Source organism: Lissotriton vulgaris, unplaced genomic scaffold (genome assembly GCF_964263255.1).
Source record: "Lissotriton vulgaris unplaced genomic scaffold, aLisVul1.2 SCAFFOLD_1267, whole genome shotgun sequence".
Lineage (NCBI taxonomy): Eukaryota > Metazoa > Chordata > Amphibia > Caudata > Salamandridae > Lissotriton > Lissotriton vulgaris.
Window position 1 is genome coordinate 99,453 of NW_028252208.1, and position 144,179 is coordinate 243,631.

A 144,179-nucleotide genomic window follows, 5' to 3' on the forward strand; every position below is an offset into this window, starting at 1 on the left:
ACAGGCTTACTTGTTCCCCTGAGAGGTTGGGAAAGGATTCTAGGCTCGAATGACAGTGGTTTTCAGGCACAGGGACCTTTTCAAGAGCTACCTCTTCAGGCCCAAAGGCGCGATAGTTCACGTTCATTTTTTAGGAAAGTAGCTCCCTAGATCCTCACATAATTCTTGGGTGGATGACAGGAGTGGGTTGTTAGACCTCTGGTTTGTGAATTCCTTTGGGATAGAAAAGAGTTCCCGAGAGGAATTCCTAGCTTCCATAATGCGGGAGCCTAGGTAGAATCGCCCAGCTATGTTACAGCTGTTTAGATAGGCTCTATGAGCCACTCGGTAGCACGATTCCTCATGCTCCGAGTTGGATTTCCTCCATTTTCTTTCTAACACCCTGCATGAAGCCTTTACTCTCTTAAAACTATCTCAGTGCCAGGAGCTGCCCTTGCCTGAATATTTACCCTTTTTAAAGGTGCAATAGAGTCGAGGCCATCCGTTATAAAGGCCTCGAACCTTTCTAAGGCAGTCTCACAATTGTCACAGCTTTCAAGTATGGGAGGGATATAGACCCGACTAAACGCAGCGGAAGTTACCTTTTTCCAGAATCTACGCAACTCCTTGTGAGTGTGTGGGGGGCCGGGCAGGTTTTTCAACGCCCAAAAAAAATGTAGTGCCAGGTGATCAGTCCAGCCTAACTTTAGGGGGGGTTCGGCAACTAACTCAGGGATGCTGGTAAAAATCATGTCCAACACATGTCCAGCCACATGTGTAGGGCTCGTGACTCCAGGGGACAGTTCAAGAGTTTCCATCACTTCCACCAGACAGACAGATTCTGTATTGGAGAGAACCTCCAGAGGTTGATTGAAGTCCCCTACCAATAGAAACCTGTTGGTCTGTAACGTATAAGGGGCCAGCCGTTCTAGCAGTGCTCAACAAAACTCCTTCTTGATACCTCCCGGGGGGTGATATGCTAGAGCTCCCCCCTACTCAATCTCTTGGCGGGGATGCACTCTGAAGATCAATAGCTCGATATCTTAATACGATAAGGAGGACGCGTGGCAATGGCCAAACCTCCACCCTGTTTTCCTGATCTATCCAGCCGGACCACAGCATAATCTTATGGAAAAGCCATTGCCAAAGCTGGCGTTGCTTCATTATTTAGCCAGGTTTCCATGAAAAGGCAGATGTCTGGCCTGGTCTCGTCTAATAGGTCCCAAATTTCCACCACGTGTTTTGGGAGGCTGTATGACGATTTGTCGATGTTAATGTCCTCGCGGCACTTCACATCGCGGGCATTACATCGCATCGACCATCTCACCGGGCATTATGGCATCGCAAGTAATTGCGCTGCAAATGCGGCAATATCATTGGAGCGCGTGTCACATCGCCAATTTAACATCGCGCGACATGACAACGCGACGTTTGAGGCCCCACAGTAAAACAAGACTGACTGCATGCCAGTTACCATACAAGATGAAATACGTACAGTACAGAGACTTTCTGTATTGCTTCTACTGTTTATATTTGCTGATTGACGATTGTCTGATTACCCAGAGAATTTTAGAACGTAAAGAATTTAAGAATTTAAGAGCAGTCAAAACAATGCGCGAAACGTAATCAGTTAAGAGGCAGTTTAGATAAAAGGCAGTTCTAGGTTAAAACAAATGTCACATCTGAAACATATAATGCTAAAAACAAATTAACAGAAGATTCCTACTCAGACTGCTTCCTTCTCTCATTGAGCTGGATCTTGGCTCACCACTGGGTGTGTAAATGACTCACGGTTAGATGAATTGTATATAACAGAGGTGTTTATCATCGAGCTGGATCTTGGTCACGGCTGGCTGTGTAAATGAGTCACGGTTAGATGAATTGTATATAACAGAGATGTTTATCATCGAGCTGGATCTTGGTCACCGCTAGGTATGTATATAAGTCACTGTTAGTTGAAATGTATATAACAAAGGTGTTTATCATCGAGCTGGTTCTTGACTCACCGCTGGCTCTGTAAAAGAGTCTCAGTCAGATGAATTGTATATAACAGAGGTGTTTATCATCGAGCTGGTTCTTGACTCACCGCTGGCTGTGTAAATGAGTCACGGTAAGATGAATTGTATATAACAAAGGTGTTTATCATCAAGCTGGTTCTTGACTCACCGCTGGCTCTGTAAAAGAGTCACGGTCAGATGAATTGTATATAACAGAGGTGTTTATCATCAAGCTGGATCTTGACTCACCGCTGGCTGTGTAAATGAGTCATGGTTAGATGAATTGTATATAACAGAGGTGTTTATCATCAAGCTGGTTCTTGACTCACCGCTGGCTGTGTAAATGAGTCATGGCTAGATGAATTGTATATAACGGAGGTGTTTATCATAGAGCTGGATCTTAGCTCACCGCTGGGTATGTATATAAGTCACGGTTAGTTGAAATGTATATAACAGGGGTGTTTATCATCAAGCTGGATCTTAGTCACCGCTGGCTCTGTAAATGAGTCACGGTTAGATGAATTGTATATAACAGAGGTGTTTATCATCGAGCTGGTTCTTGACTCACCAATAGTTGTGTAAACACGTCACGCTTCGATGAATTGTATATAACAGAGGTGTTTATCATCAAGCTGGATCTTAACTCACCCAGCGCTGATTATGTAACTGATTCACGGTTAGATGGATTGTATACAACAGAGGTGTTTAGAATTGAGCTGGATCTTGGTCACAGCTGGCTGTGTAAATGAGTCCCGGTTAGATTAATTGTATAAATATATGTGATGAGTTTCTTATTTACAGAGACTCATTCAACCACATTCTAACTGGTTTAGGACAGAATCAATGCTTGACGGCAAAATTATTTATAGGAACTATTGTGGAATGGAGGAGCTCAGTACAAAGAGCTTCTCATAAACCTAAGAGCATCAAGTAAGGGTGAAGGGTCAGCAGTTATACAGTAATGGTTATTTGATTTTTGTTGAAACGCTCCTGCAAAGGTCATAATCCAGAATGTTGCTCCTCTTAGGTCTCGGACTAACTCATCGTTTTATACTTTTTCTCATAGTATGAGAGGCTCTTTTCTGAACACCTTACTGTGATAAAGTCCTAGTAAAGGCTGTCTACGGAGCTTCTTCACTGTGATTACTGAGTAAGATCTTCTTACACCTTTGCCAAGTTACCTGTAAAAGAGAATTTTATGAGATTGTCTAGGGGCTAGTAATTCCATAGTTCTATAGGTGCTTAACTATAAATATTATATATATATATATATATATATATATATATATATATATATATATATATATATATATATATATATATATATATATATTTATATATTTATCCACTGAAAAAAAACAAAATGTACAGGGACGTTCTAGTTAGGAAATAGAATTTAAAAAAACCTGAGAAATTAGCTAAAAAAAAAAAAAGGTTACAGGGACGGTATAGTTCGGATCACAATTTATACACAAAACCATAGAAATTCAGCAGTAATGGTTAGAGTTATCTCAAGAAACTATAACACGTGCCCTCGGGTAACTATAACTTGCGTGCCCACCATGCAGTTTTCATATCAATAATTTTACTGCAAATTATATCATCAATGATGGCATAGAAGTTATCATGAGTGATGTAATATGTGGGGTAATTAGCAGTGCATGGCCAGGGTGCGAGTTATAGTTACCTTAGGGCACTGCCTCTGATGCTCCACGCCTCCGGCATGTACCAGCATTGCTCCCGCTCGCAGGGAGAAGCTAAAAACGCTGCTCCCTGCATGCAAGAGCAATTTTTTTTATGTTTCTCTGCCCACTTCACAGCGGGCAGGGAAGCAATTGTAAAGTTTGCTCACAGCAGCTAGGTGCATTTTCTAATGCTCCTGCCTGCTGGGAGCAGACGTAGTGTTTGTTCTCGCTTTGCAGGAGCTTTAAAATTGCTCCCACAAAGCGAAAGCAAACACAGGTTTCCGTGTCCGGACCAGTGCGGGCTGGGAAACTGCTATGCTCTGGCTGGGGCGAACAAAGCGATACCAGGTATCTCTTTGTTCGCTTGGAGTTGGCAGGGTATGCCCAGACGTGGGTCACTTGCTCCCTCTACTGCTGGATTCAAGATAGCCTGGCTGATGAGGATTATGAATCCGAAACCGGTCCCAGGATGTTTGTTTCCAGTCCAGGGAAGACATGGCTTCGCAGTTCGGGCTGGACTGTTCCCTTGAGGCACAGGGTCAGACTGCTTTGCATATGGCCATGTCTGAACTGGGGTGGTGGAGTGGGCTAAAAAATGGTGATGGATTAAACCCAGATCAATTGGCTGGGGGTGAGTGTTTGATTGGCTCAAAGGCTCCGGCCATCATCCCCTTTGGTATCACATGGTATATCCTCTAGGCACTACCTTGAATACTTCCCAAACTGTAACTGCTGAGAAGAAGTTTGACAAGAGTATCATCTAATAACCACCAGGCATTCAAACACAACATACCCTTCAACTCCCACTGTCGATGTCAGAGGGCTAGTTGGACTGGTGAATGATCGAAAAGCCCGCAGGAGAGACTGATATATTTACCTATGTCATCTACATGAATTGTCTGTACTGAAAATGGGAAGGACCTACAGAGGCGAATGAAGAATGGCAAACCCTGTGAACCACTGAGTAAATCCTGCATGATTGACACGGGTGTATGTGTACTACCCAGGAACACACACGTTGTACCTAGTAAATGAGTCTCTTGAAGTAACAGGATATCAGGGGTGTGATGTTCAACAAACAACATAACGTCCCCCTCTTAATTTTAGTATTCAAACTATTATCAGTCCATGACTTTATACTATATCCCATCTCACAGTCTGACAACAATTTGTTACTCATTAGAATCAAAGTGATCCTGTTCAACTCGCAGGAGCATGTGCCTGGTAACATTAACAAAATGAAACCCTGAAGAATCTAAACGAAAATCCATCCCCTTTACACCGCCACCCTATATTTCCATCCTAGAAATATCAGACATCCCAAATAATATGTAATAATGAACTGTGAAACTCAAGTGAAAAAAGAAACAAGCAAGCAAAAGGAGTGATGCACTTTGAATGAAGAGCCCCTTTTCTTATAGAGTCCCTTTTCTTTTCTTTTTCAGGGGCTTTGTATTGTGCAGAAAAGCTGAACATGAAGTCAGTCCTTTCATAATGGTCTCTGTTTCCACATAGGAGTGAGTGGGTAAAAAATGCAGAGAAATGCAAAACTTAATTTGGGGCAAATCGTTGGAAAGTTGTTTGAATATACACAGTCCTATCAAATATAAAGAATTACCCACAGAAACAGGAAAAATAGAAAAACAGAAAAACGTTGAGTAGTTTAATTACGGCAGTTTTCTTACATTTTCATGTATTTAATGAAATTCAGGATGTCATTTCCAATTCACTTTAAAGACTAGAGGCGGTGGTTCCGTCAGCGGCCACCAGAGGGCGCTCCTCGCCTGCTGATGCTGAACTGCACATTGGCTGAAAAGGAGAGGGGTTTCCTTTTCCGGGTCAGCGGTGGCAGAGACAGCACAAGCAGCGATGCCGACATCACCTCCGGCCTCTCCTGGTGTGTTCAGCCTGCAGCAGAGAAGGAAGGAGCCCTGTAGTTACCTCCATCTACAGACCCCCCTCAGACCCCCAGGAGGAGGAGAGAGCCTGGACAGGTTTCTGCTCAGGTAGGAGAGCTGCCAACTCACTTGGCTGCAATTTATTAATCCATGGATCAGATTCTCCCCCCCCCCCGCCCCCCCTGGCATTCATGGTGATGAGCCTGAGTGGGGAGCGGAGGAGGTGAGGCCTGTCCAAGGGTGCAGAGGAGGAGAGGCCTGTCCAGGGGTGCAGAGGAGGTGAGCCCTGTCCAGGGGTGCAGAGGAGGAGAGGCCTGTCCAGGGGTGCAGAGGAGATGAGGCCTGTCCAGGGGTGCAGAGGAGGTGAGGCCTGTCCGGGGATGCAGAGGAGGAGAGGCCTGTCCAGGAAGGCAGAGGAGATGAGGCCTGCCCAGGGGTGCAGAGGAGGAGAGGCCTGTCCAGGGGTGCAGAGGAGGTGAGGCCTGTCCAAGGGAGAGGCAGAAGAGGTGAGGCCTGTCCAGGGGTGCAGAGGCCTGTCCAGGGGGGCAGAGGAGGTGATGCCTGTCCAGAGGAGGGGCAGAGGAGGAGAGGCCTGTCCAGGGGCAGAGGAGGTGAGGCCTGTCCAGGGGTGCAGAGGAGGTGAGGCCTGTCCAGGGGGGCAGAGGAGGAGAGGCCTGTCAGGGGGGGGAGAAGAGGTGAGGCCTGGGGGTGCGGAGGAGGTGAGCCCTGTCCAAGGGTGCAGAGGAGGTGAGGCCTGTCTAGGGGTGCAGAGGAGGAGAGGCCTGTCCAGGGGTGCACAGGAGGTGAGGCCTGTCCAGAGGAGGGGCAGAGGAGGAGAGGCCTGTCCAGAGGAGGGGCAGAGGAGGAGAGGCCTGTCCAGGAGTGCAGAGGAGGAGAGGCATGTCCAGAGGAGGGGCATAGGAGTAGAGGCCTGTCCAGGTGTGCAGAGGAGGAGAGGCCTGTCCAGGGGTGCAGAGGAGGTGAGGCCTGTCCAGGGGTGCAGAGGAGGAGAGGCCTGTCCAGGGGCAGAGGAGGAGAGGCCTGCCCAGGGGTGCAGAGGAGGAGAGGCCTGTCCAGGGGTGCAGAGGAGGTGAGGCCTGTCCAGAAGAGGGGCAGAGGAGGAGAGGCCTGTCCAGGAGTGCAGAGGAGGAGAGGCTTGTCCAGAGGAGGGGCATAGGAGGAGAGGCCTGTCTAGAGGAGGGGCAGAGGAGGAGAGGCCTGTCCAGGAGTGCAGAGGAGGAGAGGCCTGTCCAGGGTTGCAGAGGAGGAGAGGCCTGTCTAGGGGTGCAGAGGAGAGGAGGCCTGTCCTGGGGTGCAGAGGAGGAGAGGCCTGTCCAGGGGCAAAGGAGAAGAGGCCTGCCCACGGGTGCAGAGGAGGTGAGGCCTGTCCAGAGGAGGGGCAGAGGAGGAGAGGCCTGTCCAGAGGAGGGGCAGAGGAGGAGAGGCCTGTCCAGAGGAGGGGAATAGGAGGAGAGGCCTGTCCAGGAGTGCAGAGGAGGAGAGGCCTGTCCAGAGGAGGGGCAGAGGAGGAGAGGCCTGTCCAGAGGAGGGGCAGAGGAGGAAAGGCCTGCCCAGGAGTGCAGGGGAGGAGAGGCCTGTCCAGTGGTGCAGAGGAGGAGAGGCCTGTCCAGGGGTGCAGAGGAGGTGAGGCCTGTCCAGGGGTGCAGAGAAGGTGAGGCTTTCCAGGGGTGCAGAAGAAGTGAGGCCTGTCCAGAGGAGGGGCAGAGGAGGAGAGGCCTGTCCAGGGGTGCAGAGGAGGTGAGGCCTGCCCAGGGATACAGAGGAAGAGAGGCTTGTCCAGGGGGCAGAGGAGGTGAGGCCTATCCAGAGGAGCAGAGGAGGAGAGGCCTGTCCAGGGGGGCAGAGAATGAGAGGCCTGTCCAGAGGAGGGGCAGAGGAGGAGAGGCTTGTCCAGAGGAGCAGAGGAGGAAAGGCCTGTCCAGGGGTGCAGAGGAGGTGAGGCCTGTCCAGTGGTGCAGAGGAGGAGATGCCTGTTCAGGGGTTCAGAGGAGGTGAGGCCTGTCCAGGGGTCCAGATGAGGTGAGGCCTGTCCAGGGATGCAGAGGAGGTGAATGACAGGGTACCAGGGCACATCAAGTCAAATTGAATCAGTGGTCTGTCAAAAATTGGGGGGTTACTATAACAGAAACCCACTTTCCTACAGGTAGTCTTTGAACAAAATGTGGAGATGCATACCATGCGTTCTAACTTGTCATTTGCTGGTCTATTTTCCAGAAGGGTCTCTCTTGGAGTCCACCAAGCACGTTTCATCGTATTTTCAGCAACTTGTTTGGGTATCCGCGTTCCTTTAATTTGTGCACAAGAATTTCTGCATTCATAAAATAATCACTTTTACCTGAGCAATTCCGTCTTATTCGGAGAAATTGGCCCGAAGGCAAATTGTCATGTAAACTGTGTGGATGATGGCTTGTATAATGCAGGGCATTGTTCCTAACCCTTGATTTGGTAAACAATTTATTTCTTTAGTTATAAAGTTTTATATAGCGCGAACTTGATCCCGAAGGATATCAGAGCGCTTTACAGTTAGAGGGAGAGGAAGGAAACAGATCACAACAAGACTAAAATGGTGAAACTAATAAGCATAAAATCACATAGAGCAAACATAACAGATCCTATCTAATTCAGGGTTAACGTAGAGTGGGCTCATCAAAGATAAAATGACATCAAGGGAGTGATGATACATAATGATGTAAGCGGGGCAAATACAATTGTAACAAACAGAATTATCAACCAATGCTGTAGTATTTACAGAGCGATTAGGGTCCGTCGTGATAAGGTAAGAACTTATTCATGAGGAATCTTTTTGCTTCCAACTTGAAAGCATCCTTGGAGGAGATTCTATGAATTTCCGGTGGGAGAGAGTTCCAAATATTTTGTGCAGCGCCAGAGAAGGCTCGTTGATGGTAGTTCATAATCTGCCATTGTGGCCAAAGACTGCTACATCCAAAAATGTGATAGATGACTGGCTACTGGACACACAGAATTGTATATCTACTGATCTGGCATTCAACCATTCAATAAACACATTTAAGATATCATCTTGTTCATCCCAAAAGCAATGTGTACCACCCAGAGGCAATGTCTATGTGGTAATCAAACTCTCGTGTCATCGGTAGGCTAAGAGTAAGATTTATTCACCACTCACCCAACTGCACCAGGAATGTAACTGCCGGTAACAACCTGGCAACGCATCAACAACAACATTCCAGGAGCCGCTGGAAGGAATCTTTAGTTAAAGACGCATCACCACAGTCTGGGGCCATTTTAAAAAACACAGTTTTACTTACAACTTTAGAATGGTTGTATATACCCCTGATCTTGGACATAAATGGGGGAAAGGCATACATTTAGTTAGTGATTCCTGAAGCTCACTATTTCACACATTGTAGGTCAGGAATAAACACAGAGTCTCCTGGTTGTCCAGTTTCGTAGTGCAGTAAACCACACTTGGGGTGTTGGAGATTGTGATGGAGAGGCAGAGGGATTACAATCCCTGGATAATGACCTGTATAGTGGCACTGTCGAGAAGGAACATTTGGTGTCTATTTCCAGCATATTTAGGTAAAGTGGTGAAGCTGGGATTAGATGTTATGTCTAGTGGTGTTGTGCGCACACGCCTGTGAATTGCCCACCTCTTTAAGGGTTGTGTCAAGGGTTATTTTTACATCATTTTTCTAGATGTATTGAGCATATTTATAAGTGCCTTCCCACCATCAATGCCCGCTCCTTAGGCAAACATAAGGATGAGATAGCAGAGCTACTCACTGATCATAAACTCGATGTCCTTTTTATAACAGAGACTTGGACAGACCCTGCATCTGGACCAGACCTCGTAGTGGCTACGCCCGAGAGCTATTCTGCCTTAAAACCAAGATAGACTGGACAATAAAGGAGGCAGGCTGGCAATAATTTTTCGCAGCCAGCTAACTACTAAAATAGATCCTATCCCCTCTTCCATTTGCGACGCACTATACTTCACGATCCTGCTCACTCCATCCCAAACATTTAAGGGGATACTACTATACCGCCCCCCAGGATCGAGAACAGAGTTTCTGTCCGGCCTAGGTAACCTCCTAGAATCCACAGTAGCCGAAGATACCTTCTGTATTCTAGGCGACTTCAACTTTCATTTAGAAAACCACCTAGATAAGGACACCTCGTCACTACTTGCGGACCTAGAAGCAGCAGGGCTGTCACAGCGAGTTCATAAAGTCACCCACACAGCGGGTCACACGCTGGATGGCCTTTTCACAAATAACCAAAATATCCTTGTAAAAAATATACTCCCTCTAGTGTGGACCGACCATCACGCATTCATATTTGACATTTCTACCCACAGTAAGCCTTTCCTAAACGCCAGCATAAATAGGCCAGATGTAGTTAAAGCTTGAATAAAGGTAGACAATCATCTCCTCAATACCCAGTTGTCCTCCCCTCGACCAGATGCCTCGCCAGACTCTAATACTGCCGTGGCCAATTACACCAACTGGCTGCAGAAAGCCTTCAATCTGCTGGCACCGAGCAAAACCCTCTCCAAAAATCGAACCTCCCCGTCAGCCCCATGGTTCACTGAAACCCCAAGGGAACAAAAGAAAGTATGCAGAAATCGGGAAAGGCAATGGCGCAAATCCTACACCAGGGAAGAAAAATTCCTCTACAAAGATGAGCTTGCCAAATATAAACGCATTATTGCACAGGAAAAAAGTGAATACTATGTATCCCAAATAGAATCGGCAAAACACTCCAATAAAAAGCTCTATCAAGTAGTCTCTAAGCTATCAGGTCACACACCTACCGCTGCTACAACACCCTCCCAGTCACTATGTAACTCCTTAGCGGATTACTTCTATAATAAAGTTAACAACATCTATTTGGAATTTGCATCTCACACCAAGTTGGCCGATCAACCTCTGATCAACAGTACCCCAGAACATTGTTTGAAGCAATTTGAAAACATAACAGCAGAAGAAATAAATTCTTAATACAATGTCCTCTATAAAGTCAGGGTCAGCAAATGACCCTTGACCACAGGACGCACTCACACCAGTTGCTGAGCAGGTGGCTGCTGTTTTATCCAACATTTTTTATGTAATGTTCTCCTCTGGAACCTATCCACCACCTGGAAGAAGACAATCTTAAAACCTCTATTAAAAAACCCAACCTGGACCCAGTTGTTACCAAAAACTATAGGCCTATAACTAGCCTACCTTTCACAGCTAAAAGTGTAGAGCAACTCATGAATATTCAACTTTCCAAGTATATAGAAGACCATCATCTCTTAGATGACACTCAATTTGGGTTCCGCAAAGGCCATGGAACAGAGACCGCTTTAATTAAGGCGTCGGAAGACATTAGAATTATCCTGGACCAGGGAGGAACAGCAATACTCATCCTGCTGGACCTCTCAGCGGCCTTTGACATGGTCGATCATACTATCTTGATCGATCGCGTCACTTGTATGGGCATCCAACACAAGGCCAGAGAACTGCTGCAATCCTTTCTCACCAATCGCACTCAGTCGGTAAACTTAGGCAATTTCCACTCTGCCCAATTGGCCCTACCATGTGGGGTCCCTCAAGGCTTATCCCTGAGTCCGACTCTTTTTAATATCTATGTGTCGGACCTAGCCAAAGTCATCAAAGCTCATGGGATGGGCCTTACTTCCTACGCCGACGATACTCAATTGGTGCTGGCTATGAACAACAACGGAGAAAGGGTTGCAGCTAACTTTCAGGAAGGCATTCTCGCCATCTGTAGCTGGATGGCCAGCAACTGCCTCAAATTAAACTCTGAAAAAACAGAGGTCATGCTCTTCGGTAAACTACTCCCCTGCTGGTCTCAAACCTGGTGGCCCCCCTCCATGGGCACCCACCAACTCCAGTAACCAAGGTTAGGAATCTGGGTGTTACATTTGATGATAGACTGACTTTTCTTCCACATGCTAATTCGGTAGCCTCAGCATCGTTTCACAAATTACGCATGATTAAAAAACTTCTGCCATTTCTTCCTCTGAACGCTCTAGTCAGCACCTTAGTTATGTCTCCCATAGATTACTGCAATGGACTGTTTGCGAATGTGCAAAAGAAGGTCATTCAAAAACTTCAAACAGTTCAGAATGTAGCTGCTAGAATTTTATCAGGAACCCCTAAATTCAAGTCCATTTCCCACATTGTCAAGAATTATAACTGGTGTCAGTAAAGAATCGGATAAAGTTCAAGACAATTTGCATTGCCTTTAAAGCATCTCACAAAACAGATCCGAATTTCTAATATATCCCCCAAAGATTCACATACACTTCAGCTAAATGTGCCACACACTAAAACAGCTTCTTGGGGCGACAGAAGATTTGTGGTCTCCACGGGTAAACTCTGGAATACTATCCCGCTGGAGGTCAGATCCTGTCAGTCTTCGCTTACTTTTAGAAGGCTGATAAAAACCTGACTCTTCAATCAATAAGATCTCCATCAGGGTTACCTACTGCGGTCCGTAGCACCGAGACACCCCAGGGTATTTGTGCGCTTTACAAATCTCCCAAAAAAAATCAATAATAATAAATAAGGAAGCTTGGTCTGTGTGTAAAGGCGCTTTCATGTACTGGATTCATGTGAGGTGGAGAGCCCATTTCAGGTGTCTCCCCTGTATCTACGTAGCCTCTAAAGTTGTGTGCTGTTCCATAACGTTAGTGACAATCTGCATTATCTCCTCTCACTCCATGCCTGCCGCTGCTTTTTAGATTCTCTCCTCGTATTGAAATTCATTGTAAAGCAGATGACCCTTGTAGAGAAGGTTATAATCTCTCTGACACCACTTGGTACGTAATATCCCACACCTGGCCCCAAAAAAGTGGTGCACAGTCAATATATCGATGTTGTAATATCAACCTACCTTAATATCAAGTTTTTTATATCGTAGGTACAGAATATCGACAGCAAGAATATCGGTGACCAGAATATCGACCTTAAGGTAAGTAATTTTGTTTTATTTAATATTGATGTAAGTAATATTGTTAGCAAAAATATAGTTGTAAATAATATCAAAATTTATATTAGTGTTATGTATTTAAGTATGCATTTTATATGTATGTGTTTAATATTTTTTATAATGTATTTTATTTATTTTTAAATATATGTATGAAATGTTTAGAAAATATTAAAATATTTTTAGGCAGATTTTGCATTTTAGTATTAGAGCGGGTTGTGGGTTTACAGGGGAATAGGGTGAGAAGTAATTTAATTATATTAAATTAAAAAATCATTTTCATTAAATATAAATTAATTTTAATAACATTTTGTGTTTTAGTATTAGAGCGGGTTGTGGGTTTATAGGGGAAGAGGGTGAGAAGAAATGTAATTATATTAAATTAAATAATAATTTTTATTAAATATAAATTAATTTTAATAATCATTTGTATTTTAGTATTAGAGCGGGTTGTGGGTTTATAGGGGAATAGGTTTGGGAAGTAATTAAATTATATTAAATAGACATTTTTATTAAATATAAATAAATTTTAATGAGAAATTGTGTTTTAGGTCTGTTGCGGTTTATGGCTTTGTAGGGTAATAGGGTGGGAAGTACTTTAATTATTTAATTAATATTTTTATTTAATTTGTATTTATTATTACTGTATTGGTAATTAATAATTGGCCATTAGCTTTTATGACTTTATTAATTAATACGTATATTAATAATACATAGTGTGTTATTAGTTTTATTTATGGTTATTGATAATTGCATTCTTGTGAATTAATTAATAATTGGTAATTCATTTTTATTAATTGATTAATCGTTAATTATATTATTTTGTTAATTTTGTATGTGTAGCGTGTTGTGTGTTTATAGGGGAATAGGGTGGGAACTAATGTATTATAATTAATTATTTATTTTAATTAATTATTATTTATTAATTAATTATTGTTAAATAATTATTAGTTGGTAATATTTTTTTATCAATTGATACAAAATAATTGTGTTATTGTTTATGTGTAGTGTGTTGTTGGTTTATAGGGGAATATATTTGGAAGTAATATAAATAAGTCATTATTATTTTTAAATAATTAATGTGAAATTATTATTAATTAATTACTAATTTTTCATTATTTTTAATTAATATATAATTAAAATAATGTTCTTTTTTATGTGTAGTGTGTAGTGTATTTATAGGGGAATAGGGTGAGATTTAATTTAATGTTAATTACATAAACATTTCTTTATTTGTATTGATATTTATTAATAATTTTTTTAATTAACTTTTTCAAATGTTATTTCTATTAAAATATTTAAATTATAAGTGCCTAAAATGAACACCTATGCTATCCACCGCTTTCCCTACTGTTACACTGGAGTGGGTGTAGTAATTTTTACCCCTATGCTATCCCACACTTTCTCTACTGTTGCATTTATGGGAGTGGGAATAGTAATATTGTATTTCTACGCTATCCAACATTTTCCCTACTGTTGCACTCTCTGGAGTGGGAATAGTATTTTAACCCCTACGCTATCCAACACTTTCCCTACTGTTGCACTCACTGGAGTGGGAATAGTAATTTTAACCCCTATGCTATCCGAACACTTTCCCTACTGTTGCACTCTAAGGAGTGAGAATAGTAATTTTAACCCCTACGTTATGCAACACTTTCCCTACTGCTGCACTCACTGGAGTAGGAATAGTAATTTTAACCCCTATGCTATCCAACACTTTCCCTACTGTTGCACTTGCTGGAGTGGGAATAGTAATTTTAAAACATACGCTATCCAATACTTTCCCTACTATTTCACTTACTGTAGTGGGAATAGTCATCTTAACCCCTACGCTATCCAACACTTTCCTTACTGTTGCATTTGCTGGAGTGAGAATAGTAATTTTAACACATATGCCATCCAAATCTTTCCCTACTGTTGCACTCACTGGAGTGGGAATAGTAATTTTAACACATATGCCATCCAACACTTTTCCTACTTTTTCACTTACTGGAGTGGGAATAGTAATTTTAACCCCTACGCTATCCAACACTTTCCCTACTGTTGCACTCACTGGAGTGGGAATTGTCATTTTTACAATTATGCTATCCAATATTTACCCTACTGTTGCACTCACTGGAGTGGGAATAGTAATTTTAACGCCTACGCTATCCAACAATTTCCCTACTGTTGCACTCACTGGAGTGGGAATTGTCATTTTTACAATTACGCTATCCAATATTTACCCTAATGTTGCACTCACTGGAGTGGGAATAGTAACTTTAACGCCTACGCTATCCAACAATTTCCCTACTGTTGCACTCACTGGAGAGGGAATAGTCATTTTAACCTCTGCGCTATCCTACACTTTCCCTACTGTTGCACTCATTGGAGTGGGAATAGTAATTTTTATAGTTACACTATCCAATATTTACCCTACTGTTGCAGTCACTGGAGTGGGAATAGTAGTTTTAACCCCTACGCCCTCCAACACTTACCCTACTGTTGCACTCATTGGAGGGGGAATAGTAATTTTTACAGTTACACTATCCAATATTTTTCCTACTGTTTCACTCACTGGAAGAAGCGTGCCTCAATGGTTAGAGCGGCAGACCCTGATGCAGAGGTCTGGCCCGGGACCAGGGTTCCATTCCCGCCTCAGCGGCTCTTAAACACAATTTCCTCGGACCTGATAATTCTCACCTCGGGCCTAGTCTAATCATGGGTCACACTCTGTGACTCTGGGCAATAGCTTGCTTAATCTCCACAACGGCCCCAGCAGCGCTGTGGATACCTGGCTTCACCTTGGGGGTGCTCAGGAGTGGACATTTCACAGGAAAGCCAGGATGGGTTCCACAGCGGTATGAATACAGCGCTACGAGGCCTCCGGGTAGAAGTACACTATATAAATACTCTACATTTACATTTACATTTCACTGCAGTGGGAACAGTAGTTTTAACCCCTACGCTATCCAATATTTTCTCTACTGTTGCAATACCTGCCACTCCTGCAAGTTCGACTGCATCAGGACCCACACTAAATCCACAAACCCCAAACAGAACTCCGACACTAACTACCTAAATTGCATCCTGCTCAACACCCGCTCGGTCCATAGTCACGCCACTGAACTTTGGAACCTACTTGATACCACATCGCCAGATGTCGCATTCCTTACAGAAACCTGGATGAACGCCTCATCAGCACCCGACATCGCCGTAGCCATCCCGGACGGCTACAAGATCATCCGAAAAGACCGCACCAACCAAAAAGGAGGAGGCATCGCCATCGTCCATAAGAACACCATCCGCATCACGACCAGCTCTGACGATAACCTCTCTTCCGCAGAACACCTACACTTCCAGATCCACACCGACCCCAAGACCACACTCAGAGGCACCCTCATCTACAGGCCACCAGGACCCCGCACACAATTCAGCGAAGACATCACTGACTTCATCAGCCCTCACGCCCTCCCCTCCGAGGACTACATTCTACTGGGAGACCTCAACTTCCACCTGGAAAAGAACAACGACAGCAACACCACCACCCTTCTGGACAACCTCGCCAATCTCGGACTCAAACAACTTCTTTACACCCCCACCCACTATGCTGGGCACACGCTCGACCCAATCATCACCTCCAGCAAACACATCTTCAATCACACCACAGCCCTTCATTGGACGGACCACAGCTGCATTCACTTCAACTACAAAAAGACCACGACCCACAACCACCCACAACCAATTCCCCGAAGATACTGGAACAAAATTACCATCGAACAGCTCTTCACATCACTTCACCAAATCCCTCCTGCCAAATCATTGGACCCAAACCAAGCAGCCAGCAACCTCACACAATGGATCACCCACAGCGCTGACGAATTAGCTCCCTTGGAAAACCATCAAATCAAGCAAGGCAACAATAAAGCACCCTGGTTCAACAATGACCTTAAGAAATCCAAGAAACACTGTCGTAACCTCGAAAAAGCCTGGAGAAAAAACCCAACATCTGACAACCTGACCATCCTCAAGAACGCCACCCGCAAACACCACCAACTGATCCGATCTACCAAGAAATCAGCATTCAAGGATCGACTTGACAACAATGCCCACAACAGCAAGGAACTATTCAACATCGTCAAAGAATTTACCAACCCCACCGCAGGCACCAACAACATCACTCCCTCTCAAGACCTTTGCGACTCCCTAGCTTCTTTTTTTCACAACAAAATCGCCGATATACATAACAGCTTCGAAAACCAATCCGGAGTCCAGTCCACCCCACCCACCTCAGAACCAAAACACCCCTCTAACAACATTTGCGCCTGGAACCCAATCACCACTGAAGACACCATCCGCCTGATAAACTCTATCCATTCAGGATCGCCAACAGACCCATGTCCCCACCACATCTTCAACAAAGCAGACTCCATTATCGCACCCCATCTCCGAGACGTCATCAACTGCTCCCTCAACTCCGCTACCTTCCCGGAAAGCTGGAAACATGCCGAACTCAGCGCCCTTCTGAAGAAACCCACAGCTGACCCCACTGAACTTAAAAACTACCGCCCCATCTCGTTCCTCCCTTTCCCTGCCAAAGTCATTGAGAAAGCCGTCAACAATCAACTCGCCGCCTTCCTCGAATCCAACAAATCCCTCGACCCCTCACAATCCGGCTTCCGAGCCAAACACAGCACCGAGACCGCCCTCATCGCAGCAACCGACGACATTCGAACACTACTGGACCACGGGGAAACAGTTGCCCTCATCCTACTAGACCTCTCCGCAGCCTTCAACACAGTCTGTCATAGCACCCTTATACAACGCCTAAGCGACGTCGGAATACAAGGAAAAGCATTAGATTGGATCATCTCGTTCCTCGCCGGAAGAACCCAGAGAGTCCGCCTCCCCCCTTTTAGATCAGAAGCCACCCCAGTCATCTGCGGGGTACCACAAGGATCATCACTCAGTCCCACCCTCTTCAACGTTTACATGAGTCCCCTCGCATCCATAGCGCGCCAACACAACCTCAACATCATCTCCTACGCTGACGACACTCAGCTGATCCTCTCCCTCACCAAAGACCCAAACACCGCCAAAACCAACCTACACGAAGGGATGAAAGAAGTAGCCGAGTGGATGAAGAACAGCCGTTTAAAACTGAACTCAGACAAAACAGAAGTCCTCATCTTAGGCTCATCCCCCTTTGCCTGGGACGACTCATGGTGGCCATCGGCTTTGGGAACCGCACCCATCCCCACCGACCATGCACGCAACCTGGGCTTCATCCTAGACTCCTCCCTCTCGATGACCAGACAAGTCAACACCGTCTCATCATCATGCTTCAACACTCTACGCATGCTCAAAAAAATCTTCCGTTGGATTCCCACCGAAACAAGAAAGACAGTCACCCCTGCTCTAGTCACAAGCCGACTGGACTACGGAAACACCCTCTACGCCGGAACCACAGCCAAACTACAGAAAAAACTCCCAATGCATCCAAAACGCCTCAGCCAGACTCATACTAGACATCCCCCGCCAAGCTCACATATCCGGGCACCTGAAAGATCTCCACTGGCTCCCCATCAACAAGAGAATAATGTTCCGTCGCCTCATCCACGCACACAAAGTCCTCTACAACCTAGGACCCGAATGCCTCAACATGCGCCTGTCCTTTTACACCCCCTCCCGCCAACTACAATCGTCCAATCAAGCCCTCGCCGCAGTTCCATGCATCCACAGATCTACCATGGGAGGAAGATCCTTCTCCTACTTAGCGGCCAAAACCTGGAATTCTCTCCCCACCCACCTCTCCTTCAGAAAACAACTAAAAACTTGGATCTTTGATAAGTAACTTAACCCCCCCCCACCCCCCAAGCGCCTTGAGACCCTCTGGGTGAGTAGTGCGCTATACAAATGCTGAACTTGAACTTGAACTTGTATGTGTATATATGTATTTAAAATGTATACAAATTGTGTTAACAATTTAGAAGTTATGAAAATAATTATTAATTAATATTAAGTACGTATATATATAATATATATTATATGTATATATTTAATTTATGTTAACATTATATATACTAGTTATTTTAAAATATTAAAAAATATTTAACTATGTTTCTTATATATATATATATAGTTATTTTACATTCTTTTTTAACTTTAAAAAACGAATATTTTTAACAACGATACTTTTTTGTTTCGATATTTTTGTGCTTAATGTAGATAGGATATCGATATTCTTGACTTCGAAATTTTGTTCCCCATATTTTTGTAGGTCGATTTTCTGTCCGTCCATATTATTAAAAAAAATAAACTGACTGCATGATTTACTATATGGTAATACTTCCTTGAAATATTACTCATTTTGCTCATACTTCAGGCCATATGAAACTAGTCTTTGCCCTCCCACCCTCTTGTCCACACAGTACCCTGAATCCCGCCACCTATTACATGCTACCTCTCAAGAGAACTTACAGACAGAATAGAACTTTTCCTGCTGTTAGACACTGAACGCTTTCTGTTAGTAACTCCACTGGGTGCAAATCCATTGGTGCCTGGTCTGTGTTATTGCATTGTTTGCATCATATTCACCTAGTGCCTGGCCTGTGATATTGCATTGTTTGCATCAGATTCTCCTTGTGCCTGGCCTGTGTTATTGCATTGTTTGCATCAGATTCTCCTTGTGCCTGGCCTGTGTTATTGCATTGTTTGCATCAGATTCTACTCGTGCCTGGCCTGTGTTATTGCATTGTTTGCATCAGATTCTACTCGTGCCTGGCCTGTGTTATTGCATTGTTTGCATCAGATTCTCCTTGTGCCTGGCCTGTGTTATTGCATTGTTTGCATCACATTCTCCTTGTGCCTGGCATGTGTTATTGCATTGATTGCATTAGATTTTCCTAGTGCCTGGCATGTGTTATTGCATTGTTTGCATCAGATTCTCCTTGTGCCTGGCATGTGTTATTGCATTGTTTGCATCACATTCTGCTTGTGCCTGGCATGTGTTATTGCATTTATTGCATTAGATTTTCCTAGTGCCTGGTCTGTAGTATTGTATTGTTTCATCAGATTGTCCTAGTGCCTGGCGTATGTTTTTGCATTGTTTGCATCAGATTCTCCTAGTGCCTGGCCCATGTTATCGTATTGTTTGCATCAGATTCTCCTAGTGCCTTGCCCGTGTTATTGCATTGTTTGCATGAGAATCTCCTAGTGCCTGGTCTGTACTATTGCATTGTTTGCGTCAGATTCTCCGAGTGCCTAGCCTGTGTTAATACATTGTTTGCATCAGTTTCTTCTAGTGCCTGGTCTATGTTATTGCATTGTTTGCATCAGATTCTCCTCGGGCCTGGCCTGTGTTAATACATTGTTTGCATCAGTTTCTTCTAGTGCCTGGCCTATGTTATTGCATTGTTTGCATCAGATTCTCCTAGTACCTGGCCTGTGTTATTGCTTTGTTTGCATCAGATTCTCCTGGTGCCTGGCCTGTGTAATTGCATTATTTGCGTCAGATTCTCCCGATGTCTGGTCTGTGGTATTGCATTGTTTGTGTCACGTGTTCCTAGGCCTGACCTGTGTTATTGCATTGTTTGACTCACGTTTTTCTAGTACCTGGTCCGTGTTATTGCATTGTATGCGCTGCTTTTGGTGTGTTATTATTCTAATAGTTGCAGCTTTTTTAACAAACATGGTACCTTTTATATTTCAATCAAGTGCACCTGACTACAAGGACGCTGCACTCATCCTGCAGTAGCAATCTATTTCCAATTTTTGTAGCAACAGACAGCAAAACATGTCAGCCAGAGATGTTATAAGGTCAGAAACAGTACATAGGTAAGTAGGTATGATGGAAAACAAACTGTTGAGTAACGAAGAAGCTGCTGTGATAGACGGCAAAACATCCATATCTAAACAACAGCAGTAGAACAATGGTACATGGAATGATAATGGTAGATTTATTTACACTTCTGTGCAGTGCATGTCACTTATTGTTCTTTTCTTCCACTCTCATGAGATGGTTTTACAAGGGAACTCTGAGCTCACTGAGTGTGGAGCTTCCACGAATCTCAGAGATGAGCCGTTCCAAAGACGGTACCAGAGAAGGTTGAAAGATCTGAGTCTTGCTGCTGGTAGATGGACTGGTGATCCCTGAGGGGGTGTAGTTGGTGTGGTGTTGCCATGGCTGTCCAGGGGGTGTAAGAAAATGTCAGCAATTTTTGGAGGGCCTTCTTTTGTGTGAGAACCACCCAGCTTCAAGCAATACGGACTTGAGGGTTTGTGTCTGCGCAGGATGAGTTACATTCTGATGACAAAATGGAGGACCTTGTCCAAAGGGAATAGATGTTACCAAGGTTTAACATCTTCAGTTACGACAGATAAAGAAAGTCCAAGTACCACGAAGTGTCTGAAAAGCTTTCTGCACTCTGCTGGTGCTGGCTGGATGTTTATTCTTCAATTGGCATTTGCCAGGGGATGTTCAGATACAGTGGTTGAATTAAACTTTGGAGCAGCACTTGTAGCGTTGACTCTTGGAGTCTTGTATATGCTGGAGGACCTTGTCCAAAGGGAATAGATGTTACCAAGGTTTAACATCTTCAGTTACGACAGATAAAGAAAGTCCAAGTACCACGAGGTGTCTGAAAAGCTTTCTGCACTCTGCTGGTGCTGGCTGGATGTTTATTCTTCAGTTGGCATTTGCCAGGGAATGTTCAGATACAGTGGTTGAATTAAACCTTGGAGCAGCACTTGTAGCGTTGACTCTTGGAGTCTTGTATATGCTGGATGCGGTAGGACTGTCCCAATGCTCTACGGAGATCAGAAAATCCAGACTCTCCTTCATCTCAGACCTCGAGCTCTGTGGCTTGACCAGTAGAGCTGCAATAAAGAAGATGACCGAGACCAGTTCTACCTCTCCCAACTTTTGAACTGATCATTGAGGAAAGAAGCCCCTGTCTGGAAGGAAGATCTGCACATGGTGCACTTGACAGAAATCCTGCCTGGAAGGAAGATCAGCACAAGAAACTGCTGACAAAAGTCCTGCCCGGAAGGAAGATCTGCACAAGGCGCAGCTGATAGAAGTCCTGCCTTGAAGGAAGATCTTCACAAGGCACAGCTGACTTAAGTCTGCACATGGCAAAGCTGACAAAAGACCCTGCCTGGAAGAAAGATCTGCACAAGGCACAGCTGACTGAAGTCCTGCCTGGAAGGAAGATTAGCACAAGGACCACCTGACAGAAGTCCTGCCTGGAAGGAAGATCTGCTCATGGCACAGCTGACAGAAGTCCTGCCCGGAAGGAAGATCTGCACAAGAAACAGCTGCACAATCCCCAAGGAGCCCTTCTACCCTTAGGTATAATGAGATTTGATGTATAAGATATGGGCAGTGATTTTTTAGTGACATACCACTGGAAGCGTCGACTAAGGTATTCTGGACTGGAGTTAAGCAGTGCCTTGAATGCAATGCATGAAGATTTGAACTCGATCCTATTTTAGGTGTCACCTAGCGTTGCATCACATGCGCTGCTTGCCCTTTAGAGTTATAGTAAGAGAGGGGATTTGAGAAGGGGACTCAAAGCGCCGCCCCTCACTTTCATTGGCTTGCATCACCATTTATGCTAAACGGTGGCCTGCCATTGGAAATGGGGTTTTGTAGCCGCTGTCCGTTCACCTTTTCGTACGGTCCATCCGGACAGGCTTGTCTGCTTTGCTGCTGTCGCAAAGCAATTTCTTATCTTTATGGGGCCGTCTGTTTTTACTCAGCCCCATGTTTATTTTTGCATGGTGCATTCATTTAAAGTGAAAGTGAAAGCGCGATGCAAATATAAACACACGGCTGAGTGAAAACAGATGGCCCTCTCCCTTCCCGCAATGGCGAGCGCTGGTTCCCACTGCAGGCAGGCACAAAGTGCATGGCGCTCTTTCACCTTCCTATTTTTTGGATAAATCTTGTTTTTGCATTTTTCATGTTTCACATTAAAAAAACATGTGTAAAAGCTCTTGTTGGGAGTAAAGGACAAGTTATTTACCTTCGGTAACGCTTTTTCTGGTGGATACAGTGTCTGCCTGTGGATTCCTCACCTTATGAATATCCCCTGCGCCAGCATTCCACAGAAACTTTTTTCCTAGCTCTGCACGCCAACAAGGACGTCACAATACCACACCTCCGCACGCGACTCGTCACCTGAGCCATAAGAGAGGCTAGTGGGTGTGATGACATGAGTTCCACCCATTTTTTCCGTGCCACCGAGGCAAAAGGGTGAAACGACAACATACTCAATGTATGCACAGTACATAATATTCAATAACTACACATAGTGTAAATTCGAAAGGAAAGCCAAAGAGCAAAAGCATTTCTTATAAATCATACACTGTGGGGGCGTGGCTTGGCCGGCTGCAAGATGGCCGCACTCTAAGTGGGCTCTGCCGGCCAAGCAACACAATCCGTCATTTTCCTCCTGGCATCTTACCTCGCCAGCGCTGCTCTTTTGATCTCTGCCCCCGGGGGCTGTCCTGCACCTTCCTGGCCAGTTTCCACCTCTCTTATGGTCCGCTGGTCGACGCTGTTGGCCTCGTGGTGGGCCCGGAGCCCCTGTACCGGTGGCGAGCTCCAAGCTGCTGGACCTGCCGCTGCTGCTGGTGGTGAGCCTGCTGGCTGTGCTGGGCTCCGCTGCGGAGATCGTCATTCTGTTCCCCTCTGGTGAGTTGTACCGCTGCCCGGGGTTAGTGCCTGCAGGGTTTGGGGGCCATCTGCTGAGCGGCCGGGTGGTGTAGCGCTTCGGCCTAGTGAAGCCTAGTTCGCTCCTGGTCTCGGCCCTTCGTGCGGGCTGCGGTGCTGCCGTTGCTTGGCTGTCCCGGCGGGGAGCCCCTCCTTGCCTCCCCCGTTGGTTCCTTTCCCCGTGGTGGGCGCTGAGCCCCGGGGCCTTGGCTCACTGAACCCGATCTGCCTCCTCCTTCGCGGGATCGCCCTGGGCCTGCATTCCATCGGCCCGCCCCCGATCCTGGACCTGCTGCTGGGCGGACCGATGTGCCTCCGTGTCCTGTGTCGCCTGAAGCGGGGCCTGGCGGTGTTGGGACTGCCGCGGAGCTGCAGTGCATCTGACCACTCCCATCTGCTCAGCAAATTAAAATCCACAATTGCCTTTCGAACCCCTCCCCCATCTCTATAGGAGATCCGCAAGGATCCATACTATCTCCCTCTCTCTTTAACCTCTTCATGGAATCCCTCACCCTCATTCTCAAACAAGCTGGGATTAACTATCACCTCTACGCTGACGATACACAACTCTACCATAAGATAAAAACCCATGCTGACAACCTCCACCTCAACAACACCCTCATCAAAATTCAAGCCTGGTTCCACTCGAACTATCTCAAACTTAACCCAAAAAAAACCTGAAATTATTCTTTTCTCCCCAAAAAACAACCAGCTCTCCATTCAAAAGTGGATCACAGACCTTAACGCCCTTAACTTCTCCTTGTCCCTAGCCACCTCAGTCAAATCCTTAGGCATCTCCCTTGACAACCGCCTAACTCTCAACGTACACATCAACAACTCTGCCAAAGGAGCCCTCTTTACCCTCCGTAACCTTAAGAAAATTAAGCCCTTCATCCCAATTGATGACTTTAAACTGGCAGTCCAATCTCTTACTCTATCGTGCATTGATTACGGCAATGCCATCCTCACCGGAATTCCTAAAACCCACCTGGCACCTCTTAAATCAGTGCTCAACCTCGCGGCTAGGCTTATCACGGACTGCAAACGATTTGACCACATCTCTCCCGCCCTCAAATGGCTCCCCATTGAAGGTAGATCCACATATAAAACCGCCTGCATTACGCACAAAATCCTCCACCAAAACACACCGACATACCTCTCCAACAAACTGACCAAAGCAGGCTACACGCGATCACTGAAAAGCTCCAACACCCTCCTACTTATCCCCCCCTTCAGAAAAAGAATTCCACTCAGTCACGCTCCTTATCAGGCAATGCCCCACTTATTTGGAATGCCCTCCCAAAAGACCTCTGTTGTAACCAGTTCTACCCCAGCTTCAAAAAAGAACTCAAATTTCTTTTCCTTAATAAATACTGGGGCTTCTAATCTCTCCCTAGTAGCCTCGCCCCTCTGCATCACCACACCTAGCTGCTCCACATATGGCTAGTGACCACCCGCCTACCCAACCCCCTTTCCTTCAATCTGATCACCTTACCTCCCCTCCTTATGACCCTCAGTTTTTTCTTGCATGTTTTTGTATACTTAGGTGAAGCTTCCCACCAAGCTGTGACCGCTATATTGTATTTCTCATAGTGTCTAGCAATTGTTTTTACTTTTTCATCTAGTTGTCATGTATCCTATGTGGACTTACTCTTTTATTAATCCATTGCCTGTGCTTATACACACTGTACCTGTATTGAAACACCTTGTAAAGCGCTCTGATACTCCTGGGTCCAGCCAGCGCTATATAAAACCTCTTAAATCAGAAGAGACCCCCGGGCTCGTGGGGAGCCAAAAGAGAGGCGAGAACCGGTCTGGTGGAGAATGGCGTTGAGTGACTATGCGGGAAACAAGACTGGCTATAGGATGCGTCACCTGTGCAAAGGCTCTGAACAGGGAGCAGCGAGGAATGGACTTCACTCCAGTGGCCTTGCTGTTGTTGGAGGGGGGCCCTAGAGTGGGGAGGGGGGACAACGAAATATAGATGACAATGGGAAGAGATATTTTAACCAAGGCACTATGCAATTAAACAAAACTTAATAGTTACAATGGGCTGGAAACGCAGGCGAGAATGGGTCAGATGAGAGACTCCAGCCTACCTTAGCATTAAGCATGTTCTATAGGGCGAAAAGCTCCCTGCAGGTTGGGGAAGAGGGTAGTTCAAGCAGGGAAGCAGGGTGGGGGGTGCAAGTTAGAGGGATAGAAACCCATCAAGTGGGTGTGATTGTTACAGTAGTTGTTATTTTTATGCTCGAAACTAAGAAACACAGTAATACAGGAGGACACATGGATGAGAGCTGTCGGACACATGAAACAACTCCATGGAGGTGGACACAGGTGCTGAGGAGATACACTTAACCAGCTGGGGGCGCGAGGGGTTGAGAGTTCTCACCCACCATAACATGACCAACTCTCCATGATGGCACTTACAATTTTGACGTGGAATATCAATGGTTTGGGTAGTAAGGTGAAGCGAACGCTGCTGCTCCACTGCCTTCGTAGGCATGGTCCTGGCATGGTGTTGCTCCAGGAGACCCACCTAAGAGGCAATCCCTGAAATGCAATGGATAGATATGGGTACAAGTTGCACATGCACGCGAGGTATACCTCAGGCTCAAGGGGAGCGGGGATTCTAATTAAGGCATCCGTTTCACTGATAGTGAATAGGTGTTGGCTCGACAAGCTAGGACAGTATGTAGCAATCACCAGCTCTTGGGAAGGGAAAACTCTGAACCTTTACTCTGTATACATTCCTCAGATTCTGCATAGTGATACCCTTACACTGCTGGGAAGCACCATACTTGAGTTGCCCATAGGCATGCCCATTCTTGTGGATGCCATGAATGCTGTCATGGACCCGCAGTTAGATAGACTGACCGAGGCAATGGGGACACTCTGAAGCAAACCACTACATGGATTTATAGCAGCGATGGGCATGATTGACCTGTGGCAGGCTCATAATACATCGAGTCAACAGTACACACATACCTGCGTGGCACATAAAAGCCAATCCAGACTAGAGTACATCTTCACATTCAAATCACAGGTGGGACAGTTTTGGGAGATCACACACAAAGCGCTTGCTATATCCGACCACTCCCACAGTCACAGTGCAATTAAAGAGACCAACGAGAAACACTACACTGCCATGGCACGTCAGAAACAAGCAGTTCATGCAAAAGGTACAGATGCAAACTACACAATACTTTCAATATAATGAGGGCTCGGTGGAATCGGCCTCCAATTTGTGAGAGGCTTACAAGGCAGTGATCAGAGGATACACCCAGGCACAAATAGGCAGTCATAGAAAAGAACAAAATAGAGAAGCTGAAAAACTTGAACTGTACAAGAGTCTAGCAAGTAAGGTTGCTCCCCATCTTTTAAATGTGAGTTAAGAGAAAAAGGGGAACTCCCCCTGGACCAACGCACAGCCACGATAGTGGTGATCCCCCAAAAAGGTAAATCGCTGGTCGAGTGTGGGTCGTATAGGTTGATATCCTTGCTAAACACAGAGGCATAGGTGCTGGTGAAGATACTAGCACAGTGGTCCATCTGGATCAGTCAGGGTTTATGCGTCATAGGGACACACGGCTCAAACTTCGAAGGCCATACTGGACCAAAAAGACACAAGATGAGGAGGAGGTACTCCTTTCATTGGATGCCCAAATGGCATTCGATAGTATTGAATGGCAATTCATATTTGCCATGTTATTAACACCATGGCTGCTGTGCATTTTCCCCTCCTGTGCTGACATTTTATGAATCCTCATTGTTCATGACGAGCTCAGCTCGCCATCAGCACAGCTCAACTGTGCCTCATGACGAGCTGAGCTCGTCATGAGCATCGAAAGGGTTAAAAGGAGGGAATAGTTATTGGGCTTTTTCCAAGTCCAGCGGTCATGCCCTAGATGCAGTCAACGATGATATCCCCTGGGTTTCGCTGAACACCTGAAGCACCTGCAGAACATATCTCCTTCATTATCTCTAATTGTTTTTTTTCTGGCCTACTAAGGACAATGAGACAACTAGCATGATTACAAACGCCTCCATCACCCAGCACTTATTCCTCCTGGTACAACCACGAAGTAACATACGTTTCTGTCACCCAACACAACAGTAATATCAAGCTGGCCTTAAACACTTTCTTCGCTCTACCCTCTTATAGCCAAATATAGGGTACTCTGACGGACACATTGTGCCTACCTGTTGTACTGTTTTGGCCCATAGGAACCTCTACCCTAACACCACTTAAAAGAATAACTAATTAAACGTCCAAGACATTCTACCGGGTGCTTTTTAACTTCACATCGACCCACGTACTCTCTTTCAACTTCGCATGGACCTAGGTGGCTGTTCACCCCGGCACAGTCTAATATAAGGGAGGCTGGCATACGCTATACCATTACTGTGCCAACATATTTATCACTGATTTCACCTTAACTAGGACTTATTATATACCCTTATATTACATTGAATTGTATATACACTTAAACAACCCACAGGGCAATACACACTCAGCGTACGTAGTTTTCTAGGGCCAACTACCTCTTAGCTGGGTTATGTACTACACTCCAAGAAGGCCGCCTTGTTTTAAGCATTTAACGCATGCCTCTCAGCCTTCTTCGCTGTTGAGTAACGAGGCCACTCCTCCACCACAGTCATTCCAACATGCATGAAAAGTACTTATACTCCGCGTCCGGAGCAGACTACACCTTCCTGAAGAGCAGCGGTATGGGTAGGTCGAGAGACTGGTTCTGCGTTGGGAACAGGTAAGCACCACTGTAGGTGTTTGTGTCGTCTTTTTTTTTGTAGCGCTCGTACAGCATGGAATAGTGACTCCTTGTTTGCCCGCAAAAGCTACAAACGGTTTACGAGTATGGTAACGGGGTGTGTCTTGTTTTGTTCTTCCCTAGTGTATCCGCTGATACTGTGGTCCCCGCCCTACTGTTCACACAAGTCCGTACGGGCAGCAGGGAGTTGTTTTTTGACTGCCTCGAGACTGCACACATATTTAGCCACAGGAAACATTGACACTGCCCACTCCCCACGGTTCTTTGTTTGGGATACGATACGAGTGGGCTGCCACGAGGTTGAAAACACAACAGTCCCCCTTGTTTATAAACCAACTTTTCATGACACTTTTTGAACCTTTGTGTGCGAGACAGTGCCTCCTCCCAGCGCATGTGTGCTTCAACCGTTGCAGACTTTACACATTCGTGCCTGCCTATCTCGTTGACTCAATGAATTTCGATTTTCCTATTTTCATAGTGACACCACTGTTTGGGTGTCTTTTATCCGTTGCATCAGATGAGGCCAGACTTCACACTAATTTCGGTGAGTCTTGCACACACTGGCGCATCAGCCTTGTGAATATCAGGTGGTCGCTGATCAATGGGTTACCCCTCTGATAAACAGTGCTTTTCAACTTTCTAATGAATATAATGCGCAAAACGTCTCATGACCTGTAGTATAAAAACTCAGGACTGCTGTGCCTTTTCACTGTTTGTTTTTATTACAGGTGATCTCTGTTCCCTAGGAGGCCATTCCCTAGGCGAATACCAGTGGTAGGTAGCATTGCACCCTTACCACACTTGTATGTAGATAGGTTGTTTTTCACAATTTGTTTGACTCACGGTCCTGAAGAATCACCACTGATCAATTATTGACATTTCTAAGGCGAGAAACATGTCGACCATCTAGGAGTAGAATAGGTATTTTGTCGCATAGATAACAAAACACACTACTGCTCCCTTAGTATTTTATTTAGGTAGGGTACCCGACAGAATAAAGTCTTCATGAGAAATCCCTAACCTATTTTAAACCACACCACACACATCTACACTTGACTAAGGCCCCTCACACCCACTACACCCATACGGCAAGGAACAAAAGATCTTCGATAAAGAGCCCCTGTAAGGGTGCCCGTTGGGCATTGCAGCGCCGGCCCAACGAGGAGCAGGCTCATGTTTTGAAGCATGACACCTACCTTGCTGGATGTGGAAGGGCACTAGCACTGCCATAGTATATGCCCCATGGACACCCTCATCTCTCAAAGACCAAATGTTGTGTGGTTGAAGAAGTTTGTCATCTTAGAAATGCTTAAAGTGGGTTTGATTGCCGGGTAACCTTTACTCCATTGGTTTGGGCATACCTAGGAGTCAGTCCCACTTAATAGCCTGTGCCGGCATAAATGAGGCATCTGCAGGCACCCACTTCAGAACACTCCTAGACCTGAGGAAGAGCAGAAGAGGACAGGACCTCCTGTCTGTGATCTGAAAAAAGCCCTGAAGGACTGGATCTGCTCCGTCCTTTACTCTGGACAAAGAAGTAGACTTGTAGGGTAATACGGCTGACCTCCTGTTCAACCTACAAGGATACAGTACACTAAAAAGGCCTTTGCTGCAACTGTCCAGCTGACCAGTTGCATGGACTGGACTGGTCCTGGCTGTTGGTCCTTGACTGAGCCCATATGAGGCTCTAAGTGCTTCCCCTGAGGTCCTGGGAGGCTATAGAAGTGCACTCCTATTATGGAAGAAGACTAAAGTCAAAAGGTAAAATCTTTGACCAGCACAAACCTGGTTGGTGTATCCGACCTGACTTCCATCGTGGTCACCATCAATTTACGCCTAGGTCTTCCGCAACAATGGAGTATCATTCGCACCTTGTGATTCTTGGCACTATCTCTACTTAAAGCGTTACAGTTCATATCTCAGATTCCGCTTATTGGGTTTTGTCATTTTAGTGTTATTTTGTTCATTACATTTCACTTTATTTTTCTATTTCGCTTTTTTATTTTTTTGCATTTTGACTTTTACTGTTTTGGTTTCTGCATACATATTTTACATAGTACCCTAAGTTAAGCCTGCCTGTTCCGTGCCTTAGGTACCAGGGGGTTGACTCCAGATTACTTTTAATGGCGTTGAAAATTCACTCTGACAGGGGTTGTGTTTTTTCCTCTTTCACCACAAATAATAATTCCATTTCTTGCAGAAAGTAGCAGAGAGTTTTTAGAAATGATCTGAAAATAAGCAGTTGATAACCTACCAGGGTTGAAGCACTTGGAATATGGGACGAGTATCGTGCGGGAACAGAACCTCTAAATAATTCAGTATGGAGATGAACCAAGCATCACGCTTGAATGTCACAACTTTTTAAAACAAGGTAGTCAGGAAAGTGTGAGGAATATATTGCAGCTCTTTGCATTTTGAGAACCCCTAGCAAATCTGAGAACAGAGTGGATGGATGTAGCAGAGACGAGTCTGTGTTTAACTGATTCTCTAAGAAGTTGCTGGAGAGATTACTGAGCTGCAGGAACCCAACTCTCCCCGAGAAGTGAATAGTCCTAAAAGCATAGAGCGCTCCACGCTTTCATCTAAGACACTGACCTCTGAGGAGGGCGCATCACCAGTGAGTCGCATTCTTGGGACTGCTCTGGGTTGTTCTGTGAACTCCAGAGAAATGGGAATTGAGCTGAGAAAGCTCATCATGGCAGTTGTTACAGGTGTGGGTTTAAGGCACACGTGGGAAGTAATGGGAAATGCCCGGATCAAGGACAATGTTGCAGTGTTGGGGCATTTTCAAGCAGTATGAGTGTATGCACTACTGTAAAAGTCGGCACAATTGATGTTCATGAGGAAGAATGTCTCCAGAGGGAATAACTTAGCTTTAGCAATTGATTCCATAGTTCGTTCCACCTTCCTGCGACAGGTAATGTGTCCCTTGTGTATGGTGCATGCTGGTACGGTGTTGTTAAATGAAAGGGCGGAATCAGGACTACCCATCAAGATTTTGCGTGATGTAGCCTTTGATAAAACTAGAGCCGTGAGAAACAGCCGACCAGCTCCAGTATAAATCCCAAAGCCTTAGGTGAGCAGGATATCGATATATACTGGATTACTTTGTTAGTCTGCTGGAATGATTGGGTAAAAAGATCCACTCAAAAAAGTGTGTATCTATCAATGGAAGGTAAGGGATAGGATGGCAGAATCAGACTAAGTTGGTTTCGCTATGAGGCCGGTGCCTGATAATCCAGCGGTGTTGAGTGACATGCCGGTATCGAATGCCAATGACATTAAGAATACTTTACTACATTCTCCTGTTGTTAACCGAGTGGGTCCAGTGAATGGGTTGAGCATTGTATCAAACTTAAAGCTCAGGCGGTACCTCTCATTCATAGAGTGCGCTCTGTTTTTCTGAGGGTACGGAGTGAGCTTACTGCCCTTTTACATGATTTATGATGTCACCAATTCCTCTGAATGGTTTCACCAGTTCTTATTGTCCAGAAGAGGTCTGGGGGCATTCAAAGTTCACAGACCACAGCCCTTTGGTTTGAAAGCTTAATGGTGTCAGTAAGGCCCCTGTAAGGTTGCTAAGGTTGTTTTTAAAATTACAACTTTGACATCAAATTAGTGCACAGAGACAGAAACTACAGGGCTGGCTGCTTACCTAGAAAGCCATGTTTGGGTAGTTTGTGTGACGAGGATTTGGATGTTCATGAATGTTTGTGGTAGCGGTGCTGGACGCTAGCCATGATGCTGCTTGCGCTGACCCAGGAGTGGTGCAAGTTAACAAGGACTTCACAGATGGTCTCCCCTGGGACTGGTGCTTAAGTGCTGAGGTGTTTGTGTATGCTCAAGTGGCGGCAGAGCTAGCTGTGCCTCTGAGTATGGTTGTGAGACCCGATTCTTTTGTTCTACTTGGTAAACCGACACCGTACTTGTTGAATATTCACCCAGTGTGAGTGGTGAGATCCGCATTGCTGGTCTGCCTGAAGTTATGATGCTGCTGATAGTAGCGGGTCTGCTAAAAGCGATGGCGTGACTGGTGGAACTATAAAACCAAATAAGAGAAAGTTATCTTCCGACACTAGTCTTCGTGACTGAGACCAGTAACACTGAAGACTCTGAGACTCACAGCAGTAATTTCTCCTTTCAGAGCGTTATTGCTGCAGATGGAGTGAAGCCCAGAAGTAAGCACATTACTAAGGTACCAACAAAGTTTAATCTTTTTCATTTGTATTAACTGTTTCTCTTTTGCAGCATTTGGAAATGCCTTTTCTAGCTTTGTTGCTTTTTGGTTCGTTTTTTATTGTAGGCTGTTACCTTTGGTTTAAAGGGAATGATGTTGTAGTGTGTGACCTTAATGCTGCAGTTTGCATTACATTACCATCATTTGCTTACCCTGGAGAATCTCCAGGGTGTAGGAGTTTTGCTGTTCCAGAGTTCTTTCTTCAGCTTCTGGGCAGTTGTCACTCTGTGGCGATCAGTGGTTCTGTTTCTCTGCTCTTCTTGTAGTAGCTCCTATCAGAGCTTCATCCTCCCGCCAACGATAATAAGATGCCAGACATCGCCCAGCACACCACACGGCCAATGATGGGCTACGTCAATCTGTTATTCTTCTAGTCAGCTCCTGTTAGTACTGGTCCCTGGGACCTGTTATCATTCTAGCCAACTTGAGTCTTTAGTAGCACCTTGGAACTAGTGATCATACTAACCAGCTTCAGTCAGTATTGGCTCCCTGAGACCTATTATCCTGTTAAGTAACTCCAGTCAGTAGTGACCCCTGTACCTTAAATCCTGCAAATATTCAAAACCAGAGGTCAACTCTACTGCCAACCAGTTCCAGTCCATATTGACATGCATTGTTACCCTGCTTGTAATGAATACCAGAGGCCAGCGTTGTTGCTAGCCATTCCAGTCACCAGTGCCCGTCACATATTATCCTCAATAGGATCAATGCCCAAGGCCTGTGCAGCTGCTAACCTGCTCTAGTCAGTAGTGACCTCCCAGACCTGTTATTCTACATTTAATCAGCAAGGCTTCGGCCCTAAATACACTCAGCCCACATCCTTACCGTAAAATAGCAATGTAATTTATTTACTTACATCATACGGTAGGTACCGCACTATATCACACGATCCCAAAAACAAAGGAAAAGAAAAATTTGCCTAACCATTCAGCACTCCACCTTGTCAAAAATGACCAAATCATACCAAGCACTACAGCCTACCACATCACATGGCACACTCAGCCACAACATGACAAGATACCACGGCTGGGATTTGGGGGCCATTAATCCTCTGTTCGGGGCATGTGTGCTGTAGATGCACATGCTTTGAACACTCCTGCCATCTTGTGTTGGGTCCGGATGTTTGCAAGTTGTTTTTTTTGAAGAAGTCTTTCCAGTCACGAGGTAAGGTGACTCCTCCTTTCGGTGATAGTGCACATGGGCATCGACTCCATTGTTAGATTGTTTTTTTATGCCAAACTGGTTGGGATGCATATTTCTGCGCTCCGAAACTGCTCTTCGGGTTCCCCTCAGTGCGCAGTCCACCTTACCCTCAACGGTATTGTTTCAGTACGCGTTTCCGTGTTTTCCGCGTTTCAAATCGATTGACTAACTCTCCATTTTTGATAGAAAACCTTGTGGGCAACCGTCGGGCTTTGCTGCGTAGGGCCAGCCATCTGCAAATGGAACGGACTCCATTCCATTTCTGTCCTGGGTGGCACTCCAAGTACCCTCGCACCGACCTACATCAAGTTTGTAACTTGTGCCTCTCTCCGCAGCACAAGGAGGAAGACTACGACGCTTGTAAGTCATTTCGGTCCAAGAGGAATCTACCCGATCATCAGGCTCGACGACGAGAGAGGCAGCATCAAAGCATTCAACACACTCTGGATATCTTTGGGGAAGAATCTGAGCAAGACGAGATAGAAGCGTCTGCCGTAGAAGAAGAGGCCCATCTCTATGCCAGAGCACAATCGGGGCATGCTGGGGCAGCCATGTGATTGCAATTCTACGTCATGCCAGTACCATAGGCGACTGACCAAATGTATAGGTTATCTTGCGCCCTTCTGACATCTAAACAGGCCTAATAAACAGCATTTGGGTGTCAGCTGAATACTTAGTTGTGTGGCATGCACCATTTCTTCGACAGCTTGTTGCCAGAAGGAGTGTATTGCATCGCAGGATCATGGTTAATGTAAGGAATCAGCCCCCACAGTGTTGCAGCGCAAGCATATATCTGGGCAAGACACGACCATTCGATAAAGGTCTTGTGGCGTTAAGTAGGTTCTTTGCAGAAAATTATAATGTATCAGTTGAAAATGGTCATTACTAGAAATCATGTGTATTAGTTCACAGGCCCGCTGCCAGGCTTGATCTTCCAATGTAATGTCAAAGTCTAAATTCCAGGCCTCTCGGGCCTGTGTGTAGTGCCTACTGTATCTGATCGCATTGTTCTGTAAAGATGCATAATTAGGTGTCTACACGCACCATAGGTTAGCAGTATCTCAAGGGTTTGAGTATGCGGCGGAGCTGTCGGATAGCACGGCCAGGTGTGCTTAGTTGTGTCTGAGATTGGAGAAACCTCTTGTTGAACCTTAGCAGATATAGTGGACTATGTGCTTGACTTTTGCTCCAGGATGTATGAGTACGTTAAAATAGTAAGCAAAAACGTTGCGGCCAGCCTAGAGCTGCAGAAGCTCTGGTGATGCCAAAAGGCTGCTATGGTTGAGTTCCAGCCAGGGCAGATGGTATGGGTTTTGGGGCCTGTGGCTCCTAGGGCTCTGCAAGGAAAGTGGAGTGGACCCTACCCTATCCTAGAAAGAAAAGGCGGGTCACCTACCTGGTAGACCCTGGTTCTGAAAGGAATCATAAGATATCAACCGCCTTACACCCTACTATGACATGGCAGATGTGACCATGCTCATGGTTACGGATGAGGATCGGGAAGCAAAGAGTGAACCTGGCCCTGACCTGTCCAACAATCCAAAAGATGGGTCAGTGGAAGGTGTGGTCTTGTCAGACAACCTACTTGCCCATCAGGAGACTGATTGCAGACAAGTCCTAAATCAGTTTGCTGAGCTCTTCTTTTTGACCTCTCGCCAGACTCGCTGGTGTATCCAGGATGTAGATGCTGATGGATGCCTACCTGTCGAGAATAAAACATACAGGCAGACTGAACATGTGAAAGAGAGCATCACAGCTGAAGTGAGCATGATGCTGGAATTGGGAGTTCTAAAGCCTTCTGAGAGCCCCTAGACCTGCCCGGTTGTCTTAATCCCCAAGCCTCATAACTAGGATGGTAAGAAATAAATTAGGTTTGTGTGGACATTTGGGGCGTGAATGCTGTGATCAAAAGCGATGAATACCAAACTCCATGGGCAGATGAACTTATTGACAAGTTGGGAGCAGCCAAGTATCGGAGTATGTTTGATCTGACTCCAGGAACAAAAGAAATATCTGCATTTTCAATCCCAGATGGGTCTTATCAGTTCACTGTAATGCCCTTTGGTTTGAAAAATGCACCTGCCACTTTTCAAAGGTTGGTGAACTAAGCCCTTGCTGGATTGGAATCCTTGAGTGTAGCCTTTCAACACAATATTGCTGTCTTTAGCTCCACCTGGCAGGATCACCTGATCCACCTTAGGAAAGTACTGGGGGCTCTGAGAAGTGCAGGCCTCGTTATCAAGGCATTCAAGTGCCAGATAGGGCCGGGAAAGGTTGCATACTTGGGTCACCTTGTGAGTGGAGGCCAGGTTCAACCCTTACAACCCAAGATCTAGACCATTCTAGACTGGGTGGCTCCAACTACCCAGACTCAAGTGAGGGCCTTTCTTGGCTTCCCTGGTACTATAGGAGGTTTGTGAGGGATTATTGCACCATTGTGGAACCCCTCACAGACTGACTTCCAAAAGAATGCCACAAATAGTGAACTGGACTGTGAGCTGTCTAAAGGCTTTTGACACTCGGAAGGAAGCAATGTGCTCTGCAGCTGTTCTGAAAGCTGCAGATTATGCCAAGCAATTCATTGTGCAGACTGATGCCTCTGAACATGGTATAGGAGCAGTGCTATCCCAAAGACATGACCAAGGTCAAGATCAGCCACTGGCTTTCATCAGTAGAAGGCTAATCCCCAGGGAACAGCGTTGAAGTGCCATTTAGATGGACGCCTTTGCTGTGGTTTAGTCCCTTGAGAAGTTTAGGTCAAACCTCTTTGGCTCTCACTTCCTAGTTCAAACCGACCACAGGCCTCTCCGATGGTTAATACAAATGAAAGGTGAAAATTCCAAATGGCTAAAGTATTCCATCACCCTACAGGGAATAGACTTTGAAGTGAAACAGAGACCTGGGACTGCCAATGCAGATGGACTTTCCAGGTTGTCCCATTTAGACAATGTTTAATGTTATGTTAAAAATACTTATAAAGCGCGCGCACACCACAAGATTTCATGGCGCTGCGGACAAGGGAGTCCTGCCGCTAAGTGATTTCATTCATAAGCCTGGCGAAAGAGCCAGGTCTTTAAGAGTTTCCAAAATTGAGGATATGATATCATCTATCTAATGTCCTGAGGGAGAGAATTCCAAAATTGAGGGGCCAGGACCGTAAATCTTAGCCCCCCCAATTTCTAGCATTTAAAGGACAGAGTAGCTAGGGGATTCAAATGGGAAGACCTAAGATCCTGAATGTGGATATGTCTTTGTACCCGAGTAGATACAGACACTGGGCAGTTGCCATGGAGCGCTTTAAAGAGGAGGCATCCCAACTTGAATGAACTGAGTTCGACTACCAGAAGCCAATGTAACTTTTTCATAAGAGGGGTGACATACTGCATTCTTGGCTGGCGATAGATTAATCTAGCAGCCTGGCTTGGCACTAGTTGCAGTCTTTTAGATTGATATGCCGGAATGCCAAAGTAAAGAGTTAGTGTAGTCAATGTGAGAGATGACTAAGGCTAAAGCAACTTGGGTAAGAGCTTCAGTTGTGAGAAATCTACTGTTCTCCAGTAATGGGGTATCTTTTATAGATTCACATGCTTGAATCATTCCCCGTCGTTGAAGTGGGATTCCCACGGTACATAGAATAGCAATATAACAATAGCATAGCGAAAGCATAGCTAAAAGAGCAATAGGAAGTATTGTAACATGGACGTTAATAGGAAAAAAACGTGTCACTTTAATAACTTGTCCAAATCATTAGATATGGTACAAACTCCAGCCAATCAGGCGACAGCGCCCTCTGGAACCTTCTCCTCAGAGGCTCAGGCTCTCAGATCTTCTACCGCACATCGTGTGTAGGGAGTCTCCCTGAGCGCTGCTCAGTCCCTCTACCTTTTCTCTTCAGAAACCCATCTTCACTGCTTTGTCTACTAGAAAGAGGTCACTCATCAGACACTGTGAGTCTTGTGTGAAACTCTGGCTTCATTCCAAAGTACCCCACAAAAAATGTATCTACTTCCTCCACCCTGAACATCAGGTGAGAGATTGTAAAATCTGCTGGACTTTTCCTCAAAAGACTTTAAGAGACAGAGAGGGAAGTCTACTTCTGTGGTTACAGAAACTCAAGACCAAGGATAATCCCTTATCAGATTTTGAGAGGGATTCCTCTCTCAAGACTGTCATCTCTAAGAAGAGGGCTTGTGAGGCGGAGATGGTATCTGCTATGGCTAAGGTGCTCAAGAAAGAGCACACCTCTACTCATGAAGGCCTGACTTCTTCCTCAAAAAGGGCTCCTGCTCCTTCTAAGGGACTAGCTATGCCCTCTACGCCTCCGAGAACTGCCTCTAAGTCTCAGGTGTCTAAGTCTCTTCCTGAGTCAAATTTGCCTAAAAAATGGGTTCCTCGTCGACGAAGACTTCCGTCGCCACTGCTACAATGACGACTTGCACCTTTTCTTCTCTTAAACCTACAATGATTATTTAATTTGCGTCTTCTCCGTCAATGTTTGTCATGCTTGTCTGCCACCTCCCTCACTTCGCCGTCGATGAGAAAGAGGACTGTCTCCGGTCGGTCATCGTTGGATGCCTCCTCACCGACGAGACGGTCGATGGCTCTCAAGGCTCTACCTGCTTCGTCGACAGATGCCTCGTCGAAGGTTGCCTCGTCATTGAAGGGTGCCCAAGTCGGCAGCTCTGGCTGCTGCACCACATCCTCTCCCCATAGCAAGTACATAGGCTGGACACTCGTCATTATGAGTTCGCAGCTCCATGATGGCTTCACTGAAATATGTGATGTTTGGCACCAAGCATCGCAACATAATAAACTTGCACCAATTCCAGTGTAAATTTTTATTAAAAATTGCAAAACAGAGGGCCCCTTAGCGGGGTCCCCTGAAACCAATCAATCTTTAGTGTGGTCATTGACTGGCCCGAGCCAGCCTGCTACCACCAGAGTGTGTTTGGACCTCAAGGGAGAGTGCCTGCCCACTCTGAGGCTGAGAACAATGCATTTCCTGTGTGGAGGTGTTCATGTCTCCCCTGGACAGGAAGAGCCATCCGTGGTGGGGAGCTTCAAAGGTCTTGTCTCCTTTGTAATGCAACCCCAGCCTCTCCTGTTCGAAGGAGCTGGCCTCCATCCTGTCCTCACACCCTTTTTGGCGGCAGGACAGGTGGGAAACCTTTGGTAGAAGAGGAGATGTACCCCCCTCTGCCAACTCTAGCCCTCGGGTGCTGGAGGCTAGGTCAAGTTCACTTTTCAGTGCCCACCATCTTGAAGATGATGGGACTTTTCCAGTTAGGGCTACAACTGTGTCCTCCTCTCACAGAAGGTGGGCATGTTAGAGGGCATAGACACCCCATGCAAAGGGCCCATTGGACACTACCTGTCACTCCCTTGTAATGCCCTTAAATCTAGTTTTCAAGTGGCATCCCCAGTTTCTGAACTTCAGTTCCTGATGACCTAAGAAGAGCCGGGCACTACCGATGTGCACAGCAGAGAAGATTGCAGAGAACTACTGTACACAGGTGTTCCAGGACCTTTTGTCTAAAGTAAAATCTGTATCCCCTACGGACTGCTGCCCACCACACATCCTAAAAGAAGCCTTCACCGTCTCCCGGGTCCAGACCTCTCTCTTCTGAATGAGTCCCTATTCTAGGGCTGTGTCCCTTAGGCCTTTAAAGATGCAATTGTGGTTCCCCTTCTGAAGAAATCAGGGGCAAACCCCAGATCCTGTTCAATTACCGCCCAATCTCTTTGCTGACCTGGCAAAGGTACTGGAGGCTCATGTGGTGAAGTGCCTGTCCAATTTTATTGAACAGTCCAATCCAACTATCTCGACTCACACTAAGCTGGTTTTTGGCCTGCCCACTCAATGGAGACCGTAATACTGCGAGAGAGGGCTGGCGGGTACTCCTCAGGCCCTGGTGCTGTTGGATCTCTCGCCCGCCTTTGACAGGGTCGATCATGGGATCTTATTGGACCATGTCAAGGAGGCTGGCAATCAGAGCTCAGCCCTTAGTTAGATTAGCTCCTTTCTAGAGGATCGCTCCCAGTCAGTCTAGAGCGAGATTCCACCATGAGCGGACCTCGTCTGGACTCCTCAACGTTACCTTCAGCCTCTGCAAGGAGACCCCCCTCAACCCTGACGTGCTTTGGTATGCCTTTTCTGACACCAAAAGGCACCCTTGCAACCATCCGTCCTGGGCTTTGGTGAAGAGGACAAAAGGTGTTGCTACATCCTCAAGAATCAAAACTTACGATGACAGCTTTTGGTTTCCTTTGACCGGCCTCCGGGCCCTATTGCATGTGGTACTCCATTAAGGTGTCAGAGATATAAGCGCGTTCCCTGGTGTGGCATAAAGCCCGATTGATCAGGATGATCCACTGTTGCAATTACTGTCCGCAGGCAGATCACCTGGGCATACGCAAGGACCTTAGTCTCAAAATTAAGCAGGGAGGTAGGTCTATAAGACCCACACTCAGTTGCCGGTTCGTCCATTTTTGCGATGACCACCACCTCAGATGTTATTTGGTACTCTGGGAGACACCCTTATTTTCAAGCAGTCTGAAACCTCCTCTGGAGGCACTCTCTGATTTTATCCATCATGCTTTTATATAATTCTATGGGGAGCTCATTGGACCCCGTCGCTTGCCCTATTTGTTCCTATTGTCTTATTTATTTAGTCTACTGTCAGGTCTTGGTCTAGTGCATCTCGGTCCTCATTCGTTAGCATTGGCAGGGTCAGGTCTTTCAGGAAGTCTCTCCCGGTATTTCTGTCCCTTTGTTGTCAGTGTCCTCAAGGATCCAGTTCCGTCCTTTGTCTTGTCTTTCTAACCATGTGTAACAACCTGGGGTCGTCACAAGCACAGGAATATAGACAAAATGCAAATGAACAATTGGCCACCACTACCTCTCACTCATTGTAGTCTCTAGAGAACGTCGACACGCAGGTAGACAATCAATCGGAACACTGACCCTTTAATGCTGACTGGGAATACGAGTGGGAGGAGTCACAACAGGACACGGAGACGTCTTATTCCAGGGACAACGAATCAGGTGGGTGTTTATTCACCCGGAGGGAACAGACGGAGGAGCGGAGCGGAGACGGAGCGAGAGACGGAGCAGAGCGGAGTTCGGCAGCGTATGAAGAGAGAAGACAAAGAGTCGTTGAAGAGGACGCGGAGGACGAGAAGCCAGGAGGCCACCGACCCCACGAGCCGCCCAGCCATACACCCGCGGGAGGTGTATGGCTCAGCCAGGTACGGGATAAACTCAGGGGCTGGGTCAAACGTAAAGCAGTTGGTACCGATTAGACCTGGGATATCCCCCCCTCTTCCTGGTACCCCCTTCCCTGAGCACTAAACCCCTCACGCCGGCAATAGCTTACTTGTGTGTCACCGGTAGTTTGGTCCTCACTCCCTTACCCTTTCAGCAATTAGACAGAGCAAACAGACCACTTATACCCGTTATCTTTTTCCCTGTTTTCCAACAAGCGGCAAGACGGAAACCGAAGATCCTATTCCGCGGAGAAGACTGGACATGGAGCATAGAGCATCGTCGGCGGAATCTGGGATTAGGAAGACCGCGAGAAGTCGTTCCCCGAGAGGAAAGATACCAACTAAGAAGAAAAGCTCAGACTATTTGTATATCAAAATAAAAACACTAAGACTAAGATCAGCGTGTTGCCTATTCCTCCCGCACCCGTAACAGTGGTGGAGAATGCAGGCATGAGCACCATCTGTGGAGTGAAGATGGAAACTGTTGTGGAGCAGCTAGTAAAAGGACAGGAAAGGATCGAGTGGGTACTGGAACAGCACTTAGTATCTGCACAAGCGGATAGAGTAGTAATAAACAAAGCATTTGAAGAAAAAAATGAACAACCATGGGTCGACCCCGTTCTAAGGGGAGGAACAACTGAGAGAACCATATCACATGGAACACCAGCAGTCTCCCTACAAAAATACCGTACAGGAGAAGATCCTGACGCATTTCTATTAAATTTCGAAAGGGCCGCCAGGGCTTGTGGATGGCCTGTAGCCAAATGGCCGTTTTTTTTGGCACCGCTATTAGGAGGAGAAGCCCAGGCCGCTTACCAAGTGGCAAATCCTAATGGAAACACTCCATACACGGAGATAAAAAGAATAATACTTGACCATTTAGGATTAGATCCTGAGGCCTATCGCCTAAGATTTCGGAAGGAAAAGGGCTCCGTTGGGGAAAACCCCAAAACATTATTTGTAAGACTTAAAATGGCCGCGGACAAATGGCTTACCCCCACTACGAGCAGTAAGGAGGAAATACCTGACCGCATTTATTTGGAGCAGTTTCTTGAGGCTCTCCCATATGCCACCCAAAAATGGCTGCGTCAGCATCATAGTTTAACAACCGCCCAAGCGGTCGAAATGGCCTCCTCCTTTGCTCGCGCACAACCAAAAAGCTTCCCATTTGAGCAGGACAGAGAGAGAAAAATAGTTGTGCGACCTGAAAAAAATGTTTCCCGGGGCAGAGAAATCACACGACCCCGCACCTGGAGAACCGAGAACAGCATCAATTCAGGTCCACAATGCTTTGATTGTGGGCAGTGGGGACACATTGCAAGGATGTGTCCGAGAAAAAAAAGCGAGGAAGAACCTATGGAGGTCGGCTACCTCCCCAAGGCCGTTCTGTTCTCGGCAGAGATGGGAGGATCATTTAGAGTAAGTGTAAAAGTCAATGGACACTCTCTATTGGCTTTGTTAGACTCCGGCTGTCGCCAGTCCGTGATCCGATCACCATATGTAAATTCAAAACAGTACATTTCTCAGGGGATGGTTAACATTAAATGTGATCTGGCTATGCTGGGTATTTAACCCACCTAATCGTGCACTGTTCACCTGGTGCTCCGCACCTTAATTATTTGATATACTCTTAACGGTGTGTATCACTTACAACGCAACTTTTACATCGCATTCCGTTACAACGCAGATTTTACAACGCTGGATCCATTACATCGGATGCCATTACAACGCATGGCATTACATAGCAGATGCTATTACAACGCATACCATTACATCGTAAGTATTGGTAAGTATATAATTTTTTTTATTTTATTTAATATTATTTAATTGATTTAATTATTATTAATTATAAAAAAATATTTATTTATGTTTTTAAATATTATAAATTAAATATATTAATTTAAGTAATTTTTTAAATAGGTATGAGAATAGGAGTAATGTTTTGGGGTACTGAGGTATATGTTTTGGGGTGTTTGGGTATTTTTAGGTTTTAGGGCAGGGTTTGGGTTTTGGGGTACAGGGGTGTTTTTAGGTTTTAGGGTAGGGTTTGGGTTTTTGGGGTACAGGGGTGTTTTTAGGTTTTAGGGCAGGGTTTGGGTTTTGGGGTACAGGGGTGTTTTTAGGTTTTAGGGCAGGGTTTGGGTTTTGGGGTACAGGGGTGTTTTTAGGTTTTAGGGCAGGGTTTGGGTTTTTGGGGTACAGGGGTGTTTTTAGGTTTTAGGGCAGGGTTTAGGTTTTGGGGTACAGGGGTGTTTTCTAGGTTTTAGGGCAGGGTTTGGGTTTTTGGGGTACAGGGGTGTTTTTAGGTTTTAGGGCAGGGTTTGGGGTTTGGGGTACAGGGGTGTTTTTAGGTTTTAGGGCAGGGTTTGGGTTTTGGGGTACAGGGGTGTTTTTAGGTTTTAGGGCAGGGTTTGGGTTTAGGGGTACAGGGGTGTTTTTAGGTTTTAGGGTAGGGTTTGGGTTTTGGGGTCAGGGGTGTTTTTAGGTTTTAGGGCAGGGTTTGTGTTTTGGGGTACAGGGGTGTTTTTAGGTTTTAGGGCAGGGTTTGGGTTTTTGGGGTACAGGGGTGTTTTTAGGTTTTAGGGCAGGGTTTGGGTTTTTGTGGTACAGGGGTGTTTTTAGGTTTTAGGGCAGGGTTTGAGTTTAGGGATAATTACATTATATTGACCATTTTTAAATTAATTAAAATATATTTAATAAATCACATTAATTAAAATATATTTAATAAATTGAATTAATTATTTTACATTAATTACATTTTTAAATTAAATTAATTAAATTAAATAAATTATTATTATTAATTTAATTTAATTACAATTTTAAAAATTTGTACATTAAACTAATTTCATTATTTTAATTTATTCAAATTAATTACAATTTTTATTAAAATTACATTTATTAAATAGATATTATTTTATTAAATTAAATTAATGACTATTTTAAAATGTATTTTAATTAAATTGTTTAAATAAAATTAATTAAATTAACTTAATAACATTTTTAAAAAAAGGTATACTTACCTATACTTACGATGTAATGCCATGCGTTGTAATACCATCTGCTATGTAATGCCATGCGTTGTAATGGCATCCGATGTAATGGATCCTGCGTTGTAAAATCTGCGTTGTAACGGAATGCGACGTAAAATAACGCGTTGTACTGACACCAATCCACTCTTAACAACCTCTTTCTTGTTTGTCAACCTTATTTTTATTTTTAGTTTCCGTTATTGCATCTTTGTTTTATCTTTTTTTCTTTGTTTATAATATCAACACATTGTTCACTTTCTCAATTATACATAAAGTAACATTATTACATTTTCACTTGTAACATGTATATATCCATACAAATGTTCACAAAAAGCCCAATGCATTTCGGCACCTCTGTGGTGCCTTCATCAGGGGCGACTCTGAAAATAAAAGAAATATACATTCTGTAAGTGTCTCTTCTTAGGTGTTGCATGGGGGTGTGAACTAAATTAAATCAATGTCGTACCTGTTTTCTACCACTGTAGATATACCTGTGTTCTTGCCTCTGTCAAAATGCACTGCATGAATTACAAAAAAAGTAAACAAAAACCAGTCACGTCTTATATACAAAACCTTGGTATCTGGCTGTGTGCCTATCCTGCTTAAGTAAACATACCTGATTTATGTTCTTTGTGTTGCCTGAAACAATAAACAAAACCTGTCAAAAACCTTGTCAAAGAACTCTACTCATACCGCTTAAAAAAAGAAGAAAGGATGCTTAGAATCATAAATCCAAGAACCCTACCTTATCTTCTATATTCCTGTTCTCCTAAAAGTCGAAAAAAACGAAAAATCACTAAATAAATGTTACGTGCTCTATCCCAAACTGTTGGATTATGTCTTTATACTAAGGTTCCCGTACCTGTTATGTCGAAAATCTGCTCAGTAACGAAAAACCGCAGCCCTGTGATTGCTGTTACACCCAGGAAATGGGTGTACTTCATTTAAACTTCGCGTACTCCGCCCGATGGTGGGGTCATAGAGATCAAAAATGGACTACCGCCTACCAGATGTCTTCTAGTATGGGCGCCATCTTAATCTGGGAGGAAGTTGTTAGAAAACAACTCATTTCATGCATAAGTTGTGCGTAAAAATTAAAGTTAACCATAGCATATCTCATCATCTATATTGTGCTCTCATAGAACGCTAAAAAAGCGAAGATCTTCATGTTAATTCACCTGATCGGTCCTACACGGACTCCGTGTTGATGTGAACGGTACTTGCTTCGAAAGTCTATAACGAGCGATCATGTTGCTAAGCAACCCACAATTTTGTGTAGTCTATTGAAATCCCATAGACACCCCTCGGGTGTAAAACTTAATTTCTGCCTACTAGTCCTATAAGTTCTAACTGACAATTGCTAGCATAAACTAACTATCTGATCCCTCTGTGTATTTAATGAAACCATTGGTTGCTAGGTGATGTCCTGTGTCTGTGTGTTGTGGGGCATATGTTTACAATCAACAAACCTATTTCATACAGTTGATATGCATAAACAATATTTTTAAATACTTTGTTTATGTTGTCAAACAACCAGTCCCTTCAATGTCATATCACTTATGTTCATTCTTTCTAATAAACTCTCTTGTTAATAAACATTTTAGTTTTCAATTATGAACCTAAGGACATTTTGTTAGCCCATGAGAATCACGCTTATTTTGTTTACTCTTGTTATTCTCAGTTTGTGAAAAACTCTTGATTTCAATGTACATGGGATGATTGTATGCTTAGCTTAAGTCTCGTTTGTCAGCTTGATATAAACTGGATTATGTCCTTACAGATAACAAGATAAATCATATTTATCATTTAGTCCCGTAGGTGCTAAAGTTTTTAGATATTTAATCCAAAATAATTCTCGTATCATCAATCTTTGGTGATTGTCAATTCCTTGTTGAATCTTTAACTGTTCTATAATGAGAAATCTTAGTTGCGAAATAGTGTGTTTCTCTGTCATCCAACGAAGTACCAGTGGTGAAGTGAGATTCTGATTCCGGATTCTACTTTTGTGTTCTGTAATCCGTGTTTTCACTTTACGCTCCGTCTTCCCAATGTACATTTTGCCACATGGGAATTTGATTGCATATACAACATTTTGTGTGTTGCAGTCGCTGGTATGTTTCAGGTGTATGAGTTTGCCAGTGGTTGGATGTGTACATTATTTCCTGTAATCACATTGTTACAATTGGTGCAGTTTAGACATCTCATGGTACCCTTGTATTCTGCTGGTAATGTAAGATGTGGTTTATATTTTAGTCTTGCTCTTAAATTTGATCCTCTAGTGTACGCATGTAGAGGGAGATCTTTGAAAATGCCATGAAAATCTGGTTCTAGAGACAATAATTCCCATCTTTTGTTGATAATTTGTCTGATTTTTGGTGATAGAGTTGTGTATTTGGTTACAAATACCATTCTGTCATGTATTTTCTTTTTGCTGGGTTTTAGTAAATCCTCTCTGTTCATTGTTTGTACTTTATTTAGTTGTTTTTCTAGTACTTCTGCTGGATATCCTCTTTCTTTGTATTTTTGAACCTGTTTAGTTAGTGTTGTTTGGCTGACTTGTGTATCAGAGCATATACGTTTAATTCTTATGAACTGGGACACTGGTAAGTTCTGGATGAGGCTCCTGGGGTGAAAGCTCGTATACATCAGTGCACTGTTCCGATCTGTCGGCTTGGTATATAATGCAGTTTCAAACCCATGTGGTGTTTTGGTGATCCTTACATCCAGGAAGTTGATGACTTCGTCACTTATCTTATGAATGAATTGAATTCTGGTATCCACTTGATTCAATGAAATTATCAGTTGTTCGAGAGTTTCCTGTGTGTCGTCCCAAATTAAGAAGACGTCATCAATGAAACGGCTGTACATTTGCACATGTGACCATTCTTTCCTTGACATCAGATTATTTGCCTCGTATTGAGCCATGAAGGTATTCTCGTAGGCAGGGGCCCCTGCAAAGCCCATGGAAGTTCCATTTAACTGCGCATAGTATTCATTCTTCCATGAGAAATAGCTGTTATAGAGACAAAATTTCAATAATTGTAGCAACAAAATTTTTTTGTTTGTGGGTAGATCTTCAATTTTTAGCAGTGCCCATTCAATAGATTCCAATCCGGCATGATGAGGTATAGAGGTGTAGAGTGCCACCACGTCAATGGTGCACATAATCCAATGTTGTTGAAATCCTTCCTCTAACCATTTCAATTTGTTTAGAAAATCTGTCGTATCACGTATGTAAGACCCCCATTGTTGAACAAACTGTTGTAAAAAATGATCAATGTATTTACCAAGGGGGTCAAAAATTGACCCACACCCTGATACAATTGGTCTTAATGGAGGGTTTGTTGGGTGTTTATGGATCTTTGGGATCATGTAAAGAATAGGTCGTCTGGGGTTCTTTTGTGTTAGGTATGCTGAAGTCGGTTCATCAATCCATTCTTCATCTGTTGCTGTTTTCAGAATGTTATTTAACATTTGTTGTAGTGATGTTGTTGGGTCCGATAGTAATTTGAGATAAGTGTTATCATCTGCAACTAAGACATTATTTTGAAAACGTGGTTGAACCAACTGAGCACACAGAAGATAACACCATGAGAAAATTCAAACCAAAGAGTGTGTTTCAAGCACTCGTGTCACATAAGATGCTGGACACTTTCGAAATAATGGTCAAAAAGGATCTACAAGAGTTAGACTACAAACGAAGGCGACATAACAATTTAACTAAATCAGAGCAAAACACAATAAAAAATCTGGCTAACAATGCCACACTAACAATACAACCAGCTGATAAGGGCGGAGCCCTGGTACTAATGGATACGGTTTTTTATGATCAAAAAGTCAATGAACATGTTGCAGATGATAACACTTATCTCAAATTACCATCGGACCCAACAACATCACTACAACAAATGTTAAATAACATTCTGAAAACAGCAACAGATGAAGAATGGATTGATGAACCGACTTCAGCTTACCTAACACAAAAGAACCCCAGACGACCTATTCTTTACATGATCCCAAAGATCCATAAACACCCAACAAACCCTCCATTAAGACCAATTGTATCAGGGTGCGGGTCAATTTTTGACCCCCTTGGTAAATACATTGATCATTTTTTACAACAGTTTGTTCAACAATGGGGGTCTTACATACGTATTACGATTTTCTAAACAAATTGAAATGGTTAGAGGAAGGATTTCAACAACATTGGATTATGTGCACCATTGACGTGGTGGCACTCTACACCTCTATACCTCATCATGCCGGATTGGAATCTATTGAATGGGCACTGCTAAAAATGGAAGATCTACCCACAAACAAAAAAATATTTTTGCTACAATTATTGAAATTTTGTCTCTATAACAGCTATTTCTCATGGAAGAATGAATACTATGCACAGTTAAATGGAACTTCCATGGGCTTTGCAGGGGCCCCTGCCTACGCGAATACCTTCATGGCTCAATACGAGGCAAATAATCTGATGTCAAGGAAAGAATGGTCACATGTGAAAATGTACAGCCTTTTCATTGATGACGTCTTCTTAATTTGGGACGACACACAGGAAACTCTCGAACAACTGATAATTTCATTGAATCAAGTGGATACCAGAATTCAATTCACTCATAAGATAAGTGACGAAGTCATCGACTTCCTGGATGTAAGGATCACAAAAACACCACATGGGTTTGAAACTGCATTATATACCAAGCCGACAGATCGGAACAGTGCACTGATGTATACGAGCTTTCACCCCAGGATCCTCATCCAGAACTTACCAGTGTCCCAGTTCATAAGAATTAAACGTATATGCTCTGATACACAAGTCAGCCAAACAACACTAAGTAAACAGGTTCAAAAATACAAAGAAAGAGGATATCCAGTAGAAGTACTAGAAAAACAACTAAATAAAGTACAAACAATGAACAAAGAGGATTTACTAAAACCCAGCAAAAAGAAAATACATGACAGAATGGTATTTGTAACCAAATACACAACTCTATCACCAAAAATCAGACAAATTATCAACAAAAGATGGGAATTATTGTCTGTAGAACCAGATTTGCATGGCATTTTCAAAGATCTCCCTCTACATGCGTACACTAGAGGATCAAATTTAAGAGCAAGACTAAAATATAAACCACATCTTACATTACCAGCAGAATACAAGGGTACCATGAGATGTCTAAACTGCACCAATTGTAACAATGTGATTACAGGAAATATATGTACACATCCAACCACTGGCAAAATCATACACCTGAAACATACCAGCGACTGCAACACACAAAATGTTGTATATGCAATCAAATGCCCATGTGGCAAAATGTACATTGGGAAGACGGAGCGTAAAGTGAAAACACGGATTACAGAACACAAAAGTAGAATCCGGAATCAGAATCTCACTTCACCACTGGTACTTCATTGGATGACAGAGAAACACACTATTTCGCAACTAAGATTTCTCATTATAGAACAGTTAAAGATTCAACAAGGAATTGACAATCACCAAAGATTGAAGATACGAGAATTATTTTGGATTAAATATCTAAAAACTTTAGCACCTACGGGACTAAATGATAAATATGATTTATCTTGTTATCTGTAAGGACATAATCCAGTTTATATCAAGCTGACAAACGAGACTTAAGCTAAGCATACAATCATCCCATATACATTGAAATCAAGAGTTTTTCACAAACTGAGAATAACAAGAGTAAACAAAATAAGCGTGATTCTCATGGGCTAACAACATCTCCTTAGGTTCATAATTGAAAACTAAAATGTTTATTAACAAGATAGTTTATTAGAAAGAATGAACATAAGTAATATGACATTGAAGGGACTGGTTGTTTGACAACATAAACAAAGTATTTAAAAATATTGTTTATGCATATCAACTGTATGAAATAGGTTTGTTGATTGTAAACATATGCCCCACAACACACAGACACAGGACATCACCTAGCAACCAATGGTTTCATTAAATACACAGAGGGATCAGATAGTTGGTTTATGCTAGCAATTGTCAGTTAGAACTTATAGGACTAGTAGGCAGAAATTAAGTTTTACACCCGAGGGGTGTCTATGGGATTTCAATAGACCACACAAAATTGTGGGTTGCTTAGCAACACGATCGCTCGTTATAGACTTTTCAAGCAAGTACCGTTCACATCAACACGGAGTCCGTGTAGGACCGATCAGGTGAATTAACATGAAGATCTTCGCTTTTTTAGCGTTCTATGAGAGCACAATATAGATGATGAGATACGCTATGGTTAACTTTAATTTTTACGCACAACTTATGCATGAAATGAGTTGTTTTCTAACAACTTCCTCCCAGATTAAGATGGCGCCCATACTAGAAGACATCTGGTAGGCGGTAGTCCGTTTTTGATCTTTATGACCCCACCATCGGGCGGAGTACGCGAAGTTTAAATGAAGTACACCCATTTCCTGGGTGTAACAGCAATCACAGGGCTGCGGTTTTTCGTTACTGAGCAGATTTTCGACATAACAGGTACGGGAACCTTAGTATAAAGACGTAATACAACAGTTTGGGATAGAGCACATAACATTTATTTAGTGATTTTTCGTTTTTTTCGACTTTTAGGAGAACAGGAATATAGAAGATAAGGTAGGGTTCTTGGAATTATGATTCTAAGCATCCTTTCTTCTTTTTTTAAGCGGTATGAGTAGAGTTCTTTGACGAGGTTTTTGACAGGTTTTGTTTATTGTTTCAGGCAACACAAAGAACATAAATCAGGTATGTTTACTTAAGCAGGATAGGCACACAGCCAGATACCAAGGTTTTGTATATAAGACGTGACTGGTTTTTGTTTACTTTTTTTGTAATTCATGCAGTGCATTTTGACAGAGGCAAGAACACAGGTATATCTACAGTGGTAGATTACAGGTACGACATTGATTTAATTTAGTTCACACCCCCATGTAACACCTAAGAAGAGACGTTTACAGAATGTATATTTCTTTTATTTTCAGAGTTGCCCCTGATGAAGGCACCACAGAGGTGCCGAAATGCATTGGGCTTTTTGTGAACATTTGTATGGATATATACATGTTACAAGTGAAAATGTAATAATGTTACTTTATGTATAATTGAGAAAGTGAACAATGTGTTGATATTATAAACAAAGAAAAAAAGATAAAACAAAGATGCAATAACGGAAACTAAAATAAAAATAAGGTTGACAAACAAGAAAGAGGTTGTTAAGAGTATATCAAATAATTAAGGTGCGGAGCACCAGGTGAACAGTGCACGATTAGGTGGGTTAAATACCCAGCATAACCAGATTACAGATTCCAGGAGTGACTATCCTGATTAATCGTGGCACCATTTCCAAAATCAGGCAAAATTTGAAAATCACGGAGTGCTCCTCGCTAACCCTATTTACTCGGTAACATTAAATGTGTACATGGGGATATCAGACCCTACCCAATTGCCGACATTATCATAGAGTCAACGGCAGGAACCACACAAGCGGTAAGGGTGGAGGTGATGGACAATTTACCGGAAGATCTGATCATTGGAACAGATAACCCTAGCTTCTTGAATATGTTTAAAGACAAGCTGGCAATTCAGGGACACACCGATAATAAGCATACTGAACTAAAGGAACGTCCACAGGTGAATAGCCTTAGTTTTGTAAAATTGACTAAAAATGCAATGTCTCCCACGAAGGGCTCGTCAAAAGCAGCAGGTTACGATTTATACAGCGCATATGACTATGTAATACCATGTAGAGAGAAAGCACTGATCAAAACGGACTTACAAATAGCAGTCCCCACAGGGTGCTATGGCAGGATCGCTCCTCGTTCAGGCTTAGCCGCTAAATATTTTATTGACGTTGGGGCCGGGTGTTGTGGATGAAGACTACAGGGGTAATGTTGTGAAACTCCTGTTTAACTTTGGGCCTGAGACATTTCGGGTCAATAAAGGAGATCGAGTGGCACAACTCATTTGTGAAAGTATAGCCTCTACTATATTGGAAGAAGTAGACCATTTGGAGGACACAGACCGGGGGTCTAGAGGTTTTGGGTCCACGGACACGCGGAATGAACCAGTACATACGGTTCTTTCTCAAGACCCGTGGGTTTCGGATAAAAGTTTTAAATTTGCACAAATTAGTGACCCAACCCTGTTCAATGCGTGGGACCAGGCCCACCAAAGAGCTGTAGATTCTAAAGATTTTCCCGGGTTCATCATACAGGATGAGCTATTGTATAGAATTGGAAAGGAGGGGGGTTCTGCTCAACTTCTAGTACCTGTATCTTATAGAGAGCAAGTCTTTTTTTTGCACACAGCCACATTGTTGCCGGCCACACCGGCGCTGAAAAAACAACTCAGAATATTCTCAGGCAATTTTTTTGGCCTGGGATTTATAAGGATACTGAGTCTTATTGTAGAAAGTGTGAAATATGCCAGAAGATGAATATGGTCAGACCACCAGCTGTGCCCTTGCAGCCATTGCCAGTCATTGGGAAGCCTTTCGAAAGGGTTGGCATGGATCTGATAGGTCCGTTGACCAAGACAAAAAAAGGGTTCCAACACATCCTGGTCGTGGTCGACTATGCTACGAGGTTTCCGGAGGCATTTCCTTTATCTGCAGCCAAATCGAAACAGGTGGGAAATAAAATGATTGAGTTATTTAGCAGGGTTGGTTTCCCAAAAGAGATTTTGACGGACCAGGGTACTCCGTTCATTTCCAAGTTGATGAGGGAAATTTGTAATAAGTTGGACATCCACCAGATCCGTACCTCTGTTTACCATCCTCAGACGGACGGACTGGTGGAACGTTACAACCGTACCCTGAAAGCAACCCTCCGTAAGATGATGGAAGTCAGCGGGAGTGATTGGGATACAATGTTACCCCTAGCATTATACGCCATCAGGGCGCAGAAACAGAGCAGTATGGGGATCTCGGCTTTTGAACTGCTGTACGGCCGTCAACCCCGCTCCCTGTTAGAAATGACCAGGGGTTAACGAAAATGCAGAGGAAATAACTACAACCCTTGATTACGCCAATGCCCGAAAAGCTAAACTGGGGAAATTAAGGGATTTGGCGATGGATCATCTTATGGCAAGCCAACATAGCCAAAAGTCTGCTTATGACAAGGGTAAAAAGGGGAGACAGCTCAATGTAGATGACTGGGCCTTAGTTCTACTGCCTTCCTTCTCACATAAATTTAAGGCCGAATGGATGGGCCCCTATAAAGTAGTCGCAGTAATTGGCCGCACTAGCTATAAACTGCAGATCGGTCTCAATAAACAACAGTCATAGAGATTCAAGGACTGTATGTTGGCAATTGGAGACTGGATGTCCTCCAATTGCTTAAAGCTCAATTCGGACAAAACCAAGGTGGTTATCTTCGGACAACTCAATCCAAGCTGGTCACCCGATTGGTGGCCTGCATCATTTGGAACTGTGCCCAAGCCAACGCCCAAAGTAAGAAACCTGGGAGTAATCTTTGACGACCAACTCAACTATGTTGCTCACGCTAACCAGGTAGCCTCCTCTGCGTTTCATAAATTACGTCTAATTAGGAAAATAACCCCTTTCCTACCTGAAACTGCCGTAAAAACTCTGGTAAGTTCCCTAGTGCTGTCCACTCTGGATTATTGTAACGGCCTCTTTGTAAACTCCCAGATTAGGGTACTCGATAAAATGCAAACAATACAGAACGCGGCTGCAAGACTGATTGCCAGAATTCCTAAACACATGTCAGCTACAGATACCATCAGGAAACTACACTGGCTTCCTATCAGAACCAGGGTCAAGTTCAAAGCGCTTTGTATTGTGTACAAAGCTCTCCATGGACAAGGATCTCAGTTCCTTAAAGACCAATTAACCCCCTACTGTCCTTCGAGGATTCTGCGATCCTCCGCTCTGAATGACTTAGTGGTGCCTCGCACTAAAACGGTCTCCTGGGGAGACCGTCGATTCCTGGTTTCTGCCCCAAAACTATGGAATACTCTCCATCAGTCAATTCGAACCTGCCCCACTCTCTGGTCCTTCCGTAAACTTTTAAAAACCTGGCTTTTTAACAATTAATCCGTCCCCTCTGCTTTACACACTCAGTGGAGATCCTGTTGCAATGCTATAGCGCCGAGACGCCTCCGGGCATTTGTTCGCGCTTTACCAAATTTCATAAATAATAATAATAATATCATATTAACCTTTTGAAAAAGTGGTTGGGCCCGCCCCCCGCCGACATTCACTTGACAGACGGATCATGATCAGATAGCTCGACCATTGACCTGCTGGTACACAATGAGGAATTACAGACCCAGCAACAGTTGGAACTGAGAAATACGCTGGTGAATTATGGGGACGTTTTTTCAAGCCGCCCAGGGAGAACGTCTCTTGCTGAACATTGTATTGATACCCCACCTGACAAGAAAGTTAGGATTAAACCTTACAGAGTCCCCGAAGCCAGGAGAGCAGCTATTAAATCTGAAGTGGAGGAAATGCTTCGGTTGGGAGTGATTCGTCCCTCCAAAAGTGATTGATCCAGTCCCATTGTTATGGTCCCTAAACCTGACGGCAGTCGGAGGTTTTGTATGGACTTTCGTGCTTTGAATGACATCTCGCTCTTCGATGAATATCCCATTCCCAGAGTGGTGAATTAATAGAAAAACTGGGCAACGCTAAATACATATCTACCCTCGATTTAACTAAGGGGTATTGGCAAGTTCCCCTACGGCAGGAAGACATCAAAAAGACTGCCTTCTCGACGGATGAGGGTCATTTTGAATTTACTGTACTACCGTTTGGCCTCCATGGGGCGCCGGCTACATTTCAACGTTTGATGAACACTGTTCTGGCTGGGTTATTTGATTTCACATCTGCTTATCTGGACGACATTGTCATCTACAGTCCAGATTGGCAGACCCATCTCAGGCACCTATCCACGGTATTGCGGACTCTACGGTACGCAGGTCTTACTGTGAACGCTAAGAAATGCAAATTGGCGTTTCAAAAGGTCAAATACCTTGGTTATGTTTTGGGACATGGACTGATTGAGCCGCAAATTGAAAAGGTGAGGGCAATTGCCGACACTCCTTTTCCATCGACTAGGAGGGAGCTGAGGTCTTTTTTAGGTCTTGTTGGTTACTACCGACGGTTTATTCCACAGTTTGCGGATATAGCTGCACCCCTTACCGATGCCTTAAAAGAAAAAGGGAAGGCGTCTACTCCAGTTCGTCCTACGGAACAAATGCAAGAGGCTTTTCGCATAATTGAAGTCCGTCATTACCTCAACTCCAGTGTTGTCCTCCCCAGATTTCTCTCGCCCTTTTTCGTTGCACACGGATGCATCGGATTACGGCTTTGGGGCAGTGCTTTCCCAAGTAGGGTGTGATGGGCATGACCACCCGATCCTGTATGTTAGCAGGAAACTCTTTCCCCGGGAATTGAAATATGCCACTATAGAGAAGGAATGCCTCGCGATCAAGTGGGCCATTGAGAAATTGGCGTACTACCTCGAAGGACGGCATTTTGACCTCTTCACAGATCATGCACCACTACTGTGGATAGCCCGCAATAAAGCTAAAAACGCTAGAGTCCTACGATGGTTCTTATCGCTACAACCGTACACTTTTTCCATTCATCACCGGAAAGGCATTGAGAATGTGGGGGCAGACTTTCTATCCCGTCACCCACTCACCGATCGTGAGTGTCCGGAGGGGGAGGTATGTAACAACCTGGGGTCGTCACAAGCACAGGAATATAGACAAAATGCAAATGATCAATTGGCCACCACTACCTCTCACTCATTGTACTCTCTACAGAACGTCGACACAAAGGTAGACAATCAATCGGAACACTGGCCCTTTAATGCTGACTGGGAATACGAGTGGGAGGAGTCACAACAGGCCACGGAGACGTCTTATTCCAGGGACAACGAATCAGGTGGGTGTTTATTCACCCGGAGGGAGCAGACGGAGGAGCGGAGCGGAGACGGAGCGAGAGACGGAGCAGAGCGGAGTTTGGCAGCATATGAAGAGAGAAGACAAAGAGTCGTTGAAGAGGACGCGGAGGACGAGAAGCCAGGAAGCCACTGACCCCACGAGCCGCCCAGCCATACACCCGCGGGAGGTGTATGGCTCAACCAGGTACGGGATAAACTCAGGGGCTGGGTCAAACGTAAAGCAGTTGGTACCGATTAAACCTGGGATATCCCCCGTTTTCCTGGTACCCCCTTCCCTGAGCACTAAACCCCTCACGCCGGCAATAGCTTACTTGTGTGTCACCGGTAGTTTGGTCCTCACTCCCTTACCCTTGCAGCAATTAGACAGAGCAAACAGACCACTTATACCCGTTATCTTTTTCCCTGTTTTCCAACGAGCGGCAAGACGGAAACCGAAGATCCTATTCCGCGGAGAAGACTCGACAGGGAGCATAGAGCATCGTCGGCGGAATCTGGGATTAGGAAGACCGCGAGAAGTCGTTCCCCGAGAGGAAAGATAACAACTAAGAAGAAAAGCTCAGACTCGTTGTATATCAAAATAAAACCCACTAAGACTAAGATCAGCGTGTTGCCTATTCCTGCCGCACCCGTAACACCATGCAAGCAACTCATTGGCTTTATCACCGACATCATAGAGACAATTCTGGGTAGCCAGCGCATGAGTGCCCGCTATTTTCCATTAGTGCTCTTAATGTGTGCTGCTTCAGTTGATGGTGTAATGGGAGAGAAACTGATTCCCCACCTGCCGAGTGTGCCTCCAGGAAAGCACATTCCTTGTCCTCAGCCTCGTACTTCAATTTACGTTCCTTCGGCATTCCCCCAATCAAGGCTTGTGTCTGGCCTCGAATCACTGTCTTAAATTCACCCTGTAGCATGCAAGCTGATTCAACAGGCCGCCCGTTTTCCTTAAAATAGAGGTCTGCTCCATCTCTCATATGAGCTTTGAACTTCTTGTCTTATAAATATCCCAGATCAACCCTTGGGGGTAGGATGAAGTCCACAACCGGACCATCGAGTTGCACCTCCACCAGCGAATGGTCTGAGATTCCCCCTGCTATGTGTGTAGCGGCACTAAAATCAACTTTATGGACAGTCTGGGTGAAAAGATAGTGCAGGCATGCCAGACTACCATGTGCTGCAGACAGGTGCGTCCGGTTCTGATACCCCCTTACCCTCTAAGAGCATTTAGGAGTATCATGAATATAGTATAGGTGCAGTTCTGTCACTCCAGTCACCCCAATGCGTGTTGTGTTCTGTTGTAAGCGTTTTACCCTTTCACAGGATGAGTCAGTCTTGTCTGGGTCTCTTTCCTGTTTCCCGGCATTTGAATGGCACGCCCAAACACTTGAGAGAGCAGTGACCCACCAGCAGGCTTTTGTGGAGTGCTTTTGTCCTGGAGGTAGGACTGCATTCAGTAGGGCACCCACTCTGTCTTTTCTTTGCAGTTGCCTGAAGATCAGCAGTCCCAAGGTAGCAGTCACAGCTGGCCTGTCGGTAAGTGCAGCTCCCTGGAGGTCCGGCCGTCAGCAATTGAGCCCACACTGTGGCCGGCTGGACCACAGGCGTAAGCTCAGATAGGGTGTTCGACACTTGAGTAAGTGTAGTCCCTCATGGACCTCAGACACAGAGTAGTCAGGAATTCAGCCACTAAAAACCGAACTCAGGCTTTCCAGGAAGCCAGTAGATTCAGACCCTGTTGTGTTAGGAGTTTGGCAAATGCAGCCTTGAACGGCTCGGTTGGCAGCACACAATCATCCAACTGGGCCTCAACAATCACGTTGTCGTAGAGTATTATTTTCTGCCTTGAACTATTGGGAGAGTCTTGAGGTTGGTGGTGGGGGGTGTCCCTTAGACTAGCGGTTTACTCTGTCGCACTCTCACATTGCATTACATAGCGCCTTGAGACCCTACGTGTAGGTAGTGCGCTCTATAAATGTCTTTGATTGATTGATTGATTGCATTTAACCTACGCACACCAACACCCTAAACACGCACTTGATGTTAGCGCAAAGTTTGGGCACATGTATAGAAATGTAGAATTACATGTGTGTGTCAGTAGGATGCCACTCCACTGACCATGATGCAAAGATCACATTAGGCTATGGATCCTTACAACAGGGTGCATTGCCACCACCGCTCTAGCTGTTAAACCCATGACAGTCCTCTGCCTTAAATAAGGGAACACTTGGTGTGACCCTCCAGGTCACAGGACCGGTCCAAGACCTCTCATAGTCCCTTGTTAGAAGTTGCACAGTACTGGAGTGGCAGCAAAATCTCATGTAATTGTTGTTTTTTTACTTTGTGGTGGATTTACCCCAGTAACGTCCATTTACAAGTTTGATGCCACGGACTGGGCAGTTGCCACCAGGAACAGATTCTTCTGCCTGTCAAACCACATGCCATTCACTATTTCATAGTGTTTTTCTGCTTTTATTTACCACTTGTTTTAAGCAGGTGGTAGATATATGCATGTGGTTGGTTGGGGGAGATAGGTGAAGCAGGGGATTGAAAGGGAAAGCATTTTCTAACAGAGGGAGTAAGGTAAATTTTAATTGCATGATTAACAAAAATCGTACAATTACTGCATTCTTAAAGGAAACACACCAATTTAAATACAGACCAACGATTTTAAAATTTCAAAAAATCCAAATTAGTTTTCTTAAATAACATAAACACAATTTATAGACATTACATCAGATCGTCATCTTTCCAGGACTTGATATAAATTGTGACAATTAACATTTCTGTAATTGATGTGTGATATAAAAATATTACTAAATGTTGTCCTTAATTATCTTAGACTTCTAGATTTCCTGTGGGCAACTCTCAAGTATCCAACTTCTTTTTAACAAGTATTAAAAATTTAGTAAAATTGGCGTTCATTTTAATATTCGATGGTCTAAAAAAAACTATCATGGCATGTCTGCAGATACGAACACCTCTGCCAGTGAAGCAGTTTTTCAAATATCGTTTTCTTTCCGCCATCATTAGAACACATACACAAACAAAATGCAAAATACTTTCGTCCTATAGGTGGCATAGTCGGCTTAGATGTTCTCAACCAGGGCACTAATGCCCAGATGCATCAACCTTTTTAGGAAGTGCAAACGGTGCGATTCGCATAAATCGGCCTTTTGCACTTCCTAAATTGGTTACTGGGATGCATCAAGCATTTTTTGGAAATCGCTTTTTTTGCGAGTTCCAAAAAATGCGATTGCTGTTAAGAAATCGCACATTTGCGATTCCTTAACAGCAATGCATCATCCCCAAAACATTTGCGATTTCCAAAATTGCAAATGCAAATTACCACGAAGTTGAACTTCGTGGTAATTTGCAAAAATGTTTAAAAACGCATGAAAATGCATTTTTTAAACGTGTACGTTACAGGCACACATGTCCTTAGGACATGTGTGTATGTAACTCACATGTAAAAGTGCATTTCATGAGTGCAGGGGGGGGTCCTTTGGACCCCCCTCTCCACCCTTGAAAGGCTTTGATGCATTCCGAATTGAAATTGCGAATTCGCAATTCCCATTCATTCCTATGGGCATTTCAGCACATAGGAATGAATGGGAATATCGGATTCGCTATTTGGAACTCGCAATTTTATTGGAATTCGGTAAAAATTGCGATTTTTACCGAATTCCAATAAAATTGCGAATTTAATGATGCATTGCCATTTGCGAATCCTTAATTGCGATTCCTTATTTTTCGCAATTAAGGAATCGCAAATGACAACGTTGATGCATCTAGGGGTACATGTTTTAAGCCAGGTAAGTTGCCGGATCGTGCTTTCATAAAGGTGTTTTTGGTTTGTAGAGACCATGGTATTTCTAAATATGGCTGGACCTTAAGACTTGTATATTCCTGGACCAACATCCATGCGTGGGATCTCTTAATAAACACTTCTTTGTCTTTTAAAAGTGACATTTTTTTATTTTCAAAAACCTTTATTAAGGAATATCAACATGGCAGACACAATACACCGTGCAGAACCGCCGCACGCGGTAGCAAGATAAATTACAATACAGACATTGAGTTGCAATTGGGTTACGTTTATAGCAATTCAGTAAAACCAGGAATGTTAAAGTCACAGAACCACAGTCCAGGGCTACAGCCTCCCAAAGGGAAGCACGCATAGAAGCACAATAACATATGAAAGTCTAAAGCAGCAGATGCGCTGATGGGAAATAGGGGAGGTGGGAGCATTCACTAACCAACCCTGTCGGCCGCTGTTGACCCAGGCCCGGCGGGGAGCGCGCAAGAGGTAGCGGAGAGGAGCGGGAAAAGGAGATAGGCGACCAGTGGGGCCCAAATGTCGACAGGGCGGGACCTGGCAGAATTAAATCCCAAAACTCAGAGAGGAGTCTGGCATCGATAGGCATCCTCCAACCTACTCTAGATCCTAGGAGCAGGCCGCCGACCCCAACACATGGCCACCCTACGTCTGGCGAGGACCAAAAGCATCGAAATCAGGCGGCGGGAAGCATCAGGGCAAAACTTAACAAAGCCAAGAATGCACAGGGGAGGGTCTGGGCGCACTGCAGTACCGGTGATGTCAGAGACGGTGGAGCACACCGCCTGCCAGAACTCAGAGACCTTGGGGCAGAGCCAAGCTAATGGGCAAAGTCTGCAGCGGGAGCAGCGCAACACATACAAGTATCTCCGGGGGTGAGCCCGAACCGGTGGAGCCTCACTGGGGTGCGGTACAGTCTGTGCAAGTACTTGAAGTGGATCAGGCGGAGCCGGTAATTCGGGGACAACTTTTTGGTTTGATTACAACCAGTCGGCCTCCAAAATGTCAATTCCATGGGGTGGGTTGAGTCCAGGCGTAGATCCGAAAGTCAGGCGCACCCATCCCACTAGCAGACATAGGGAGGGTGAGGATATTGTAGGCCACCCTGGGTTGTTCACCTGCCCAAATACGCAAAATGACTAGAGAGCGAAGTTTGCGAAAGAAATGAGAGGTGAGGGGGATAGGTATGTTCAAGAAGAGATAGAGAAATTTAGGCAGGACCACCATTTTTGCTATGGCGATACGGCCAGCCAAGGATAGCGGCAGTCGGCTCCACGAAGAGATTCTCGATTCAAGCCAATCAACAGCCCACCTTAAGTTCTACCTCCACAATTCATCCAAATCCCTACTTAACCAGATGCCCAACTAGCACGTGGGGCTGGATGCCCACACAAATGGAAAGTCCGGTGTGAAGGGAACAGTAGCATCAGTCAGGGGAAATCGGACCGACTTACTCCAGTTCATCTGGATGCCCGAAAGCCCGCCAAAATTTATGATTTCCCGAACCAGGGGGCTAAGATTTTCCTTGGGGTGGCGGACATATAGGGTGACATCATTCGCATACATTGAGACCAGGAGAGAGCGGGAAGGGAAACCAATGCCCCTGTGTGTATGGTGTTGCCGTAGCCTGGCAGCCAGGGACTCCATGGCGATGGCAAAACATGGGCGATAACCTCCCCAAAGCTGCACGCTCGACCCTCTCTACCAAGGAAGGACAGTTTACAGCCGGCTTCATCCGAGAATTCGGTATGCTTTTGGCAAAGCAGCGCCAGCGTCTCAGGGCTGGAGCACGCCGCCTGGGCGGCATCAAGCCACGAGTATTTCACTTCCATATAAGGCTCGGGAGCAATTTCGCTTTTATTACTTTTATTAATGGGGTAAAAGTTGGGCCTCCCAAGAAGCTATAAAGTAGGCGAAAAGCCCCTTGTAGACTTTTGGCTCTTTTCTTCATCTCCATTTTATGATATGAAAAAGATCCTTTCATGTCAAACAGTATCCCAAGAAATTTATAACATTGAACTTTTTCTAGCTCTCGCTTTTGGTGGTACCATTTGTATTGACTGCCCTTCCGATTCTTGGTACTGACTTCCATTAATTTTGTTTTTGTTTTCGTTTATTGTCATTTTGTTCTCAATTGAATACATTGATGTTTTGTTTATTTATCGCTGCCGTACTATCCTTGTTTGGCTTAGCAGGACGACGTCATCAGCGTATAATAAGTTTGATATTTGTTTCTCAGCCAGCTTTGGTGAGTCTGCTAACTCATTGTTCATTGCAAGGGTAAAGTCTGATAAAAATAGATTAAATAAATATGGAGCTAAAACACACCCTTGCTTTAGGCCTTGAGTTTTTAAAATTTTCCTCTAAAGCTTTGAGCCATTCCCTAGCCGGACTCTTGTCCAGGTATCAGTATCTAACAATTGTATTGCATTTAAAAGGCTGGAGCTAATGCCATAACGATCCAGTTTCCTCCATAAAATCTGCCTATTTATGCAGTCAAAGCAGCTTTAAAATCAACGAAACATAAATATAATGGCTGTTTTTTTGTTTTATATTTTTCCTTTAAAATTCCCAGTGTTAACACATTTGTTGTTGTACCTTGACCGTGTACAAAACCTGATTGGTTCGGTGGAATTAAATGGTTTTCATTAGCCCAATCAATTAACTCCTTAAGTAGAACCGATGCAACTAATTTAGCTTCAATATCTTGGAGCGTAATTAATCTGTAATTGGATGGGAGGGACCAGTCCCAACTTTTATATATAGGAGAAATGATAGATCCCTTCCATACCTCGGGGACGGTTCTTGATTGGAGAGCATGATTAAATACTGGTGTTCGATAGCTCGACCAAGATGATGCTTTCTCCTTATACAACACAGCGGGAATTCCATGTGGGCCTTGGGCACCATTGGATCTCTGATTCTGCATTAATTTACATACTTGGTTTTCTGTTATCGCTACTGAGTTATTATTCTTTTCTCCTCCTATTCCATTTATAGCCCAATCAGTAGAATTCACAGCCATGTTAGGAGTAGGATTCAAATGCATATCTATGAACGATACCCATTCAGATTCAGTTACTGTTGATGAAGTAGATTTCCTACTAGATCTACTCAGTTTGTTTAATACAATCCAGAAGCCTCTTGACTTACTCCTTTTGCAAGCATATAGAGCTTTTGCCCACAACTATTGCTTTTCTTGCATTTTGTCTTTCCAGACCATTTTCTTTACTCCTCTATTTATCTTTTTAGGTTTTACTCTGTAAATTAAATTAACTTCGAACTTTTTTTTACCAATCTCAGGATTCTGTTACGTCCTTTTTTTAATTGATGGCTTTCAAACGAAATTTTCACCAATGAACATGCTGTGTTTTTTCCTCCACTGACCTTTATTAGCATATTATTGAGATTGACTGGTAATTAATTGCTTTGTGAAGAGAGACCATTTTTCGACAGCATTCGAATATTATCCTTCGAAGTGAAAATCAACAATTGCCTGCCCAGTGTTTGTAATAGAATCTTTGGTGTTATCTGACCAATATAGTTTCTTATAATTTACTTTCATTATTTCTCCCAGAAGTGTTGTATATTTTTTAAATCTTAGGCCATTTAGGTTTAACTCCATTATTTGTTGATCGTGGTCGCTTATATATATTCCCTCTATTTGATAAGACAAAATGCTATGAAATAGATTCAACAATGCTATGGTATAATCTATTCTAGACCTATGATACCCTGCTTGAAAAGTCCATGCTGATGGCGAATCTTGGGGAAATTGCTCATTTAGCACCCTTAGACCTATGGTTTCTAATTCTTTTACAAGAGTCTTGCCGATTTTTTCATTCTTTTGTTCCCTCATACCCATTGTTGATGAAAAACTTGGAATTGACCCTAAGTAGTTTTGCCATTGTATTTCAACATCTCTATCGTAAGAACATAGCATATTCATGTTATAATCCCCGGTAATAATAATCTCAGTTTGGGTGTCATTGTCCAGTTGCTGCAATATCATAATTATCAAATTGGTCGCAATTGTTCTTCGTAATTATATACGTTGATTACTACAAGAGATTTAATTATATTTTGTTCCTTGTATCGTATTTTGGCAATTAGATCATCCTTTTGACTTGGGACGTCCATTTCACTTTCCATTTTTAGCTCAGTTGATATAGAAATAGCCAAACCCCCACAAGGTCTGCCATAGTTACTTGTTCTCTTAGCTAATGAGTAATAACCATATAAAAATCCAAAGAAAAAAGTTCCACAGCGGATCTGACAACCAGCACCGCTCGCTCGAATCCGTCATGGGGACATTACAGTAACAGGACGCGTGGAGTATTTGTGGTAGCAGCTTATTAAGGTCTGCGCACGTGCCTGTCTTTGGACGCCAGAAAATCTTACATTATTTTTTGGAATATTACCTTCTTGGATAATCGTGCCTTTTACTTATAAGCCCTTGACGTGTTTATAATATTATCCGGATATCAGAACTTTGATATCGGCTTCTGTACTGTTTCGGTCAAACATATTTATTGAGGTCATTCCATTGCCTCAAGATCTAATAACATCCTTGCCCTGACGAAGCTCCCATGGTTGGGGAGTGAAACGCGTTGGCTGTCTTATAAATGAAAAAATAAAAAGAAAATATATTTTTGATACTACGTGGTCCTGGTCTACTCCATATTTGGTGCTGCCTCCATTTTGTTTCTAAAGTAATAACCATATACCCTTTCAATCTAAAAGGAACTAAAGCCCAAGTGTCTTGTAAACAAATTATTTGAAAACAGCACAAAGTAGCTAATTGGTTATTCTGAATCTTTGCTTAAACGCCATTTATATTCCACAAACATAATCTGACCCTTTCATTCATAATTCTTGGCCCCCTTAAAGGAACTTCAGATTGTAGATGTCATTCCTGCCAGACATTATGGAGGGCTGCTGTTAGCCAACCTAATTTGACAGTGTCAAATAATAATTCTCCTATTTTTTTCCTCTCATTATTTTAAAAGATGCCCGTTAGTCATACCTATGTTTGTTTTAAATATTGAGAATTTCTTATTATTCTCGGTTCTCATTTGGTTATGATTTTGTAATTTTGTTGAAACAAAAGGGCTGGGATAGAAAGGTTTCAGGAGAGTTATTTTTTTCCCCAGTCCTGAAAGAGAATATGTTCTTGCATAATAAGGCTGGCGGCAGTAGAAGATGTCCAAATTACTAATGTTGATTCTCGATTATTATTCTTGATTATGAGGAATTGAATTGATTCTATGTCGGTACATTTAATTTTCTTTAATGAGGGTACTGCATTACACAATTTTAATATTTTCCCAAGAGTCACGATATCATTATTACCCCTAGATTTATACTCCGGCGTAAGAATTACCTGCACCACTCCTTCTTTTTGATCTGGGTTCTTTAATTTAATTTGTTGCAGGCTATTTTCACCTTGAGCATGTTCAATTAACCTTCCATTATGAATTCTAACAGTTTGAGACTATGATTGTCGATGTTTATGTAACTGCTTCATTTCGGTTCCCAGATCTTGTGGTAATTTAATATCCTTCCAGGTTTTTAACAAATCTCTATTCGTTTCATCCTCTCTTATACTCTCACTCTTTGCTCTATTTGTTTCCAATTGTGATGGCTTATTTTCCACCTGTTTATTACTTTCCTCCACTTGCAGCATTTCTAAGGACTGAATTTTCCCATTCTCTATCATTTCCATACTATCAGCTTGCTTGTTTAAGCATTTACTTTTTCATAACTGCTTGTACCTCCGATGGATCCTTATTAAATAGAGGGTAAAAGGGTTTTGTTGGTAACATTTGTTTACCCTCACCTTCACTATATGATATTTGGTCATGGTTGTTTCCAGTGTTCAATCTCACTATATCTGATGCATTTGTATTTTTTATACTTTTAGAAGTTTTATTTCTTGATTTCTGTTGTTTTTTCCTCTGTCTTTTTGATAGATGAACTTCTGGAGCTGCGTCTGTCAATGTTGATTGTGTCGAGCATAGGTTTATCACTTCTTGATCTTTTGTTTTATCATCTATTTTTTCTTTAACAACAACAGTATTGTCTTTACACTTTATTGTATCTTTGGAGGGGCAGTCGGTCTTGATGGGTTGAATTCCCACATTAGGAAAATTCCCTTTTACATTGTCAATTATCATTTTTAAAATATCCGGAATTGTAGCAAATTTGTTAATTAGTGGGGCACAACTACACTCTGCATACGTAGATATTGACTGAGATTGTGCCCTTACTATTAGATTATTTTTCGTTGTTATCTTCTGCTCAATTCCAGTTACAGAGGATGCTATAGCGCTCAAGAGATCTATTTGGACCTCGATTTTGTTGGACTGATATGTTAAAGCTTCCAGAGTTAATTGCGAGGTTTTGAAGAATAAATCCCAAATTGCTCCAGCGTTCCCACTTCCAGGTACCTGAGTACCTGGGCTATGTTGTTGCCCATTTATGAATGATAGGTCCTTATACTCCTCTTTTTGTGGTCCTTCAAAATCATGTCCCTCGTTCCAAGAATTAATGAATTGTGGACTACTATTCAAAACGTCTTTTTGATATGGAGTACTCCAACGAGGCAGAGTTTCTGGATTGCTGTGTATTCGTCCTTATTAATTTGAGATCCGTTATTTTGATTACATTTCGGCTGGTCCAGTTTTTTGAACGGAATTAATTTTAGACAGAGTAAGATCCGATATCAGTGGGGTATTGGCTTCCCATATGATTTTCACCCCACCATTTAGTTCATTTGGAGCTTCGTGCTCTGGTTGATTTCTTTGGCCCAAATTAGACGGTTCCCCTATACCGTTAGCTCTTCTATTGGCGTTGGCTGCTTAGTTGGTAGTAATTGTTGAGTATCTCACATTGTTAGATTTGTGCATTTTGCGTCCTCTTGTTGTGAACGACCAGTAAGTGGAATAGTTAACATCTTTAGGTCCATTATTTGGCCCTAGTGGTTGACTTGGTCCTTAGTTGAATTTGACATTCATTTGACTTCAGATTCAGACTCAGGGTGGCCTGGTACACTTACTCCTTGCTTAGGGGATATAATATTTGTTCTACTCAGTGGTTTAATTGGAGTTTGAAGATCACATGGGTCAGTTAGCAATGTTAGCATAGCACCAGTTGGATCTTCCATAAAATCAAACTTTGACGGCGACTTTCCTAGTTTCCCAAATGTATGGACCTTAGATGATTTAAAGGACTGTATGTCACCTGCCTGTTTCATTTTAAACGTATCTAATATTAGTGTTTGTTGTATTTTTCTTTTCCTTTTGATAGGAGGGAAAGGTGGCCGCTCCTTTCTTGACCTCATAATACACCCTCTAAGGCGAAGAAGCCTTGCTTCTTTCAGAGAATCAAACGGGCCAGTGACAAGACCAAAGGGTGCTTTGGTAGGACAAAAACACCTCCAAGGGAAAACACCCCCAAGGCACACCTCAGTACAGAATCCGCCGGTGCTGCTGGTTACTTAATTAATTAATTAATTAATCGATTGATTAATATCCGGCCTCCTGGTAGGAGTGTAGTGTAGCATGCAGAGTAATTCAGGGGTTGAGGGGTGCTTCAACAGGGTCAAAGTCTATTGTCACTTTCCCCGTTGAATAATTTCTCGGATTTTGTATTAGAGACTTATTACAGACTCCAATGGCTCAGCGACTTACGGACTGATCAACTTTAACTATTTGCCATACGCCACACACCTCTTGCCACTTGTCACTCACCACTCACTGTTCATTGCTTGTTCGTTGCTATTCATCGCTGTCAAGAGTACAAGGGATAATGTTGGCAATCATTGAGGAGCAAGTGCGGGATCCAGAGCCAGTCCCACTACAGACAGCAGATGTAGGCACTTCACTCCACTCCTCGGCTCAGTTCTGCTCTGCTCAATGCTTAGTAAATACGTAAAATCAGGCGGCAGGCCAAGGCTCCTCTGGGCCCTCTGTGCTCCTCTGTGCCCTGCAGCAGCCGCCGCACCAGCAGCACCGCAGGCCAAGGCTAATTTGACCCCTGCAGTGGCTGCCGCACCTGCCGGCCCTGCAGTGCCTTAGCACTGCAGGGCCGGCAGCGGCCGTTCCTGCCCCCAAAGCAGATCCGTCGAACTTAAAGCACCCGTATAATAGGACACGGGAGAAGCGGGAGAAACCTTCGGGAGCGGGAACCGGTCACAAAACAAACCCGGGCAGTCGTCCCAGGCTCCGCTTCTCTTGCTCGTTAACTCCTCCGCGGCTCGGCCTCTCAGCTCTAATCAGTACGCTCTGCACTCAATGCCGAATCACAGGCCGACAACGACTGTGAACACCAACAGAGGGAAGAATTGTGTTTTTCCCCCAGTTAGTAAAGAAAACAGCATAAGTCTTGGCTCCTTCTGCTGCACCCAGAGTCTTATACGTCTTTTCAGTTTAATTTTTATGACTGGAAAAAAATTGCGTCCTGATTTTCTGCACCTAGTAAATACAGGTGCAGAAAAACCTAACAACTGATAATCAGGTGGAATAAAATGAACACATGAAAGTACGCCATAATTTCATTGCCCTTAAGTTCATACTCGGGCCATAGTAGAGGGATAGGTCTGGCATAGTCCTCGCAGCACACAATAGATTTGCGTGCGGCAGAGGCCAGAGCTCAAAAGTCAGGATAGCAGATACAAGTAGGTGGTAACTCAGGGCAGGGGAGAATGCCTGTTGTCCATGGCGGAGTCCTTAGCGTCCCAGAAATCTGCATTACAAATTAATTAATAGTGTATATTTTTTAACATCAGTTTGGTGCCAGTCCATATGACTTTAATATCTGCCTTTGGGATTCTATGTTACAACTCCATAGGGTACATGTATCCTTTGTGAGCTTAATAAAATGCTGAAAATTCTACAAATCCTCACTCCTACATCCAAGTACTCTCAAGCTACCATTCTACACTCTGCATTGTCTGAAAAACAGCTCAACATTTTCGAAATTGTGCCTTGATTTGGCTTGTAAATTATATTTTTGGAAATGTACATGTATTAACTATTTAATTTTAATACTATAGGTGATTGAAATTACGGACGAAGAACGCAAGATTTAGCACTAAGCAACTGAATGTCAGTGCCATAAGAAGGATTATTTTGAAAAATTGAAGGACATCAAGCATTCTACGTTTAAACAATTTCCAAAAATCTAAGTGTGGCGAGGAAAGTACTATACCTGTAAGCGAAGTCTCTAATTTTGCATTTCATTAACCCAGAGCAAACCCATATCTATGCACACAATATCAGAAATATGTAGAAACACCACTTCAGCATCCTCATCTGAAATATTATCAGAAAGACAAATTGCCTCAGCTTGACAGAATAACGTTCATCTAAAGCATCATGTAATTCTAGAGAGGAAGCACACACTGCATAAAAGAAAGTTACAATAAAAGGATTCTTCTGGATACCATCAAAGAAAAGACACTGAAAGAAGACTCCGAAGCTGACACGTTAACAGGCAAAAGATTGGAAAATCACCTTTGTTCAACAACCGTTTTTAAACAGTTACGCAAGTTTGAGACTATCTGCCTCGGGATATATCACCTCGACCCTTGCAAAAACCTTAAAAATTCACCACTTTTTTGTGTTCATGACCATCTCAGATTGTTTCCTTTTTATTGTGTACTGTTCTGTAATTCTATGTAAATCGCCTCAACATTATCTATTGTGCAGGAGTGATATGTAATATTGTTAAATATAAAAATGCATTAAAGGAGCACCGTTGCGCTATAGCTAATGTAAATAAATCCTCGTCTTTAGAACTACAAACTTTAACCTTACACCAAACATAGACAGGGGAAAAGGAACTGATGTTCTGCGACTAATGATCCACAATAGTACTGTGCCGTTCTAACGCCCTCAGTTACTGCCATTACGTCAGTGCAAAAAGGTACTTATCAGTTTAATCATTAAATATCAGACTAACACCTTATTTCTGCCTTGCTAAGAACCTATACAAATAGATTTGAGAAAAACTTCAGTCACAAAATAAGTTGCTGCCGGAGAGGCTATTACCTAAACACTATCATCTGCTAGAAAAATTTCAACAGGTGTTACAGGGCTGCTTCCAGACATATTCTGCTCAATTCAAGTGTTGAGAAAACTACACACAATTTCTTTTATGGATAAATGCTGAAAATTATCTAAACAAGCCCGACTCTAAAATCAGGTTCACTCTTACCGTGGCATATAAGCAAGAGAAAACTAAACGTAGAGATATTAACTCTAGGAATACACCTTATAAAAACACGGAGTGTGAAAACAAATTCAGTGTTCAAACTCACCTCACTCGAGGCAAAATAACCGAAGTTGGGGAAAAAAGTTACATGTGCCAAAAAAGATACAGCCATAAATCTTATCTCACAGAATTTGACAGAATGCACACTGGGGAAAACCACTCTCAGTGCAATGTATGCCAAAAAAGTTTCAGGCGTAAATCTTATCTCACTGAGCATATGAGAATCCACACTGGGGGAAACCACTCTCTGTGCAAAGTATGCCAAAAAAGTTTCAGGCGTAAATCTTATCTCACTGAGCATATGAGAATCCACACTGGGGAAAAACCTTATCAGTGCTCTGAATGCCAGAAAAGGTTTAGTATCAAACCGAGTCTATATCGACATGCATTAACCCATTCTGTGGAAAAACTTTACCAGTGCGCTGAATGCCAAAAAAGTTTCAACCGTAAATCTTATTTCACTGAACATATGAGAATCCACTCTGGGGAAAACCCTTATCAGTGCTCTGAATGCCAGGAAAGGTTTTGTAACAAACAAAGTCTTTCTCGACATGTAATAACCCACTCTGGTGAAAAACCTTACCAGTGCTCTGAATGCCAGAAATGCTTCAGTGACAAAAACAATCTCACTCGGCATAGAAGAACCCACACTGGGGATAAACCTTATCAGTGCACGGAGTGCCAGAAATGTTTCATTGACAAAAACAGTCTCACTCGGCATAGAAGAACGCACACTGGGGATAAACCTTTTCAGTGCTCTGAATGCCAGAAATGTTTCATTGAAAAAAGCAAACTTACTGAACATACAAGAATCCACTCTGGGGAAAACCCTTATCAGTGCTCTGAATGCCCAAAGCAGTTCAATCGTAAATCACTTCTAACTGCACATTTGAGATTCCACACTGGGGAAAACCCTTATCAGTGCTCTGAATGCCAGGAAAGGTTTTGTAACAAACAAAGTCTTTCTCGACATGCAATAACCCATTCTGTGGAACACCCTTATCAGTGCTCTGAATGCCAGAAATGTTTCAGTATAAAAAGTAGTCTCACACGGCACATAAGAATCCACACTGGGGAAAAACGTTATCAGTGCACTGAATGTCACAAATGTTTCAGTGAAAGAAACTGGCTCACTCGGCATATAAGAACCCACACTGGGGAAAAACCATATCAGTGCTCTGAATGCCCAAGAGATTTCAAACTTAAATCACTTCTAAAAGCACATGTGAGATTCCACACTGGGGAACAACCTTATCAGTGCTCTGAATGCCAGAAATGTTTCAGTGAAAAAAGGCATCTCACGCAGCATATAAAAATCCACACTGGGGAAAAACCTTATCAGTGCTCTGAATGCCAGAAATGTTTCAGTGAAAAAAGCCATCTCACGCAGCATATAAAAACCCACACTGGGGAAAACCCTTATCAGTGCTCTGAATGCCAGAAATATTTCCAAGACAAAAGAAGTCTTTCTCAACATACAATAACCCACACTGGGGTAAAACCTTATCAGTGCTCTGAATGCCCAAAATATTTCAAACTTAAATCACTTCTTACTGCACATGTGAGATTCCACACTGGGGAAAAACCTTATCAGTGCTCTGAATGCCAGAAATGTTTCAGTGACAAAAAAAGACTCACTAAACATACAAGGACCCACACTTGGGTAAAACGTTATCAGTGCACTGAATGCGACAAATGTTTCAGTGAAAAAAGCAGTCTCACTCAGCATATAAGAACCCACACTGGGGAAAAACCTTATCAGTGCTCTGAATGCCACAAATGTTTCAGTCAAAAAATAAATCTCATTCATCATATACGAACCCACACTGGGGAAAAACCTTATCAGTGCTCTGAATGCCACAAATGTTTCAATGCAAAAAACAGTCTCACTTACCATATAAGAATCCACACAGGGGAAAAACCATATCAGTGCTCCGAATGCCAAAAATGTTTCAGCCAAAAATCTCATCTCACTGAACATGTGAGAATCCACACTGGTGAAAAAAAATATCAGTGCTCTAAATGTCAGAAAAGATTCAGAGGTAGAGATGGTTACAAGCGCCATAAGAAAACACACTGTCAAAATAATTCAGTGCCCCGAATGCCAGAAAAGCTTCAATTTTAAACTCAATCTCACTCTACATGAGCAGACGCACCCAGGGGAAAAACATCATCAATGTTGTGAAAGCCAGAAATTCCTGTTTGATAGGCACAGCCTCACTAACCATAAGGGACTCCATACTGTTAAAAAACCTTATGAGTTCTCTGAATGCCAGAAAATCTGCAGTGAAAAACGATATCTCACCATGAGAAACTCCACCCTGGAGAAAGTCCTTATGCCATAAAAGCTTGTATCTGAAAGACAGTGTTATGCTTCATAAGAGATCCCATTCTGGGGAAAAACCTTATGAGTGCTCGAAATGCAAGCAAAGTTTTGGTTACAAATTACTTCTCACTTGACATGAGCGAACTCACACGGGAGAAAAAAGCCTTATGTGTGTTCTGAATGTCAGATAAGGTTTAATCACGAATACAATGTCACTTCACATGAGAGAATTCACACTGGTCTAAAGCCTTAAACAGAAGGGGAAAGCCAGAACGTAATACTCGGAAAGGAGATCTCACTACACATGAGAAATGCATCCACACCAGGTGAAAAGTAAGGCATATCTTGAGTTGCAGAAAAGCTTCTAACAACCTGACTTTACATGAGAGAGCACATATTGTAGTTGCAATAGGATTCATCAAGAAACTCTTGCAGGATAACTAAGGCTGCCCGCATGCTACCTCCAAAGAAATTTCTGGCCTGGAATTTTTTTTAATTGCAACAGTATCCACAATTTGAGTATCTGAAAGTTAAAAACTCTCAAGGTCTTTACTTTACACAGAGAAGTGTTAGTACTTGCAAAAATCAACTAATTGTCAAAAAAATCACAATAATAATGTCTTAAATTTTACTCCACCCAAAAGGTTTCTACTCACCCTTGTTTCTTAACATATGACTAATATCTATATTTTCATGACAAGATTAAGCCTAGGCGGAGTTCCTCAGTGAAGAACTCCGCGAAGTGACAAGAAAACTCTGGCGGTCTACGCGGAGTTCCGCAAGCAGCGGAGTGCGTAAGGGTCATACTGTTCGTGGTGATTTTGATCTCCTGGTGTTTGTCCCGCCCTGTAAAAATAATCGTAAATAGCACCTTGTGCCGTACAAGAGGGTGCAGCTGCTTCTAGTCGAGCTGCAGCTTTGTCAATGCGAAGGAAGGTTTCTCAACGCGAGGTGGTTGTGACCTGCCGCAACCACTCACATTGAGAAATCCGACGACCTGCTTAGAGAAATCGCGCAAGGAGATTGATTTTGCTCGCCAACTAGACGTTGGCGAGCGCGAGCAAGGAAAAATCTCATCAGGAGGTGGATTTTCCCTGCTCCGGCAAATGACGTTGAAGAGCGCGAGCGTAGAAAAAAACCTTGCTACGCTCCATGGAGCAGAGTTTTTAGGAACTATGCGAGCTCCGCCGAGTACAGAAAACTCCACGAGCAAACTTCACCACCCAGAATGAGATAATATACATGTCGTGGAGTGAGTGTAGCGGGCCGGAAAAGCAGGCGAGGAGGCCGTATGTAGTGGGCAATATTTGGTCTTTATTCTAGATTTACAGTATAGATAGTCCCAACAGGTCGAGGGTGTGGCACCAGGCGATGAACACAGAGGCGTCGCTTCTTCCTCTTCGTGATGTCCGCAGATGGTCCGGGTAGATTTCGATGACGGGGAGACTCCCAGGAGGACCGGAAGAGAGGAAAGAAACAAAGGACCGTTAGTCTGATCGAGTCGACAGAGAGACTCAACTGTACACCTTCACCCAGGTAGTGCAAGAACGGGGTCAGAAACGGACAGTGGGGAAAGGAAGGTACCGGGAATAAGGAACACAGGTTTGGGTAACAGAGAGGGTGCAGGGGTGGGGTGTGCGAGTAACGGAAGGGCTTTATACAGTGAGGTGCTATATACTTATAATACAGTGCAAGGGTAGTGAGACTATGCAGAGAGGGTTTATATACAGGGACTTTAACACGAACTCCTAGTGAGTAGGGATAAAGGAGGCAAAAGGCACTCACGCGGTCCGCCGTAACTCTCCAGTGAGTTACGGCCGCTCTCCAGCCACCTCCAAGGGACTCCACCACTCCTCTGTCCACACTTCTTCCTCGCACGTCTGGTCACCTTCTCCGTCTCCAGCCAGAGGGTCCTGCCACGAAACTCCGACAGCTTGTTGTGCTGAATCCGGGCTTTTATCCTGTGCTGACTCTGCCAGGGGGGCGGGACTTCCGGGGTCAGCTGGATATGGTTCCTCCCTTCCTGTTGCTCGGGTTGGCTCCTGTGGGAGAGAGAAGGGCGGGGTTTCGTTGGTGATGGAGGTTGCTCGGCGTCCTGTCTCGGTGCTGGCGTTTCGGTGAGGTAAACTCAGTCCCGGGGGTGTCGGACAAGGCATGATAGGGGGGATTGGGTCCTCAGATAGGGTTTTACGGGCCGTTCCATCACATCCCCTTCCCCTAGCTGTCCTTCTTGTAATGGGAGGAGAATGTGGATACCGGGACAGAAAATCCGCATTACCTTGATCGGAACCCTTTCTATGTTTGGTTTGAAAATGGAAGGGTTGGAGAGACAAAAACCACCGCAGGACCCGGTCATTCTGCCCTTTGTTTCTAGCCATCCACTCCAAAGGGGCGTGATCTGTATAAAGTATGAAGTCTCTACCCTCAAGGTAATACCGAAGGCTTTCCACCGCCCACTTGATGGCTAAAGCTTCTTTTTCAACCACCGCATATTGTTTTTCCCGGGGGAAGAGTTTGCGGCTCACAAACAGAATGGGTCGTTCGTTTCCCAGGGCATCCTTCTGGGACAATACGGCTCCTAAGCCGTAGTCCGATGCATCTGTCTGTAGGATGAAAGGGACTGAGTAATTGGGGGGAACCAACACAGGACCCGAGGTCAAGGCTTCTTTGAGGTCTGTAAAGGCATGCCAGGCTTCCGAGGAGGGATTCCTGAGTTGTTCATCTGAGCGGTTTGTTTTTTTCAACAGGTCCGTGAGGGCTGCCGCTCTTTGAGAAAAGTTGGGCACAAAGCGCCGATAATACCCCAGGAGTCCTAGGAAGGCTCGGAGGTCTTTCTTTGTATGTGGAAACGGGAGGGATCGGATGGCTGCCGTTTTGCTCTCTTGGGGTCTGATCAGGCCGTCCCCCAGAAGAAACCCCAAGTATTTCACTGTTTTCGCGGCCAACGTGGTTTTGGCCGGGTTGATGGCAAATCCGTATGAGCCTAAGGAGCTGATAACACTGGAAAGGTGCTGCAGATGTTGGGGCCAGCTGTCGCTAAAGATGACGATGTCATCCAGATACGCGCCTGCGTAAGCTGTATGGGGTCTCAGGACTTGGTTCATGGCCCTTTGAAAGGTGGCGGGGGCGCCATGAAGTCCAAAGGGCATGACCAGGAATTGATATAACCCATCCGGGGTGGAAAAGGCAGTCTTTCTTCTATCTTGTTCCCGGAGGGGTATCTGCCAGTACCCCTTGCAGAGATCGAGTGTGGAAATGAATTTTGCTTGCCCTATTCTTTCGATCATTTCGTCCACCCTGGGTAAGGGGTAGGTGTCGAACTTGGAGACCTTGTTGACCTCCCGGAAGTCGATGCAGAAACGGACCGAGCCGTCAGGTTTCGGTACCAATACGATAGGGGAGTTCCACTCGCTGACTGAGGGTTCAATTATTCCCATTTGTTGCATGACTTCCACTTCCTGACGGATGACATCTCTACGGGCCTCTGGCACTCGATACGGCCTCAGGCGGACCACTTTCCCTGGTTCGGTTTCAATCCTATGTTCGGTGACCGTGGTTCGACCAGGGGAAGTCGAGAAGACGCTTTTCAGGGGTTCCAAGGTGTGGCGAAGTTCCTGAATTTGTACTGGGTTAAGGTCGGAATCTAGACAAGGGTCGAAAGGGAAGATGAGGTTCTTCTTGGTTCCCGCCAGCACCGGACGGGGTCCTTCCCACTTTTTTAGCAGGTTAACATGAAAGATTTGAGTGGTGCCTCGGGTAGGGTCCAGTTCTATCTCGTACGTGACGGGTGTTACCTGCCGAAGGATGGGGTAGGGTCCTTGCCATTGTCCCAATAATTTTTGGTCGGACGAGGGCATCATAAGGAGTACTAGGTCGTTGACAGCAAAGACCCGACTGCGAGTGCCCTTGTCATATTGTCTCTTTTGGTTGTCCTGAGCGGTCACCAAGTTTTGTCTGACAATATCGCGAATCATAGACAGATGTGTCTTGAGGTTTTGCATATATTCTGGGAGTGGACGAGTCCGGTCCGGTTCAGCTTCCCATGCTTCCTGGGCCATATCTAGGAGGGTACGGGGGGCTCGTCCGTACAGCAATTCATATGGGGAGTACCCCGTGCTGCTCTGAGGTTTACAACGGATCGCAAACAAGGCCAACGGAAGCATGTCTTCCCATCTCTTCGCTTCGAGGCCCAAGAGTTTTTTTAATGTTTGTTTCAACGTGGCGTTGTATCGTTCTACGAGCCCGTCTGTTTGCGGGTGATACGCAGAGGTCCGGATTTGCTTGATTCCTAACTCCGCACATACCCGTTTCATAAGGGCTGAAACGAATGGGGTGCCCTGGTCGGTGAGGATTTCCCGCGGGAAGCCAACCCGCGAAAACAAGGAGATCAGGGCTTTCGCTATTGCCTGTGTGGTAGGTTGGCGGAGGGGTATGGCCTCCGGGAAGCGGGTGGCGTAGTCTACTATGACCAAGGCATAGCGACACCCGCTACGGGAGGGCAAGAGGGGACCGATTATGTCCATCCCAATGCGACTGAAGGGAACATCTATGACAGGGAGGGGTTGTAACGGGACACGGGGTGGTCTGTGTCGACTGTTCTTTTGGCATATGATGCATTCGCGGCAGTAAGTCTTGATCCTTTGATACACCCCCGGCCAATAGAACTTCTCCAAGATGGCTTGGCTGGTTTTCTCGTCCCCGAAATGACCCCCCAAAAGGTGACTATGTGCCAGAAAAAGGACTTTGTCTTGAAAGGGGCCGGGAACAAGCAACTGAGCATTCTGTTGGGGCCCCCCTTTTCGATATAACAACCCGTTTTTCTTAATGAAGTAAGGACCTACTTGTAAGGGGTCCTCGTGATCAAGTGCTTTTCCCCACGCCTCCTGTAGCAGAGGATCTTCTCGTTGGGCGGCCCTGAACTCTTGGTCAGTCTGCCAGGGGTGTTCGTCAATAATGGCAGGATAAGCGCTGAGGTGTTCTTTCTTTTCTCTTCTCTTTTGACTCCTCGGTTTGTGGGGTTTGGGTTCGGGTACTTGATCGGGACACTCGGGATAGGGCGCCTCTTTCCACCACTGAGTTAGGGAGTCGGAAGTCTTTTGTAAGAGCATTGGAAGTCCTGGATAATCACTCCCTAAAATAGCTTGTTCCGGTAATGCGGGCACAAGGCCCACGGTGAGAGAGGTCCCGGGATCTTGGGAATGTTGGACTCGTACCTGAGTGGTGGGATATTGTTTAGTGTCTCCATGCACACATTGTATGGCTACCACCCCAGTAGGTTTGCTTAGAGGCTGGACAAGGTCTTGGGGTCGTAGAACACTCTGTCGACATCCAGTATCGGCGAGAGCCCTCAGTGGCTGACCATTTATGGACACTGGACAATAGAACGGCGGTGGCGTGTAACCGGGAGGGTTACACAGGTAGTTCCTGACGAAACCGACCTCCATCGGTTCCTCCTTCTGGGGACACATCCGTGCAATGTGTCCGAACCCACCACAGGAATAACACTGGGGTCCGGGAGTCGGGGTTCGGAACACTACGGGGGAGGGAAACAACGGTGGTGGTTCAGGTCGACGGCCTTGGGGAGGCCGGGTTGGGCGAGTGGACGTAGCAGGCAGGGGCCTGTGGGGGTGGTCGTCTTTGCCCCGCTGAAGTTCTTGTGCCCTGCTATATGCAGACGCTATCTCTATAGCGGTCTCAAGGGTGAGTCGGGAGTGCTGCCTCACCCAGCGTTGGGTAGCCGGGTGCAAGGAATTAAGGAACTGTTCCAGATAGATCTTCTCCAGAATATTCTCCTTGGTAGAGGTTTCGGGTCTCAACCATCGGTTGGCGAGATCGCGGATCCGAAAGGAGAGTGCTCTCGGATTCTCTTGGGGCTTTTCCCTGGCCTGACGAAGTTTCACCCTGTAAGTATCATCATCAATGCCAAGGCGTTCTAGGATGCACCTTTTAATGTCAGCATAGGGAGTGTTGCCCTGGATATTGGCCTGTTGGTAGGCCGCTTGGAGGTCACCGGTGAGGAGTGGACCCAAATACTGTCCCCACCGATCAGCAGGCCAGTTGGCGGCTTGAGCTATCCTCTCAAAGTTTGTGAAAAAATAGTCCGGATCTTCTCCAGGGACATATTTCTGAAGAACGACAGAGGGAAGAGAGGTCATCGGTCTTTGTTGGCCCAGGGCGTCTGCTAGCTTTGTCATGGTATCTTCATGGGTCGCCCCCTGGCCTTTCAGAACATCGTGGAGCTGACCTCTGTCGTCTTCGGCAGTCTTCATGAACTGCTCCATAAGTTTCCCGAATTGTTCTTGGGACTCTGCCATCTTCTTTATTACGGCCTCCATACCTCCAGCAGATCCCACTTCTGACACCAAATGTCGTGGAGTGAGTGTAGCGGGCCGGAAAAGCAGGCGAGGAGGCCGTATGTAGTGGGCAATATTTGGTCTTTATTCTAGATTTACAGTATAGATAGTCCCAACAGGTCGAGGGTGTGGCACCAGGCGATGAACACAGAGGCGTCGCTTCTTCCTCTTCGTGATGTCCGCAGATGGTCCGGGTAGATTTCGATGACGGGGAGACTCCCAGGAGGACCGGAAGAGAGGAAAGAAACAAAGGACCGTTAGTCTGATCGAGTCGACAGAGAGACTCAACTGTACACCTTCACCCAGGTAGTGCAAGAACGGGGTCAGAAACGGACAGTGGGGAAAGGAAGGTACCGGGAATAAGGAACACAGGTTTGGGTAACAGAGAGGGTGCAGGGGTGGGGTGTGCGAGTAACGGAAGGGCTTTATACAGTGAGGTGCTATATACTTATAATACAGTGCAAGGGTAGTGAGACTATGCAGAGAGGGTTTATATACAGGGACTTTAACACGAACTCCTAGTGAGTAGGGATAAAGGAGGCAAAAGGCACTCACGCGGTCCGCCGTAACTCTCCAGTGAGTTACGGCCGCTCTCCAGCCACCTCCAAGGGACTCCACCACTCCTCTGTCCACACTTCTTCCTCGCACGTCTGGTCACCTTCTCCGTCTCCAGCCAGAGGGTCCTGCCACGAAACTCCGACAGCTTGTTGTGCTGAATCCGGGCTTTTATCCTGTGCTGACTCTGCCAGGGGGGCGGGACTTCCGGGGTCAGCTGGATATGGTTCCTCCCTTCCTGTTGCTCGGGTTGGCTCCTGTGGGAGAGAGAAGGGCGGGGTTTCGTTGGTGATGGAGGTTGCTCGGCGTCCTGTCTCGGTGCTGGCGTTTCGGTGAGGTAAACTCAGTCCCGGGGGTGTCGGACAAGGCATGATAGGGGGGATTGGGTCCTCAGATAGGGTTTTACGGGCCGTTCCATCACAATACAACAGCAGGAAAACATAACAAATCAGTTACTTGCCTTTGATAACGCTCTTTCTGGTGGATACTCCTTTACCTGCAGATTCCTTACCTTGTGAATATTCCCCACACGTCAGACTGGATCCTCAAACTTTAAAGCAGTCTTCCTGCTTGCAGTAGGAGACATCATGCATCTCAGTGTTGACATCATCCTGCTCCAGAAGTGACAAGCGTAGACGCATGGAAGAAGTTCCCATTCTTTTGTACTTTCCTTACGTTTGTGTGTCACACCAAACGCACGGCGGCCTGTTGCTTTGGCATCCTGCGCGGGCTCCGTCCAGTGCTTAAGTTCTTCAATGCCCCCACCAGGCAACTCATGATCCAAGCCACTGTCATCTCCAGGCTGGATTATGCCAGTTCCTTACTGGTTGGTCTGACTCGGGCAGAGATCGGGCGTTTACAACGGATCCAGAACGCCGCAGCAAGATCGGTGGTAGGCCTCCCAAGATTCTGTCCTACCTCCAGTACCCTGCGGTCACTACATTGGCTCCCGGTGGCCCAGCGGATCCAGTTTAAGGTCCTCTGTGTCACCTATAAGATTCTGAAGGGGTCCCCAGCAACGATTCTTATGGCCCTTCTAGCCCATTACACCCCAGCTCGAGCCTTAAGATCTGCGGACCTAGAACTGGCTGTTGTGCCGCGTTTTAAGCGGAGTAGGGCAGGAGGACGTTCGTTTCAAGTTCGCGCGGCGGTTCTGTGGAACTCCCTGCCCCCGGCGATCCGTGCTATGAGGGATCTGCTTTCCTTTCGCCGTGGGGTGAAAACCTTTTTATTCCCTTAGTTCTTTACACTGTTTGTTTATTGTTTAGTTGTGTTGTGCAGCTGCCTTGTCGGGCGCCAGGACGCTCCTTAGCTGGAGCATCTGTGCGCCAAATAAAAACGCATAACATAACATAACATAACATGTGCACTGTGTACAACTACAGAGGCCTATGAGTTTATTATCTCACAGGTCTGTATCACATATGCAGGCCCTGGCCAGATATTAATTCACAATTTTTATCATGGTTAGAATTCAGATGAGGCCTTTTCATTTCCAAAAAATGTAATTGTATTCTCAGCAGCAAGTGTATATATAAATCGTTGAGTGATGACTGTGCAGTGCTCAAGATGAAAGAGATATGATGATAAAACCGTCCGATCCACATATTGTACACAAAATTAGGGCTGTAAATACTTTCGTACAATACAAGTTAAGCAAAGGCTATTCTTAGAAGACATAATTTCTATGAAATAGTCCCTGTATAGTCAAAGTTTCGACTGTTCCAGTTAATTACCGTGGTCTCATCAGGACGGTAGATCGCGGCCTCTCCAATATACTTCTCAACTATATTCAATACAACCCAGTAAGGATTCTTCTGTATCTCGGGGCAGCGTACCCGGGAGGAAGTCAAATTCAACTAAGCAGTTCCAGGTCCTGTTCTCCGGACCAAACAACTGCAGCCAGTAAATCCTCGGCTTGCTGTCAAACAAGTTTGTGTGACACTTCCTGCTGAGACCACCGTCATTGACTGTCTTGTCTGTGAGAAGCTGCACCAGCCCTCCTGTGATGGTGGGCCGGAAGACCTTCATCGCCAAGTGAAATGCTCGCAACTCCAACAGCTTGATGTGGAGTTGGGTCTCTGCCACTGACGATGGTTCCCTAGTCTCTGTCTCCCATATGGCCTTCCCATCCCAGAAGTGATACATCCGTCTCCACTGTTAAGTCTGGGTGGAATAGGGAGAGGGGTCTGCCACTGGCACAATCTAATTCACCGGAGAAAATTTTGGATACTGCCTACAATAAGGTGAGTCAGTGTCTCGAAGGACACGAAGAGGTTTTACGGCTGTGCCAGCTGTAGCAGCAGGTCACACAGTGGCATGATGTCCTGGACGTTGCCTTTGTGTGCCATGGCCATGAAAGAACTGTGAGACCTGCTGGGTTTGCAGCAGGGTCTGGCTCTGGCAGTGTTGAAAAACACTACTGTAGCCAAAAGGGGACGAGATATGTGATGAAATTGCGTGGCGGAGGCAGACAGACCCAAGTAATCTGTCTGGGGCCTAGTCCATTTTCCTGCTTAAAAGGTGAGAGCCATCGAATAGCTTGTCCATTAACGAAGCTTAGGTATCTATAGAAACATGTCCTCAGGAAGCCTGCTATGTAAATCCATCCTGCGTTTGAGGCAGGAGCTAGTGTTTACTGGGTTAAATTACGGATTAAAGTCCACAGGTGTGAGGGGGTCATTGAAACCTCTTACCAGATCTCTTAAGGAGGATCACAATCCACAACTTTAGAGGTGCACTGACTATTTTACTGTGGTAAAGGATGACAGGTCTCGCTTCCCAGGTCAGCCACAGTACAACCTCCTGGATCCTTTCTGGTATTACCTGAGACAAACAGGTTGAGGGTTTTGAATGCTTCTAGTCCATTATATAAAACTATAGCATTAACACAGTTTGACTCAAGAACTAGGCATTTTGTGTCCGATTTTTCAATTTCTACATTTAAATCTTGCTTTGATATTTTTCTCTTCCATCCTGCTAATTTATATTTTTTACTGAGAACACTTCGATAGCTAGATTTTTTTTAAAGGATTATGACAGAGCGAGGGGGGTCTTTGACAGCAGGTGATGCCAAGGGTGCTCATGTTCTGATAGATAGTGACATATTAGAAAATGAATATCAGAATATTGGAATGCTAAGAGCTGAAGACAGTGGAGTTGCTCAGGCCAATAGTGACTGGTATAGACCTTCTGCTCAGACATTCCAAGGTTTGACTTTCTTTTTGTCCCTTTTTAATATATAACATTTTACCTTCAGTGGATGGACTAGACTTTCAGCCTCTGGCTATAGCGGTTGTTAAAGACCCTTTAGCTTTTAGTTGGACGTACTTTATAGCAGACTTGGTTGCTTTTTGAAATAAGTTATACCAGCAAACACAAGGAGATGATGGACGGAGCGCTGAAACTTTTCAGACACTCACCCCCAGTCACAGATCTGGGTTGAGTCCATCATCGTCCCCCATCACTCTGGTTCAGGACCTTCAACACGCAGTGTAGTTTTAGGCAGAGGGCTATCAAACTTTAGTAAACATTGTGGAGTTGCTTTTTTAATCCATAACCTGATTATTTAATCTCACAATTCTTTACTACCAGAACATAGTATTTCATTTTTAAAACAAATCTCTTAATCAGCCTTTAAAAAAATAAACAAACATGGCATTGTATTACAACGTTAGTAAGGAATTCACAGTTGCATTTATAAGACAGTTACATTTCGCTGGCAGTGGATTTCTGAAGATATTCTACTGCTTGTTTAATTGAGGCCAGTTGAATTGCCAAATTACTATAATAACAAGCATTGGCATAGCTAATAGGTCACGCTTTTGGGACCTTATAAGTATTTAGTTATGCAGCACAATATCCTTGGTGCAACAACATCAACTGTTGCATGGCTAAACACTTATAAGGTGTCAAAAGTGAGACCTATTGGCTTTGCCAATGCATGTTACATCTTGAGTTCTTATGCGTCCACTGTATTCCTGTTTACACTGTATTCCTTTTTTTGGTGTTTTTAAAAACATTTTCTAAGAACGTGAATTGACGAGGTTTCATTTTTTTTCTCTCAGTTGATATGTTTTCACCCTCTTTTGTGGATTTTTTGCAAACTGTTCACAATTTCTTTCCATTCTTTGGCACTACCAATGTTGCATAGTGCATAGGTTTCAGTATTTATTTCCCTTTTTTGCTGCGGGTGATTTTGGTATGAATTCGGACTTTCCTTATGCACTTTTACTCTGACTTTTTCCTAATCACGTTGGGTTACCATAAGGCAGACTTTGTATTTGAAATTCATCTTCCCCTTGTCACCTGATCTTGTTCTGTTTTTTTTCCTGACTGCAATAGACTTCTATGCAGCTATATTTAAACTCGGTTTGTACAAATTTACTTCAAACATTTTTGTTTTTCTTTTCTTTGCAGGTGGTTGATCTTGCCCTTCTTTCATTACTTTGTGTAAAGCTTTACATTGTGATTTCATTTCTGTTGCTTTTTTTTTTTAGTTGCGCGTACTGTAGAGCAGAAGTGGTTGCTTTTTGAAATAAGTTTTACCAGCAAACACAAGGAAATGATGGACGGAGCACTGAAACTTTTCAGACACTCACCCCCAGTCACAGATCTGGGTTGAGTCCATCATCGTTGTTTAGCTCACTTCGCCAACCCCAGTTCAGACCAGGCCACGTGCAAATCAGTCTTGACCCTGTGCCTCATGGGAACAGTCCAGACCGTTCTGCCAAGCCAGGTCTTTCAAGGACCGGGAACCAGCATCCTGGGACCGGTTTTGGATTAATACCTCTTATCAGCCAGGCTAGCTTGAATCCCAGGATGCTTGTTTCTGGTCCAGTTAAGATCTGACTTGGTAGTTCGGTCTGGACTGTTCCCATGAGGCACAGGGTCAAGACTGATTTTGACATGGCTGGGCCTAACTGGGGTGGAGAAGTGAGCTTAAGAACAATGATTGATTCAACCCAGATCTGTGACTGGCGGTGAGTGTCTGAAAAGTTTCAGCCTTCTGTCTATCATCTCCTTGTGTTTGCTTTGTTTGCCCTAAGTTGGCAGGGCACGCCCAGATGGGTCCCTTGCTTACTTTGCCACTGGATTCAAGCTAGCCTGGCCGATGAGGGGCTTTACCCCGAACCCGGTCCCAGGATGATTGTATCTGAAAGAGACTATTAGTTATAGATTCGTTACCTTAGAATTACCCCCAGGCTTCAGACTGGATACAGAGAAATGTTTTCTTAGCAGTACCCCTGCGCTTCAGTAGGAGGGGTCGGTCGACTCCGTGTCCGGTTTCGTAGTCGCGAGATGACATTGTGGTGTCTACTTAGACGCCGCACTTGTGCACTGACATCCGTTCTTTTTTCTGCGCCAGCCAGCCCAGATCCGGAGAGAGCGTGCCTCTTAGTTAGTTTTTGACTAAACCCTTTTTCGACTTTGGTCGACCTCTTTTTTTTTTTTATATTTCTTTTTATTAAATAATTTCGACATATATCACAGCAATTACAGTCAGGCAAGCAACATCATCATCTTACATTGTTTACATTGATATTGCAACAAAAATCAGGATAAATGAGCTGAATAAATCAAGGGGATTCTAGAGTGTCCGTAATGATCTGTCGATTTTGTGGGGTGCAAATGTCGCCTCTATAGTGATTCCACGCTCCCCACACCCTACTCCCTTTCCCAGGTATCCTCTGGCCACATAGACCGACTGTTCCCTATACATACTCCAGTCTAGATCTTCCTCCCATTTCCTCAATTGGGGTGGCTGGAGTGCAGCCCACTGCTGTACAATGCTTCTTTTCGCAATCATGTATGCCAGGGTTACCCATTGCGTCGTTTTGGTATTTAAATCTGTGGGTTCCCAGACATTGAGGATACACCTTCGCGCCTCTGGCTGCAAGTTTACCCCCAATACCTCCCGCAAGGTGTCATGTATGTGTCTCCAGTATGATTGTATATATTGAGAGTCCCACAGTATGTGGAGTAACGTCCCTGGTTCTCCACACCCTCTTTTACACTCTGCACTCTCTGTCTTTCCCATCTGGACCAGTCGTGGCCCTGTTACATATATTCTGTGCAGGACCTCTTTTTTTGAGTCTTCGACTTCTGGTAGCACAAGGGATGTTCCATTGTTGTACCGGCATCAAGCCCTATGACTGTCACAATTTGATGTCGTCACCGCTCCGCATCTTGTGTGCCTTTGGTGCCTGGAGCACGACCATGATGCGAAGTGGTGCTTTGACTGCCCAGCCATGAACCTGAAGTCTTTGCTGGAGCGGTCCAGAAAGCATTTGAAGGCATGGCAGTCCGCACCGTGCAGCTTGAAGTCCTCATCGAGAGGAAGGTCATCACCATTTTTCTTCGAAGTCTTCGCACTCCTCAAGTAAGTTGATGCACAAAAAGAAGGCAAAGAAGCATCTTTGCTCTTCGCCTTCTCTCTGTCCGTCCAACGCGACGCGGGTACCGGAGCGTCGTCACTCTCCGGCTCCTTCCTCAGAGCACGTTTCCCTACATTTCCTAGAGCGTCCCCCGCCCAGCTTCGTAAATTTAACGAAGCACTGCACAGCAACTTTGGGCAGCCCGACTCCGCAGGCGTGCCTTCGGGCCCCACATACTCGGCTAGGGGCTGTAGGCCTTCGATGCCAGCGGCTCCGGCCCTTGCGCTGCAGGGTCCCGATGGATCCAGGCCTGGATCCGGATTGGTACTGGTCGCCTCACAGTGCCTTCCTCGGTGCCGATGCCAGTGGAGACGCCCCAGACGCCGGTTGTGCCCCCAATATCTTGCATGTAACCCTTTGTCTGTTCCTCATTAAGAAGTATACAGTCGTGAGGCTCCTTTGACTGAGACTGAGTCGCAGGATATGGCAACAAAGTGGCTGGGTTCAGTTTTGCGCACCTCTTCAAGGTAATATGAGCTGCTAAACGTGTCAATTCATATCCTGTCAGGCGAGCACTAGTTAAGTGTTGTGTCTTAGTCTGATTCAAAAGTGCATCGACTGCATGGGGTACTAGCACCAACAGTTTATGTGACAGAACTATCCCTTCACTCTGACGTATGGACACAGCTGTTGCTGCAACTGAACGGAAGCATCCAGGCAACGCACGAGCAACAGGATCAAGTACTGCTGAAAAATATGCACAGGGACGCTGCTTATCACTATGTGTCTGCACTAAAACTGACCATGCACATCCATCTTTCTCATGTACATAGAGTGTAAAAGGCTTCGTATAATCTGGAGTACCTAACACTGGTGCTGACAAAAGAGCTTGTCGTAACTGTCGGAAGCATTCTCACATTCATCTGTCCATTGAAGGGGCACTGGAGTGTCTTTCGTCAAAAGCACTAGCAGAGGTTTAACAATGTGTGAAAATCCTAATATCCATTTCCTACAAAACGAAGTCAAACCAATAAAGGCACAAACATCTTTCTGAGTAGAAGGTACTGGTGTGTCTAAAATTGTTTGAATGTGATATGGTGTCAGTGCAGGGCCCTCCTTACACAGAAGGTGACCTAAGTAGATTACCTTCGGTCTACAATATTGCAATTTCTTCCTTGACACTTTATGATGGTGTAGCAAGAGAAGAAAGCAAAGACAAAGTGAACCTCTTCACATAGTTCAGGCGTATCGGCTGCCAACAACGTGTCATCGACATGTTGTATGAGAGCCACTGCTGTAGGCAAAACGAAAGAATCAAGCTGTCTCTTCAATGCTTGACTGTAAATACTAGGACTCTCAGTATAACCTTGAGAAACTCTACAAAATCTATACGATTGATTATTCAAAGTGAAACCGAACAAATCTCGGCTATCAGGATGAATAGGGATCGAAAAGAAAGCGTTCTTCAAGTCTATCACGGAGAATGTAGTTGCTGTCGGAGGAACCAAAGTAAGTAGTGTTGTTATGTCCGAAACCACAGGATATTGCGGTACTGCAATCTTGTTAACTTCTCGCAGATCAATAATGAATCTGTAAATCCTTGTGTCAGTATCTTTTTTCCAAATAGGAAGAATAGGACTGTTGCAAACAGGGACTACCTCCACAACCCCGCCTTAATCAAATGATGAACAATGCGTATAAGTGCTTCTTTGCCTTCCTGTGAAATTTTATATTGAGGCAATCATGGCAATGAAGCGCCCTCCTTGACACTAATATGCACTGGTGGGATAACCATCTGTCCTACATCTGTGTCTGAAGTAGCCCACAAAGTACTAGGGAGTGAAGCTAATGCAGTATCCTCTTTAACAAGACAAGATCTCTCAATTGTGGGGTAAATAACATGTACTCCTTCAGGAGAACATCGTATCGAAGCCCTGAAATACTTGAGCATAACAAGACCCACAATATTGTCTGGTGTGTTCGGAGAGAGCAAAAATGGACATGGAGCAGCGGACTTATCAACTTGGGAATGCAAGTGGTTGTGACAATGGGCTAAGGGAAGGTGTTCCATCGAAATCTATCGATGTAATGGTTGAGCCAGACAGGGGAGCCCTTGGAACCTATTGTTTAGATAAGGCGCTATGAGTAGCTCCTGTATCAACCAGAAACTAATCAGTAGAACCCAAAACATGTGCTGCAACATAGGGACCCCTCTGTTCTACGGGAACTTCAACTGATTCCTTACCCCAACCTAGGCAATCCTATGCATAAGCATAATCTTGCAAATCAGACGGCACATAGTCGGACATTTGATATTGGTTCCTTCTATCAAAAGTGTTAAACCCATCCTGCCCACGTGTATTAGCATCAAACCTAGCAGGATCACCTGTGCTTCCTCTAGGCCCTGAATATCCTGAACGATTCCTCATTTGTCCCCGTCCACATGGATACTGCTGAGCATGCAGTGCCGGACAATCGGAAGCCCAATGTCCAAATTTCTTACATTACGCACACTGGTCAACAGACAAATTCGAACGAGTATAAGAAGGAAAAGACAAACCATAAAATCCACGTCCACTTCTATCACTACCTCTAGAAGGCGGACCATAAGCCTGAGCTAACATAACCTTCGTTTTTAATTCTTTAGTCTTCTTATCCTCATTACCCTTTGCTTCTAATTCCTGCCGTTCATAATATTGAGCCATAGTTAAACGAGAAACCAGAGAAGAGGTAGTCCATGAGCTCTCACTGGTCTTTAGGCGATTAGCTATTCCTGGCAACAGGTTTGCGACATATTTATCGACGAACAGATGCCTGCCTGTGTCATCTGTCAAGCACTGGCCACTAAAATCGTGGAATGTCTCCTCAAAGCGTATAAAGAAATCTGGCACTGTCTCCTCAGCCTTTTGCTTACACTACAATAATACAGTCCAATCTATCTTTTTGGGCGGAATGATCGTTTTTAACTTTACTAGTATGGCTGCAGGAAGATCTAAAATTAACTGACATGTTTTCTGTGCGGGTTCCCTCTCTACATCCAATCGTTCTAAATCTTTCCATAATGGCCCAAAAGTCGCATGATCATCAACCTTACGTACAATTCTCCATATATCAGGGGGTAATATCAATCCGAAAAACAAATTATATCGGGCAAAGTCATAGTACAAGAGATAATGGCTCCCTCAACTTCCTCATAAAAAGCTGCTGGATTTTACCGCGGATCAGGTAATGCAGTTTTAAGAGCCATAACATCCGCTCTATTTAGAGGAGTGTAAACCCAATTATAAATAAAATGACCCTTTGCATCAGAGGAAGCCTTATCATCACTCGTACCCGCTCCTTTAGGAGGAACAAACAAAGGTGCGGCTTCCCGCATAGGTTTCGCATGAACTATCATAGTCTTATCTGTTCCGAAGATAGAAGCTTGTGCTACGCCGATCTGAGATGTTTGTGCAGCTGCGTTCGCTGCCTTTTTCTCCTCTTGCAAATGGACTGCCTCAACACGTACTTTAACCAAACTCCTGATTGAGTCAGCCACCTGAGAAAAGACAAAAAGACCATCACGCATTTGCTTACAATCATTTGCTATATCAACAGGCTCCAAATCGTCAGAATGTTTCCTAAACCGTTCAACAACTTCTGCAGCAAACACTTCTGTAAAATATACTTGCTCCCTTTCCTGCCAATCTTTCATGTCACCTAAAAGTTCAGAAGCAGAAGCAGTACTACGGGCGGCTTTGCGAGCAGTAGATCTAAGCTCAGCAGAACGCGCAGTGGTCAACATAGAACGAGTAGCTCGTGCTTTATCCTGATCTGTAGGAAAATCCTCATCTTACTCATAAGGAGTAGAAGAAAAAATAGACGGAGGCGGAGAACGATCTAATAACAAAAAATCATCTTGATGTTTATTCAGAATAGGATAGAGTGGTCGCCGAACAGCGTATTGGCCAGTTACCTGTAAATGGCGCTCCCTATCTTCTCTCTCTTTTAGTTCTTTTATTTAATTATTTTTAATTTCTAATGCTTTCGCATGGATGTTCTTTCGCTGTTCTTTTTCAATCAAGGCTTGTTCACGCTTCATTCGTTCACGCACTTCTTTCTCCCACATTCGCACACAGTCAAACATATCTTGCCTAGTCTTTCACTCAAACCTACATTGTTCCACATACTGAATCTTTCGCAAATCAAATGACCCATGCATAGGCCAACGCAACACAGGATCCTTACGAGTATATTTATTCCATAACGTACTGTACATTACAGAAGAAATACCATATTTAATATACATATCCCTATTAGGCGACCCCTCCGGGGCGGCCGGTTGTGCTTCACCAAGTCTCAAACTGGTACCACTACAAAAGCAACATATCCTACGAAGTGTGCTAGAAACAGGTATGCCAATAAAAGTGCAGAATATGCAGTATAATAACCAAAGTAGCAACTTAAGGTACCTTTAGTACAATGTGCCATTCAAATCAAGTCAAATATAGAAAAGTCTCCTCATTACCTGCCTATATAAATTGCAATTTATATATACATCACATACAAATCCAAAGTTGGCCAACACAAATTCCAAAAGCCACAGTAAGTGTTGCTAAACTACCTTACCAATCCCAGGCAACTCTTACCAATCACTTGGTGTCCAGGTTCCAACTGCCAAGTTCTCAAAATCGACCAAATGGTCACTGCACTGCCAATCAACAGGAGAGATCACAGACGAGCACCAGCACCACCTGGATGGTCAGATCAGAAAGGAAAAACGCTGTGGTTGCCAAGACTCGGGTCTCCTCGGGCAGCGATCGCGTCCAAAGTGTGATTCCAATCCTTCGTTTCGATTACTCCTTCAGGCATCCGAGTCGCCGATGAGCCCCGTGTTGGAGCACCAATTTGTAGAGGTGGGCATCAGCCAGGCCTACCAGTGCTAGGGGTTCGCCCTTCTCTACACAAGTCCTCAAACCAATAGGATAGAAGTTGGCACAGAAACTGGAATAGAAAATACAAAGTTTATTAAACCTCATGAGGTGGAACTACATTCACACAACACCCTTCGGTAGTGTATGAAGTAGCACACTGAATGGAAGGAGCTTGGTCCTTTTATACCCACACAGGGGCTCAAAAGAAGGCGGTACAAGTACAAGAAGAAGGTTTTAGGTACATATAAGGACATACAGAAAATGCACAGTCAACAAGTGGGAGGATCTAGCAGTTGCTAATCCTGGTGAACACATCCTGACAGTTACATACTAGGGACAGCTGCAAGGTCAACTGAACATGTGCGAAGCAAAAGAGCCTAAATATAACCTGTCTCTAGGCAGATTTCAAGAGCAGAGAACAGCATGGTAGGACAGATCACATGGCACGCATGTGGTAGCACATGGCAAACAAGATGGCTGCCAGAAATACAAAATGGATTCCAGAAAACGGACAAGATAGCCTCTAAATACAAGATGGCTTCTGCTAATGCTAATTCAATTGCTGCCAAATTACAACACTAGGGTCTATCGTAGCATCTCACAGAGGGAAAATGCATACAAAGTTATGACACAATGGTATTACATGCCCGCTTGACTGCACAAAATGTTCCCTGCAACGTCCCCCTTGTGCTGGAGGTGGTCGAATGCACCTAGAGACTTCATTCACATTTGATGGGATTGTCCGCTCCTGACCCTGCTCTGGAAGGAAGTCCTTAGTCATATTAAGGAGGTACTGGGCTACCCCCTGCCTGAGTCCACAGCTACGATCCTTTTGGGCCTTAAACATGATAACCTAAAGGCACTCACTCACAGCGATTGGACAATAGCAATTCACATGCTTGGGGCGGCTAAACAACTTATAGCACTATATTGGAAAAAAGCGGAAACTCCCCCAATTGTCGCTTGGTTTGTGTGCTTGTGGTATGTAATAACTATGGAACTTTTTACAGCGCAACTGCAATCACGAGACACCCGCTTCACCGCTGTTTGGCGACCCTTAGTTAAATACCTCTGTAAAATAGAACATGCACGTTATTTACCATCCAAGGTTAGAGCGCTGCGACTCTTTGAGGATGCTATACTCCCGCCAGTTCCTAACAGGCTTCTCACATAATTAGAACAGTCGTGCACACCAATCCCTTCAACAAGCATTAAGGCCTTCATTCTCCACACCTGACACCGTCACACACCTAATCCCGTCCGTCCACCCAACCGCCTACGTTGCTGTATACCTCTCCTTTCTACTATCTCTTTTTCCTACCCTTTTCTGTCCATCTACCGCTATCCACTTTACATGGGCCTCTAGCCCGCTATCTCAATGTTATTGGTTTTAAACAGGTCCTGAGACTTCCCACAACACGCTAATATTGTTATATGTACTAGATCACGCGGCCGGCCTAACATGGGTTGTAGGCTGTGTTCCAACTGTGTTCCAACTAGTTTATTAATGCCTTTTTCTATGCTGGGAAACACTTGAAAGCAACGAATTTCAATATGTTTGGCATAAAGAATAGGTACATTTCATGGCAATATTGAAAAGGGAAATAACAGGAACAAATATTTACATCACATTACAAAAATATTACAGACTACATTTCGGCAATATAGGAAATACTGAGGTTCATGTACTAATACTCAATTTGGTAAAAAGTGGTTGCTTGTAGAGTCAGCACACTACTGTGTCTGTGATTGCTTTTAAATAAAGGCATTTTTTTAATACACCCCATTTTACTTTCAGATTCACAAATGTCCCCTTGGGTTACTACCTCCTGTTACCTTAAGGATGTATTAAATATTCAAAAGGGAAACTATTAACACTTCCCTTCCAATTTCTGAATTGTTAAATGGGCTTAGTACATTTCAAAAAGGGGTTTAGCATTTGCAAACTCTGTGAATTACCGAACCAGTGGATTTTTTTAACAATAAAACCCTTGGTACATGAGGCCATGTTTCTCAATCCCCTCCATATTAAGTTTGCTAATAATGTTAGTTGAATGATAATCGGTGCACGTACCTATTTAGTGTTAGTGTTGCTTCAGATCAAATAAAAACCATCACACATAACTCTTACACAATACTTAAAGACAGAATTTCTGACATCCTGCTTTAATGTTTTGTTAAATATATTTGCAAATGTTGTCACTTAAACAGGAAAGCAGCAAGGTACAGGTTTCAGGTACAATGTGTGTCTTCTGGGTTTACTCTAAACTACTATAATAAACATATTCAGTCCTTTTAGATTTGATCTGTTTGTACTGGTTTCTATTGCAGACAATAATCTAGATTCAGACCAAGGATCAATTCCACCCATGGCTTTTAAAGTCTATTTATCAATGATCTCTATTAGTGTTAACGCAAATAAAACTGTAATAGAACTGATCTGAGAGATGGACCTCAAGTATTATGCTCAGTCAATTTATTGAACAAACTATGGAGTTAAAATCTGAATAGATTAGATCCACAAGCATTGCCTGACCACTGTATTTTACATCAATAGATTACTTATCAGCACATTTTCTCTAAGTACAATTCAGTCATCTTCTATTTTTTGCGGAGTTCGTGCAGGGTCTGTTTGAACTCTTTTAAAATATGACATTTAAATGTCCAAAAATTCAGGAATTCTAGTTTCAAGCCTGGTCAAACCTTAATTAATGCTATACCAAAAGATGCCCTTCTGTTCCTATATTTTATTGTGCACCATGATTCAGAAATGGCATGTTTTTGCTTTCGGAGGTAAAATTCAAAACATAATTATTTTTGTTGCCATCCGAAAAAATTATCACTAATTGGTAAGATAACAACAAGTGGTCCTGTGATGCTTGCTGGAATGGGAAGTGTTTAATTAGGTCGATTGAAATATAGTTTAGGTGACAATTTCACAAAAGTGTATGGATGTTATATATATTTAAAATTGTTGATCACCAAAAAGGCCTAAATCAATAAATTGAATTGAAATTCAAGTTTATCATTTGAATATAATTGTTGGAAAAGATGTGATTTTGAACCCCATGAGTCGGTTCCTTTCCAGAAAGCATTCAGGTTGTAACCATGAGTCAAATAATGCTGAGGAAGTTAAAATATTCAAATTGAATTCTAATTACACATGAAAAGTTCATTGTTGGCTATATTTCTCTTAGTATTTTAATGTGCGGACTTTATTGCTTTAGGAAAATAATTAGTATTTGTTTTTCTATATGTAGGAAGCATTACATTAATGAAATCCCTGTATCCCAACTTCTTTCCTTTTCTGTTCTTTATGAATGTTTCTATTGTTGAACTTTAAAGATTGCCCAAAATTAAGAATTGTGCTCTACATAACTTTGCTGTGTTACAGTATGTTGATTTTTATGTACAACTTTTGTCAATTAAGTGTATAGCAACTGATGTTTTGTTTTGCTTTAATAATCAGCTTATGTTTATTAGGTTTTATTATTCAATAAAATGTTTCAAACACAACAAATGGTAGATGATATGTATTTACAACTGCAGCATTTTTATTGTATGGGCACTTTCAAAAAGATGGTCTGCGGGAAGATGGAGGACTACATTGGCATCAGCAGGGAGAGGTTTGGGTAGGTGATTGGGGTATATGTATCGTTGGAGTAGGGGGAACAACGCATGTACGACTGTGACTCCTGGAGTTATTGTGAGGGATACTATGCTACCCTGTAAATGTAACCCCTAGTGATTATTATCAACAAACTTCATTCGGTTTTATATAAGAAAACCATAAAAGTCATATATAAAGTGATGAAACATCAGGTGATGCAAACACTTTCTTGGATGCTGTACTAAATCTGCCCAACTGTGACTTGTTGTCTCCTGTCTGATGTTATGATGCTACGGGCAGTCTGCTCCCATTCAGGAAGTGTTTAAAGACCTGGTTGTTCACCTAATAAAGCTATTCGGCCCTCCCACACCGCTGTCTAGTGTTGGATCCTAAGCACCGGAACACTCTTCGGAGTAGCCGAGCGCTATAGAAAACCCCCCACATAACATAACATAACATAACATAATACCAGGTAGTTGAGTGTGACTAACTGAGAAAGCAAGCCTCATGTTCAGCGTGTTGAGTGCTGCCATGCTGCTCCTTCTCCAGCCTCCTCAATGTGCCTCAACCACTCCCGGGGCAGCTCTGCCGTAGGAGGCCTCAAGTAAGCCGACGCCGCAGCTCCGGTCATGAAAGCAATAATGGTGTATACGCTGCTCCTGTCTTACCTCGTTTTCTTTGCAATTAACTCCCTTCTGCACAATTAATAGTAAAATTCTGCTGCGGATGTTTGTAAACACACTGGTGCTGATGGTGCACCGAGGTTAGTGCCGAGGGAAACGCAAAAGAAAATGCAGCGTTTTGTTTTTGGCTAAACTTGATAGGGCCGCAAACGCTGGTTTTCCCGGCAGCCGGTGGTGGGAAGCGGAGCCGGTGGGAAGCGGAGCCAAGTGCAGCCAAGTGCAGCCAAGTGCGGCCGGGCGCTGCTGCTGAGACTGGGTTACAGTGGTCTCTTGGAGCCTTTACCTGCCTGTCTGTCTGCTGATTACCGGCTAGGAAACGCCAAATATTGCCTTTGGAATCTCCTCTGGTGGGACGAGGGTCCCAGGGAATACGCTGCCCTGTCTGCATTGTTTGCCCTGCCCGCACCTCCATCTGCACTCTGGGGAGGACTGCAACCCCCAGAGTGCACCATTCCATATCACAGCTACCATGAGTGAGGGAGAGGCGTGGCCATCGCGCTTATAACGGTGCCTCTCCTCACGGTGGTCTCTCAGAGTCTTTACCTACCTGCCTGTCTGCTGATTACCGGGGTGCTGTGCAGCTTGCTTGAAAGCGTGCTTTAGCGCATTGATGCAGGGACCGATCTTCTGACTTTGAGGTTCTATTTTGAACGCTGCTGATCATTCCTCACCACTTTGACTCTGGGGCAGTTTCTCCGCTTTGCACGCTGTGGGTGCCGTTCCAGCCAGATTTGCTGCACCTTGTGCCTGGGGGGCAGGACTACATTTCCCAGAAGGCCAAGCACCTGGAAGCGCTAAGAGGAAGGGGAGGCGTACTTAAGCGGCACTGAGCACCGAGCAGGCGAAGCGAAGCCGAAGCACGGAGGAGGCTTGGGCTGGGCCTCCCTTCTAACAAGTGGTCCTACATCATACCATCTTTATAAGAACTTTATAACAACTCCCAGGTACAGATTTTAATTACACCTTCTTGCTTTATTGATCCGCGTGAAGCGAGATTGATACTCAACGTCGTGGGGGAGTGACTTTTTAATGCACAAAAATGAGTCATTCTGCAATGACAAATAGAAAGGGGGCAAAGGGGACTTTGGATGCATTTATAACGAGGGCAGAATCCTTACTATGCCACGCGATAGAACTAACAGAGAGGAGGTTGTCTCTAGACCCAAGGCGAACCTCATTAGGATTACATAATCTGGCAGGTATCTCCCAAAATTCAATTCAATCCTGCTCATCACCTTATAACTTGGGGACAGCACCGGTGGCTTTGGAATTGTTGGCCCTTGTACATGACGAGCTGCTAGAACTACAAATGGATACCTCTAACGGACCAAGCATAGCCTCTAGAACTCGGACTTGCAATTTTTATAGTGGGGGCATAAAGGCTAAGCCGAAGGCAAAGGCAACCGCGAACCGTAAGAAGGGTATGGGTCTGTCAAAACAAAAACTCAAAAAGAATCCCAGTGCCACTCACAGACTAATACGGAGGTAAAGAGTTTCTCAGTAGATACTCAGACCATGGATGTTTCAATGTCTATACAATCTTGGCCCAAGGAGGATGGCACAGTCATTACTGCCACCGATATGACTGTACTGGATACTGCCCTTGGTCGGATCAGGGAATCCATAGACAAAAATTTTGCCTCATTGGACGGCCGTTTAAAGCTTCTGGAAGATGAATTGACTGATTTGTCTGGGCGCACGGAGTCGCGTCTTACTACTGTGAACTCTTCGGTGCCCAGTGAGGGGCAGAACTCTGGTAATGCCCTACACCATCAACCTCCATTAGTGGTCTCGGCCACATTAGAGAAATTGTTGGCAACGTCTCTGGCGATCAAGAATCTGTTGAGTAAAATACAGGGTGTAGGCACAAACAACATACCATCCATTCATCTAGGGTGCTTAGCGAGTGCATCAAATGGTGAAAATATAGCCAACCCACATATGGCGGATATCTCACAACCAGCCGCACAATCTGGGAGGGGTATTGGACATATGAACCATCTTAATTTAGATCATAACAAAGTGACATCTGATATAGCACCCGTTAGTAATCAAAGATTGCCCAACCCAGAGATCACATATAAGGAAAGGGATAGGGTAAGTGAAGAAGGCCTGACCTTGAATTTACCTCCAGAAGCTACACCATATACAATAATACTGGAAAATGTACCACAATCCACGTCCAATTTAATTGAATCCTGGAAGACTTTACGCGATAAGTCTCTAGGTTGGCTTGGGTCTAAAACTGGTCTAACGGATGCCCTATTTAGGGAATTTAAAATGGCAAGGAGAGTGGGATGGGTGGGGAACTGTGATAAGAGGCTCCCGGGTGACTCTATAGTTCTCACCTTTAGATCACCTAGTTTAAGACAAGAAATTTTGCGCCGACAGGGCTTCCTCCATGTGACCAATTATGGTATAAATGTACTTCCATTGGGTTACTTTTATCCCCCTACTAACGACCTCCGATGTGCAGGACTTGAGATTCAGCCCCCAGCCCACTATGTGAACAACACGCATCATACCCAATTCAGTTTACCCTTGACCAAGAGATTTGAGGTCCTTTCTTCTTTGGAAGACAACGATTGACTCAGTAACAGTATTAGCAAAAATATGCAATGCCAATCAAAAGGAACACCCTCGCAACACATAGCTTGTAAATACTGAACAATCTGACATTAGGGAAAGAAATGGCACTAATAATTGTAATAATTGTAAAACCCAGAGTAAAATAACCCAATCGAAGGTCAGCATTTCTTAGAGTGAAACACTAAATAGCTCTGGTGGCCCCAATGTAGTTTCTGCCCCCTTTGACTGCACATCACAGTCTGGCCCTAGACTGAAAGAAAATAGAGATCTTGTTCTGGAATGTGGCAGGCCTCAAAGGTAAACTGTCTAACCCTGCCTGGCTGGAGTTCATCTATAATTTTGACATTATATGTATTCAAGAAACTTGGTCTGATAACATCTTACATCTTAATGGTCTTAAGACATTTTCCGATCCAGCAGTGCCATCAAGTAAGGGAAGGAATAAGGACGGCCTTTGCATTTATGTGTCCTATAGGTTAAATGCTCACAAGATAGATCTCATAAAGTCTAAAACCTATTATCAGGTGTGAAAAATCAACTTAGATATTAAGTATTATTTAGTCTTGTCAAATTTGTATAATAATATACCAATTGCGGACACCAGACAAATCTTGATGCATTTGCAGAGAGATTTGGACAAGACCCAAAGAAGTTCTGGTAAAGACTACTGTATAATCTGGGGCGGGGATTTTAATTGTGGACCCTGCCCATATTATTGTGTTTTTATCTAGGAACCTAAATCGATATTTCTATTTTATGCCCTTGTACGGTTATAATCAATAATATCCCTATAATGGCATAGGATTCATATCAATATCTAGTTGTAGCCCATGCAGTCACATTAAGCAACTCTACTTCCCCGGACCCCTAGAAAGCACAACGAGTTCTCTAAACAAACCAAACCTCCAGCAACCTGGGAAATCCCCATTTGCTTTTGTTTTGATTTGTCCTAGAACTCCTGCGAGCACTGAAAGAACGGCTAGTTCTTAGTGACATCTTTATTGACGTCTTATGTCCAACCTTACGTCAAACCCGACACCTTTTCAGGTATAAATATACCAACGTTGCCTTAAGCAAACACACAGTGGTGGTTTTGGGGCCGAGCAGCTATCTACTTGCCCGAGAGCCCAGCTGATGTGAGAGCCCACTGACGCTGCCCCTCCTCTTTGACGCACTGAGAGAGACGCTGTCTTTTCTCCTGCAGAGAAATCCAGCTCAGGTGTTCTCAGCCGCCTTCGCGGGCTGCTGGGATATCGAGTCCTGAAAGAGAGATACCAGACCTCCTGCATTCTATTACCCAGGTACGGAGCTGACTAAACCCTTAAAGAGAATTCTTGAGTCAGATTCTTGGCAAAACCAACTTAACTTAAACTGCTACTTACTTACTCCTTCCCACGTATTAGGCTTAGGTCAGGTAAACTGGGGTAGGCGTACTTTAGAAGCACCAGTTGAGTACGTTAGTCAATGTATATATGTATGTATATATTTTATCCATTTTAAAGTATCTTATGGCTAAGAAACCATATCAATGCTTTTACAGTATTATTTCATAATACTCCTTTTACTGTACGCACTTTACTTTACATTAAGTATTGCAATTATGGCAATTCATTTCTCTTGCATGAGACAGAAGACTGCTCAATAAATTACACCTTTTTATTGAAAACGCCCGTCTCTTTTTTCTCTGCACTCTGGTGAAACTAAGTACGCACAATTGACTGAGTGAAATAGCTGTCTATTGTTTTCACACAACTCTAGAGATACACTCTTATTCTGAGGGAGCATAGTTGTCATGTTTTATGGTTGTCAGAAGCTAATCCCTTCTTGTCTATCCAGGGAGGTTAAACTCCTCCTCGTTTATTCGAGAAAGTTTCTAGTGACCTCTGAGCTAGCTGGCAAACCTTAAGTCTAATATAGTCAGTAGAGACCTAGTCGACTTCAGTCCTACGTCTACACTGCTGAATATATTATTCCAATGCGCAGCGTCTATTTGGAATATAGGAACTACACTACATGGCGCCCAACACTTGGTAAGGCGATAAATCTAACGCAAGACGTTAGAGTAACTCAGTAGTGCTTTTTCACACAGACCCTTTTTCCCGTAAATACTCCAAAATACGTCTGGAGTGGGTAAAAGGTTCAAATCCGCCGGAACTTAGTAGGAAGAGATTCCTATGTATAGTTTTTGGTTTAGTCAACATTGAAGGATACAGTGTTCCAAAATAGTGTGCACCTAATCTTTGTTTCCTTGGAAACCTGCTCTGCAAAACTTCCATTAAAACAATGTCAACTAACGGCGACAGCAACGAAACCGGTGAAGCTGCAGTAGATGCGAATCAACGGGGTTTCGATGTTACAGGGTTTAATGAAAATTAACCGGGTGCAATTATCATCCCGGCAAACATAAGAAAAACTATAACTATTAAACTTATAGAAAACGGACTGACATCACGAGGTGGTACAGTCATATTCGTGGTAGAGGCCCATGAATATCGGCAGACAGAGGTATTCTATTCATGGATAAACTTTCCAGCAGCAAACGCTGTAACACACGAATTCCACTAATACAAAATAGAGGAACCTCCGGATCAATACACTCCTTTCGAGGAGGGTGAAATCCCATTAAAATATCAAGAGCACCTTCTCTGGTTTAAAGGCGCCCTAACACATAAAAATCACATAACCAGGCTCGGTCCACTAGGTAGACCAGGAGCAACGTGGCCGGTTCTAGCCAGCTACACACCACATCCAGACATTGATAAAATGTCAAGCAAAGAACTCTTAGTTAAAATAAAAGAATTAACAAAGGCATATAGAGAGTTTGTTCAATTGGCAATGGGGGATATAACTTACCTCCAGAAATGGAAAGAAACAGATATAGCAGACCAACCAATTGAACTTGCCAGAATCCTAGAAAAATCCTATGAAGAACTAGGTAGGGATAGTTTGGGTGGGAAACCGGTAAAACCCCAACTAACTGAAAATCCTGAAAAGATACTTATTAGAAATAATCTAAACATTCCGAAAAAGAGCTGGGATTGAAATAAACAATCCACTCCCAAAGAAAAAAGATTCCAGTCCAGAGGAAGGTCTCCTCGGCGGAGAGAAAGATCTCCAGATCAAGGACACAAGTCTCCCCAGAGGGAGCCCTCTGAGAAAAGATACAACCTTAGAAATAGGGATAATTTGAAAAAACCTGATAGATTTCAAGATATTGATACACGTCCCTCTCGATCTTTTCAGACTTCCTCGCAGAAATCGGAAAGAAGAGGACGGTCAGAACACAGGGAAGAGCACGTCAAGTCCAAAGACAAGGAACCTGCTCAAAGTGAAAAATTACAATTTCCAAGAAAGAAGGTAGCCAGTATTGAAATAATCAAACATGCCGAGGATACTGAGGACACAGCTGAAAAACGGAGAGTGGGCCCAGACAATGCTAGACAGCGCAGCAGAAGTGACAATAGCTCGCAAGATCCTGATGAATCATCTGGAGACAGTGGACACGAATGAATACATTCAGGTGGAAACTGCAGATACCAGAGTTAGCAAACCTCATAAAATATACGAAATAACATTGCGTATAGAGGAAGATAAGACTAGGAAAGTAAGGGGTCTGTTTTGGGATAACCTTTCAAAAGGCTATGACATCCTATTAGCTGAGAAAGACTGGCCACCAGAGTTTGTCAGGGAGTTCCCTCATGGCGAAGAAATGATTATGCCTGCCTTCTCAAATCATATTCCAATTCATAGAAAATACACATATGCAAGAAAATGGGCAGTAGCCCAAGCTCCTGCATTATATAAAAATCATGTAGGATGGGATGAGGACTCCCCTCCTCACAAAATCCAGTTAAAATGTCAACCCACTGCACAAAGGCAGTACCCAATTAAGCAAGAAGCTAAAAAACAAGTCAGGGAGATCTTAGATCAACTTGAATACTAAGGGGTGATCGAAACATGCACCTCTCAAATGAACAATACTTTGTTTCCTGTCTCCAAGCCAGACGATTCATAACGTCTAGTCTTGGACTACAGACACCTTAACTCATGTTGCAAGACATTTGCAGTACAAAACTCACATAGTGCAGCATTAATGAATAATATTGTTCGCAAAAAATACAAAACAACATTAGACATCTCTAATGGATTCTTTTGTCAAAACATTGCACCTGAAAGCAGGTATTTAACCGCTTTCTCAATAATGGGGTCACAGAAAAATTTCTGTCGACTCCCACAGGGATTCAAGAATAGCCCCATATTATTCTCAGCAAAGGTAACAGAGTTACTACAAATATATGATGAAGAGATTATCTTATGTCGATGACATCTATCTCACAGATGATGACCTGGATACTCACTTGAAAAGAGTGAACACCATAATACTTGGGTTCGCAGCAGAGGGTTATAAATTCAACTTTAAAAAGTCACGAATTGCCCATCTAACTGTCCTGTTTATAGGATATGAATTATCAAGTGAAGGCAAAAGCCTAGCAGACAACTTCTTAGAGAAGTGCGCTGTACTCCAAGCACCAAAAATGCTGAAGAACTTACAATCAATACTAGGTTTCCTGAATTTCGGAAGAACTTACATTCTAAATTATGCAGAGAGGGTTAAACCTCTCTATGAATTAATAAAACCTGATTTTAAACCAATCAATTGGACTCAGAAACCCACAGAAATTTTGAGATCATTGCAAACAGACATGTTAGCTAAAACAAAATTACAAACGCGCTACAACACATGCAACCTTGTAATCCGAGTCATCCCAGGAAGATACGGATTCACGTGCCTGACCTCTAATGAGGGAGAAACGGTACCAATAGCTTACAAATCACATTTGTACACAAAAGCTGAAATGAAATTCAGTTCAACTGAAAAAATTCTAACTGCAGTTCAGACTGCTATAGCAAAAGAAAGAGCCCTGGCACAAGGTAAACGAATAATAATCGTTACACCGGTACCAGCCCTAGAAGCAGTAACAAAAGCAAGCATTCCAAATGCTAAAGCACCACTTCCAAGATGGATCCAATGGGTTAATTCTCTTGCTGAAACAGACGTAGTATACAAATTTGATCCTAATTTAAAAACACAAGAATTTCTACAATATGAATATGAATGTCCTCTGCCAACCGAAATCCTGCCTCTAGAACACTACGGCTATATAATATATACAGACGGATCAGCACAACCCGCAGTTGGGGGTAAGCAAGCTTACAGTGCTGCGTGCGCGATTGTTAAAGGTCGTTGGCACAAAGGAAAATTTAGACCACTGGTCACTAAAACGCAATCTGTAGGAAATTGTACAGCTCAGCGAGCTGAACTACTAGCATTTAAGATGGAGCTTGAAAATACCGATCGCGAATTCCCCACACTAATAGTGTGCGATTCATATTACTGCGTTCAGTCTTATAATGAATACTTGCAGAACTGGGTTCAAAACGGTTTCAAAGATGAAAAAGGTGGCACAATAAAGCATAAAACGCTTTGGGAACAAATGGTTCTTTTACAGAAAGAACTACAAAAGACTCACGTGATACACACACTGAGTCCTCAACGTGATGGCGTTCACGTTGCGGGGAATTCATTGGCTGATAAAGCCGCGAAGGCAGCTGTGCAAACGGCTTCCGTAGCTGCTATCACCCGGTCAAAAACAAAAATAGACAGCGATATAATGCAAGCTGTCAGTGCGTCAGTAAAACAGGACAGAAAAACACTCCTGAAAGGCTTTCCAGTAAAGTACTCATACATAACTGATGCGAATAATGTTCCTTTTGCTCGAATCCCTGGAGTGGGGGATAGGGCAATTCTAAACATGGAACACAGGTTAGGACTAATTACAGCGGCACACGAAGGGCTCGCTTCCGCACATGCTGGTGTTTCCGCCACAATATCATTATTAAAACAGAGATATTGGTGGCCGCGCATGAGAATACAAACTAAGAAATATGTTCTAGAATGCGAAATATGCCAAAGAATGAAAGTATCAACAGTGAAACGACCAGCACAGACGCCCCTTCTAATCTCAGATAGACCTTTAGCTTGTGTTTACCTGGACCACTGTGGTCCCTTACAAAGGGATGGTAACTATAAATATATCATGGTCGCAGTGGATTCCTGCACGAGATTCATTTGGATGTGGCCCCAGCGCTCGGCTGACGCCAGAACTGTTATAAAAGATTTGCGAGTCTTTATCGGCACATACGCAATTGGCATGCTACATTCTGACCAGGGTCCTGCTTTTAGCTCTCGAGCTTATAAGGAGGCCATGACCAGCATGGGCATTGCATTGCGGTACTCTTGTACCTTCCATCCTGAGGGAAATGGGATTGTGGAAAAAAAAAACGGGACATAAAGCAATCTATAACGGCAAGGGTATTAGGTTCGGGTGATGGGTGGGTCCAACATTTAACAAGTGTCCAACGTAGTCTTAATAATCTGCCACGAAATTCTCTAAAAGGTTTCAGCCCGTACGAACTATTGTTTGGTACTAGAATGCATATTCAGGACATAGATAGTCAGACTTCAGTGGTAGAGAAAAAATGCTTTGATATCAAAGATCTTTTGGCTGTTTTACAGGACTTAAATGAAACAAGAAAAGCCCTGAGCAACATAAAGTTAAAACAGCAGCTAACAGCCACTGAAGATAACCCACCTGCCCCAGCAAGGCCTGTCTGGATTCCAAAGATTGGGGATCTGGTCAGAGAGAAGATCGCGGTGAAGAAGGAATTTGGGCCTTCTTACAGAAAAGCAGTACCTGTCTTAGCTGTCAGCGGAACAAGATCAGTTGTACTACCGCCCCTTGCTGGTAAAAAGGAGAACCGAGTTGTATCCATCGACCTGGTAAAACCACAATCATGTGGCCAATAATAAGTAGTAGGCCCAGTGGACTCCCAAGAAATAGCAGAATACCAAAATTTGCTACAATCCAAGAGGTTCAAACTGAGAGACTAATCACATTTGATAAACCTGCAGTGAATAAAGAAGGACTATGCAACAATGCCATGGAACTTGTGCCTTTTGAAACCCAAATTTCAACTGTTCGTCAAGAAACACCTGTCTACAACGATATAGCCTCAGACTATGCTAATGAAAGAAAAAATGAAAAAGCAAAGGAAAATTCGGAAGCAATTCCAGCAATTGACAGAACTGCATCTGGCTACTTCATCAATTTCGATAACTTTTCTGAAGATCCAAGCGAACCTGAAGAAATGCCAACAACAAAAAATTTCAAAGACAAAGTAACTAAACTCTTTCATCAACTCAAAGAAACCTATCTGATTTCTCCATGGATTGTATTTTGGATTGTGTTAGGTGTACTTTTCCTCCTGCTTTGGCTCATCGTGGTACTTTGTTTGGGAAAATTCATTGAGGGAAAATACAGTACAATGGACACAGCAAGTCAGAACATCAACTTGGTCCTAAAGCCACACAAGTCATCTCACATCGAGAAAAGAGAACTATCATCAGTGAATGTCACAGCCATTCCAATACCCGGTGGGGTAGCTTGGGACAAAACGGATTACGAAATCTATGGCCCGGTTGAACTCTTGAAATATCCACATCAGTTCAAGGTTTCATTAAGTGACTTTGTAAAACCAAGTACATTCTCTGATGATTGGCACTTTGAAAGCATAAATAATATGATGTCAGATTTAGTAATGTCAGCAAAATTTACAGAACATGATTACTTACAGGGTTCGTCGAATTATGAACAGATGTACCGTTACAATCACTTTGCACATCACTATTTACATAAATCTGCTCAACCTATAAATGTTTTTAAGTATAACCAATGTGAACATTGTGCAACTCCACCTAAAAGCAGTTCGAAAACATTTTATGAGAAATTCCCATACTTCTCAGGGTTTAACGCAAGTGATGCAGAAACGTTTTATTTTAAACAGTTAAATAAGACAGGGATAAAAACGATGTTGACAAATACTAAATTGATTTATTCTGAAACATTTTATGAAAAAATGATTACATTTGGTTTTGATTTCTGGAACAACAACATTGAAACGAAAACCATCTGGGGTACAAGAAATTGGCAGGTCCAAGGTTTAGAAGCATTATTTAGAGCCTGCATGATCCCAGAGCAAATAATATTCTTGAATGACACCATTCAACAAACTACTTGTCTTGGCCTAGCTAAGATTAAAGACTTAAACAAACCGTCTATTCCAAAGCCAATACCTGATAGTAATACCACTACAGATGTTGAGATAGACATATCCCACATTTTGCACCAAAACAGAACACATCCTGATTGGAAAAAGTGGTTGATCTGGCCAACAGACACAAATAACTGTCAAGATAGATTCCTGAACAAAATACAGGGGTTCAAAATGACCAGACCAGACCCTAGATACTCCCAGAGACAACATCCAGGGATAGTAACAACATACAGTGTAGGGAAACTATGCCTTGAGTGGCTACAGAAATCCACACTGGCTGAAATTAAGCAACACTTGACTTTACTTAAAGACGGTGCTGACTTGCGTGATTTCATAATGGGACCACGCAAACAGCGTCAAAAACGTTTCATAGCGGCCGGTATATGCGCTGCCTACAACGAAGCTTGGAAATTAACTCAAATTGAGACAGCAGAAAAAATACGAGAAATTGATCGTATTAATTTGGAAAAATCACTTTCTGTTGTGGACAATGGGTTAACGACTCTGTCCTCCAGAATATATTCACTGGACAGTATTGTATCATCTGCTATCGATATAATAGATCAGAACTTACTAATGTTACAACATGGTCAGTCCCAATTACGTTCTATTGTACAGCTCAGCTGGACATTGCAAAATCTGAGTTCAGGCTACGTGCCATGGCGTTTGATAAACACAACGTCATTATTCTGTATCTTTAACCTTACTGATAAACAAATCAGTTTGGCACAAAAAGGAGCAGACTATACGATTCTGGGCATTGAAAAATTTGAGAGATTACCATTGACAATGTCAGAAATACCTTTCATTGAATGGATAATACACAGAATAATTACAATTCCGATAACAACTTTCCAATTTAAATACTGCCAAGAGTATATACCAGCGGGCCAGTATGAAAGGTTGGGTAAAGAGTACATTAGGTCATCATGGAAATTGCCATACACACACACATGTTATAGTGAAAAGAAACAGAATGTATTTCTTAGTGGTAACAATTGTAAACAATCACTGAGCGGTATACTTCTGTGCGAAGGTATTAATTTGCATGGGGCCTGTGAGGGGACTTCAAATAACCTTTCATGTCACCAGCACGGCACACCTGCAACACAAATAGAGCCATTCTTTAGACGGCTTTCTAACGGGAGCTATATTCTAATAAAGGACCACCGCTGTTGTGGCATGGTGCCAGGGAAAGCCTATCTCGTAAGCGTTAGTTCCATGGTCACTTGCTGTATGCAAGTATTGTATCCAAACAGCTCTCCAGATACGGAGGCGACGATTTGGCCTTCTTTGAATATCTCTTCTATTCGAATTGATACTTTAAGCAGAATGAAGTCTGTTCTTTTACAGACAACCGTGCCTTTAACGTCATCAAAAGAAACATATGATCTTCTGGTTGCAAGGACAACGGCAGAGATACATACCCTTTTATCAACAAATTGCCCCATGCATTTCGTAGAAATGCTAACCAAATCCTAAATATGTCTGATACCAGTGGTATCCCACATATATTTGAGACAATTTTTTCGGGACTGTTAACACCCTTTGAAACAGTTCTGGTTATTTTTCCCAATTTTGTCCATTCTGTCTTTGGCGGCCTACCACTACTCTTGGGACTCGTAGCAGGAATTTTATTTTTGGTCCTTCTGCTCCGATATGGCAAGCCAAGTCGCAGACAAGACTCCAGCAACGATGGAAGAAACGATCCTAGCTATACGCTATCGGGACCGCATAACTAAAGTCCTTTCATTAGCCCGGCTAAGAGATCTGAATATGACCTGGTTTCTTTCATTCAGACCAATCTGGCAAAATTGCATCTTAACTGTGCTTCGATGTATGCTATGCGGAGAAGAATGTGTGTTGGACGTCTGTCTTACACTACCATCAGCAGTACCATTGGATACAGATACTTTGCTAAGTCCTGTAACGGCTCATGCATCGTGTTGTCCCCAGCGGCTACCCATTCTGATGACGGCATTCGTTGAGACTTCACCACTATGATTAAGTGGCAGTAAAGTACGAGATGAGAGCAGCATCACCCAGGTACGACCTTCTGTGAGCATTGCTGATCCTGACATTGATGATAGCAATCATTCTCACGACTGCACTGTTGCGGCACTTCCAAACTTGGTCGAACTTTCACCTGATATCGTAGACCAATTTTTTGCGAGTCTGTCTGAAATGATGTTCTCCCCTGAACAGAAAGAATAACTTTTTAAGCAACGAGCACACAGCGTTCCTCTGAACTCTGAATTCGGCCTTCAGTTTGATAAACAAAAGCTACTGAAAACATTTGGAACTATTTTTTCCTCTGAAAGCGAAATTAAATTTTTTTCAACTTCCAAAATATTTACCTTTTTCTGGCACATGTACTCTGTTTAAAGTAGAACTATTATTAAAGAACAGAGCTTCTATTTTTAGGAACTCTAGAGACAATATATTACCTCAGCCTCTAGCACATTTACAGCAACTGTATTTATATGTGATTGAATGGTCTCGACCTTCTTTTCTGTATTAAGAACCATTTCATGTGTAATTTTCGCAAATCGTTCAGCTAATATATATAATATAAGCATGTTTAACTGAATGATTACACTGCTTGAAAAGCGTATAGTACCAATAATCATTTTCGTGTATTTCGCATACACCATTTTGAATGCAAAAAATGTATTTTGGGGTGGGTTGGAATACACATGCACCTTTAAATGTTTACTATTGCTTAGTTTTAGTAATGATGGACATTAGATCGTGGAGTGGTTATTATGTTTTTATCTAGGAACCTAAATCAATATTTCTATTTTATGCCCTTGTACGGTTATAATCAATAATATCCCTATAATGGCATAGGATTCATATCAATATCTAGTTGTAGCCCATGCAGTCACATTAAGCAAGGCTACTTCCCCGGACCCCTAGAAAGCACAACGAGTTCTCTAAACAAACCAAACCTCCAGCAACCTGGGAAATCCCCATTTGCTTTTGTTTTGATTTGTCCTAGAACTCCTGCGAGCACTGAAAGAACGGCCAGTTCTTAGTCACATCTTTATTGACGTCTTATGTCCAACCTTACGTCAAACCCGGCACCTTTCAGGTATAAATATACCAATGTTGCCTTAAGCAAACACACGGTGGTGGTTTTGAAGCCGAGCAGCTATCTACTTGTCCGAGAGCCCAGCTGATGCGAGAGCCCACGGATGCTGCCCCTCCTCTTTGACGCACTGAGAGAGACGCTGTCTTTTCTCCTGCCGAGAAATCCAGCTCCGGTGTTCTCAGCCGCCTTCGCGGGCTGCTGGGATATCGAGTCCTGAAAGAGAGATACCAGACCTCCTGCATTCTCTTACCCAGGTACGGAGCTGACTAAACCCTTAAAGAGAATTCTTGAGTCAGATTCTTGGCAAAACCAACTTAACTTAAACTGTTACTTACTTACTCCTTCCCACGTATTAGGCTTAGGTCAGGTACACTGTGGTAGGTGTATTTTAGAAGCACCAGTTGAGTACGTTAGTCAATGTATATATGTATGTATATATTTTATCCATTTTAAAGTATCTTATGGCTAAGAAACCATATCAATGCTTTAACAGTATTATTTCATAATACTCCTTTTACTGTACGCACTTTACTTTCATTAAGTATTGCAATTATGGCAATTCATTTCTCTTGCATGAGAAAGAAGACTGCTCAATAAATTACACCTTTTTATTGAAAACGCCCGTCTCTCTTTTCGCTGCACTCTGGTGAAACTAAGTACGCACAATTGACTGAGTGAAATAGCTGTCTATTGTTTTCACACGACTCTAGAGATACACTCTTATTCTGAGGGAGCACAGCTGTCATGTTTTTTGGTTGTCAGAAGCTAATCCCTTCTTGTCTATCCAGGGAGGTTAAACTCCTCCTCGTTTATTCGAGAAAGTTTCTAGTGACCTCTGAGCTAGCTGGCAAACCTTAAGTCTAATAGAGTGAGTAGAGATCTAGTCGACCTCAGTCCTACGTCTACACTGCTGAATATATTATTCCAATGCGCAGAGCCTATTGGGAATATAGGAACTACACTACAATATATCGTGGGAGATGTTTGTGGTGTAGATCCAGATGATGCAAATGATTCGTCCCATTTTCTGCATACCGCTCCTGGAGATTTATTTAATTTGTTAAAATAGTCTATGGACTTGGGATTTGCAAACAGTGTCTGTTTACCCCCAACCCCTTTTAATAGTACCTTTAATGGACGTGGCTTGTTTTCAGCCATTGACCATATACTGGTATCAAACATATATGCGGACAAAATACACAATTTTAAACTACATACTGTTGCTTTTAGCGATCATTATCCGATCAGTGTCCTTTTAAAACTCCCTGCCAAAGTATTAACAAGTAAGACATCGGTAACTCAATTGGCAGGAGATATTGCTATCGATAGACAAAATGGTTACACAGTCAAATGGGCGGGTGTAAATCACAATGAACTTTGTAAGCATTTTCTGACTGTCTGCAAAGATGATTTTATAGCCTGCCTCGATGAAAATACAAATAAAACAGATATTCTTAGTTCGCTTGGGAAAATAACTCAGACTATACAAAACACACTATGGGCAAAAAGTAAGAAAGGGGCTGATAAGAGAAGTGGTCGGGTTGATTCCAAATGTTCTCAAACCCATACAGCCTTGATAACCGCCTTATACAAGCCCATAAAAGATCGAGCAGATATATAAAGGGCAAGACTAGCCTATAAGACTTCTCTTAAGGAACGCAAGGAGATCATAAAGTCGGAACTATTACAAGATCTAAAACGAGGATCAGCCTTGAAAGATACAAAAGGTTTCTGGAAGGCAGTGAATGCCCCTTTCCTTGCCCCAGGTAACCTGCCCAGTATCAAAATAGCAATAGGGGAGGATAAATGGGTGTCCCACTTTTTTGGCCTTTATAGTAATCAGGTGGAACCCCAAAATGAGGTGGCTATATGTTTAAATCCTCCAAACTATCTTCCTATTGAAATTGACTTTGACACCCAGGATGTTATCTTGGCCATTAATGAAAGTAAGGGGGGAAAAACCCCGGGCCCCGACAGTAAACCAGTGGACTTATTTAAATCCGATTCATTGCTATAGGGACCCCTGCTAGCCCTGGTTTTAAAAGCTTGTTTCTCCCTGGGATTCACAGCCACGTGGATGGAATCAATACTTGTCCCTATTTACAAGAAGGGTAATCGGGGCGATCCGTCCTGCTACAGACCAATATCATTACTAGACTATTTTGCAAAGGTGGCTGGGCATGTCGTTTTAAACCGCCTCCAGTTAGGGGCAGACGAAAACTGTATAATTTCTGAATTACAGTACGATGTCCGCCAAGGTGTGGGAACCATTGAACAATGTCTGAATCTGAACTTACTGGTATGAAACGATTTAAAGGCTAAAAAGGGGAATTTATTTTTATGTTTTGTTGATTTGAGTTCAGCCTTTGACTGTGTTAACCATCAGAAGCTATGGAGCATTTTAGATGTCATGCAGGTTGATCCACCCATTCTTAATTTTTGAAAACAGTCTTATTTAGATGCTAGGGCCCGGGTGCGCTATGGAAGGGGCGGTGATCTCAGTAAGACCCTACCGGTAAAGAAGGGGGTGAGGCAGGGGTGCGTGTTGGCACCCCTCTTGTTCACTCTTTATATTAATAGCCTGGGAGCAAAATTAGGCAATGACTGTCTTGATTTGCCATGCATAAATGGACGGCCAATAGGAGCTTTATTATATGCTGACGATGCCGTCTTATTGGCTCGTACCCCCATTGGCCTACAAAATGTAATTAACAGCTTTTCTGCCTATATGTTAGAACTTGATCTTCGTGTTAATATAACCAAAGCATTTACAATTAAATGTTGTAAGCCCAGTATCAAGTGCCGAGAATTCGTCATTGAAAACAGGAAACTCGAACACACGGCTCATTTTTCTTACCTGGGCATTGTTTTTGAAAAAAGGGGTCTACGGGCTAAAGCTTTTGAATCTAGGAAATTATTATTTTGTAAAGCCACTGGTGCTATAATCAACTTTGCAAGGAAATTGGAGAGGCACCCTGTTGCAGACTTAATAACAATCTATAAATTGAAATCATTTCCTGTTGCTATGTATGGAGCAGGCATCTAGGATTATGCCAATGCAGAGTGCCTGCAAATAGTTGAAAACAGTTTCCTGAGATATCTTGTAGCTGTACCCAGTAGCACAGCCGCATTCGTATGCCACGTTGAGTTGGGGTTGCCTTATCTTTTAGATTTGATTAAATTGTAGGCCATTTTGATGTGGCATAAAGTTTGGACTGGTGTCTCCGCTGGTTTGAACAGGGACCTGATTAAAGATGGTTTTTCCCTTGATGTGGTTGATCGTATCTTCTGGTTGACTTATGTTAAACATTTTTTTAGAGAGTTTAGGACATCCGGAATATTTCTCTAATCCTGACACTTTGAACAATATTACTAGAAATAATATAACTCATTATGTTTGGACTATTTGGAGTCCATTACTCTATCCAGTAACATTGTAAAACCGTCGGTGAGTACACACCAACTACTCTTGACTCAACCAGGGATACAACCATCTTTACTGAACACTGCAGGAGCTTATGATAGATTGTTATTGACGCGCCTACGCCTACGCATTTTTCACACTAGGGTTACCATCCCAAAAATCAACGACTGGTCCCGCACCTTATGTTTATGCCTGTGTGACAATATCTCTGTTCAGTCGACAATCCATGTTATGTTTTTTGCAAGTTTTGTTCTATGCCCAGGAAAAAATGGATATTACCAATTTTAATGAGTTAGGCTTGAGACAATGTCGCCCTGCCTTTCTAAAGCTGCAATATCTGAATGACAGATCTGTGACTGATCGCATTGCTAAATATTTGAAAGGGGTGGTCAGACAACGGCTGTCAATGGATGGTCCTATTTCTTCTTAAAGCATCGCTTGAATTTGTATTTTGTATATATAAATGAAATGTATGTTTTTATTGCTTATTATGTTTTGTGCTTTTATGGCTTAACAATTTTTAAATCAAATAAAGCGTATTCTGATCTGATCTGACTCTGTGTGTCTGCATGTGCCTGAGTTCCTGTATGCCTGTATGTGCCTTGAGTGCCTGTGTGTTCCTATGTGTACCTCTGTGTATCTGTGTACCCCTGTGTGTGCCTATTAGTGCCTGTGTGTGCCTTTGTATGCCTGGGTGAACCTATGAGTAACTTGGTGTGCCTCTGTGTGGCTGGCGTGCCTATGTGGCTATGAGTGCCTCTGTGTGGCTGTGTGTGCCTGTGTGTGCCTATGTGTGCCTCTGTGTATCTGTGTACCCCTGTGTGTGCCTATTAGTGTCTGTGTGTGCCTTTGTATACCTGGGTGAGCCTATGAGTGACTTGGTGTGCCTCTGTGTGGCTGGCGTGCCTGTGTGGCTATGAGTGCCTCTGTGCCGCTGTGTATAACTGTGTGTGCCTATGAGTGTCTGTGTGTGCCTGTGCATGCATGTGAGTGCCTGTATGTGTCTCTGTGTGCCTATGAGTGTCTGTGTGTGCCTCTATGTGTGCATGTATGTGCCTTTGAGTGCCTGTGGGTTTTGTACCTGTGTGTGTCTGGGTGTCCCTGGAAACAAATGAACAGTGGCATTTGCAATCTACGTGAGAATTAATTCAAACTCTGGCTTCTGTATGTTAAAGATGTTCTGAGGTGTGTGGACTGGACACAAACCATCACGTTTGCTACTGAATGCGCATTTGTCTGCTCTGCACTGCTATGTAGTTGGCCCTGTCTGGTGTGTGGTTGTCCCTGTCTGGAGTGTGGTTGTCCCTGTCTGGAGTGTGGTTGTCCCTGTCTGGAGCATGGTTGTCCCTGTCTGGTGTGTGGTTGTCCCTGTCTGGCGTGTGGTTGTCCCTGTCTGGTGTGTGATTGTCAATGTCGGGTGTGTGATTGCCCCTGTATGGTGTGTGGTTGTCCCTGTCTGGTATGTGGTTGTCCCTGTCTTGTGTGTGGCTATCCCTGTCTGGTATGTGGATGTCCCTGTCTGGTGTGTAGTTGTTCCTGTCTGGTGTGCTGTCCCTGTCTGGAAAGTGTCTGTCCCTGTCTGGTGTGTGGTTGTCCATTTCTGGTGTGTGGTTGTCCCTGTCTGGTGAGCGGTTGACCCTGTCTGGGGTGTGGTTGCCCCTGTCTGGTCTGTGGTTGTGTTTTGTCTGGTGTGTGGTTGTCTCTGTACGTGGTTGTCCCTGTCTAGTGAGTGGTTGTCCCTATCTGGTATGTGGTTGACCCTGTCTGGTGTGTTGTTGTCCCGGTCTGGTGTATGGCTATCCCTGTCTGGTGTGTAGTTGTCCCTGTCTGGTTGTCCCTTCATGGTGTGTGGTTGTTCCTGTTTGGTGTCTGGTCATCCCTGTCTAGTGGATAGTTGTTTCTGTTTGGTATGCTGTCTCTGTCTGGTATGTGGCTGTCCCTGTCTGGGCTGGGGTTGACCCTATCTGGAGTGTTGTTCTCCCTGTCTGGTGTGTGCTTGTCCCTATCTGGTGTGTGGTTGTCCCTGTCTGGTGTATGGTTGTCCATGGCTGGTGTGTGTTTGTCTTTGTCTGGTTGTCCCTGTCTGGTTGTTCCTGCCTGATATTTGGTTGTCCCTGTCTGGTGTATTATTGTCCCTGTCTGGTGTGTGGCTGTCCCTGCCTGGTGTGTAGTTCTCCCTGTCTGGTGTGTGGTTGCACCTTTCGGGTGTGTGGTGGTCTCTGTCTGGTCCCTGTCTTTTGTGTGATTGTCCCTGTCTGGTATGTGGTTGTCCCTGCCCGGTGTGTGGTTGTCTCTGTCCAGTGTGTGGTTCTCCCTGTCTGGTGTATGGTTCTCCCTCTCTGGTGTGTGGTTCTCTCTGTTGGGTGTGGGGTTGCCCCTTTCTGGTGTGTGATAGTCTCTGGTGTGTGGTTCTCGCGGTCTGGTGTGTGGTTGCCTCTGTCTGGTGTGTGGTTCTCTCTGTCTGATGGTTAGTCTTCTCTGTATGGTTTGTGGCTGTCTCTGTCTGGTGTGTGATTATCCCTGTTGGGTGTGTGGTTCTCCCTGTCTGGTGTGTGGTTCTCCCTGTCTGGTGTGTAGTTCTCCCTGTCTGGTGTGTGGTTCTCTCTGTTGGGTGTGTGGTGGTCTCAGTCTGGTCCCTGTCTGGTGTGTGATTGTCCCTGTCTGGTATGTGGTTGTCCCTGTCTAGTGTGTGGCTGTCCCTGTCTGGTGTGTAGTTCTCCCTGTCTGGTGTGTGGTTCTCTCTGTTGGGTGTGTGTTTGCCCCTTTCTGGTGTGTGTTGGTCTCTGCCTGGTGTGTGGTTCTCCCTGTCTGGTGTGTGGTTGTCTCTGTCTGGTGTGGTTCTCCCTGTCTGATGGTTAGTCTTCTCTTTATGGTTTGTGGTTGTCTCTGTCTGGTGTGTGATTGTCCCTGTCTGGTGTGTGGTTGTCCCTGTCTGGTGTGTGGTTCTCTCTGTTGGGTGTGTGGTTGCCCCTATCGGGTGTGTGGTGGTCTCGGTCTGGTCCCTGTCTGGTGTGTGATTGTCCCTGTCTGGTATGTGGTTGTCCCTGTCTGGTGTGTAGTTCTCCCTGTCTGGTGTGTGGTTCGCTCTGTTCAGTGTGTGGTTGCCCCTTTCTGGTGTGTGGTGGTCTCTGTCTGGTGTGTGGTTCTCCCTGTCTGATGGTAAGTCTTCTCTGTATAGTATGTGGTTGTGTCTGTCTGGTTTGTGATTGTCCCTGTCTTGTGTGTAGTTCTCCCTGTCTGGTGTGTGGTTCTCCCTGTTTGGTGTGTGGTTCTCCGTGTCTGGTGTGTGGCTGTCCCTGTCTGGTGTGTAGTTCTCCCTGTCTGGTGTGTGGTTCTCTCTGTTGGGTGTGTGGTTGCCCCTTTCTGGTGTGTGGTTCTCCCTGTTTGGTGTGTGGTTCTCCGTGTCTGGTGTGTGGCTGTCCCTGTCTGGTGTGTAGTTCTCCCTGCCTGGTGTGTGGTTCTCTCTGTTGGGTGTGTGGTTGCCCCTTTCTGGTGTGTGGTGGTCTCTGTCTGGTGTGTGGTTCTCCCTGTCTGGTGTGTGGTTGTCTCTGTCTGGTGTGTGGTTCTCCCTGTCTGATGGTTAGTCTTCTCTGAATGGTTTGTGGTTGTCTCTGTCTGGCGTGAATGTTCCTGTTTGATGTGTGGTTTTCCCTGTCTGGTGTGTGGTTCTCTTTGTTGGGTGTGTGGTTGCCCCTTTCGGGTGTGTGGTGGTCTCTGTCTAGTGTGTGATTGTCCCTGTCTGGTGTGTGATTGTCCCTGTCTGGTGTGTGATTGTCCCTGTCTGCTGTGTGATTGTCCCTGTCTGGTATGTGGTAGTCCCTGTCTGGTGTGTGGTTCTCTCTGTCTGGTGTGTAGTTCTCCCTGTCTGGTGTGTGGTTCTTTCCAGGGGTCAGAGGAGGTGAGGCCTGTCAAGGGCTGCAGAGGAGGTGAGGCTTGTCCAGGGGCGCAGAGGAGGAGAGGCCTGTCCAGGGGTGCAGAGGAGGAGAGGCATGTCCAGGGGTGAAGAGGAGGTGAGGGCTGTGCAGGGGTGCAGAGGAGGTGAGGCCTATCCAGATGCAGAGGTGGTGAGGCCTGTCCATTGGTGCAGAAGAGGAAAGGCCTGTCCAGGGGTGCAGAGGAGGAGGTGAGGCCTGTCCTCAGGGTGCTGTAAGGTGAGGCCTGTCCAGTATACAGAAAAGGTGAGGCCTGTCCAGGGGTGCAGTGGAGGAGAGACCTGTCCAGGGGTGCAGAGGAGGTGAGTCCTGTCCACGGTTGCAGAGGAGGTGGTGAGACCTGTCCAGGGGGCGCAGAGGAGGAGATGCCTGTCCGGGGAAGCAGAGGAAATGTAAATGAAAGTTGTTGATGTCGGCCAACCACCATGGCCTCACGGATGTGATCCGTATGAGCTCCACTGCATTAGCTCGGAAAATCAATGTTTAGAGAGCACCTTTCAAAGTCCTATCCTAAAGTGGAGGAAGCCGCGAATAGGAGATACTGAGGGGGCTGCATATTAACCCCTTGATGCGCAGACGAGGGACGCAGCGGGCACCATCTATATCGAGACTGCTGATTGCCTCCGGGCCCAGGTGGGGACGCACCCATCTACTGAGGGTACTAACCAGATCAGATACTACTCAGCTCAAGAAACAGGAAGTGGGGGCGGAGTCAGGGAGCTTTGCAGTAAACACCACACCCCTACTGGACACCCCAGCTTTAAATCAGCACAGGCTGTTTCCAGGAAAAGTCCTGACCGCTGAAAACGCCGACTGCGGGGCTGGGAGTTCAATGTGAGGAATTGCTGAATGCACGCTGGGCGCTTGAAGACCTGAACGGGGCAAATAGACTGTATTAACTCCATCTAGAGTATCCCTAAAATCGCTGCCTGCCCCTGAACTTCTGCAGCAAGCAGTGGAGCTTTTCCTGGTGACATCTACTCGCCCGCGACCATTCCCTGCTTGGCTACAGTTTTTCTCTCCCTCCTTCGAGCGGAGCCAGGAGACGGGTGAGGACGCCGGTAATGTGCGAACTGCAGTGTGGCATTTAAAGCGCTGAGCTCCGCACCGTGCTGTGTTGACACTCAGCCAACCGACCTCGGCCACCTGGTCAGAAGGACGGTGGATTATCCATATGTGGGTGACAGGGGTCTGCCCGTCTTGCTATACGCAGATGACGCGGTTCTCCTAGCACGAACCCCTAAAAGCCTACAAGTTCTGCTAAACACATTTTGGGAGTTTATGCCAGAAAGAGATCTGGCCTTAAACAATGCAAAATCTTTTATAATGCAGGTAGGGCCTGGATCTAAGCGCCAATACCCATTAATGGTAAATGGAACGAGAGTGCCAACAACCTCTACCTTCTCGTATCTGGGCGTTCTCCTAGATGAGAGACAAAACTGGGCCCCCTTGATTAAGAAGAAGCGGGGGGAGGTGACCAGGAGCAACGCTGCAATTCTTAACTTTGCGAGCAAGATGGGCAATCGCCCAGTGGCCGCAATGTTGAAAATGTATCAAGCTAGGAGCGTAGCCATAGCCACATACGGGAGTGAGTTGTGGGGGTACACCAGAGCTGAAGGGATTCAGGTGGCCGAAAATACCTTCCTAAAACAACTGCTGGGGGTCCCCCAAGGGACATCAAACTTCTCCGTTCATGAAGAAACTGGTGTTCAATACATCTGCGACACCCTTGGCTTGCGCCCCATGCTCTTCTGGCTAAAAAGTTGGCTAAACAAAGATCTCGTTCTTACACACAAAATATACAGGGATTTGTTGAACTTGGACCACATGCCTGTAATACCATGGTTCAAATACTTAATGAGATCCTTTAATGAGCTGGGACGCCTGGATCTTTTCTTAACTCCAGAGTGCATAACAAAGGAAGACGTGGCCTTTGTAAAGGAATCCTATTTAGAGCATAAGCAGATCAAGCGTGAGGAACAGGAACTCCAGAAATCTGGAGCACGCAGACATCTAATGCTCAAAACCTCTCCAGGAGTGGAGGACTATCTTGATGGCCTCTATCAATGCACGAAAGATTTCTGCAGGTAAGGATTAGATTGGACTATTTTCACCTCTTACTGGCAGTACCTAGGGGGAGCCATAAAGGACAGGTGTTAGCACCCTGTGGCTGCGACAACCTGTCTCCACAGGATCTGTTACACTTTGTCCTTTTTTGCGACTTTTATGCGGCCCCCGTAGATTGTTTTTAAAATCTCTCTTAAAAAACAACATTTTTCACAGGCACGCCCAGCTTTGTTTTACCTGCAATTGTTAAAACCCGACTGTATACCGCTGATTGTAGGGTTTTTAAAATGCTCTTTAAGATGCAGAAAAAGCCTGGATTTCAAATGACTAGGATAAAATGTATTACTATGAATTGCTTTTAACTTTATATATTGCCTTTATACTCTTAATTAATGTGTACCGACCCTATTGAACTCATGTAACCTGATCCATGATGTCCATTTTTAAATTCGCTTGTTCACTTGTGTAAATGTAACTTGTATGGTTCTCATTTTTGAAGCCGAATAAAGTTTAAATGAAATGAAATAAATGAATGAAATCAGCACAGCGTAGCAGAGTCGAGAGACTGTGGCATGCAAAGATCTACATGCATTCCTTCCCGAGGCTTCAGGGGATCGCACGCCTTCGCCAGCTCTAACCCCGCAAGCTGAGGGCTGTTATGTTATGTTAAATTAATTTTGTATAGCACACAGCTACCCAAAAAGGGTTTTGCAGCGCTAAACCTGACAGAGAGCAAAAGAAAACAAGACTGCAGAGGGAAGCAAACTATTGGTTAAATAACCACGTTTTTAAAAGTTTCCGAAAATTCATGTAAGAAGTTTTATTACGAAGTGCGATAGGAGGAGAGTTCCACATGGATGGGCCAAGGCAAGCAAATGAGCGACCTCCCATTCTGGAAAGTTTAATCCTCGGCACCAGGAATTTTCCCTGAGTGGTCGATCGTAATAGACGGGACGGTTGATAAAGTTGAACTAAGGTTTGCAAGTATTTAGGAGCAGAGCCAGCCTTGATTTTATACATGTAGCTCAGGCCTTAAACTTAACGTGGTTTTCAATCCTGAGCTAATGAAGGTTACGCAGAACACTGGAGGTGGAAGATGTTTTAGAAAGCTGACAGAGCAGGCTGGCAGCAAAGTTCTGTATTACCTGCAGCCTCCGCATGACATCCTTATTTGAACCCAAATAAAGGATGTTACCGTAGTCCATTCTAGATGTCACAAGTGCCTGGACTACGTTTTTTTTGAGTGGAGACCGGGAGCATCCAGATGATTTTTTTCAACCATTTTAAAATGGTGAAACAAGTAGCTGCCACTTTTACTACCTGCTGCTTCACAGATAATTTGTCATCAATGATGACTCCCAAGTTACAGACATGATCAGTGGGCTGATGTAGAGCACCCATTGCACTAGGCCAGTGCTGTGGGCCCCCAAGATTTTTATTTTTTTCCGAAAATTAGGACTTCAGTTTTCTCGCTGTTAAGCTTGAGTAGATTTAGTTGCATCCAAGATGCAATGTTTTTCAGGCCAATCTGAAGAACTGAAGGTCCAGGCATCCTATCCATAGATAGGGAAAAGATGATTTGAGTATCATCTGCATAGGAAAAAAGGCTCAACCCTGTCTCTTCTGCAAAGGTCGCCAAAGGTTTAACATACAAGTTGAACAGGAAAGGACTAAGGATTGAACCTTGGGGTACCCCATAAGAAGAGGTCTGTATTTTAGAGTTGGCTCTAGATGAAAACACTTGAAATGTCCATTTAGTTAAAAAAGATGAAAGCCAGTCGAGCTCTGAACCGGTGATGCCAAGAGATTGCAAGGACTTAATTAACACAGTGTCGCTGCCTTAGCATTTCTGTTACTCCAAGAAGAGTAGTTTCAGTCGAATAGCCGGCCCTAAAGCCAGATTGAGAGGAGTGCAGAAAGTCAGCAGATTCGACAAATTGGGTTATTTGTAAGTTAACAGAGTATGTGAACAGTTCTGGGCTTTAGAAATAGTGGAAGACACATAGTCCTTCCTAGCTGTTTTACAAAGTGCTTGATAGTACTTTAACGCTTGCTTATATTTTAATTTGGCCTCCTGTGCGTAATTTCTTCTCCAACTTCTTTCCAGAGCTTTACATTTGTTTTCTTCAATTTTCAAGTGCTCCGTGAACCAAGGAGCTGGAAGACGATGATTATAGATTTTTTTTAAAGATAAAGGAAAACAGTACTCAACTGCATTAAAGATCCAATCGTGTATTGAACTCAATGAAGTGGTTGGCATATGATCAATAGAAGGTGTACTATTAGCAAGGCGTTTGTTAAAAGCTTCCATGTCCAGCTTACTCCAATTCCAGGATTTCTGTGGAATACTAGTATTATCAACGTTTGGAGTCACCGAAAAAATACAATAAAATTTAACTGCAAAATGATCTGACCAGCAGATAGGAAGAGCAGGGTCACACTGCAGATCAGATAAGTTTGAAAAAATTGGATCTAGAAGGTGGGCAGCAATATGTGTGGAACCAGTATTACAAAGAATGAGATTTAATGCAACAAACTCAGCGATCAATGTATTGCTGACCGTGCAGTCTGGTTTATCGAGATGTAAATTAAAATCACCCAAAATAGTGAAATTTGCCGCTTTAAGAAGATGGGGGGTGACAAGTCTGGACGTGAAGAAACCCAGGAGCTTGATGGTGCGGGAGGCCGATAGATAAGAATACCAGAAAAGGTCATTTGCGGGGTCATTGTAATTTTAAATAGAGCTGCTTCACAGCTCAGAAAAGATGAATCTTACAGTTTACATTAATAGGATTTATCATAGATTTTAGCAATTCTTCAGCCTTTCCCGTCAAGTCTATCATTTCTAACTATAGCATAGTTAGATGGTAAGCCTGAGGCCACATCAGGGCCGGAGCTATCATGAAGCCACATTTCAGTTACAAAGATGGCATCAGGATGTTCACTATTCAAGAAGTCAAATATGTCCATCCTATGTTTAGGAAGGGAACGGCAATAAATATTCCAAAAAGTAAAAGCTTTATTAATAGGGTTATTGCCCAATGATAAGCTGTTTTTTTAAAAGAGGTGAGTTATTTGAAATCTTACTTGTATAGGCTTTTAAGGATGTTGTGCAAAACATAAAATTACAACAAGGGCAGCAAGACGCATTGTCTAACGGCAGACAAACGTTGCAGTCCGGATCAATAATTGGATCAGTTGTTCAGCAGAATGATGTATTGAGGTGTCAGATTAATAAAATATTTGACCAGGTTCATGGCCCTTGGTCCCGAAAGGGCGCAGACGGGCTTGCCTTTGGCGCACCTTCGGCTGTGGGGCCCCTGGGGGTGCTGTGTCGCATCCCACAGAGGCCTTGTAGTTCCAGGGAAGGCCCTGCTGTCTGTTTTCAAAATGGTGGGCGCGCCATCTAGTGCTTGGCTGAGGGGGTGCTAAACTCCATCGATACTGCACTGATGGCCTGGAGTCATTCTCCATGCACTATCTTTGCTTCCACTGTGGATTAATGACTGCCCAGGTACTGACATATGGGAGGTAATGTCGGTACAGGGTGCTTCTCCCGCAACTAGCTGCCTTGTAACTCAGCCTCTCCAGTTACACTAGGGACCCAGGGCTCCTCTCCTTTCTGGGGCCCGGGGTGCCCCTGTTCCCATCTGGAGACAAGGCAGGGGGCACAACATGAGCTAAAGGGTATATATCGGGGGTTCCCTTTCTCGCGCTTACGGGAGAGTTTAAACTAAAAGACACACCTGCCGTGTTAACGCTAATTTTGCATCTGTGTACTGTGCAAATACAATCAGGCACTAGTGAAACATGCCCAGAACAACAAGCGTGCTACAGTGAGCACCAACAGGTCTGTGCTGACCAACCAGCTACAAACCTTCCTGTCTTGGCAGAGCCCACCTCCATAATTAGAGTAAACAGGAACTGCATCCCCTGATAATGCAGTATACTTCAGCCCTACAAGAGCTTTCCAGGGGATATATTGGCCACACTATAGCTAAATGGACACATTCCAGCAATCTAGAGGGCACAAAGACATCTAAGAAGGCCGTGGCCCATCGCTTGGGGGAACTAACTCGCCAACCTTGTACTTGCATCAGAAGCCATATTCCACAGGCCTCAGAAAACCCCACAAAAGAACAGTGTGTCGAGCTACTTTGAACTGACTGAAGTACAAGACTTGCACTCATCTGCAACCACATAAGGCAAAATGGAATTAACTAAGGAGGATCTCCTATCCTCCCCTCAGGACTTTAAAAAAGAATTGCGAGAAGAACTTAAAGAAGACCTCGCTACCTCTCTGGAGAATTTGCAGACAGACCTCCACTCCAAATTCACTACTCTACAACAAGACGTAGGCTCCATTGGAGTGCGGACACTTGACCTCGATACTACATGCCAGACCCGTGTTCCTAATATACCTTGGGAGAGAGTAAACTCCAATCTGTGTTCCTAGTATATCTTAGGAGTGTGTAAACTCCAACCTGTGTTCCTAGTATACCTTGGGAGTGTGTAAACTCCAACCTGTGTTCCTAGTATACCTTGGGAGTGTGTAAACTCCAACCTGTGTTCCTTGTATACCTTGGGAGTGTGTAAACTTCAACCTCTGTTCCTAGAATGCCTTGGGAGTGTGTATACTTCAACCTGTGTTCCTAGTATACCTTGGGAGTGTGTAAACTCCAGCCTGTGTTCCTAGTATACCTTACGAGTGTGTAAACTTCAACCTGTGTTCCTAGTATACCTTGGGGGTGTGTAAACTCCAGCCTGTGTTCCTAGTATACCTTGGGACTGTGTAAACCCCAACCTGTGTTTCTAGTATATCTTGGGAGTGTGTAAACTTCAACCTGTGTTCCTAGTATACCTTGGGAGTGTGTAAGCTCCAGCCTGTGTTCCTTGTAAACCTTGGGAGTGTGTAAACTTCAACCTGTGTTCCTAGTATACATTGGGAGTGTGTAAACTTCAACCTGTGTTCCTGGTATACCTTGGGAGAGTGTAAACTCCAGCCTGTGTTCCTTGTATACCTTGGGAGTGTGTAAACTCCAGCCTGTGTTCCTAGTATACCTTGGGAATGTGTAAACTCCAGCCTGTGTTCCTTGTATACCTTGGGAGTGTGTAAACTCCAGCCTGTGTTCCTTGTATACCTTGGGAGTGCCAGAAACTCTACCTTGTGTTTCAAGTGTGCTCTCCAACTCATGTTTTAAGTGTGACCTTGAGAGTGCCAGAAAACTCCAACTCATGTTCCAAGTTTTATCCCAGGAGTCCCAGAGTCTCCAAGCTGGGCTATGACTTTTCCTCGAGAGTCTCAGAGATTCCAAGTTGTGAATTTTATCATTCACCTTTCATGCCATATGCAGAAGAAGCGTGTAAGTGAATGTCATGTAAGTTTATGCAATGCACATGCATGATAAGGCCTGTTGGTGTATGATGGTAATTGTGTCTTCTTGTTTTTCCAGTGCATTGCGTCTTTGCAAGCCAGAGGTCCATGTCCTGTGCGCATCTACCTTTGAAGACTCAGCGGCTCTCTAGTTTTTGCTGTGTCGCACACTTGCTGACCGTAACTAGCACCGCAAGTCGCAGTTTACTTTTTTTGTTACAACCTCCCTTCTCCCCAGTGGCCATGCTTTGTTTAGGTCTTGCCCTGCGAGGGATAGGAGGTCTAGCATCAGCTCAAGTGTCTCCACGGTTGGAACCAGGTGAGTGTGAGACACTCTGCGTAACCTGCTAACACCAAGACAAAACAGCAGCAACTCTGGGCCACCTGGAAACGGGTAAAGTGACTAACAGGCAAATGAAACTGCCCTTTGAAACATGGTGTGAGTCCAAGTTGACCTCTCAGGGACAGCCGCCTCTGAAAGAGATCGACACCCGTCCTTTTTAGACCCGGCTGGGTAGGACATGAACGTCTTGCTCAAGGTGACACAGCACAGGCTCGTTTTCATAGACACCAAGATGGATGCCATGACGTATCGCATGGATTCCATAACAAGCAAGATGGAAAAGCATGAGGACCACTTGACGGAGGCTGAACACCACATTTCCACAACTGTGGACATGCTTGCGTCGAAAAGAAAAATGCTTCAAAATATGGAGAAGGTCCTCTGAGTCAATGCTGTAAAAAATGAACATTTAGAGGCCAGGTTGTGCTGCAATAATATTCACATGCTAGGTGCTCACGAATCAGTGAATACTGACCAGATGGAGGACTGCATCGATAGTCTGCTCCTAGGTTTGTTTGGTGGGGAGCGCTTCTCTCGACTACTGGTGGTGGAGAGGACACACAGTGCCACCAGGAGACCCTGCACGGCCAATAACAGCACTTCTGCTAAACTTTTGCCATTGAGATACAGCACTAAGCCGCACCAGAGAAAAGGGGAAATAAACTTTGATGGAAACAACATCTCCATTTACCCAGACTTCACACTGGCAGTCCAGGAGGCCAGGCGTAAGATCCTGCCACAGCATTTTACCTATGGGCGATATGTTATTTACTGAAGCTATGGCTCACACAGGAGCACACTCAGCTATACATGCTCTGTTAGACCTGGCACCTTGGCGTGAGTCTCCCTTCCACTTTTTGCTGATGTGCCTCCGATGTTTTGCTGGTTTTCCGATACTCAGGGCACTGCGCCACGGCTGATCCGTGCCGCAGTGCAAGTGCTCCCTACTGTAAATTGTACATGCGATTGGTATCCATGATTGGTGCATTGGATTTACTGTTAGTCCCCAGTAAAGCGCACGAGAGAGTGCCGGGGCTTGTAGATGCCAATACTGCTGGTGGGCCTGCAGCGCTGATTGCGCCACCCACCGAAGCAGCCGTAAAAGATGTGTCTGGGAACTGCGACCGCAGAACCCGCGTGCGGTCTCGTACTGTCACGCTAGCTGGGCAGGTGTCCCCACCTGCCAGCACCGACCCTTCCCTTGACTACATATTAGTCACCCCTATGGTAGGCCTGCGGGCAGGGTGCGTTGTAGGTGCAAGGTAGGACAAGCCCTGATGTGCGTGGCATGTCCTAGTAGTGACTTACAATGAAGACCGTATCTCACTATTGAAGGCTACCTGCTCCATTAGGCCAGACTGAGCTGCGAGGATTATTACACCCTATAATCCCCGCAGGCTCAAGGAGCATGGTAGCGAGTCATGTTTAGTATGCCTGAACTCAGGATAATGAGATATTTCTTGTAGACAAGTTTATTTCAATATCCTGGGTTTGCAAATGCTACTTTTAGAAAGTTAGCATTTGCTTGCCGAACCATTTCAGTTGCCTCTGCCCGTATGTGTATCCGACTGTCTGGGATGTGTGAGTGACAGGGCTGGAGGGATGACAGGTGGTGAATGCGCAGATTACACCTTAGTGGGAGGGAGGAGTGCCTCTTGACTCGAGCTATCACTGTGCTCGACCTCCACAATGCTGGCTCCACCCTCCTGGGGAGCGGCGGATGACTCTGCCGGCACCTGGCCCAGGAAGGGCGAAGCCCCCATCAACAAGGTACTCTGGCCACTCCTGTCCGGACAATGCTGGCTCCCCCTCCTGGGGGGCGTCTGATGCGCCTGCCCCTCACACCGAAAGCAGAAGCCGGAGTACACCCGCGGGGGTACTCCAGAACTGAGAGTGGCTATGCAAAGGCCCCCCTGGCCTGCGAGAACAAAAGAATTGGCCTATAAAAGACGGAGCCCTGCTCCTTGAAAATTAGATCCAGTTTGGGCCACAGAACGACTCTGCCCTACGAGAAGGACCGCGAGAAGACAAGGAAGGGTGCTGACTCTTGCCTGTGTCTGGTGCCTTGCTGCTGAAGGAGAGGAAGACAAAACGACTACGAAAAGACTTTTTGTGCTACTTTGTGCCAAACTCTGCCAAGAGATCTCCGAGGGCTTGGAATTGAGCTTGCCCCCTGACCAGCGTCCCAGGACCAGTGGATGCTAACTCCCTTGGAAGAAGGCGACTGCGGGTGCTGACCATCGCCGCAGCACCGACAAAGAGGAAGCTCCTCTAAGGCATCCACACCCTCCCGACCACCGTGACCGGGGCCCAAAGCAACAGCGGAAGCACAGTGAGGACCAGCCGCCGCTGGCCCGAACATCGTGACCACAACTGCACTGGGAGCCCGAAAACAAAGTAAAGGAGGACCCGTCCGGTCCGAGCTATCGAGGCGACTGCATAGCGAGCCGTCCCTCACCTGCAAGGACAGACTATTGCCCTACGAGAATCCACAAGGTCGGTAGCCTGCCCGACAGCCCGGCTGTGAGCCCACAGCTGCATCGACATTTGGCTGGGTACGTCCTGCACTTGGGGACCGTACTGCCCTTGTCACCGCCGCACAGCCGCCGTCTCCAAGGTCGGAGCAGACGACGAAGAGAGGACCGTGCCGCCACAGAGCACCGCTGCCCCGGACGACCAGTGACCTGCTCGGCCGAAGAGCCGCAACGATCAGCGACACCGGGAAGGCAACGCGACGTGGGACAGATCCCCTGGAAGCCGCTGGCTCCACAAAGAACTTTGTTTAACGCCGGCCTACGGGCCTCACAAGAACTACGATAAGAACTGTGGTAACCTAAAGCTAATATCCTGCAACCGTATCCGTAAAGTTATTGACTGTATTCACAAGCCTGCGTAAAGTCTATATAAAGAGATATATTTTTACAAGAATACAGTCTGGTCTCGTTGTGTGGTGGGTTAGTTGTGAAGGTGTACTGTTGCAGGTGTTTAACCCTATGTGCCCCAAAGATTAGCCTACGACTGCTTAAGCCACACTACCTAGAGGGTAAGCAGAGGTTGTCTGGAAGGTAACCCTCAGCCCTGACGAGGAAGAGAGAGTCCCTGCTTGTCGCCAGTGTTGCACTGCGCCAACTAGAGCCTCCCCCTTCCTACATTGGACGCAGCGGTGAGGATTTTCGAATTTACACTTGCGATAGTTATACCTGAGCTTCTGACCGCTACACAGGGATTACGGTACAGTTACTAAACCACAGACTTTGCCTTTTGAAAGAAGATTCCGAGTGCCGAAGCCATGCCGGGCACCAAGAGCCTGGATGGAGCAGAGTCCACGACCTCCGAGGTGTTGGAGGTAGAGTGGGACCCCGCCAAAGTGGATAAATATTCCAGGGACGAGCTGAAATTCTTTTGCAAGAAACTCAAAGTTCCGCACGCTGGCTGCAAAAACAAAACGCAGCTCTCCAAGGCCCTGAAAGCCTGGATAGAGTCCCGAAAGACCCCGGAAGAGCAAGACGTCCTCGCCGAGCAGAACGCAACGGAGGAGCAGAATGCGCTTGGGGATCTGATCGATCTCGAGCGGCAGGACAGCGAACACAGCTTTGGAAAAGGCCTGTCGCCAGAGGAGCTGGCGGACAGGAAGGAAACCCGGAATCACGAAAGAAAGTTGGCAGAATTGAAAATCCAGCTGGAGCTTGAAACGAAAAGAATGGCGCTGGAAGAGCGAAAGCACCAGATGGATTATGAGGTGAAAATGAGGGAGATAAGTCTCAAAGAGAGAGACTTGGATCGGCCTCCCTCTGGTGGCAGCACATCGCCAGTGCAGGTAGAGTCAAGAGTGCATATCCCGAAGGACGTAGTCAAGGAGTTCTTTAAGGGGGATGACATAGGACAATGGTTTAGGGCATATGAGGTAGCCATGTCCTCCCACCGGGTCCCTGAGAAGGATTGGGGAGCGGGGTTGTGGGGAAGGTTCCTTAGCGAAGGGAGAGATACCTTGCTAGATTTGCCCGTTGAGAATCAGAGGTCCTATATCCACATGAAAGAAGCTTTGTTGAACCGGTACGGGCTTACCCCTGAAATGTATAGACAGAAGTTTAGGGGATGTACTAAGCGGCCTGGGAATACGTATGTGGAGTATGTGACTTACTTTTGCAGAGCACTGGATGGTTGGGTGAAAGGTAACAAAGTGAATGATTTTCAAGGTCTCTTTGATTTAATTGCATGGGAGCACTTGTCTGATCACTGTTTTCCTGAGTTACGCCAACACCTGATCGATAGCAAGCTGTCCAACCCGAGGAAGCTTGCTGAGGAGGCGGACCGCTGGCTCAGCACCAGGGTCCACAAGGGTCCCGTGGGAGATCCCGCCAAGAGTGGGCAGGGTCCCCAGCAGAAGAGTGGGGGGGACAAGGGGGGAAAACAGAAAGGGTTCCAAAAAGGCCCCCAAAGTAGTTCCCAAGGGAACCCGCAGCAGGGTTCTCAGCCTCCCCCACCCCCGAAGCAGAATGGGGCCCCGACAGGTAAACCTGTTCCAAAGGGGCCCTTCAATTGTTTCAAATGTGGCGAGCCTGGGCACATATCCAGTGACCCCAAGTGTCGCCTATTTGGAAAACCCGCACCCACTGGTGCTCCGCCCCGACAAGTGACTAGCGTTCACCTGGGAGAAGAAATGATGGTCCCGGGGGGTGGAGATCCCGTTCACATGACCCTGGTCTCGTTAGGAGACAGCGAGATGATCCCTACGAACTACCTGCCCTCTAACACTAAAAAATATGGGCAGGTGGTGATCATCAATGGTAAGGAAGCCGAGGCTCTTAGAGACACAGGAGCCAGTGTGACTGCAGTAAGGCAGCACCTGGTGTCTCAAGAGCAGGTTGTACCCCATGCCTACTGTAGGGTTATCAATGCTGATAATTCCGAGAGCCAGTGTCCGATGGCTCAAGTTCCCTTCGAGTGGGGGGGGGTCTCTGGTACTCTGCAGGTCTGTGTGAGAAAAACCATGCCTGTTGACTGTTTGCTAGGGAACGACTTGGAGCACTCCCCTTGGGAAAAGGTGGAGAAAACGACTCACCTGCGGATGGTGGGTCTGCCTGACTGGGCGTGCGTGACCACACGGTCGATGGCAGCCAGTAAGGGTGATCGAGAGGTCCTGGGGCCTGATGGAGAGGCCCAGGAACCGGCCTTAGGGAGAAGGCGCAGGGGGCGCGGGAAACCGGCCCCTGAAGTTCCTACGGTCCAGGAGGAGGCAGACCTTGAGGGGGATGCCCTGGAGCCTACAGGGGAACAGATCGCTGAACTGGGGGACCTGCCTGAGCTGACCCATTGGCAGCAAGAAGGAGGACCCTCCAGGGAGGAATTCTGCAGGGAGCAGAAAGAATGCCCTTCTCTCGTGGGTATGCGGCAGCAGGCTGCAGACCAGGCCAATGGTGTTCAGGCCAAAACACATTACGTGTACTGGGAGAACGACCTCCTGTATTCGGAGCCTAAGGCTGCTGAACCTGGGTCAGCCCGTGTGCTGGTGGTACCCCAGAAGTTCAGAGCCTTCCTACTGGGTCTGGCTCACGATGTGCCTTTAGCAGGACATTTGGGGATGGACAAGACCTATGACAGGCTTGTCACCCACTTTTACTGGCCCCAGATGCACAAGAGTTCCGATACGTATTGCAGAACCTGTCCAACTTGCCAGGCAAGTGGGAAGACGGGAGGGAAGAACAAGGCTCCCCTCCAACCCTTCCCTGTGGTCGGTACGCCATTCCAGCGAGTGGGTATTGACATCGTTGGGCCTCTGGACCCCAAGACAGCCATGGGCAACAGGTTCATCCTGGTCTTGGTGGACCATGCCACCCGGTACCCTGAAGCCATACCTCTGAGGACAGTGACGGCTCCCGTGGTGGGGCGTGCACTGATGGGAATTTTCTCACGAGTAGGATTCCCTCTAGAGGTAGTGAGCGACAGGGGGACCAATTTCATATCGAAGTATATGAAGTCCCTTTGGCAAGAGTGTGGCGTAACGTACAAGTTCACCACGCCCTACCATCCCCAAGGTAACGGGTTGGTTGAAAGATTCAACCGAACCCTCAAAGGCATGATCATGGGCCTGGAAGGTCCGATGAGGCGTAAGTGGGACGTCCTCTTACCATGCCTACTGTTTGCATATCGCGAGGTACCACAGAAGTCCCTAGGGTTCAGCCCCTTTGAACTACTGTACGGCCACCCCGTGAGAGGACCACTGAGTTTGGTAAAGGAAGGCTGGGAGCAATCTCCCAGGAAACCTCCCCAGAATGTATATAGCTACATGCTGGCCTTCAGAAACCAAACCAGGCGCTTCAGACAACTCGCCGAGGCGAATCTGGAAGCGAGCCAGGAGGAAATGAAGCGGTGGTACGATCAGAATGCCACTCTGGTCGAGCTTCAGCCTGGACAGGAGGTGTATGTCTTAGCCCCGGTGGAGCCCTGTGCCCTTCAAGATAAGTGGACAGGACCATTCGAGGTTGTGGAGCGGAAGAGCCCCGTGACATACTTGGTGGACATGAAAACGGCCAGGAACCCTTTGCGGGTCCTACATGTCAACCGCCTCAAGCCCCACTTGCGAAGGTCCGAAGTGGGCATGTTGTTGGCAACCGATGACGGAATGGAAGAGGAGTCAGAGCCTCTGCCGGACCTCTTGGTGGCCTGTGAGAAGGATGGGTCAGTGGATGGAGTTAACCTCTCACCCTCCCTGACCGCCGAACAACAGGAGGATTGCCGCCAGTTGCTGGGGCAGGTTCCGGACCTGTTTTCCCTGGTTCCGAGTGTCACCGATTGGTGCGTCCATGACGTGGACACTGGAGACAGCTTACCGGTGAAGCATAAGGCTTACCAGGTGACTGACAGGGTACGGGCCTGCATCAAGGAGGAGGTCTCCAAGATGCTTGCCCTCGGAGTGGTTGAGTCTTCCAGCAGTCCTTGGTCCAGCCCCGTGGTCTTGGTTCCGAAGGCTGCTGCGCCGGGAGCCACACCCGAACTCCGGTTCTGTGTGGACTACAGAGGACTCAATTCAGTCACGAAGACTGACGCGCACCCCATCCCCAGAGCTGACGAGCTCATTGATCGGCTGGGGGCTGCCCGGTTTCTCAGCACGTTTGATTTAACGTCTGGGTACTGGCAGATCGCCTTGACCGAGGGGGCAAAGGAGAGGTCAGCATTCTCTACACCAGATGGGCATTTCCAGTTCCGGGTTATGCCATTTGGAATGAAGAATGCCCCTGCCACCTTTCAGAGATTGGTCAACCAGGTGTTGGCTGGACTGGACGAGTTCAGTGCCGCCTACCTGGATGACATCGCGGTGTTCAGCGGCACCTGGCCCGAACACCTGCGACACCTCTGGGAAGTGTTGATGGCCCTGCGCAGAGCAGGCCTCACAATCAAGGCAAGCAAGTGCCAGATTGGGCAGGGTTCAGTGGTGTACTTGGGACACCAAGTTGGGAGTGGCAAGGTAGCCCCCTTGCAGCCCAAAATCGAAACCATCCTGGCTTGGGAACCTCCCAAGACCCAGACTGCAGTGAGAGCCTTCCTGGGGCTCACTGGGTATTACAGGAGGTTTGTCAAGGGCTATGGCACGATCGTGACCCCCTTGACAGAGCTGACTTCGAAAAAGCAGCCCAGGAATGTGATTTGGACTGACACCTGTCAGAGAGCTTTCGACACCCTGAAGACTGCCATGTGCACGGCGCCCGTGCTCCTGGCCCCTGATTTCTCCAAAGAGTTCATTGTGCAAACAGACGCTTCAGAGCATGGTGTAGGGGCTGTTCTTTCACAGATGACTGAGGAGGGCTTTGACCAACCCGTAGCCTTCATAAGTCGGAGGTTACTTCCACGGGAAAGTAGGTGGAGTGCAATAGAGCGTGAAGCATTTGCTGTGGTCTGGGCACTGAAGAAGCTAAGACCCTACCTGTTTGGGTCTCACTTCCGAGTTCAGACGGACCACAGGCCCCTCAGATGGTTGATGCAAATGAGGGGTGAGAACCCGAAACTGTTGAGGTGGTCCATTTCTCTACAGAGTATGGACTTTACGGTGGAACACCGCCCTGGCACCGATCACGCCAACGCTGACGGTCTGTCCAGATTTTTCCGCCTTAGTGATGTGGAACTCCCTGGGGAAGGGTAGTTCCCCCCACATTTCAGCTGGAGGGGACACATGTTAGACCTGGCACCTTGGCGTGAGTCTCCCTTCCACTTTTTGCTGATGTGCCTCCGATGTTTTGCTGGTTTTCCGATACTCAGGGCACTGCGCCACGGCTGATCCGTGCCGCAGTGCAAGTGCTCCCTACTGTAAATTGTACATGCGATTGGTATCCATGATTGGTGCATTGGATTTACTGTTAGTCCCCAGTAAAGCGCACGAGAGAGTGCCGGGGCTTGTAGATGCCAATACTGCTGGTGGGCCTGCAGCGCTGATTGCGCCACCCACCGAAGCAGCCGTAAAAGATGTGTCTGGGAACTGCGACCGCAGAACCCGCGTGCGGTCTCGTACTGTCACGCTAGCTGGGCAGGTGTCCCCACCTGCCAGCACCGACCCTTCCCTTGACTACATATTAGTCACCCCTATGGTAGGCCTGCGGGCAGGGTGCGTTGTAGGTGCAAGGTAGGACAAGCCCTGATGTGCGTGGCATGTCCTAGTAGTGACTTACAATGAAGACCGTATCTCACTATTGAAGGCTACCTGCTCCATTAGGCCAGACTGAGCTGCGAGGATTATTACACCCTATAATCCCCGCAGGCTCAAGGAGCATGGTAGCGAGTCATGTTTAGTATGCCTGAACTCAGGATAATGAGATATTTCTTGTAGACAAGTTTATTTCAATATCCTGGGTTTGCAAATGCTACTTTTAGAAAGTTAGCATTTGCTTGCCGAACCATTTCAGTTGCCTCTGCCCGTATGTGTATCCGACTGTCTGGGATGTGTGAGTGACAGGGCTGGAGGGATGACAGGTGGTGAATGCGCAGATTACACCTTAGTGGGAGGGAGGAGTGCCTCTTGACTCGAGCTATCACTGTGCTCGACCTCCACAATGCTGGCTCCACCCTCCTGGGGAGCGGCGGATGACTCTGCCGGCACCTGGCCCAGGAAGGGCGAAGCCCCCATCAACAAGGTACTCTGGCCACTCCTGTCCGGACAATGCTGGCTCCCCCTCCTGGGGGGCGTCTGATGCGCCTGCCCCTCACACCGAAAGCAGAAGCCGGAGTACACCCGCGGGGGTACTCCAGAACTGAGAGTGGCTATGCAAAGGCCCCCCTGGCCTGCGAGAACAAAAGAATTGGCCTATAAAAGACGGAGCCCTGCTCCTTGAAAATTAGATCCAGTTTGGGCCACAGAACGACTCTGCCCTACGAGAAGGACCGCGAGAAGACAAGGAAGGGTGCTGACTCTTGCCTGTGTCTGGTGCCTTGCTGCTGAAGGAGAGGAAGACAAAACGACTACGAAAAGACTTTTTGTGCTACTTTGTGCCAAACTCTGCCAAGAGATCTCCGAGGGCTTGGAATTGAGCTTGCCCCCTGACCAGCGTCCCAGGACCAGTGGATGCTAACTCCCTTGGAAGAAGGCGACTGCGGGTGCTGACCATCGCCGCAGCACCGACAAAGAGGAAGCTCCTCTAAGGCATCCACACCCTCCCGACCACCGTGACCGGGGCCCAAAGCAACAGCGGAAGCACAGTGAGGACCAGCCGCCGCTGGCCCGAACATCGTGATCACAACTGCACTGGGAGCCCGAAAACAAAGTAAAGGAGGACCCGTCCGGTCCGAGCTATCGAGGCGACTGCATAGCGAGCCGTCCCTCACCTGCAAGGACAGACTATTGCCCTACGAGAATCCACAAGGTCGGTAGCCTGCCCGACAGCCCGGCTGTGAGCCCACAGCTGCATCGACATTTGGCTGGGTACGTCCTGCACTTGGGGACCGTACTGCCACTTGTCACCGCCGCACAGCCGCCGTCTCCAAGGTCGGAGCAGACGACGAAGAGAGGACCGTGCCGCCACAGAGCACCGCTGCCCCGGACGACCAGTGACCTGCTCGGCCGAAGAGCCGCAACGATCAGCGACACCGGGAAGGCAACGCGACGTGGGACAGATCCCCTGGAAGCCGCTGGCTCCACAAAGAACTTTGTTTAACGCCGGCCTACGGGCCTCACAAGAACTACGATAAGAACTGTGGTAACCTAAAGCTAATATCCTGCAACCGTATCCGTAAAGTTATTGACTGTATTCACAAGCCTGCGTAAAGTCTATATAAAGAGATATATTTTTACAAGAATACAGTCTGGTCTCGTTGTGTGGTGGGTTAGTTGTGAAGGTGTACTGTTGCAGGTGTTTAACCCTATGTGCCCCAAAGATTAGCCTACGACTGCTTAAGCCACACTACCTAGAGGGTAAGCAGAGGTTGTCTGGAAGGTAACCCTCAGCCCTGACGAGGAAGAGAGAGTCCCTGCTTGTCGCCAGTGTTGCACTGCGCCAACTAGAGCCTCCCCCTTCCTACATGCTCCCATCATGACTGACACAGGGCACACTCAGATTCCTGAGATGGTGTGCATCACATGGAATGTGCGATAGTTGGGGGGGGGGGGGTCCACGTTAAAAGCGCCTTCTCTAATAGACATAAGCTATCAATAGGCCTACGGCAGAAAACTCATTTCAACCCGAAGGCAGCCCTGCCTTTGACAGGAAGTAGGCGTTGCACATATAACTATCCTCCTACTCCTCATATGTGAGAGGTGAGGCCCTACCTATTAAGAAAAAAACTCCCTTAAGGGTGGAGGAGTCACACTCGGACCACTAGGGTTTATATGTGATGGTGCAAGGTAGATGGGGGACGCTGCCTCTCACGACTGTGAACTGCTATGGTTCCAACAATGATGACCCTCACTTCTTCAACGCTCTATGGGGGATCATAGCGTCCTCCTCCCTACTTTGGGCAGGAGACTTTAACTGCCCCTGAACAACACCCAGGACATATCCTGGTGTCTCACTCATGACAGAGCTCTGGGGACCAGGTGCCTGAGAGATATAGTTGAAGATCATATGGTGGTTGAGATTGGGAGACGGAAATCAGGTTGTATGATGTTACAATGCATGCCAACCCCCGCATGCCATTGCAACGCAAATCTTTACCCCGACTTGCTGTCGGGGCGCTCTGGAAGTTGGAATAGTGTAATTTACTATAGGGAAGGTGTTGGAGTTAAATCCAACACCTTCTACCCCCTGCAACAAGCCTTTTGCGTTGCAATGACATGCAGGGTAATGGCATGCGTTGTAACGCATGCGTTGCAACAGTTGTTTCCCGCAAAATCCTGATGGGCGGGAGGTCACCTTCTACTCAGCTGTTCATGAGGTGTGGTCCAGAATTGTTTTTTGGCTTGCTTCTCTGGACGTGTGCCTGTGGATCACATGTGTGCAATTCCTCGCTCATACATTTTCTGAGCATTCCCTGGTTGTTCTGCATGAAGCGTTGTCCTGGAGAGGGTGTGATTGGCACCTAAATGCCTGGAGAATGACAAGGTAGATCATTGGCGTAACAAATTAAACACCCCATGGCATCATTCTGTAGTCTATCAGGGTGTTATGTTATGTTATGTTAAAATTATTTCTACCGCGCACGGTCACCAGTCGGTTTCATGGCGCACATTATGAGACTCCACAGATCCTGCACAACTTCCACACACATTATTCCAACCTCTATACCATCTGAGGAACCTCCAATACCAATCTGTGAGCGAATATTTAGACAATGTCACGCTGGGCTGGCGTACGTCAACGCAGCATCAGTTCCTGTCTCAGCCTATCACATTGGACGAACTCGAGGAGGTGATCTGTGGCCAGCTGACACATAAAGCCCCACATCCGTTAGCACTGTAAGAAGAATCACGAGCAAAACATGTTCTCCCTGAACCTCTGTGAAGCCATCCTAGTTACCTTGATAAAACCATCTCAATACTGTGATCAATACCGCCCTTTATCACTGCTAAATGAAGACAACAGTTTCATCCAAAGTATTTACCAAGCAACAAGATGAGAGCAATAAGGCTAACAAAGATTTTAAGGATTCAGTGTTGTTCTCAAAACTAGAGAAATGCAAAAAAGACTTAGAGAAGTTTTCAAAGGAGAAAGTGTATCCCTACACTAGCGCCACATACACACCAACACCATACAATAGAAATGGGAGGAAAGGAGGTTCAACTTATGGCACCTCAACGTCCGAAGATCTTTCCAGTGATTCTGATTCTTCAAACCAGGGCTCCAATATGAATTACAACCGTGGGAGAGGCAATAGAAGACAAAGGAGAGGCAATACCTTTAATCAAGGGCAATTCAATCCATGGTGGATTCCCAACCCATGGACTCCGGGTCAATTTCCCTTTACGCATCAAGCAGGACCCTATGGTCCATCACCTTTCCCACCAGGTCAACATTTTCCACCAAGTCAAAATCTACCTCCTTTTTTAGGGTTTGGCCAAGGGAGACCGCGTGGCAGGAGAAGAGCTCAGCAAAGTCAGGTACAGTGGAATCTGCCCCCACAGTCGATGGACTTGAGGAGCGGGAGGAAAATACCCCAGGATCAAGCGAGCACCAGCACCAACACGGAGAAGGGCTCATAGTGAATCTCAGTTCACGGACACTGACACCCATTGAAGAGAAAGTCCTAAATCGTGGTCTGGGTTTTGTAGCAACGAACCAAGGTGATGCTTTTTAAACCCAGATTGAAATCTCCAAGTTCTTCCGTAAAATACGGTTACATTTCTTCTTTGAAAAAAACACCGGCAAGAACATTGAACAAACCACGACTGAACTAAATACGGGCTTAAGAAACCCTTCAACTTTCCCGCCTCTCAATACTACAGTTCCAGCCAAAGTTACAGCCTTTGAAGAAGCTGTCAAACATGATGTGCAAAATCTTTTTTTGGAAAGACACAAACCTTTTGTTAACATTACAAAAGCGGAACAGGAAGCAATTCGAAAATTGTCCAAAGACCCTCTTATCACGATAAAACCGGCTGATAAGGGCGGAGCCACTGTCCTGCTGGATACTACAACCTACAGGACAGAGTGCATGAAACAATTGAGCGACAGTCAAGCGTATAGACGTCTACCGGAAGATCCCACACCTAGACTGATGACACAGATTGGCCATCTGGTGGAAGAAGCACTCTCTGAAGGTTGGATAACCTCCAATGAAAGTAACTATCTACGCAGAACACATCCCACCATGTGTGGTAAAATCAATTACCTATACTTAATTTATAATCAATAATCAATAAGAATAACTCAGAGAAATAAGAGGCAAAATCCGGGATATTGAGGTTAACTCAAAAGGGTTTTATTCCTGTAAAAGGAATTGGGTTATTGGCTCGAGCCAAGGTGGCATACCATTCCATCACCACACAGGTTCAGGAAGGGGCAGACAGACAACATATTGTTTACAGAAGTACATATATATAGTCAATGCATTACAATGTATGAGCATGTAGTAGGCGTAACAGCTGGAAAAAGGAGAGATAAAACATGGAAACGTCATAAAAAAGGCGTTACAATAGGCGTGCATGAAGGCGTGTACTAGAAACGTCACTTGTCATGAGGTCACAAGTAGGTGGATCCATAGGAGAATCCTGCAATGTCAGCAAAAATATATGGCAGAGACGCGCGCGCAGCAGCTTGACGTGAGTCTGACGTGTAACTGGAGGGCGAAGGGGACTTGACATTTAGCACTACAAGGGTAGACATAAGTCGTGTAAGTGTAGACATAAGTCTAGGATGTCAGATCAACCTAATCCCAAATCGTATCTGATATCATATGTTTAAGGAACTGTAGTATCTGGAAGGGAAAAGGTCTCTCGGGCGGAGACTACACTATACTGGTTGTGAGTGCGTGTACATGTGTCTACATGTCGGCATGCGGGGTGAGGGGGCATAGGCCTACCATGGCAACGGAGTCTATGAATTACTTGCACGGAGACAGAAAGACCGGGCCCTCTGCTCCTGCAGCTGGGAGGATGTTTACTTGAGCTGCGAGACAGGAATGTATTTTCGAGGAGTGGAGCAGATAATTCGAAGGTTGAATACAGTCTTGGCAGGCAGAGGCTAGGCTATGCGCCGGAGTCGCGCAAGGAGTAAGGCGGGGGTCACTGGTACAGAGGTAGCCTGGGCTGAGGCCCTCAGAGTCGGGAAGCAGGAAAGAACTCGAAAAGGCTCAATGGCATAATCTGGGCCTACTTCGCCAGAGCTGAAAAACGTGTAAAGTGCACCACAAAAAGACGGTGGCACAGCATATATAGGAACTGAATATTCAATCCGTTCATGGCGGATCTGAAAGAGGACATGTTAAAGATGGACGCAAATGTATTTGCGTCTTCATAGCTGGCACAGGAGGGAAGTTACATGCACTGCAAGCTAGTACATGGAGACGGTGGGGTACTCGCTGGGGAACACTACTCGATCAAAAATTATATTTCCTCATTCCCTCCTTGTTCCCCACGGACCCTTCATGCATGATACATCGATCTTCATTAATTGATCAACCTGTTCACTTAACATCATTTGCTCTTCTTTCTGTATGCGCTTTGAATGGGAACTTGGATGCGGGACACATGAAGTGGCACACAGGCCACAAATTGCCGGTCCACATTGGAGACACAGGCAACAACTGAGTACTACGAGAAAACCAATACCTAGGAGGGATAGGATCTTCCACCCCCAGGCAGATAACGTTGTCCAGAACCAACCGGACCAAGTCCAGGTGCCTGGAGTCTGATGAATTAAACTTGCAATTTTATGGAGACGTGTAATAGCTTTATACACGGTTGGCGCGTTATTAGGAATGAAAATACAGCAGCTTGACCCGATGACCTTACAAGCTCCACCCCTATCTGCCAAGATGACGTCAATAACGAGACGATTTTGAAGAACAACAACCCGCATAGCGGACTGCTCCTCCGTTAAGTTACCTAGGGCTGAAGTGGTCTCAAGTACCACTGCTTCGAGGGTTCTGGTTAATCTACGGATTAGTTTACTATTTGAAACAGTACCTAGGTAGGGGAAGAAACCTTTATTGAAATCTGTATATTGTTCCCATGTAGTTTCAGTATAATCGACAAGCGGAAGATCTCGTTGATATCTATGCTTTACCAGATTAGTGTTTCTATGATAGTCAGGAGGGGCTAGGAAAACAGGCGGTAGAAGAAAAGCAATATAACAGGTACCATCCCAATCTAGAGGCAAACGGACATATGCAGTATGACCACAAACAAAATAGGAATGACGTAAAGCCCTAAACGTGGATCTACCATGATCAGTGAAATCGACTACAGTAGTACATTTACTATGACCTAAGTGTACGGAACCATTCTTGCGAACACAGAGTTCACCAGTAACAGGCAATACTGCCATAGCAGGTAGAACAGGAGCAGCTTCGGATTCAACAGATAAAATCATAAATGTAACTGTGTAATTACCTAACCCATATACTTCATTTTCTAGATCAGTTCCAGTCTCTACGGGAAGTCCCTCCTTGTCAGGGTAGCATACCTTAAGCAAGACTAAGTTCAGGTTTCCCCAAACCCAGTTACCTTCATAAATAGCAGCAGTAGAAACTAGGGAATTGAGCATTTTAAACCATGCACCACATGTGCCGTTGTGAGTGAACGGGTACGGGAAAAGGGGCAAAACACCCTTGTTTTCTTGGTAGGGAGGGAGTCGACCACATATCCAACAATTAGTAGCATTGGTAGTCTGATGAGAGTGATGTAACATACTAATGAAAGTGTTATTGCGCAGCGCAAGTCTGTATGATAATTCATGAGGCGGTAATTCACTAAAAGAATGTTCAGTAGTAGCATTATAGGCAGATTGTGCACGCTTGAATATAGGATAGTATATGTGTAACAAAACACTAGCAGTAATAACCAGCAAACTTAAAAAAAACATAACAAGTAGTGTCACTATACAGCGACTACGAAGTGATTTGCAATACGCATTTTTCTTATGTTGTCTTTGTCTATCTCTCTCTCTATCTCGATCTAGGGGATACATGTCAGAAACTAATTTAACCGATTCACCTAGGGGAGGACTTAAACAATTAAACTGTCTGACTTGCTAGATCGTAATTTCAGTCTGTAATTTTCTGAAGCAGTTTTCTCAACCAAAGGGAGTTTCGTGTCAGTTTGTGGAGGAGGGCAGGGCTTAGTGTCCAAGTCCGAAGGAAGTCCGAAATTTTTTTTAATATGGCTGGAATGCAGCCATCCCTTCCTGCCCTCTATCTTAACAGCTGTCCTCGTCGTGAGCAGAACCAACTTCGGGGATTGCCAGCGGGGCTCCAATGGGCTCTTCCGATCAAAATTCCTGACGAAAACGAAATCCCCAGGAACCACCTCGTGGGGTTTCACCTCGGTGTTGTCGGGAAAGGCTGCAGCTACCTGTGAACGACAAGATTGTAGTGCAGACATCAAGGAGGCAAGGTAATCTGTTAGCATAAGACAATCAACATCAGTTATTTTACGTGGAATAGGCGTCCCCCACATATTCGGTGGCCTACCAAAGACCACTTCGTACGGAGATAGCCCAGAACGGGAATGGACCACCATCCTCATATAGAAGAGGGCGACCGGCAAGGCAACTATCCAGTCTATACCTTTGTCTCTACAAATCTTGGAAAGTCGGATTTTCAATGTCTGATTATGGCGCTCCACGAGACCTGCTGCCTCGGGATGCCGAACACAATGGAACTTCCACTGGTAACCTAACAGAAGTGTAATGTTTTCCACAAGTGCGGATGAGAACGGCTGGCCATTATCTGAGTACACGATACGGGGCAAACCATACCGTGGGAAGTATTCACGAACCAGTTGCTTGGCAGTGGTCGGAGCAGTATAATCGGGAACTGGGTATGCCTCTATCCATCGGGAAAGAGCACACACGACTACGAGGACATACTTGAATCCTCGACAGCGTTCCATCTGGATATAATCCATCTGGAGGACTTCAAAAGGGTGTTCGGGAGGCTGAAATCCACCTTGCTCTACGGGGATGCTTTTACCTGGATTGAACTGACCACAAATCATGCAAGTACGCACTTTCTGTTTGGCTGCTGCCCGTAAGTTTTTATTGGACCATATGTGTTGAATACTGTCTAGCATTGCTTTTTCTCCAAGGTGTGCGGGACTATGTATCGTGTTAATAATGACTTGTACCATAGAATCGGGGAGAAACCATGTAGATTTTCCCTTCGTCATCCATCCCTGGTCTGTTTGGACCCCTCCTAGTTTAGTCCATTCCTTAATTTCATCTGGTGTTGCATGTGACTGTATGTCGATCACATCATGTGCGGGATCCCTAACGGTCATGCAGTGTGATGGTACCACTATTTGTGTCTGGTCAGTTACATGAGTTCGGTTCTGAGCAGTTTGCTTTGCTGTTCGGTCTGCCAGGTCGTTACCCTGGGAAATGACATCAGTGACCTTGGTATGTGCCTTGCATTTCATGATAGAGATTGCAGTGGGTAGATGTATTGCATCTAGCAGGGCTTGAATGAGGGGACCGTGTTGGATGTTGGCACCGTGAGAAGTTAAGTAACCTCTCTCTCGCCAGAGGACTCCAAAGTCGTGAACGACTCCGAATGCATAACGTGAATCAGTATATATGTTGACTCTCTTATTTTTGGCTTGAATACATGCTTGTGTCAGAGCAATAAGCTCTGCTGCTTGAGCTGATAAAGTGTCAATACAACTTGTTTCAATGACTTCCATGTCTGTCGTGACAGCGTAGGCTGCCACTAATTCACCTGTCCTTGTTCTCATACATGAACCATCCACATACAGTGTCAGGTCTGGATCTGGTAACGGAACATCTGTCAAGTCTTGTCTGGGCTTTGTTGTGATAGTGATAACTTCAATGCAATCATGTGCCAATGGATCTACTCCATTTATTGGCAATAACGTGGCAGGATTTAACGTGCTGCAGCGTCTGATTTCAATATGTGGTTGAAACAATGTCAGTTCGTAACCTGTCAATCTCGCTATAGTCAAGTGTTGGGTCTGAGTTTGATTTAAAAGGACTTCTACAGAATGTGGAACCTGTACTGTCAATGGATGTCCTAACACAATAGAATCACTCTGTCTGATTGCTAAAGCAGTCGCTGCAACTGATTTCAAACATGCTGGAAGGGCTTGTGCTACTGGGTCTAATGTGCTAGAAAAATAAGCACAAGGCTTGTGTGAACCTGCTTGTTCCTGAGTGAGGACTGACAAGGCAGTGCCTTCACGTTCTGTGACAAAAAGTGTAAAAGGCTTACTGTAACATGGTGTTGCTAAAACAGGTGCTTGACATAAGGCTTTCTTTAAGTCTTCAAAAGCTTGTGTATGTTCCTGAGTCCAAGGGAGGACAGACGAAGTCGCTGCCTCCTGTGTCGTTAACTGAATGAGTGGCTTCGCTAAAAATGCATATTGGGGAATCCATTGTCTGCAGTATGAAGTGAGGCCTATAAAGGCCCGCACCTCCTTTTGTGTTCTGGGTGGTGACATGTTTACGATTAACTGAATGCGATCAGGTGTGAGCTGTCTCCCCACTTTGGACAGCAAGTGACCCAGGTACACAACTTGCTGAACACAGAATTGTAGCTTCGAAGGAGACACCTTGTGTCCCTTGTCGGCCAGGAAGTTCAAAACAGTCAGAGATGCATTTTCACATTCGGGTTCGCTTCGAGCGGTGATCAGCAGATCATCGACATACTGAAGCAGAGCAGTGTGTACTGGCATGTGGATGCTGTCGAGTTGTTTTTTCAATGCTTGACTATAGATACTGGGGCTTTCTGTGAATCCTTGAGGTGCACGGGCAAATTTGAAAGATCGTCCATTTAAACTGAATCCGAACAAATATTGGCTTTCCGGATCAATAGGGACACTGAAGAAAGCGTTCTTGAGGTCAATTACAGTGAAGAACGTTGCTTCGGAATCAATGGCTGTCAGTAACGAAGAGATATCTGGGACCACGGGGTACTGTGGTACAATGCATTTATTCAATTCGTGCAGATCAATAACCAATCGATAAACAGGTGGAGCATTTGGGTCAGTACGTTTAAGAACAGGAATAATAGGAGAATTACACACATTAGAGTCGGTTTCCACAACCACTCCTTGTGCGATTAGCTCGTCAATGATTCTCAGTAAAGCCACTACAGCATCCGGGGGTAACTTGTATTGTCGAATTCGTGGTAATACCACTCCTGCCTTGAGTGTGACTCGATATGGGGTAATGTGCATGCAACCTACATCAGTGGGGCCCTGCGCCCACAAGTGCGCAGGGACGTTCTGTAGCCGGGGATCCATATCTCTCATTACATAATGGCCTTTGAAATCTCGCAAGAATAATCGTACTCCCTCGGGAGAACAACAAATAATAGCTCCTAGAGCTTTCAGTGTTTTTATACCTAACAGATTTTCTGGACATGATTTCGTGAGCAATAAATCTGTAGTCCGTGTCAGAGGACCTACTGCAAGAGGGAGGGGCTGTGATACTTCGTTAATAATGGGTTTTCCTGAAAATCCAAGGGACACGTTCTGTGAGCCTGAGAGGGGTGCCCCTGGTACTTCGTTGTGGCTTATCGTGGTTCTGCTTGCCCCTGTATCAATGAGAAACTTTCTGTCTTTCCCTAATACCTGACTATGTACATAGGGACCATTCTGATCTACAGGAACTTCAATAAGAGGCAAGCGGAATTCCCTCTCTAGGCTGTTTCATGTGTATCGCTGGTAATCAGGGTAATCGTTCTGTGCATACTGATACATTTGCTGTGTCGTGGTTTGTGTTGCAGTAATGGGCTGTTGCTGGGGTATCGCTACTGTCTGTGAAGAGGCTGGCATGGGTGCAATATGCTGTGTGGAAGTCTGATCTTGTCTAGGAGGACGCGGTCTCTCTTTAGTCTTACCCGTGGCAATATTATGTTTCAGAACTGCACAATCGTTTATATAATGACCTGGCTGTTTACAATAATGACATACACCCTTTACAGGAACTGACGAATTACTGGGTTGGTTCGCACCCTTTTTCTGACCATCCGCGGGAACTGACTGAGCAACTAACATTTTCATTTTTGTATCTTTCATACGTCTTTGTTCGTGTTCTTGTTCTTCTCTAAGTCTATTCTGGTGATACTGTAACATTTGTAACATTTGCGAAGGGGTGTTAGCTTGCCAAGTGCTTTCTACTTTCAGTACTCTATTCTTAACCTGGGGTAAGGAATTCTCGACTAATTTCGTTACAAAAAGATGTGGATATGACTCGCTACTTGCTTTCAGACCGCTATTTATACCAAAACATTTCTCAAATCGTGTATAAAAATCACTAGTGTCTTCATCAGGTTTCTGTTTACATGCTGAAATTGCACCCCAATCTTCCTTTTTAGTACTCAATAACCGTGGCAACACTTGTACTAATAAACCTGGTAACGCTTTAACTTTTTCTCCAAGCCCTAGGCCTGGAACTCGAGTGTTTTCTTCATTCTCTAATCCAGCCCAAT

The 144,179-nt window shown here is 45.0% G+C and overlaps 1 long non-coding RNA gene across 1 annotated transcript; it reads left to right on the plus strand.

Annotated features, from left to right (window-relative positions):
* The first annotated feature begins 5,512 nt into the window (after positions 1 to 5,512).
* LOC147662636 (uncharacterized) lies at positions 5,513 to 69,334 on the plus strand. Its single transcript, XR_015305516.1, has 4 exons — positions 5,513 to 5,667; positions 12,493 to 12,543; positions 32,189 to 32,239; positions 68,619 to 69,334. It is a non-coding gene; the product is annotated as an uncharacterized LOC147662636 (long non-coding RNA).
* Positions 69,335 to 144,179: the final 74,845 nt, after the last annotated feature.